The sequence below is a fragment of the Columba livia genome, chromosome 1 (genome assembly GCF_036013475.1).
Source record: "Columba livia isolate bColLiv1 breed racing homer chromosome 1, bColLiv1.pat.W.v2, whole genome shotgun sequence".
NCBI lineage: Eukaryota > Metazoa > Chordata > Aves > Columbiformes > Columbidae > Columba > Columba livia.
In genome coordinates this window covers 19510361-19654539 of record NC_088602.1, presented here as the reverse complement: position 1 = coordinate 19654539, position 144179 = coordinate 19510361, and the positions used below count along the sequence as shown (strand labels likewise).

At 44.1% G+C, this 144179-nt stretch overlaps 2 protein-coding genes across 4 annotated transcripts in view; one reads left to right on the top strand and one right to left on the bottom strand.

Annotated features, from left to right (window-relative positions):
* Positions 1-51164: 51164 nt before the first annotated feature.
* On the top strand, positions 51165-115606 carry ARHGAP20 (Rho GTPase activating protein 20). Of its 2 annotated transcripts, none has more exons than XM_065049187.1 (15): positions 51165-51386; positions 61303-61388; positions 82054-82224; positions 87499-87648; positions 89532-89573; positions 90556-90640; positions 93498-93575; positions 99427-99493; positions 101419-101601; positions 106011-106189; positions 108477-108638; positions 110073-110182; positions 111114-111303; positions 111754-111865; positions 113554-115606. In XM_065049187.1, the coding sequence occupies exons 1-15, from the start codon at positions 51288-51290 to the stop codon at positions 114612-114614; spliced, it is 2775 nt and encodes a 924-aa protein (XP_064905259.1). In that variant the 5' UTR covers positions 51165-51287; the 3' UTR covers positions 114615-115606. The 2 variants fall into 2 exon arrangements, with proteins under 2 accessions (XP_064905259.1, XP_064905252.1); XM_065049180.1 differs by lacking the exon at positions 51165-51386 and adding an exon at positions 51575-51768.
* Positions 115607-141493: 25887 nt separating this feature from the next.
* FDX1 (ferredoxin 1) overlaps positions 141494-144179 on the bottom strand; it is a 16113-nt gene continuing 13427 nt past the window's right edge. For both annotated transcript variants that reach the window (XR_010469628.1, XM_065049169.1), the window contains one exon: positions 141494-144081. Coding sequence is in view for 1 of the 2 variants with exons in the window: in XM_065049169.1 (XP_064905241.1) it covers positions 143967-144081 (115 nt within the window). In the remaining variant the exon portion in view is untranslated. The remainder of the gene's footprint in view (positions 144082-144179) is intronic.

Below are 144179 nucleotides of genomic sequence, written 5' to 3'. Positions count from 1 at the left end.
CTGGCCCCAGTTCATCTACTCCCCTTATGCTAGAAGCCGTGAGACACCCCTGGAAAGCTCCAGCTCAGCAGTGATGAACTTAGGAATTTTTCCATTTTGGCCAATAATTTCTCCTCTCTCCTCCTCCATCATTTCCCATGGCAAGGCTTATGCCAAACACAAACAGCACTGCTTCTCAGATAACTCAACCTCACAGACAGAGGTGAGCTGTCATTTATTTCTTATCTTGCTCAAATAACTCACAATCTGAATGACTAATTTACCCTATGCTTCGAGAAGGACAGGAAATATCAGGGGAATGCAAATAAGTAGATTTTGCAAGGCCAACCTTGAGGCAGGCTAGCTTTCACCATTTAAATTCATGTCCTGTCCCCACTACTCTCACTCCCTACATCCAGTGGACCCAGAGTTTCTTTCTGGGCTCAAAATGGTTTTTTGCGTGGTTGTGTGCCAGAACAAGCCCCGTGTGTTGTACTTCTCCCTAAAACACTGCTTAAATGGTACCAAAATGGTGCACAGGCTCTGTGCTGTCCCTCTGGTTTCCCCTGCCCCAGTGACTCTGCCAAGTGTGCGCCCTCAGGGGTTTGGGAAATGCATGTATCTCACACAGAGGGATCCTGCAAATCTGCTGCATCTCATAGATGCTTTAATAAGCTTGATGAATGGCTTATTAAAGCTTTGGCCAGCCCTGCTGGAGACTGGGCTTGTCATTCTCTTCCAGTGGTGCCTTGGCTGAAGGAAAGTGCCACCCACAGCCCCATGGGGAGACACAGCACAATCTGCCCTGCGAAGGTGTCCTGTCCTGAAATGTCAGCAGGGAAATGAGCTCTGATTTTTCTGGCACTACAAAGCTGATTCTTCATGTACTGCCTCGTATCACAGCAGGACTGGGCAGATGATAGACAGGACTGGTGGGAAAAGCTATTTTCTCCTGGAGCTCATGAGGCCAGAGAACGCTCATGTCACTGCAGCCAGCTAGTCCTGCCAGCTCCTCAGATAAAAATCAGCTCCCTGATTGTGGGCTTTGATTAGCCCTTAAAAGGCATCACAAGATGCAAGAACATCAAGTTGCTTCATAACTTTCGCTTGCTCAGAAAGCTCTTGGAGGAAGGAATTTTTTCTCTCCCACAAGATGTCCGACATGCATGATGGTTGAACATCTTCGCAGCAAGCAAATGCATGGAGCATCTTGCAGTCATTCCTTCTAACAAACCCCATGTATGTCTTCACAACCAGATTTGATACCAGTATCTGTCCTGAAGGCAAGATCTTGTTCCCCTTCACACTTTGAGCTCAAAATTAACTTCTTTCTCACTGCTGGCTCCACAGAGTGTATCGTCCTGGTAGTGATACTGGCTTTCTCCTTATGCAGTTTTATACTAGAGCAGATCCTGGATTCAGTGGCTCAACCTGAATTTCCTTCCAGTTTGGTGAGGGAAAAGAGCTACCCCCTCATTTTTTAAAATGCTGTAGCTGTTTCTTCATTTGTCACTGTATACGGTAATTAACACTACCAGCCATTTTACCTACCCAGCAGTGACATCTCCATCCTCAGGGGGTTTCAAAACTCAGCTGGGCAACCTGCTGTAACTTTGAAAAGGACTTTCCTTTGAGCAGGTGAGATTTCCTTCACCAGCAGGGAAAGAAGTTTCTAGAGTTTACCAGGAAGAAACTATAGCAAATGGTTCCTATCGTTCATCAACTGGAGTGCTAATGATTTCACTGGTAATACTGCCTGTTTCCATCTTCTCAGCAGTGCAGAAATTGTTAGGGGTTTGTTGTGATTCACGTGGCAAATGTTGCCACAGACAGCAGAATATAATGCTGTGGCTGTTACATGGAGTTTCCTGGTTAGCTGTCAATCCTGCTTTGTTTTTAAGGCAAATCCCATTTCTTGAAAAACATGTTCCTTTATTTACTTTTGTTTCTCCACCTGAGTGGGGTGACACAGGCTCCTATGGAGTTTTACATGGTGCCTGTTGTCACTAATGGACAAAAATCAATTAAAACAAAAGGAATGGCTAATTCTGCTTTGTATTTGGCTCTATCCCTGGTTTCCTCAGCAGTAAAAATTGGTCAGAATAACTAACATATGCAGGAAGGATACATGCTCCCAGTCCAGTAACTTCACACATGTCTGAAACAACCAGGTTTCCAGATTTGCCCTTGCATTCAGAGAGTGGCTTGGTGATACTGGTTTTGCAAACAGACTTTGAAAACACAGATCTAGCTCTGGTACAACTTGAAAAATCCCATATCGCAGGGACATTTTGTACTGGTGTCAAGTCTGCTCAATATCAGCGTGGGGGCGTGAACACAGCCGCGAGTCTGTCATCGCGAGCCGGGGATGTGGACTCGGAGCGAGAGCCGGAGAGCGAACCTGCTGCTCTGCTGCTGCAGCCACATTTCTGCACTGCTGGGGCTTGCTGCCAGCACAGTCTCAGCTGTCACCTCCCCGCCTCCTGCCCTCACCTCCAAAATTAAATTGACAGATCACCAAAACTAAATGTGCGCAGCCTGACTTGCTTGTATGGAAATAATTAAGCATCTGGATGAAGGAGTGTGTTAACTCTCTGTTGTCCGGGGTGCCTGTAGGTCCATCTCCTGCGGCAGAGAATTTCCTGGGGACCTTTGGGAGGGTGAAGTGGTGCTGGGCTCCAACCCACAGGGCTCGAGCAGGGCTGGACTCTGGGCCATCAGTTATCCCAATGTATTCTTTTATTCCAGTAACAGCTGAAAATGGTCTGTTTCCTATTGCATCCTGGCCAAAGCAGGAGGGACTATTAGCTTTCAAGAAGGGCCAATTTACCAAAGCTGAAAATATTTATGAGAAAAATCAGCTGTAAGGAAAGGTGACCCAGACAATTGTGAGCAATGTTTGGAAATGAAGACCAGTTTACTATGTGTCCTAAAATTGTGATCCCACAAACACATTAGACATCTATAGAGGTAGCTTAAGAAAAGCAATATGGTGTAGAAAGGAAGAGAGAGAATAAACAAAGAAGGATGGAAGCTGATCTACCTAATTTAGACACCTGACTATAGGCAAATAATGCAGACAAAGTTTCCCTTGGAAACCCTTGAATCCACATATTTCTCTCTTCTGACTGTGGGAGACACTCAGGCACCTTCTTCAGGAGGGTTTGTTCATTCACTGCAAACTAGGGGCCCCATCTGGGCAGCCAGCTGGCTGCTGTAAGAACAGTAACTGGTTAAGAGGAAGGTTATAGCAGTGAAGATGTAAACAGTGATGCGAACAACCAGAGAAGCAAAATGAACCAGTGAAGAACTGGTGTCCAGGAGGATGCGCTCCTGAGGTCCCTTCCCACCTGAGTGGTCCTGTCATCCTATGGTCTTAAACTTAAAAAAGCTTTGGGAAATACCTCACTGTGGTGCCAGACAACTGGAACACATAATAAGTAACAATGCAGGCTGGATGCACACGGTTAGTAAACACTTCTGTGCCTCATTTGGATTATATTTAGCATTGTGTTGTTTTCTATTCAGCAGTAACTGAAAGGGATGTTAAACGGTAACTGCTAGCCAATTAAAATTCACTGATCACTACAGCTTATATCCAAAATATTATCTGAGGTGCACTGGCACTGAGAGAGCAGATGTTACACTTTAATAAATCTTGGACACTAACGGAGGTTGCAGCATGTGGCCAGAAGGATGAGGCTGTAGCAGTGTTTAAAAGGGGGAAATAAACACCCCAAGTAAGAAAGGTTTGCTATCGCCACATACCCCTTGCACAAAATTATGGAATACCTGCCTCCTCATTGTAGTTTCCAAACTCACTGTAAGAAATGCAGAAACAGCAGGGAAAATCACATAGACTAAATAATTTTTGTCCAACATCATTAGTCCTATTTGTCACTCAGGAGCTGTCCCCTTACTTAGCAAAACAAGTGTGTAAGAAATGACTGCAACCTCATCTGGGCGTTCCTGCTCTGGCAGGGGGATTGGACTAGATGATCTTTCGAGGTCCCTTCCAATCCCTGACATTCTGTGATTCTGTGATTCTGTGATTTTCTTTTAGGGATGTGTGATGGATCCAAGGGGATTTGTAACTATTTCAAACCTTTTCTTCTAGGATAACACTTTAAGCACAGACCATCACACAATGTGACCTTAAAATAATCTTGATTTCATTTACTTTTGTTAACATGTATTATTCTGTACAAATAGTGCCACATTAGCTAAAATACCCAAAGCTCACTATTTCGAGGAGCATTCTTTCCTGGACACCCCTGGAACTAACTTCTTCCCAAACCTGTGTTGCATTGGTTGTTTCTTAACTGCTTTTGTGTACATCTGTGTTTTCCTTGCATTTGTATATTTGATTCTATTTTGTACTTTGCATCCATTTTTAGAAAGTAAATATGCTGTTTAATCCAAATATTTCCATACTCTCAACAGAGACATTTTAATAGTGATTTGAACAATTTTCCCAAGAGAAAGAGCAGCGCTGAGGCTGTTTTATGTTAAAGCTTTCAAACACAGTTGTTTAACTTCTTCTAAGTGTCAGAAATTTATTCTTTAAATAAAGGAGAGCTAGAAAACCCTAATGGGGACTAGACGAGCGCTTAAGTGTACTGTTTAAATTTCACCTGTTTCCATTACGCGCATTGTAAGGAATCCGTGCGGGCTCTCCAGTAGCTGTGTTTTATGTCTTGCGGTGCCACAGACCGGTATGACACGGGCGCAAAGGCTCCAGATTGCAGAGAAGTTACCCTGATGTTTTTCAGAAGGACAACGTGTCTTGTAAATGACGGCATGTACTTAAAGACCGCGACTGTGCATTTCAGATATCCTCAGCAGGCAGCCTGATAGCAGGCTGCTAACAAAATAAAAAGCAGAAAGTACCTTCCAAGAAAATGTATTTGGGTCTGGCTGTCCTCTGTGCAGAAGCACTTCTCGCTCCCTGCTGTGTGCTCTCTCTCCCAGGGCTGCAGCCTTTTAATGGATTAGGGTAACACAGTGTCCTCCAGTTTCTAATGGGCTTTTGGATGTGGCTTCATGAGCTGGAGCAGGTAAGACAACAGTTTATGATGGGCACAGACTTTTCTGGACCTCGTCAACATACGATGTTTTCTCTTGTGGCTGGGATTAGTTCACAAAATCATTCTATGCACCATTCAGTCCTAAAAGCTGTGATACGTGGGACTGTGCTGGAGAGGTAGAGGTACAGCATGGACCTTCCTGAAAACCTGAAAAAGCAGATGTTTAGGGACCTGCTGGGACACCACCAGAAATGGTTCCTGCCCTGGCTGCCCCACAAACAGCAAAGCGGGGTAGAGAGGGCATCTACAGAGGAAGTCTGAAGTGATTAAACGCCTAATCTCAGGTGTCCAAATAAAGTGCTTAAACATAAATGAGATGACTCTGGGCAAGGGTATCCTTACTGAAAAATGTGAGCAGTTATCTATATTTCGCTAGCAAATGTAAAGAACATTTTGTCAATAAATCCCATAAGAAGCAACACTTTTCCATACTGCAGCTGAGGGCCAGGAGCAGTGACCTGCGCTGTCTGTAGGTCTTTACTGGTCAGGGCTCCCATGTCCAGACTGAAAGTCTCCTTCACAGTCTTGACAATGTCCAATTCACTTTGCACGGCACATTAATTTAAGAGCAGGTTCTCATGCTTTTATTCTTGTCAAGAAATGTCATCCCTCACATGCAGCCCCATGGAGCTGCCTTAAATCATTTTTATTCACATCAGCCTCAGTAGGTATATCAGAGACAGAGATAGTTCTCCTCTCTGTATGCTACTTCTAGATTTATTCTAGCTGATCTGCTGACATGATCTGAAAGACAGTACAATTCTGTCCTTTTTCCCTTTTCAGCAGAAATTCCTATAACATCCAGGTCCCCAGGTGGAAATTGCAACAAAATAAAATAATATTCATACCTCCTGACTCCACAGACGCCCTCTCTGAGGCACACATCAACCTTGGAAACCTCACATGCCATTTGATTTTGCATTTCCACATTGTTAATGAGTTTCCTCTGGCTTTGGAAAAAGGGTTCTGATCCCGATTCCTGCTTCCCCCCACAGTTGCTGGGGCCTGTGGGCAGGTGACACACAGGTCCAGGAGAAGGGGCTGATGTCTGTGTGTTCACTGTACCACTGTCTGCCTGATACAGGCCAAAAACCTTGTGACTTCTGTGTTACGTTAGAAACTCCTTCTTTCCCATCCTGTCCATTGGGAAGTCAAGAATGGGAAGCAATGAGAGACAGAAATTTGATTTGTTGGGGTTTTTTTTCGTTCTTGTTTGGATTTTGTTTTGGTTTGTTTTGTGTGTGTGGTTTTTGTTTGTTTGTTTGTTTTCTTTCAATCTGGTCAGTCTTATCTGTGATTGATATGTTATTTTAAAAACACAGTTCTGGCAAACAATAAATTTGCCAGAAGCTGTGCCCCCACATCATCCTGTAATTAAGCATAAAGTTAAACTGAATTCACTAGGGGGTTTCACTTAGAAAAATAGTTTTCTGGTTAGGACGTCTGTAATCAGAGGACAAGATCCCATGCCTCCTTCCTCCTAGGGCTCACTGCATTCCTCCAAAATACCCAAAGTCTATATTTAGTGCCCCCCGCAGCCTGAAAGATCTGAACCCTGCCAAAAGACAGCTGTCTGCAATATGTAAGGTAGGGAGCATTCAGGGGCATCCCAAGATGATGTGTTCACTCTTGGTGTGGACTATATTTGAACAGCACTAGGAGCAGAAGACCAAATGCCTGTCTCTCCTCTGAGCACCCCGCTCCAGCATGGAGCTGTTTGGGATCTCTCAAGTGGGTCAGTGGGACAGGGTTCTCCCCCGACTTGGGTATCCAGTGGCCACGGCTCCTTGTGAGGAGTGAGACCCCTTTACTTCAAGCTGTAGCCTTGAGTCCCAAGGGAAGGGCTGCCATGTTCTGCAAGATATTCATCACTCTGAACACGTGTGCAGAGCTGTACCTTGCCTCTGCTGAATAGCTGTGCCGTGGTTTCACAGTTACCTTGCTGCAACCAGAGTGTCACTCTAGAGCATTCACTCGTCAGCCAGAAAGGAGAGGCAGAGGCAAGGCAAGACGCAACCCTGCCTGGGGTGGGAAAGGTTGTCCAAACATCAGCGGTCAGCAGTGGAGGAACAGCATTGGTGGACCTCAAACCCTTAGTGATGGACAGGTGGGACCTCACTACTGGTCTTGGCTTTAAAGATATTTTCTCCTACTCACACGTGTGTCAAGGCTGCTTTATTTAATTCCTGATGGCAGCTCAGGGGTCAGCAGCAGTTCTGGCTCAGGGTAGACTCACAGAATCACAGAATGTTAGGAATTGGAAGTGACCTCAAAATATCATCCAGTCCAATCCCCCTGCCAGAGCGGGAACACTTAGATGAGGTTACACAGGAAGGTGTCCAGGTGGGTTTTGAATGTCTCCAGAGAAGGAGACTCCACAACCGCCCTGGGCAGCCTGTTCCAGTGTTCTGTCACCCTCACTGTGAAGGTTTCTCTTCATATTTAAGTGGAACCTCCTGTGTTTGTACTCATTGCCCTTTGTCTTACCATTGGTTGTCACCAAGAAGAGCCTGGCTCCATCCTCATGACATTCACCGTTTACGTATTTATAAACATTATTGAGGTCACCTCTCAGTCTACTCTTCATTTTCAGACTCCTGTCAGCCAGTTTGGTACCTCCTGTACCTTATTTCTCTGCCCCCTCGCCGCTGCCCCATGTAGCTGAGCTGCCTGCAGCAGAGATGCAGGGCAGCCCCCGAGCAGCTGCACAGTGCCCTGCTCACCTGCACTGCATGGGCAAAGCTGGCAGAGATGCACTTTGTCAGCATCCTTATCAGGGAAAAACTGCTCTCCATTCCTTCAGCAAGGTTTAATGGGCAAAGCAATGACACCCGCGTGAAAAACAGCTGCTGGGATTACAGCGAGGTAAGTCTGGTGGCTGTAGTGAGCAACTTCTCACACCCTCATGATGCCGCTGACTTTAATGGGGAGCCTTTGGATTTGTAGCCATATTGGTGGGACAAGAATCAGAGCTAATGTGTCTTTATTTCTTCCCTTCGGTCTGCTTCGGGTGCAGTCAGCACTAGCTGCTGAAGTGGGTGCAGCTGAACCGCAGGCTGAGATGAACCACAGCTCAGCACTGGTGATGACCAGCAATATCAGTGGATATGACTCATTCTATAGAAACTGATTTTACCCCCTCAGCTCCCTACTCTGTTCCAAAAATTCTTAAGAAAATATAAAACCTGAGGCACTGGAATGGCAGAAAAATCTGCAAGCCAAAAAAAAAAAAAGAATAAATATCAGCTCTTCAGAGAGTTTGGGCTCACTTACAGCTGCCACCACCAAAAGAGAGAGCTTTAAACCAAACACCTCCAGCAAAACCCTCACTCAGAGCTGACCTAAGCAAGTGGCACAAACCCCTTACAAACCCAGCCGAAAGAAACAAAGCTCCAGCTCTAATAACCACGCAAACTTTTCATAAGCAATTTTAAAACATTCCCTTTCCTTGTTTGTGAAGATGAGGAGCTGTAAAGCTCTCTGCTACAGTAGTTATTGAAAGATGGCCTATTATATTTTTGTCTGATATAAAACAACACACAGAAACAGGGTGATGAAGTCACCTGCAGTTGGCCACAAACACAACGCCTGTGTTGAACAAAGGAGAAACTGGGGATCCAGCAGCATCATTTGCCTGGAGTCCCTGGGGACGAGTGATTGTCAAAACTCCAAACAGTAAAAGAACTTACTTATCGCATGCTGTAACAAAAACAGGAGAGCATGGGGCTGTAGAAACTGAGAAATTGTCCGAGACTACATATTTTCTGTCTGCTGGACAAACCATAAGACACTTTGCGTGAAAACAAACATTAAGGTAAATGTGTTCTCACCAGAAGGCCGCCAAGGCAGGAAGCACAGAGCAGGGAACAGAAACCAGCGAATAGCCCATTTTAGTCATGATTTTTAGACTTATTAAATCAAACAGGGTCCTACTACAGGCTCGCTTCATTCCTGCGGCACCCTCGTCATGTGCATGTCATTAGAACTTACCAAGCAAAGATAAAGGCCGATGCCGAGGAGCCCTTTTAGCATGTGTTTCGTGTAACCATATCTCTGGGAATGCCTTTTCCTTTAGATCAAAGTCCTGCCTTGACCTGCTGAGGTGAATAATGAGGGGCAGGGAAGTATTTTTAACTCTGTGGCGGGAGCTGTGGGCACATCCCAGAAGGGAGATGTGGGGTAGCAGTGACACTGGTCTATAAAAGGGGCAGCCAAACAGCCTGGCCTTGAGTTCGTGGGCCTGGAGGCAGTGACCTGGCTCTGCAGGACCCTCCCAGCCCCCTCCCCAGACAGGGACACCTCTGCAGGGCATGGGAAGGGGATGGGCATTTTTAGAGGGATGTTGATGCAAAGCCAAAAATCAGAAGGCACTGGGAGGTGACAGACAATGCAGGTGGTGTGTACACACTTCCCCTGGCCGAGGTGGTGGTGCAGGGTTCCAGGTGCACTGGTGGCTGGGAACCAGCCCTCTGTGCAGAGTGTGGGTGGCAGTGACCCACCCCTGCCGCAGGAAAAACAGGGACGTACAACCCAACTTCCAATTCCATCTTTAAACATCTAAATACGTGACCCAGAAAAGCTCCTTTTGAGCTGCCTGTTACTCAGCGTCCCAGAAAACCAGATCCAAACACTGTTAGTACGAATTATGAAACTAGTGTAAATTTAAGGTTCTTTTTCTTGGCACCCAAGTTATGAAAATCTAAGTTTTCTGATCTAATCCATTATGGAGAATTCTCCTTTTCAGCCTTTGCCAGCTTTCTTTCCCAATGTGGCTACATCTGAGCAATGTCATATATTTCTTTTTAGTTTGTGAGGCACTTGGGGGGACCAAATGCTACTTGCTATTGATATGGAACTGTAGTGCTGGGAGCATTTTTTTAACTAAATATTATGAATAGGAAAAGAGAAAACGGGGAATGGGGTAGAGGGAGAGGGAGAGGAGACACGGCATCTTTAACAAAGGAAAAATTGAAACTATAGAGTATATATAGTTTGTACTGTACTTGATATTAATTGGACAAATCAAATGAAATGCAGACCAGCTTTCCAAGGAACCCACTGTGAGAGTCCAAGAGTACTTACAACTACACACATTTCTCATCCCCTGACGTCCTGGAGATCTGGGGATCAGTTGATTTACGGCCACTGACTCAAGCTAATTCTCTTTCATGGGCTTTATTTCAGTAATACGGGTAGCACTAAATTCAGTCTAGTCGTAAATGCTGTGCTGGTAATTCAGTTATAAGTGTCGATGCTTTGCCAGCACTGTCTGCACAACTTCCCCGGCTGGGCCATGGTCTCTATGTCTGCCCACACCCCCAGCCCTGGCTGCCCTCTCCATCCTTGCTCCTACACAAAAGCAAAGGGCCCTGGGTAGGGACCTTGGCTGTCAGAGCAGGAGCGATGCTGTGCTCACAATCGAGCTATCTTTTCATGGAGAAATGCTTAATCACAACATCTTTCTCACTTAGCACAAGAAAAAAAGGTCCTTAGATGGGAGCGATGTCCTGAGCAGGACCCTCCAGCTGACCCTGTGGGAGCGGGAGATGAAAATTTTATTCCAAGGGATCTGGCTGCAGTAGACACTGTAGAAAATGAAGTGAATTAAAAGCTGTTCTGCCTTTAGCAAAAGCTGCAACACCTTCCTTACCATACAAACACCACACATCCACCCCCAGGCACAATTCTTCTGCCCTGTCAGAACAATCCCTCTCTAAAACAACAGCAAAGCAAATGGCTATGTCCAAAAGAGGGATCCCAGGCAGACAGCATATCCCGAAGATATGCCAAAGGCTCCATGAGGTCTGCTCACCTTTCACGCTTCATTTCACACAAAGGACACTCGGTGGTGACAGTGGTGGGGGCAGTAGGACGGAGTGATGTGTTGAAGCAGCTTTGCAGAAAACAGCGATGCAAAGTAGGACTAAGCAGCAGGGGCTCCTTCAGATGCATGGTCTCTGTTGAAGCTGTCTCATCTAACATTAGCCCCCCAAAATGTACATCTCGTGCCTCCTGCTCGTCTGTGGTTGGTGTGGTGTCACAGGTGCCCATACATCCCACCTGCCTGAGGCAGAGAGGACTTGCCCTCATGAGATGCGTCTCTTCCTCTGGCACTAGGTGGTTAGCCTGGAAATTTATCTTTAAATTAATTACCTTAATACAAATCAATTAGTTGTCTTAGAGTTACCTTTCCTATAGAGGCAGCTAACTTTTTGAGAGTTCACATTAGATGAGACAAATCTCTCCCTTGCTCTGTGTAGCTCAGATAAGGATAGTGCAAACCCTAAAGAGATAATATTTACAGTAAGCTGAGAATGAGAGGTTCCAAGACAACAATTGTTGCAGAAGTTTTCAGCAGGGTCACACAAAGGATATGCAAAGGAGCCATAAATGGAGAGACAGACTTTCCCATTTGAGATCAGTTTGGGCTAGAAAGATTTAAAGGAAAAATATTTGGTTTTGTCTTAAAAAAAAAAAAAAAGAAAAAGACCAACACACAACAAATTTCTTCTCCTTGATGAGTTCTGAGATTACATTCCTTTTAACTTCAAATTTTATGATATGCTGTCATGGCAAAGGGGTGATGAATCTTCTGTGTACAAACTATTCCCAGCTGTTGATAAAACCGCGGTCACCGTCGGCTTGCCCTGTCCAGATCTGTACGCAGTGTCTGCAGCCAGATTTAGAGGAAAGGAGCTGCTGCTATTTTTCCAACTTGGGAGGCCTGTTTTACTGTTGGGCTTTGCTGGGGCACATGAAGAACTAATCAAATTTAACCTAATCTACCAGTTTTCTGGAGCTGAGTTGGGGTTCACCTAATTTTGAAGTCTTCATAGTTCACACTTTGAAGTTGCGTGAGTACAACCAAAGCTTGCTCCTGGTGGCTACTGTCTCCCTGGGTCACGCAGGAGATGGGTTTTGTAGCCCCTTGTTTGATGCAACTGATGGAGAAGGAGCAGTGGGATGACCTTTTTCATCACACTCTACTGGCACAGGGGCTTGGTGAAGGAGCTGTGATGGACGAGGCAGAGCAGTGACAGCACTGGGAACAATGGGCCATGCTGGCTGGCCGGTTTTCCAGGGCTGGAGTCAATAGAAACAGCATATTGCTGACACCCTACCAAAACTTGTGCCTCTGTCTGCTCTCATACAGAGCAGTGCCAAGAAACGTGATGATTGCTTTGTGTGGAAGAAGCTTCTCAGGCTGAAAGGGCACCCATGTCCACAGGGGACAGGACAAGAAGTCCTGATGCCTTGAAAGGCATCGAGGACAGTTTGGGCTGGATGTGCAGGATCAGTTTCTAATGGCACAGGCAGTGAGCCATGGACAGGCTGCCTGGGGAGGCACTGGCTTCTCCACTGCTGGAAATCTGTATATTGGGAGCAGGGGCTGCTGTCCTAGGACAGTGGGGAACAGACTGGCAGGGAGCAGAGACCACAGATGCCAAGAAAATATATCTCTATAATATACATCATGTGGTCCAGGCAACAATATTTTTAGGGTCTCCAATGCATCTTTCTTCTCCACAGAGGCCATTGCAGTTCTGAGTAATGACTACCTAAGTAAATGAGTACGTTTGGTTTTATTAAGAATTGCTGTAGTTTAACTCCTCCCTTAAATTGCACTAGAACACATTTGTGCTGTTAATTGAAAAAAAAAAAAAGGCACCAAAGTATTTATTGCTCTTTGAGTCTCTCTGCCAACAGTGACACCACATTTCTTTTCTACCCTTTTGGAATGATACTCTCCTCGCTTCTAGCTCTGAGCTTCTACCAGTTGCAGCTATTTTTCTAGGCTGTCCAGGCTTTTCACAGATGTCTATATGCAGGTCACATGCACTTCAATGACTACAGACTTACCTCCTAAGGAAAAACTGCTGGAGATATTTATTTTAAAGTAATAGAGGGCTGAAATTCTGCAAAACACATTAGGAGCTAAGGAAAGACTAATACATAGTACTGCAATAAGCCAATTCCTCCCATCAGTGGGAAACCAAAGCAGGCTGTATGTTGAAATTTCTACACTCTTTTAAAAATATTTTTGAACAGGAATCATATTTGTAAAACTCCTTTTGCTTGCAGTTCGTTAACAGAATCAAAGATGCAAATGTCATGAGTTAATTGTGTATCCTGACCAGCCTGTAGTGGGCCTGACATTTCCGTCTTTGGATGATGGAGATCTGTCACTTCTCCATTTTGATAAATCTTTTTGGACAGGAGAAGTCTGAAGTTGGTGTGTCAGAAATGCATCCCCTGGGTCTCTCCTGAGGAGCAGTGGCAGAGTGGGGAGTCCAAAGTGCATCTAAGTGATTGCTGCCTGCTGAAATGTATTCAGATCTCTCCGGTCTGGAAAAGAGGTTAGACATATCACGAGAACAAGCTGTTCAGTTCTTACTGAGCTTTTGGCCAGGTCAGTAATAATATAAAAATTCTGTCATACTGTATATATCCTTACCTAGTCAACCTGCCAAGACATGTCTGCTGTGCTTATCACCCTGTTATTAGAGTGCTTTGGCTCAGAAAATAATTGTGGTGGTGCGATTCAGAGAGCCTCAAAGTGCAGGACAGGCTGTACTGGAAGAGATGATACCTTTTATTAGACCAACAGGCAGAAGTGACAAAATGTGGACAGCCCACCTGTGGCTCAGATCTAAAAGGGGCCCGGGGTCTTGCCATCTCTTTTCATGGTGACTTCCCCTGCTCTCCTGGATACTTTTTTTCTGACTGTCCCACAGATCAGTATAGTCAGACTAAACCCAAAACAGTCATTCTGGACCTGCATCAGCTCCTTTTGCTGTGCTAATCCCAAAGAAAGCTCTGTTTTCCTCAAGGCTTTTTTTCTCCAACTATGCCTATGTGTCCAAAGAAGGTAACAGCTCTCCCTTCATTTGCCTGAGTGGGGAAAGCCACTTCAGGCCAGAGAGCAAACCAGGGCACAGAGAGGAACTGGAAATTAAAGTCACAATATACAGTGATATTCTATTCAGTGGCTTAACCTGGTACACTGTGATTTTGTCCCCTGCCTCTACTTGAAGAGTTCTTGACCTTGCAGATAGCAGCAGGCAGCTCTTTACAAGCTGGCAGAGGCTAACCTCATTGGTCGGCAGATTTGGGGTTCACTGGAGCACTTCAAGCAGGGTCCTGCTGCATTCATTGGCCCATGCTGCCAAAGTGGCTTCATGCACCCCCACGCTCCTGGGTGGGGAGCAGCCCCTGGGGGCTCCAGGATGTGCCAGGGCCTGGTGGTGCCCTCCCAGATGGGAAGGGCACAGATGTTCCATCTTGCCTGTCCCCAGGTAGCTGGCCCCTGTCTGCAGGCAGCAGTGACAACTCTCTGAGTCACCCACCAAGCACCTAGATCCGTGGAAGCTGGCACGGGGAGTCATGGATGGGTGCATTGCCTCTTCATTTCTTCTTGTCAGTTTTCTGAGTGTTTATGTTTTCTCTCTCAGCTGTTCCTTAGACTTTTATCTGTACGTTTTTTTTTTGTGGTGATTCAGACATGGATGCTAGGAGGAGCTATTAGGAGATCAGCAGGAACTTTCATTTTCATACAACTGTATTCATGTAAATGTAACAACAAAGCACAGCAGTGTTGTGCGTTGCAGTTACACTGCTGTGCAAAGTAGACACCTGTGCTAATCTCTGCCAGCCCAGCTGTGTAAGAGAGTCTTATGTCAGACTGACAGAGCTGAGATGGTAATGACAATTCATACGCAGCCTGGTCAGGAGAGGTGGTGCTTTCACAGGACAGATTATTTTGTCTGGGCCGAACAGGCAGCAAAGACAGGAGAATATAGATCCACCTGCTGTGGGTCTGGCATGTATACTGCTAGCAGTGCACTAGCAGGGTGCCTTTTACACTGATCTGGCCAGAAAGTGATTCCCTTTTCAACGAATTTTCTTGCACTACGAAATCACAGTTCTTCCAGAAATACTGCCCTGAGCTCACACAGCACAGGTGACATGATGGAGAAATGCCTGTGGGACTGACTGTGCCAGCACCCATCATGCAGGGAGAGCATCCAGCCCAAAGTGTTTGGGAAGCTCCAGTATGGCACAGACACCTCTGCAAGTGGCAGATGTTACTGGAAGGATTGCTTCATATGTAAATGAACGTTAAACTTCAGACCTGTGTATCTGATGGCAATAGCTTTATTTGCTGCAGTGGACTTGGTGGTTCCTGTTATTATTCCCTTTGAGGTCTGAGTTCTGTTCATCAGTATTTTAGGCCAGAAAAATGCTTGTTTTTCTGTTTCTCTATCCAGTTTGTCTATTTCTTTAAGCATCTGTTTCCCAAATGTAGCCCTTTTGTTCTGTGCTGGCAACTGGCTCAAAACTATGAAGGAGGTTTGACAGACAGATTACATCCAGGACTCTAATTTCAGAAAAAAAAAATCAAATATAGGCTTGAAGGCTGGGGCCACCTCTAATCAAAACAGTGTTTAAAGGACATATGGCAAAATTCTGGTGGTGCCCGTATCTGGGAGAGAAAGGATGGTTCTTGTGAAGCTCTGGGAGCTGGAGAAGATTTGTTCACTTTTCCATGTAGGTTTTGTAACATTAGCGGGATGCTTTGCCTCAATTTCCCCATCTTTACATCAAATGTTGTAAGGTGGGTCTAACATCAAATGCTCATTGCCCAGGTATTACAATACTTTATTTGTTATTGTTGGCAGAGCACTTGGAGTAGAAGGTGCTCTGGGCATGCATTAGAAATATCTTGATGTCAGTCGATCTTTCAGCAGGGAACATAAACTGCACCACTTTTGGTACAACCCCTAAAGTACATTGAGTCCTCCTGCTCTCACTTCCATGTCGCTGCAGCCCAGTATGCCAAGATTCAGTGCAATTCTTTACAGACTGCCAAAGAAACAAATTATTATTAATTACAAAATTAAACTGGCATTTTAAATCTAAAACACATGACATCAACATTACACATGGAACCAGATACCATCAAATCACATGCCACCTCATAAATATTTGGGCTGGTGGGGCAAAAGACCCCTGGGTCTACTGCTTTGTAAAAGGCTTTTAAGCAATACAAGAAGTGTACATACAGTCCGCTTTGAATAACTCACGAGGAGCTGACCCTTTGGTGTTTGCAGATTTGCTTGAGAGGCTGTAATGGGCTTTTTTGCATCAGAGCGCTGGGGTAGGGGTGTACAGCCAGCACAAGCGCCACAGGAAGGGACAAAGGGCAAGGAGCCAGTGGCAGGAACAGGAGTAAGGAAAGAGCAAAGGAATTTGACTTGAAATCCCAGAGGAGCGAGTTGCTGTTCAGCATCGCACGACTGACCTGCTAGTAGCCATGGAAGTGTGTGAAAGCACCTGCTTGCTACCCCTTTCTGAGAGCACCCCTCAGAGCACAGACAGGCTGCTCAGCTTGTCCCAAAAAGCAACACCTATTGTACCTGCTGGAGGAGGATGGGGCTTCATGTTTGCCTCATCAAGAACCCAGGAATCACATGCACAACTTGGAAGTTGTGGTTTGGTTTCCTGGAGTCAGGCCCCAGTGCAACCCCCCATCCAAAGCAACTTCTAGATATATGAAAATTAACCTGAATAAACTTAGCATTTGATTAAAATAGAGTAACAAAGTTCACAATTTTTTCTTCTTTTATTTTTTTTTTTTTTGTTACATTGGAAAAACTTTAATTTTCACAGAAAGAACTCATCCAGACTCCAAAATAGCTTGGTACATTAGAGATATGATTTTTCCATTATGTCTCTGCACAACCTCTGTGAGAAACTCTATTTAAATCACATTTGCATAATTCTAAGATCAGACTATTCTGCTCATAGTACCCATCCATCCTTAATTTATTATGGGTTCACCAAATATTTGCCCTTTCTTTCTGAATGTAAAAAGGATATTAATTCAGACAAGTCTTATAGCATAACTTGATGCTAGGTTTATGGAAGATTTGGAAAGCATACTTATTATAAGGTGCTTAAAAACTGCTCCTAAGGGTGGTGTAGGGGGCTCTTCCAGCATTTCTGCAATAACCTGTATGCTGGAAGCAATATGCTGTAGCAATAACTATTTCCTGATTTTTATTCCTTACTTGTGAAGGACCGATCCCCAAACTCGGAGAAGACTAATAGAAATAGCAGAGCACTCAGGAGTCAGAGGGTGAATGAGGGTTTTCTTAACTCCTGCAGGTTCTCTATCGATCCACTGCTGCAAGGTATGGAAGGGAGCGACTCCCCTCCTGTGCTCCCCGTCACCAAAGAGCAGCACAGACAGCGTGTGTGCACCCGCGGGAAGGCAGCGAGAGGGGCAGGATGCTGCAGCTGGGACTCGTCCCTGCAGAGACCTGGCAGAGCTGTCACTGCCATGGCACTCATGCATCGGGTTTGGCTCCAAACAGGAAGGCAGGAAAGCTTTGAAGGAGCTTTCCAGCGAGCAGAGCTGCAAAGCCTCTGCAACCCGACAGCCTCATGCCAGGTAGATGGTGGGCTTCCAGCAGCTTGGATGTTGGATGGCAAGCAGAGCTGGGCAATAGTGTGGTTCAAGCTAACATTTAATGCCAGAAGAAATGTTTGATTTCACCTTGAATGACCTTGCTGGGATTCTGCAGACACTTCTGTCTCTGTGTGTGGCTAGAGGACAAAGAGTCATGGCACCTGATCCTGTAGTGGTGGGCTGGAGACCCCTGTATGAAGCCAGGCGCTGCTTGGATAGGATCTTTATGTAGGTTTGAGGGACATGCCTATCTACAGACTTAAATAAATAGTGTGCACAGCTGTATTGTGGGGCTGCAGGGGAAACCAAGGTGGGAACAATCCTCCTGGCATTGCTCACAAAGCAAGTTCCCCGGGGGCTAATAACCAGAATAGGGTGCAGCACACAGCAGAAGGTGCCTTGGTCAGAAACACTGGAAGTATGAAGGGTGGCTGTGGTGGTCCAGAGGGGACCACTGCTGGCCCTGGGCTGGGATGCTCCTCATGCTTGCTGTCTCCTGCACAGCCACAGCCAGGAGAAGGGTGGTTTTCATTTCACTACTTAAAACCAGCAAATTTCCAGCTGTGGCAATTATCTGGAAAACGTGACCCATAAAGGGTCAAGCACCAGTAGGTGGGGAATAAGAGTCCGTTATTCATAACTTTTATGATATTTGGAGCCAGCCTGTGGCTGGGTGGCAGATCCCTGGTGTTTGGACAGCTGGGGCTGGGAGCAAGGCGGGGGCAGCTCGCAGCCCCGGGACGCCCAGCCACCCCCGGCCAAGGGAGACTCTGCCCCCTCCCTTTCTAGAAGTGCACACTCTTTCAAGAATCATAAAAATAAGCTGATTAAGGTGCACAGCAACAAATGACAGAAAAACAAGCAATTATAGCAAGGCAAAAAATTAGGCTCTTTTAATTTACATTTTACCTTTCAGTCTACATTTAGTTGGCTTACAAGTGCAAGAAGAGTCTCTGTCTTCTTCCCACCTCCTGAAATCAGTTTTTTAAACAAAATATTTTTCCTCTGCTGCAGCCATACAACAAACCTCTGAAGAGGGAGAGTGACTGTAAGCACAAAGAGGCAATAGATGGCTGCCAAGAGATAGGGGGCTGTGAGAACACACAAACTGGGAGGGTGAAAACAAAGAATAACAAACTTTTACTTCTGCCTTGTTTTCTTTTACACTGAGATACTATTTTATTTGTAGCAAGTGACAGTAAGTAATTTCCAAGTGGAGATGCGGTAATTTTTAAATTGACAATGCACTTGCAAGTACTGAGTTGTATTTCTAATAAATACTTTCAGTACAAATCAAGAGAATGGAGGTGACTCTTTTATAAAGATGGCTTTTTGCTCTTCCCGCAGACCGTTGGCTTTTATCCTTTTCCCTGCAGAGTGAAGGACAGAGAAGAGTCATATTTCTCCTTTCTGTCATTACACAGAAAATGAAAATGAAATTTAATTTAAAGAAAAGTACTAAATGCAAAGGAATAATACATAGTAAAGTGCCATCACCTTTAACAAGCAGAGAGAGGATTGCAGAGGCTAATAAGGACATATTTTAGAGTGCCTGCTTATCCTGAACTCCCCTCTTAGTCAGTTAGTCAGTGCAAATGTTGATTAATTTGAGTGGGAAGAGCATGGTCTACAATGATTGCAGATGGTTAGAAAAAGCAACAGGAGAAATGCAGAAAACAAGATATATGTTTATTGTTTCCAATAAAACAATGGTTCTATTTACCGTGCTTTATTATTACTCCTTCTCACCAGCACATTCCCATGTTTATTTCTTAGGCCACACCTACAAACAAACTTGCTCTTGCTTAACAGCAGTTTAGACCAAGGCTTTCCTCTTTCTCTGCCCACAGCACTCGGAGGCTGTTCAGTTCAGGTAGGCTGTGAGTATATAATTGATGTCGTCTTCCTAAGCTGTCACCTACTTGCTTGGGTAGCGAAGCTGAGGAGTCGCAGCGAGCCAGCCCTGGCTGCAGCAGTGTCTGATTGCTCTGACCAAACATCAAGTATATCTCAGCTCATCTCTTTCTAGGGGTAACAAGGCCATTTGGTGAGAGAAGCCATGCCCCAGAAGTGCTGTTCCTATGGGGCAACTTTGGCCAAAGCCACCTGCAATGTCTGTACCATGGGACACAGCTTGTTAGGGAGGGGACATGTGAGCATGGGTGACCCCCACCAGCATCACGGTGCTGGGGAGGCTGTTGACTGCTCAAGCCAGGACCGGGCTAACCCTGCCCTGGGCCAGACCAAGGGTGGGGTGAGGGACAGGGCCGATGGCCTGGAAAATATTCTTACTTGCAACGAGGGCAGTGAAAGTTGCATGGCACTCGGGAAACATCCCTGTGTTACTGCTGATGCTTAGTGAGTATACAACCCAAAGCTGGAGCCTGTGCACTGTCACTGGAGAAGCCGATAATTCATTATCCTGAGTAAAAACATCAATATAATGTAAAGGGACACCATCAGTCTACCCCTCCACACACCCAGACACTGGCACAGAGTCACTATTCAGTGAGGCTGTTTATGTCCATTGACTTCTGTCACAGAGAGCATCTCCGTGAAAACCCAGGCACAGGGCAAGGCTGTAGCTGAGCCAGGGCAACCTGATGGTGAGAGTGACAGCCTGGTTGCTGTCCCCAGCCCACCCTGTTAATTGCTGTAAGAGAGGGAAATGAGGAGGAGCAGAGGAGGAAGGACTATTAGGCTATTAACAGCTGACAGGTTTTCTATTGAAGCATATCCACAGCTTGGTAACACAGCATGGTGAGCACTAGTAGAAATAAAGTCCACTTCTGTCTGTGCAAAATTTGCTGCAATACTTGTAATGTTTCCATTTGACAGTGATGACATCACACATGCATTGTATGGAAAATGTACTTTTTTTCCCTAATGATACCATTGCACCTTGGTCCATGGACTGCCTGATCTATTAATAATCATTGGGAAAGACTGCAAGTTTCACTCAGAACCTTCTTATTTTTTAAGCTGCTACTGGGTTCTTAATTGAAAAAATACACAGGTCTCCATAACCACATCGGACTTTGAATTGTCACTGCTCAAAGGCCTCCATCTACCTCTATTGAAGCCTTAAATTGTTCAGATCTCCTTGAAGATTTGTTTTTAATCATAGAATCGTAGAAGGGTTTGAGTTGCAACAGACCTTTAAAGGTCATCTAATCCAACCCCCCTGAAATGAGCAGGATCATCTTCAACTAGAACAAGTTGCTGAGAGCCCCATTCAGCCTGTCCTTGAATGTACCCACCTCTCTGGTCTGCTTTTCACACAAGGTTTTCTTACAGAGGATGACACAAGCACAGGGTGAGCCCTTCTCTGGACATCCCTGCCTGAATACAGGGGACTTGCCTTTTCATTGTCAGATAAAACAATTTAAATGCATCTTAGTTTGAAGTAAGGGATCTTGATTAAATCTTGATCTTAGGGGTGGATCGTGCCTGTTAGACAACTCCAGGAACTTGCCTCTCCTGTTCCTGGAGATTAAAATACTAACGGGCACAATTCTTCTAAATGAAAGAATGCTTATTAGCTGGTTTTGACTGTTTTAATTTAATAAAAAGGGATTTAAAAGTATCAGATATTGGTCTAACGGTGTTTTGCTGCTGACTCCAGAGCGGAAAATGGAGTACCTTGCGTTTGGCAGCTTCTACAGGTGCCTTCCAGGTGCAAAGGCTTCTCAGATATGACAATGTCAACTTCCTGACTTAAAAGTTTTTTTCTCTTTCTTCATCAAGTGATGAGGCTGCTTGTCACTTCCACGTCTCAGTACACCAGACACTGTCTGGATGGATGTGTCACATTGGGATGGGTGCAAAACAAACCCCAAAATGAACCCTAGCAATGCGTGATTCATCCCAAAACATCTAATCAGTGAAATAAATGATGAGGAACTTCTGGTACGAAAGAGCTCTCTGAGCGATGGCATGTTGCCTAGAAAGAGCACAATTTCCAAAACAGTCATGGACCTTGAAACTCCGGAGTGCTGATGTTCCTCAGAGATGCTAAACTAATTACAAATATGATAGTCCTTGCTTCTTCTCGTGATTTAGCTTCAGCACTGGCCTTCCCTTAAGAATAGGAGACCATGTGTACTAAGGGTGAAAGTTTTAATTGAGAGCACACTACTCAGGGAATAGCCATGATTCTGAATCTTGTCATTTGGTTAACATTGCAGTAAATTATGAACTAAAATCTTTTGTCAAAGACCAATTAATCACCAAGAAAAATTAATCACAAGGAATTTAAACTTTTATGCTAATTTTCAAATCCCAGCTGGGTTGTGCTAATCAAAAATCAGCATGTTGCTTAGCTCTAGAGCTGGATGAAGACACTTGGAGAATGGCATGAGCTTTTTGGAGTTAGCTGCTGTGAGGGTTTTAGAACTTTCAGATTCAATTCTCGGTAATTTGGGTCAGGCTTGGGCCTGACATCCTATGGGGAAAGGTTAGACTGTTGGTTTCCAGGATTATTTTTAAAAAATCCATCCACAATGTTTAAATTAGGACTATCAAAGTGTCAAAATATCTACTTTATACTTTTGCTGATACGCAAAGTATTCATCTCCTTGGTGAAGCAGACCACCTCCACAACCTTTAATTGGCATGAACCTGTAAAGCAGACTTTGGACCTGAAGTATTTTGAGGGAGACTGGTATACTCAGAATCACAGAATCATTTGGTCAATGGGCAGGGTTATGGTGGAGCAAAAAGATTCTGAGGACTAGCCAGAATTAGCTATCTACTTAGTAAATGAATGGTCTTTTTCTGCTCGATTGTGTTCAGTGACTGCTTTTGGGTATTGTAGGGGGTGATTAGGGCTGCACAGTTATGGTCATACCAATTTAGATGTGGTTTTGTTATCTTGTTCTTATTATATTGGTTTTGGCTTCTTGGTGTTCAGGACTGCTGTGGAAGATAAGTGTTATGATCCATTTTTATCTGAAGTGGTTCGCAATGTCTTTGCTTATCTTGTCAGCCGGCACGCTTCACATCAGTTCAACATGCAGAGCTGAGTGGTCTCTGCACAGTCCAACGGTTGTGTTACTGATCCATGGACAGAGGCCAGCTAGGCAGGATCGTTTTTCTTATGTCCTCTGACATCTATGACATTCCTATGACGTTCTTATGTCCCATGGTATTTATGACATTTTCTTATATCCCGCGACTCTTTTTCCTTTCGCTCCTGCATGGAGCTGCTTAGCCCTCTTGGTCTGTGCTTCCCTCTGAATTTCTGACATACACAAGTAACTTGGCTATCAGAAATGACAGATCACTGCAAAGTTGTTGAATAAGAGATGTGAGTGAATATGAGAACAATTGATTTGATTTAGCCTGGTTATCAGAGTGGCTGCTGCTTTGGAGCTGGCTTTAGATGTGACTCATGTGGTACTAGTACTTGTAAAAAGCTTGCCTTGAAATATTTTGATAAGGTATCTCAAGTAACTGGCAGAATTCCTGTTAATGCTGTACCCTGTGAGCACCAGCTAACCTTCACAAATGCCGTTCAGAGCAGGTAGAGAGGAAGAAGAAAACTCTGATTAATCTTGCCAGAGCTGAAATGCATGACACCAGCTGACACAAAACTACTGCTCTGCCTGACCATCTCCATGTCGTGTTTCTCCTTGTGAGGACACCTTGTACTACAGAAACATGGTCTTTCATGACGCAGGCATTTTGGCAGTTAACAAATGCTTAGTTAACCTGAAATACCTACATAAGTAATCATAAGCCTCAAGTTAAGTGACTAGGGAACTGATTCAGGTCAGCAAATATGAAGCTAAATTAAGGTTATTTGGATCATGGGCACTGATCTACGGTGGAAACTCTGCTCAGTACAGGAGGCTGGAAATCAGCTTGTGTGAGATCTGAACATAGCACTTCTTGTATGAGGAGCAGCTAAAGTCACTTGGTTTGTTCAGCCTGGAGAAGAGGAGACTGAGAGGAGACCTCATTGTGGTCTACAGCTTCCTCACAAGGGGAGGAGGAGGGGCAGGTGCTGATCTCTTTAGTGACCTATGACAGAACCCAAGGGAATGGCAGGAAGATGTGCCAGGGGAGGTTTAGGTTGGACATTAGGAAAAGATTCTTCCCCCAGAGGGTGCTGGAGCACTGGAACAGGCTTCCCAGGGAGGTGTCACAGCCCCAAGCCTGACAGTGTTCAAGAAGAGACTGGACAACACCCTCAGACACACCGTGTGAACTGTGGTGTTGTCATATGCAGGGACAGGAGTTGTACCTGATGATTCTTGTGGGTCCCTTCCAACTCAGGGCATTGATTCTATGATTCTCCAAACAGAACAGTTTCCAGGCAAACATCATAGCTGAAATTTCAAAATGTGATGATGAAGGTGATCTGCAAGTAGTTTTCACTGGTTTCCCATGAACCGAGCTGCTGTGCTGGTGTCCCTGGAGCAATGCTGGTTGGTGTTGCATCAGGATCTGACATCCTGACCTTCAGTAATCTTCATCAACCTAATTTACAGTCTTGGTGTTCCGCAGCTCCTTCAACCTAATGAACTGTAAGCTGGGACTGGCTGACTGCAGGCAGTGCACCAGAGGGCACCATTCTGCTCCCTGCATGGCGTGGTGCAGGGCACGGCCGCTGCCCATCACTGCAGTCTTTCTGGGAATGTTCTTCTTTTGTGAGTGTCTGAGTTTAATAAAGGAAAGTGGGAAAACAGAATATCTGATCTGATATTGGGTAATCCGTTGGCCATCCAGAAAATTATGTGAAGTTGAAAGTAGTTCAATAAGCAGATCTTGCCACAGTGTGTTTGCATGGCTGAAAAACTATTCTTATTTTCCATAACCATTTCCCTCAAGTGTCCCCAGCCTTCCAACATCTCAGTTGTTTAGGAATCATAACATGCAAGTTGCTTGGGTAACCAAAATCTGTACAACCCCCTATATCCAGCTGCCTGGGAGACTCCTTGTTCCAGCATGTGGATCAGTTCTGGAAAAGAACCTTGGCTAGATGTGGCATGGCTTTCCTGTCACAGGGTCCGTCAAGGTGAGACATGTGCCTGCAGATCGCTTGTGCCTCTGTAAGGAGGAGACTGACATTGCGGTTTCTAGCCAGGGTGGGTCTATGGGACAGCAGCATTTAACATTTGCACTTCTGGACACCACAGAAAGGCATGCTGGCTGTTTCCAAGCAGTCATGAGGCCACAGCGTGAAGGTCTTGCTCTCTTGGGTAGCATTATCATTTTGTCTTTTGTTTAAATTGATAGCTGGGTAGCACCTCCCCTACGGAGAAGAATAAGCAGGACCTGCCCAGGTTTCTGGAAAGCCTGCTGTGGAGCAGCTGATGTGTGCATCCCATCAGCTCAATCCACTGCAATCTCTGCAGGGTGCTGGCTTTACTCACTGTTTCTTTTTACTCATGTTTTTGAATTAATTCAAGTTTTTGAACCCATAAATGTGATTTTCACTCCGGACTTTGGATGCTGTGCCAAGAATATGTGCTCAAGGTTGAACTGAACTATTGCAGCACTCATTGTTTGAGGGGATTGATACTCTCGACAATATTTGGTATCATTTCACTGTTTAAAATTACAAAAGTCTCTGCTACAGGTATTAGGAGATGTGTCCTTGGAGACACTGAAGACTAAACCAGGTACACCAACAAGCTGTGTGCTACATAAGTAATAATACTCTGGGAGCGGACAGGAGACAACCTAGCAGATTTCCGCCCACGTGGTCACTGCGTCTTCCCTCTGGAAGTTTCATTACAGCTCAGATGAAGCTGCAGGAAGGGACCTTCACTGTACTGCTGCCTGGCCCCTCTGCTTGCGGTGATTTCAAGGGATGTGGCATTTTGCCCATCCTCTGTGAGAGTTCTTCAGGCGTCAGCCTGGACCTACAGTTCTTTGCCCTGCCTCTGTCATGAGTCCTGACCTCCATGCTGTCCTCCACATACTTTCTTGTGTCAGGGAGGAAGCATTAGCCTCATTTGAGAGATGGGAGTACAGATCCTGTATCATTTGCACAAGACACTGAAAAATGTCTCATGGTGTGGCAACCGAGTGCAGGGGAATCCTCAAGTACAACCTAAATCATTGGACCCTTCATCTTCTCTCAGCTTCTGCTCAGTGCTCAGAAATGAGACTTCTGCAAACTCAGTGGGAAAAGGCATTAAGCATTGAATTCACTGAAGTCTCTAGGAGCTTTATTTAAGATTTCATTGTAACCATGGGCTTATCCAGTGAGATCAGTAATAACCACTACCTCTGCACAGAATGCATCCTAAAGCATAGTCAGATGTATTATCTATAGTCATTGCATAATTTCCTTGATTTATGTTGGATTTCTAAAGCACAGCTGGATTTGTGAAAAGAAAATTTTACATAGTCCCTACATAGGACAGTACCATGCCAAGAGGCACTGCTGACCCTGCAGCACATCCATCTACCCTAATTAACCTTATAATACATATCCCCAGGTACATCACACACCATGTCAGACTCCTGACTTATTCCACTTCAAAACCATTTCTGTTTCATTACTGGTGGGTTGAATGCTCAAATGAATTTGGAAGATAGCAGATATCCTTTTTTCCTGACATACAAAACTAGTTGCACATGTCCTCTCCCCAAAAAGTGTGGGCTGTCTTACAAACACAGAAGCAAGTAGAAGAATGTCATGCCATGAATGTTTTTTTTTGTTAATTTATGTAATCTTTCCTACCATGAACTGCTGAACTGAAAGGTACAATGAACAGAAAGTTCAATTTTGGGAGCAGAGGGCACAAGTTGCTCCCTTATTATTGGACTGGACCCAGGTGATTTTCAGAACCCCTTCCCTGTTGCTTTTCCATGCATGTGTTGAGCTGTAAATTGTGATTTGGTGATCGTATTCTGGAAATTTGCAGCCTGTCCCATGAAGATACAGCACCAAAAATGATCTCCTGTCTCTGATTTTCAGGACTGATGTCATCCTGGTCCCTCTTAATTAATCTGATTGCTTGTACTGTGCTACTGCTTTTGCAGTTATGCCTATAGCTGCTATTAGAAGTGTGATGAATCATTTGTCTTTTCCTGGAAACGTACTTGAATCCTCTGCAGAATTGTCTCCAGCCCATCTTGTCTCTTCCTGTCCAAAAAATGGCATATGCCTCTGCTGTGATCCATGGCTGGAAAGCATTACTGAGTTCAGAACTGAGCTGCTCTGAGCATAAATTCTCAGAGTTGTTATAACAAGATGTTCCTTTGAAAAATAATAGCTTCTCCCACTTCCTTCAAAAAGAAATACAGTGATAACAGGAAAAATGTGATCTCCTTGCTCTGGATGTTCATCCTGCGGGAGTATTTCAGCAATGCAGGCTGAAGGTCCATTGCAGCAGGTATTATGTAAGCAGATGGTCCTAATCCAAAGCGCTTGCAAGCTAATTGCCATGTCTCTGTACTCATTAGTGTGCGGGCACTTTTCCCAGCCCATGGCATGGGGCTGTATGTCCTCTTGGCCGGCTGATCCAGCTAACCACACCAGCACTTCTCTGTTCTCTCATCGCAACCACTAGCGATGTAGCATCCAGCCCCAACCTCCAGAGCTGTGTTTACAGCTCCTCCTTTGCACCAGCGTGGCCTCCAGTGCAGGGACCTGTGACAATGCTGCACAGAGCTTCTCCATCCCGGACTTCTGCTATGTTGCTGGTCCAACGGGTCTTCCTGGGATGGGGGAGGCAGGGGTCATGAGGATGGACCCTGGAGTGCTTATTCAACCCTGTTAACAACAGCAAGAGACACTCGAGCACTTACCCAAGGATATACAGACTAGCCAGGGAAATGGTCGTTCCTGAAAACATGCACATTACTGTAAGCGGTGGTAACAGTAGATAATAAATGAGCATGCTTTTAGTTAAAAGGCCAGTTCTTTGCCCATATGAGAAGGAGAATAGTTTCCCAAGACTCACTTTCCTTCCTTCTGTGGCTTCCTTCTGCTACAAGGGCTGCCCTGTTTGTCTCTTGGTTTTTCATAGTTCTAATTCACTTTCTCTGAAAAATATCTGCAAGTAGTTAAATGGTGCTAATATATATCCACCAAGGGATGCTGTAAAGTTTTTAAATGGTGATTGGGTGTTTGGCAGGCAGAAGGCAAATTGCTCTGTCTTTCCATGATCTCACACATCACATAAGGGTGAACAAGGGATTTTCTAAACTGCAAAGTCCCAGCCCTGCTGTCATTCAGCAAATGCTGAAGCCATACATTGAACAGCTCCTATTTTTATTGGAAATATTTCACTACAGTAAAAGAGGGTTGAAAACCAGAATACCATCCAGTTTCTTAGCCCCAGAGGTGGTATTCTCCAGGTCAGGGTTGAATGGCTCTGGAGGATGCTATGGTTGGGTAAGTTTGCACTGCTGTGCTGGGTGGATGAAATTCACCCCTGAATACGGGGTTTAGTTAGGATACGATTAGCACCAAAGTCTTATATCTTCCCTTTTTACTGAACTGTGTTTCACCCTGCAGGGACAGAAGCTGTCATTCTTCAGTGTCTTCATTCTTGTACTTTAAGAAAAAAAATCACATTAATAACATACAGAAATAAATAACCTCTCTGTGTTGCATAGATAAGAAAGATACTGCCACACATTGCTGTGTCCTTGCTGTCACCTGTGCTATTATCATATTCACTCAAGCATTCCCAGGGCCAATAAACAGAAAAATGCAATATAGGGTGATCTTTCACATGCTTTCTCATTTTAGCTGCTTCCATGCAGAGTGATTGCTCTTCCTTTTTAACCTGCACTGAAATACACCGGCAAGGAGTCAGGGCAGAGTTGCTGTATTTCAGTGGCTGTGGCTTGAACAGCTTTATGTTGATGCTGAACATATGTTTACATTAATCATAATGACACATAAGACTCATTCCTGCAAAGAATCACATCCAGATTACTCTCATGCATACAAAGCCAAGGGAATTGCTCATGATGCACAGGGTTGAACACACTCATATCCGTGCAGGAGCAGGACCTCGGCTGGCAGACTGCAGGGCGCGTTGCAGCTGCAGGCTGCATGGTGATGCTGAAACAATGCATCCCGTCCCTCTGTGGGTCCCGCCAGAGCTCCTCCAATGCGGTTATCCTGCACAGAGAACCACCTAAAGCCTTGGCCCAGGTTTCACATCCAGCATTGCGTGAGTGACAGCCCGTCCTGGCTGGTCTCCCACTGGAGAGGGCCACATCCCAGGGAGAGGGGCTCCCCACCGCCAAAGCCAAAGCAGATCTTTCTACTGCTTCCAAAAAGCCCTGTCTCAGGAGTGCACCCAGTAGCCAATTTGCTACAGCTTTATTATCTGTATGGAGCTACACCTGCTTCACCAGTTTCTGAGCTGGAGCTGTACAGAGCAGCAGCCTGGGCTGGGATGCTTGCTGAGAAGCCTTTGCTTGCTGCAGAGGAAAGAGGGTGAGAAGGGGGAACATCTTACCAGATGTTGATTCCTGAGGTTTGCCTAAAAGTGATTTATCAGAGAGGTGAAAACAAGAACCTGTTTTGGTTCTTCTTTTTTTTTTTTTTTTTCTTTTAATATAATCTGGTACATAATGTTCCAAGTTACCAGTGTCTCATGTTGTCTATTGCTTCATCCACTGTAAATATCATCTTTTACTGCAGTCTGGCTTGACATATTCCTCTCAGATTATCTCATTTTGCTGTGTACAAATGCATCTGTGGCTCTACCCAAAATTACAAAGGAAACATCATGGAAATGGGTTATTCAAGCCAGAGCAACCAGAAACTAAAATTTTTCTGCAGGGTTAAAGCACAAATTTCCCCATAAATAGCTTCGGTACTAGAAAGCCATTTTATTCAAGTTAAATATTAAATGTTGGCCATGATTCATCAAAAGACATTCTCAAATTTTGATGCACAGCTCTTCCTATAGATATCTTGTGAAATACATCAACATGTGCCAAAACCCTATTGAAAACATCCAGAATTTGGGGCTAAGTGTCTTTTGCACCCTTGCTGCTTGAATCTAAAAGAAAGGAAACATAGATTACAGCTTTTAGCTTTTAGTCACTGCATAGATACTTTTAGTAGGCAGGGTATCGAAAGCCTCAAAAGACTGGATGCACTGGTGCAGTGGACAGCAGCTACAGTAGTCCCACACAATTTGATCTGTAGTACCACCGGCGCATACTGCCAAACTCCATGCTGCAATGTTTCCAAGGAGATATCACCTCATGTTAGTGTCTTGAAGGAGTGTGAACCCTGCTTCATCTGACATGTTATTTAATATTTCCTTGTTATTTAATTTTTCCTTTGTGAAACTACCAATTTCTGGCCAAACTTCTCTCAGGTCAGTGGCAAATAACTACCCTTGCACATGGATTGGAGTCTTGGTGTTTACATGCTAAAGGATGTCAAAAACCCTGGGATAATGTGCAGAAGAGAGCTGCAAAATGCTTTGAGATTAGGGAGAGTCCTGAGCCAACTCCTTGGTTTCTGAGGTGTAGGAATGAGAGCAGAGATGGTCAGAAAAATCAGGGAAACACTTTTGTTTTCCAAGAACTTGTGTCCATCAAAAACTGAAAGGTTTTGTGACAGCAGCACTTCACTCATCATCTGCTTTGGAAGGAAAATGGGTAAAACATTGACTTTTGCTGTTTTAAATTAACGTTTTTTTTCTTTTTCAACGGTGACATCACATCAAATAGCAATGAACACAGAACACAGAAGGGACATACCCAGGGCAGGTTAGGGAACACGCTCCTCTCCTGAGCCCACCAGAGAGAGATGAGTGGAGCAGTGGTGCTCCCTTCATGCCCTGAGATGCTCATTCACTTTCCCACCTGTCCTCATTCTCCACAAGATGTGACTGTGTCAGTAACAGTTTCACTAGTAAGGCAGTAATGAAATCCTCACTTTAGCCTCAATTTTGACCCAGAACCCCTATAAAATACCAATGAGCACTCAGAGCTCCTCTTACGTATTGTTAAGTTACCCTCCTGGGGACTGGTCTGGCACACAAGAGGTAACCAGCTACATTTGCAGCCAGACACATTTAATTTTAAAACTTTCTAATTACAAGGATAATTAATTTTTTTTTTGAAGACAAGGTCAGAGAAACATCCATCAGGGATGGTCTGAATGTCTTACAACCTGCTTTGACACTGTCTGGTTCAGTCAGAGGCTGCAGCTGGCTCAGCTCCAGACACAGATCCCTGACCCACCAGCTCTGCTGTGTGAGGCTTTTTCTGATAAGATGGGAGGCTCTCCAGGTGTGAGAACTTTAAAACCAAATATAATCTCACATCATAAATGACAGAGCTGAATCTCATCTCGTACATGCCAGCACCACTTGCATGTCACCTCACTGACTTTAATTTTACTCTCACTTCACGCTGGAAGCAGGATTGGGTCACAGGCCACAACTGCAGAATTTGGCTGCCTTTTGTAAAGCCTTTGGGCTGCGTGACTGTGTCTTCCAGCCTTGCGAGAAGCTCTCATGTGAATTATTGTTGGTCTCCAATGAGTGATGTAGGTCATACCTGATAAATTTGCTTACTGGATTAGTGGATGAGGGAGAAAGAGTAGGCATGGTTCATCCAGCTGTCAGGGGTGCATTTAATACCACGCTGCACAACAGATCGGTTTGCAAGGTCAGAAAGTATGGCATAGAATAGGCAGGAAAATGCTGAAAGGAGTTAAAAAATTACTTTAGGGCAGAGAAAAGGCAATGTTATAAATGGGGAAATTTTAAGCTTGTTTTCTTTATTATTGGACCCCCTGTTTTTTTCACTGCCAGTCCCCTTGAAGAAGGAAAACAGTGAAGGGGGAGAATGGTCTAGCCTGGGAGGACAGCAAAGGTTGCAAATGCAGAGCTGAGATGCCTTCAAGCAGCAGGTTATATCAGATGGTGATTTGACCCAGAAAGCAGAAGTGTATGAGCGGAGGAGTCAGTCCCGTTCCACGGGATACTCAGGCCCTGCTCGCACATGTGGAGCCACAGAAGAACTGATGTTTTCTCCTTCGCTCTCACATCTTCTCCCTGGGCTTCCCTGCTGTTTGAAAAAGACACTTAGAACCTTGGTTTCAATTCACCCAATACATAATTCTTCCTTCCAATAATGCCCAAGGGTTTGTCCTTGCCATCTGCAGGGCCAGGCCAGGCAGTGCTGAAGTGACGAACAGTTTGGGAAGACCCTGCAGAATGACCCTTCACAGCTCAAAGTCCTCTGCTTTGTAAGAGTCTTTGAAATATTGGTTATCATTTGTCACCATACCTGGGCTGTAGTCATCTTTGGGGAGTTCTGAGACCTTCTTGGCTTGAGGAAAAATACAGGCAAGAATGTGAAAATGTAGGTTGCCTGCAGTGCCATCTTACCTTGTTATTACCTTTCCTGACACCACTTTCAGGTCAACTTCTGCATGAAATGATTAGGACGCCTAACACGGCTGAAACAGCATTACTTTTGGAAACTCAGGGGTTGTTTTTCTGCTTCTTCCTGGTTTTCTGAATTAACACATTTTCTTTTTTCAGCTATATGCTAAGTAACATCAAACAGTAATGAGTGAGAATAATTAATAAAATAACTTAAAACAGCCAAGAGTTATAAAAATAGCAAATCCTGTGGGCAGCATCCAAAAGATTTTCTGTCATGCGACTGATTAGAAAGCTCATTTAATTGTCTGTATGCAAATTTTGTGTCACCAATTCCTGACATTCAGAAATCTTGAGATTTTAAAATTAACAGGTTCACATCAATTTTATTTGCCTTTTGGATGATTTTGGGACCTCTGCCCTGCAGGCTCCATTGTTTAAAAGTAAGGAATGTTTTTTCTGCAAAGTTGAGGAAAATAATCTTTTTTAATCGTTAAAAGAAAGCTGAGATTTGCTCACATTCACTGGGTTTCAAGAACTGCTGTCCTAAAATATTGCAAGTGTTGGGCATACCACAAAGGCTATAAGGAACTGTAGGAGTCACTTGTTTCAAAATAAAGAAAACACATAGATTTCAGTTTCAAAACCTCCCTTTCTTAGTATTAACACATTTCCATCAGGAACTGGACTGACTGGGTGCTGTTGGACTCTCACTTGGCCAGCAGTGCAAAGGGGACAGATCCTGGTAGGAAAAACAGACCACACAACATTGATTTTTCTAAGGACTGCATCCTGGTGGATTTAAAATCTTGATTTCATAGTCTCCTGAAATGACTGGTAGGGGTCTCATTGCCCTTCCCTGATTCAGGTATACCTGTCACTGCTTGTCATACACACCGGGAAGGTGCCCCATTTCCTTACAATAGACTTTTACATACCCAAAGGGTGTTCCTACCTCCATCCCTGTTCATATCTCCTTCGAGCAGTCCCTGCAGGCCTGGGCCGGACTCTGTCAGCTGCTGTCCTGATGGGTCCAGGAAAGGGACCCAGAGGAGAGTTGAGCTCCCTGGGGAAGATGATCTGAGACACCTGGATCTGGTTCCTGAGGCAGAGTATTGAAGTTCTGTGTGGCCATTATCTTTGTGGAAAGGGATTTTGGGAGCGCTGGTGCTGCAGCACACATTGCTGGAGATGGGGTCTGCCCAGGGTGCTGCTAACTGCAACCAATATCTCAGGTATTCAGCAGAACTGGGAGCAGACCAGATTCCCTGCCAGTTTTTTCCCCCTAGTGTGAGCTCATGGTGAAGAGCAGCTTACAGAAGCCCTCCCAGTAGCAATTTAATTGTCTGTAATCAAACTTTCTTTAGAAGTTTATCATCCATATTTCAGAGGGTTTACTTAAGGCAGGGTCCTGCTTGACCAGACAGGCAGTGTCTGAAAGCCCAAAAGCCACATAAAAGTGACACAAAAGGGACAGTGATGTCTGATAGCCCTGGTACCAAATGCACCTGTGGCTGTAGCTGAGTTTTGCGTATACTGGCATTGCTTAAAAACTGCATTCAGGCCAGGCTCTCCTTGATTAGGAGCAGCCAGATGGACACCATAAATCAGTTGGAAAACCCTGGGCCAAACTCCACACTCAGACTGATTCAAACAGCTCCGTTTAATGTCACAAATGGGATTTGTGCAAAATGGAGCCCAGAGCAGAATTTGGCTTTTCATGTTTGTTTAGATTAAGAAATTTGGACAGTAAAAGCCTGCTTATATTCTGGCTAGCAGGCTAAGTATTACAGCACTCGAATAGTGGGAAGCCCAGACAGATGGTTGCATGAATCACAGGGAGGCAGGTCTGATTATCTTGATATTTTTCATGTGATAAAGTGGAGGGACGTGGTGCCATATGGCGGAATACGGCTGAGGGACCCTCGGCAGCTGGGTGGGATGTGAGCTCTTTCCAAGGCAAGTGGCAGAGTGCAACACTCGCTCCTGCAATGAGGGGGATGGATGAGGAACGGGCAGCTTTCTGGGACAGTCAGAGATGTTGAACGATTAGCAGCATCCTGATGGGAGGATAGAAAGTAAAACGGGACGGGTTGGTCAGGTCACTCAGTGTAAAAGCACCTCAGGATGCAGGGAAACAGGGAGGGGAAAGGTAAATAAGTGTGATGGTGAAAAATGGAGAGAAGAAGTTTTGCCTAGAGGGGGAGGGAAGCCAACAGCTCCTGTGGGACTGAGTGTCTACAGAAAGGGCAAAGGGAACAGAAGAGTGATGCTGCTGATGGGGAACAAGTCTGCTTTCTGTTTCCAAAGGCTGCTGTTGTTTTGCTGGTCTCATAGTTATTTCTTAGAGGCTACGCTGGAGTTGAAACAACCTATGGTTTGCTGCTCTGTCTTATCCTGAGAGCTGCAGAAAAAAGGAAATTGCTTAAAGGAGTGGATTTCCACAGAAGTCTGAGAGCTATTTCTGAAAGTGAACTTGTGCACAGAGATCATTTAGAGCCACTTCACTTTCATGACCTGTTGGCTCCATTTGCTAGTCTGAGGCTTTCCATTTTGCATCTCACAAATCTATTTGCAGAATATCACATTAAAAAAAATATGCTGTGTAAAAGAAAGGAAATTTACCCTTCTAAGCTGCTCAAAGGTGTAGTGGGTTTATTCTTTTGAACTCAAACGACAAGAGCTCCCTGTCAGATGGTGCCCAGGGCCAGTGGTGCACCAGGGCAGTGGGTGCTGATCACATGGAGAACATCAAAAAGATACCACAGTGCCATGGGACCCACCAGAAATAGCTCTGCTCTCACATTGACAGTGAATCCAGAGCACAGTGCTAACGAACACACTCAGCAGTTAAAAAAGATTTCAGCAGTGAATCGTTAGTTAACCAAGGGAGCAAGGGACTGGTCACCAGGGCCTGGGCACCCAAGATGGGCCATGAGGGCACATGGTGCAGAGAGATGTGCAGTGTGCAACCTCACATGACTAAATTGGGGAAGTGTTGTAGATGTTCTTTGGGTCTGGTCAGGGAAATGAGGAATGAGTTTTCTTTTGTTTGGGTTCTGCGGTTCGCTTGCTGAAGTAAATGGCTGGCTGTATATTTAGCAGACCTCAAAAATAAGGCTAGATACATCAATGAGCAAGTGGAAAAGTACTGGGGAAAAAGCATGTGAGGGCTGCCTGAGAGATACCACGTGGGCCGGCTGGACTGTAGAGCAGGCACACCAGAGCTCATGCCTTGTGGTGCTGGATCTGGCCAGGGACACGAACCCCATGGGATGGAGTGTGTGAGCCCTGGTGACACCATGTCGGTGGCCTTCCACCTCCAGGCCATCCACTGCTGGGAGCCAGCCCAGCCTGGCACAACTAACTGGAAAGGCAGCCTTGGAAACCACTTCAGGGGGCAAAGTATCTACAACCTGAGCTGTAAGGAAACCACAGAGCAGGTGACTCTATCTGGAAGTAACTGGGACGAACAGTTTCAAACCAGGTGCCTAACTTTACACACCCGTGTAATCTGGCATGCAGGTAGCTGCTCTGATTTATTACCATTAACTGATGTCCAGCAGCACAACTCCAGAGTGAAGCCATAATTCTCACCTTTTTTTAACTGTAGGCATCTCTAAAAGCTGCTGGGAGCACACACGCAGACAGTACAGGGACAATTCTTATTATTTTCAGAGTGGAGTTATACATTGTTGTTTCATTCTAAGAACAGGAGAGGACTGTACTTTATTGTTGTAAAGTCATTACCTCATAAAAGAGCTACTTGCCTCCTTCACACTGAGGAAATAGCAAGTGTCTCTTTTTTTTTGCTGTTAGATCAGATGGACAGATTGCACAACAGAGGAACTGGGTGCTTTGCATGGAGAAATAGCTGTGTGCAGTAAGTGATGGCCTTTCGAGTCAGCAGATGTCTTTGTCAAGAAATACGGGGTACATTTGCAGGGATGTGAAAATGCCAGCGCTTGGCTAACCTCTTACCAGAGACAGATAATAAGAGAGGCCCAAGGGAATGGCAGTGGTGAGGAGCAACCTCATCATGCTCCTGAGGTGCAGCTCCTGTCACGGCACACGGCGTGGAAGGTAGGAATGATTAACTATAGTTGCCAAAAAAATCAGGATTTAGGGTGAGAAAAGGGAATTGATATCAGATTTACTGTCTGAGGCATTTCACAGAACGACTCTGGCAATTTGTTAGCCAGATCAACACATGATTTCTTACTTAGAGAAGAAAAGTTTGTCTCTGTTCAACATGCCAATGTGGGGATGTGTGTTAGTGGAGACAAGAAAAAGCACCGGTTTGCCTCATCTAGGCTCCTTTCGCAAACATCTTCACTGTCAGTAGTTTATCACTTCCATCTTCTCCACATAATTCATAAATACCTCCAGATAAACCCCAAATTCAGAGGCCAAGCCACAAAATCACATACCAGCAGTGATCCGGCACACGACAGAGCCAAGAAGCGGTGGCTGGTCCTCTGTGATTGCCACCACCAGCAAAGGCCATCAAGAGACAGAGGTCACCTCCCAGAGCTCCTCTGAGCGCTCAAGTGACTTTTGCAACTTTTACCTGCACAGCTGAATTTTATGAATTAAATTGTGTTTTAGTAAGTTTCTTAACTAAAGTGATCTTCAGACTCCAAAACATTTTAAAATTTTACCTGCTTTGGCTGTTTCTTTTTATTTTTAATAATGGGCTTAGCGAGAGAGACTTCCCTCAGACTTAAGCCTGACTTTCCCCAAATACTTCCCCTCCCCTGGACATCACCCTTTCGTTTTCATCCAGGTACAACTGTTTCCCATCCTGCTGCTTCTGACTGTACCACTGTGAGCTGAACTTATTTATCAGAGTGTTACGATTTCAGAACAGAAAACAGTTCTGAGATAATTTAGTGGCTGACTCAGCGGTTTTCCAGAGGATAACTGAATTTAGAGACAGGATGCGAATTCTCCATCCCCGAGGTATCGAAAAGTCACAACCCTCTCACGGGTGACTCACTGCAAGTCCCAGAGAAGCCCAAAGTTTGCCCGCCTGGGCCCGTGGGATGGCGATTACTGTGACATTCAGCCTCTCTGCAAGTGCAACAGACTCAGTGGAAAACGTTTCTGGGCCAAACTTACAAAAACACTGAACTGCAGACAGCTGCTGTCCTTGCCCACAGGACAACTGATATAAAATACTGGTTTATCACAGACTTGCCTGTAGTGAAAATCCCACAATGAGGAAAATAAACTAACTGTTCCTGTCCTGATGTTTGATTATTGCTGCGGTGCTCTACGGCGTGGCTCTTGCCTCTCCTTGTCAAGTGGATGCCACAAACTCTAAATCAAGTAACACTATCACTGACATCTTGGCTATTATAGTACCAGTTCAAAAGATTTATATCTTGCTCAAGATAAAATAGTTACAGCTTGTCTCTGCTGAGGAAAAAGTCACAAGTGGAATTCGATGTCATTAAAAAAAAATCTTTCTCCTTAAATCAAACCCTGTTCATTACGGTGATTTAATTCAACCTATCTCCTGTCTTTACCACCAGCTGCTCAGAGATGCCTACTCAGCTTTCAGCTAGTAAAATAAATCTCTCTAGCAAATCCCACCAGTGTTTTCATGTTGTCAAGGCAAAAATAGAGACTCTATTTGAAGAAATTCAACTTCAGACATATCAGAAATACGAGCCACCCCCTTCCAAACAACCAGTTCATTTTTACATTATATACTGAATATACACCTTTCATCTCCTCAATCAAACATGTTTGTAAGATTTCCAAGGACAAAATGTGTATACATATATATATGCCCCCAGGCTCATAGATATATGAAACTATAATGTATTTACTTGTCCCTGTCAGTTCTCTGTTAGGTATATATGAGTTTATTTCCAAGTCTGCTCTCCTTGCACTCAGTAGTAAACTATGTAGAAATAGCTGAGTATGCTCAAAGTGATCAAAAACTATTCAAAGGGAAAATTCTGGAGTGGAGATAATATATTTAAATCTCAAAAACCTCAATGTTTACGTCAACATCCAAAAGCTTCCTGATTGTCACCTTTTTTCTCCTTGCTGGAAATCTGTGATAATAATGTAAAAAATGGAAGTAAATGGAAGTAAATAGAAAATCTAACAGAAACCAGTGCAGCAAATCTCTTTCCCAAATCTCTCTCCCTTCTTCCCCTTCCTCCCCCCACCTCCCCTGGCCCAAGCACTGTGTTTTCAAATTGGCCGAGACTTGTTTTACTGATTAAAAGCAATGGCTCTCTGCTAAATTGTGGTAAGCTGTGGTGTGGTGGTAAACCACAGCTCTGCATATAGAAAGCTCTTGAAACCATTACTGTGTTGGCATCTCTCATGCATTTTACAAGTATTAGATCTGCAATGCAAGTTATGAGAGAAATCTTTTTTGGTTTGCAAAAGTAATAAACATCTGGGGGAAAGGATGACCTTATCTCTGAGAATTAATGATAAAATAAACAAAAAGCCTAAACCACATGGAAAAATAACATAGCTCCCTTGCATATGTGCTCTGCATTATAAGACATGTGTAAATGCATAAGAAACAATTGGTCAGGTATGAAACAAATGTGTTTGTCCCCCACCTTCCCTCCACATTAATAGAACATTAAAATTGAAAGTATAATCGGGAGACATCAAGAGAGTGGTGGAATTATGTGCAATAAGACACATATGTTCCTAAATAAAAGATCTTGCCAGAGAGTCTTGATTACATTTTATGATGGAGTTTTACCATTAGTGGACAAAGGCAATGACATAAAGGAAATATTCTGGGATTTTAGTAAAGCAAATGATAGGGTATCTCACACTAAAGAATAATAATCAAAATTGGCCTGGAAATGAACACTGTCACAGGGACTGAAAACTAGCTGGAGAGCTACAAACAAAGTGCTATGAAGGATAACAAAACATCTAGTAGAGAAGCCTCATGAGGGACCTGCGAGACCAGCCTTTGATTAAGTCTTACAGAAAAACTGGGTCTAACAGCCAAGACCGGGAGCAGCCAACCTGCAGACTAGGGCAATATGCTGACCAGAACAATGCATCTGGCCTACAGCCTCCTCTCTGGTGCCAGCTGTCCCCAGAGTCCCGCAGGCACAGGCAGGACATGAGCACCACTGAGAATAAATGACTAACGCTAGCGGCTATTCAGAAGGATGAACAAACAATAAATTAGAATGAAACAAGGAAAAATATTGTTTTTTAATGCCTGGGAAAACATTCCTTGCTGTAGGTAACAGCAGAAAGCGAAGAGGAGGAAGTGATTATGTGAAAAGAAAACTTTAACTTTGGAATCAAGCAAAAGCAAAGTTCTCAGAGGTTTTTGGCTACCACCATCCCTGTTGTGCCTCATGCAGGGCAGCTAAGACACCAGTGACTTTATATCAGCCACAATTACTATGCTGAGCTGCACTTCAGTTTTCATTTTATATTTATCACCATCCTGTGAAACTTTCTAGAGTATTGTGACAATATGAGCTTTTACTCCAATAACCCTTCAGTACCACTCAGAAATGAACATTACTATGTTACTGGTCATCATGAAAATGTGCATTGCAGGTGATACAATGCTACAGTCTGGGATCTGTACATTTATAATGCCTTATGAAGGCAGCTGAGTGGCTTTTGAGCCAAGAAAGCTTCTGGTTGGGATCATTCTCACTTGACAACAGCAACAACTAGCAGATAATATGATACCTGCTCCACACTGATCAATATATAGACCAGAAAGAAAATCAGTTTTATAATGGAAATCCTTCCTTGATGTCATTGAGGTATTAAATTAGCCATAGAATACTATTATTCCCTAACATGGTATTTATTTTGCTGCCACACTTCATTGTCTTCAAAGCCCTGAGTAAAAGAAGTAGCTTTCAGTAATCAGCCCACTCTGATTGCTAGCCTTTTGCTGCAACTCTCTGGAGGAGTAAATCATTGTTATCCCCATTGCTATGCACATAATTCATTAGCCAACGCTCATATGCCAATTACACATCAATTCATGTATGCCAATTAAGCAATAAAGCAATCAGAGCCACAGGCTGGCAAGTCAAGCTCACCTTCCTTCCCTCAATCTCTAAGACACGGAGGTTAAAGAAATATCTTTTTGAGCTGGGCAGGAGATGAAAACAGAGAGGAAGATACTCGCCCCCTCGCTGATCACAGTTTTGTGGCAACTTCTCCAAAACCCAGGGTGGCCAACCCAGACTAGAGGGGATGGACACAAGGGGAGATGGGGACAGAGCATGCTGGTATCGTGGGGTGGTCAGGGGTGGCTGGGGGAGTGAGACACCACCAGCAGATCTCTTTTCAGGAGGTTTGAAAGGAGGGAGAGATGGGCAAAAGCTGCAATACTCCAGCATATCTTGGTTATTCAGCAGGTTATTGAGTCTACAAATGACCTTGATCTGTTGGACAGTGTGAGAAACTGGGGTTTAAGAGATGGACTTTCACCTCACACCTTGGAGAGTTGACATTAACCCTCCAGGTCAGGACTTATGAGCTGCAGGAGCAGCTCCTCTGTCCTGCAAACCACCACATCACCTAGGAAGCACCCACCAGCCTTCCCCACAAAGTCTTGCAAGGCTGCAGCACAGCTTTGCATCTGCATTCTGGCCTCTTCCCACTCACCCAGCACTGGAAAGGGGTTTTAAATGAAAAGCACCTTTCCTGTGAGGTGAGCAGCCCTTCACGCGGCTGGGGAGGTCTGAAGGGCCTGGCAGCTGATGGAAGCAGCACGGCTGCTGTGCTTTGGGACCCATGTGGTGGAGCAGCCAGAGCTCTGGAATTTGCAGTGTAAACTATACATGAGATGTGATGGGGATTTTTTATTATCCTGCCAATAGAAATTTTTGAACTAAAGAGAACAGGGAAGCTCTTGCACTGATGTAACTCAGAGGGTTTCCACTGATAACACTGGAGATACACAACCACACATCAACCTCCTTTCTGGCGCTGGTTCCTGCTCAAACATGGTGTTACCCCAGAGTCCTCATTAACAGCAGATTTTAAACCCCTGTTAAAGAAACGTGATTTATGAGCATCTTGCATGTGAATGCAGAGGTGGAGGTTTCCTGGACTATTTTTAATGGGTTTGCATTTAGATGGAGGAGAAGGCAAGGTGAGCGAGGAAAGGCCTGGGCTGCTGATGACTTCATGTGTGAAATAAACTTTGTCTGGCAGCTTTTTACTTTTCCTCATCGATCCAGTGAGGTAAATGCAAAATTATGGCATCCAAATAACATTGCAAAGCATTAAATAAAACACAAGGCCAGAATATGTTGTAAAATAAGTGGATAATGTGACATCAGTGTCAGCTCGACCTTTTGAAACCAGCAGAAACGTTCTGAAGACATAAAAATATGTGCCATTATGTCATACTGCAAAGCATTAAAAAATCCTGCAAAACCTAGACTGTACATTTATATGTATTTTAATTTAATTTCATTGAAATGGATTTTTTGCTGCCTTGGTTACCAAAATTGGCCTGGTAAGCATATGACTTGGCCAAAACCCATAATTCACTCGTTTTTCTTGACAGGCCTCTCAGGATCAACAGTTTCCATTGACCCGTAAGTTTTAGAGGCAACAGCAAACCTCTTCAGTGCAGAAGTAATCTGTGAACCTTGAATGGCAGCGGAATCAATATGATAGTCCTGTGATTACCACGTCAGGTATCTCTTAAATAAATGCACAGTGCTCTTCCTGGCAGTAATTTTAACCTGGTTTTTAATTTAATTTTATTTCATTTTGGTTTTTTGTGGTCAAGTACACATCCCCACAGCCAACTATGATTTGACAACTACAAATCCATAAGATGTAAAGCTGGTAGGCTTGCATGCTGTCCTGAAAAGACACCACGGCATCTAATAGTGATTATCTATACTACATTTTATTTCTCCTCAGGCCTGCCATTAGCTTATATCCCATTTAGATTAAACTAACTGTAAGGTGTTCTTGTGTTCAAGTTGTGTGCAAAGTATTGTAATGTGTGGTAATGCTATAGTGCTGATGCTATACTTTATGGTGACCATCTCTCTAACCCCACACCTGAGTGAGAGGCCTCCAGAGAGAAAGCTCCCCTGAGAACCGGGTTGTCTAAGCACAATATTTAAAAGCATCTGGCAGGGAAAAAAGAAAAGTCATGCTCCTTTAAGAAAAAAGCATGGCTTTCATTTGAACGTGCCTCACATTAATTAGTTGGTGGTTTTTTTTTTTCCACACCCTACCCTTGTAACAGTTATAATTAATGCATGCATACTATTTATGTCGCTATTTTTGGGTTGAGGGAAGATCCAGTTGTTCCTTTGCCAAGCTGATGCTGCTCACTGTGGGGAGCAGGCAAAGCCGCACGGGGGTGTCCCATCCTCCCCATCCAGGTCACCGACCCACTGTGTGCCACAACGGTCTCCGTGACAGCCGTTCAGCAAAGCCCATGCTGCTGCTGAAGGTTCTCTGGGCTATGCCTGTGATGTCCTTGGCGTCTCCTTGTCCCTTCTTGCTGCACATGGATTTCTTGACTTGGCAGCACCACGCTGCCAGCTCCGCACCTCCTCTGCCCCCGCAATCTCCTTCCCACCCCTTCTCTCACTTCAGGTCCTCTCCTGCTGCTTCATTGCCCAATATGCTGAGCATTCATGTCAATGAGCATTTTCACTCTTCCAGCATCCTGAAGGATTTTTTTTTCCAAAATAGGTTAGCCTTTTTTTTTTTTTTTTAGATTACTTTTTCCCTGATTTGTGATCTAAAAAAAATTATTTTTTAACAAAGTTAACAAAACAGTTTTTGTTTTGAATGGTCTGGGAGTCATTATGCCAACAATCCCTTTTTTTTTTCTTAAGCTTGAATCCTAAAATAATTCAAGCCTACCATTACCCTACAGCTTAGATTTCCATCCAAATGTATGCACTTCAGTAGCGACCACCTTTCTGTTAATTTAAAAGCAATAACCATTTAGGTTTGCTTGCTAACCAGGGCCTATATCCTGCTGATTCAGGAGAAATGCTGGGTCACAGCTTTCATACTGAGAAAAAAGTGACAGGAATATCTGCTGGAATCTTATCTAAACTTACTCTATCACTTAAGGAAATGTAAAACTAATACATTCTTCCTTGCTAAATGGCTTTCTGCATCATGGGGAATAACAAACGTTTTTGTAAACTATTACGGATGGAACATCAACCTCCCCATACTCCTCCCCACGGTTACACCTTCGGTTAATAAAAAAGCAGAGAAACATTTGTTTTGGAGGTGGGGTGTGAAAGGAAGAGAAACATGTGCACATCATCCTTACAAACAAAATGTATTCCGCTTTGGAAATGATGATTTAGAATGAAAATGTAACAAATGGAAAGAATTCAGAGAACAAGACTGATTGGAGGACCAGGAATCATCAGCTGCGAGGAAAAGCTGAAGGATTTGGTATTGTTTAGTCTGTAAAAGAGGACTTGGAGGACACAGAGTCCAAATATGTAGAAGGTAACTCTCAGGAGGAAAGAATAAACTCTTTTCATATCCCCTCGGCTTAAGATAAGTTGTCATAACCTTAACTGAGGAGGAGGCGGTTTCAGGCACCAGGGAAAATAGTTCCCAGTTGTGGGGACAATGCAGGGACAGGCTCACAGGAGGCCGCACATCCCCATCGCCCCTCTTTTCTATTAAGAAGTTACCCAGGAAGCCTTTAGGAGAGACACAGCTAATGCTGCTTGATGACAACATTAGATGACCTTCTGAGGTCCTTCCTAGACCTGCTTCTTACAATCATTGTGTAGGAGTAAGGAACAGCTCGGATACACCGCAAACCCATCATCAGAGGGGATGATGGAAGTAGCACTTGGGAGGTGTAGGGGTAACAGTGGGAGACTGGCAGGAACCACGGGCGCTCCTCCGACCAGCTCTCGCTGCTTGCCCCTTTCCAGCAATTAAACCTTGTTGCAAAGAGCCAAACTCCATTTGCAGGTCAACAGTCCTGATTTGCTCGCATCCAGGAATTTCAGCCCTTGTATAACAGACCATTTAATCTGTAAACCCACTAGCCATGCATTCAGAGACTGAGACAGGCAGGAGAGCCAAGTCCATGCTTGATGGAGTACAGCGAAGTTTGGGCTCCCACCTGGGCTTACAGAAGCTGAAGATATGTACATTAAGTTATATTGAGTAATTCAACACTGCGTGCAAGAAAAACAGAGCCGTTTTTGCTTGGAGCCCCAGTCAGCAGGAGGATGTCTAGCTCATTTTTTATTAATCTGAGTCAGTTCTGAAAGCATCCCACTCTTGCAGTGAAAAAATTTGCAGCGTGTTATGAAAGGACAACTAAAAATCTTGCCCATAATTTTTCTTAATGTCTGTCATTCACAGCTTGACAGTCCCACAAGTTGTTAGGAAAAGAGAGTTCTCTTGGTAAATGGAAAATAGTAAATCCGAGGGGGGATCAGAAGTGCAATACAATCCATCAGTGTGTTAAAAACACAAACTGACAAAAAATATGGCCCTCTGGGTTCTTACACACACTTGCAGTAAAAACTGTCTAGGTTGTGAATTAGAGAAAGTGATGCCTGATACAAAGCCAGAACGAGGATGATAATGTGATAACTTTTATGGATGAGTGCATGTTACACTTGAAAGGGTCCCCTGTTCATGGGAGTTTCCTTCATTTTTCCTAAAGAGCCAATGTCAACAGCCCACTTTCCACTTGCAATAAATTTAAGTCCCATCAGCCATAAAACATAGATACCCTATTCTTAATGCAACCCCAATAACTTCCCATTCTAGTTAACTATAAATGTTCCTGTCATGAACGTATAAATTCTCACTGGGCACATATATGCCAACCTGACTCATGTTACCTAATTTATCACTCTGTGCCTCAGCCCACTGAAACGGGAACATGGCTGTCTATGTGGCCAGTGCTTTGTGGAGCTCCAGGGAGTCTGTCAGCAACACCTGGCTACAACACAAAAAATAGTACAGGTTATTTATGATCTGTATGCTGATAACCATGCTTCTCAATCGTATTTTTGAGGCAAACATCTGAAAACGCACTCTCATCAAATTTTAGGTGATAAGATGTCTTTTCTCAAGAATATATTGATGAATAGAAACCAACCCCTGTGCTGAGCATCACTGTGAGTGCTGTGGACTGTGGGTTTTCCAGGATTCAAGTCAGTGTGATGGGTACATTGAGATCCAAGAAAGTTCAAGGTTGTACTAAAGAGATGTGTGCCCTGCACATACCTGAACACTTAGGTGGTGTTTCCTGAAGTCCACCTCTCTTCTCCTAATGGCACCTGCATTTTGCACTCGGGATTTCATTGCAGACTCAGTTCTGTGTGTTTCTGTCACTACCCACCTAGCTGAGAGCAAAGTTAAACAGCTCCAGCTGCAAGTGCTCAGATTTATTTCAGAAATGTTGCTCACAAAGGGAAGAGATTAGGCCTTATCTTAAATGAAATGCCATCCTTTCATGTCTAATACTTAGCTCCTATGCGAGGTCTCTCCTGGATGAATATCCAGTTACTGACTTTTAGCTTTGCCTTGCAAATTGCAATTGAAAGGTTAAACTCGGGATAATGACTGTAAGAAAATCTTCAGTGCTGAGAAACCAAAAATAAACAATCTTATGAGCATATTAATGTGAGCAAAGGAAATAATGCCTAAAACTTGGAAGTAAGATAAAGGAAAAACAGGGAAAATGTGAATGGTAGGAAAATCCAAATGTCACTCGCCTATGGACGGTGTTGCTATCAGTCCATATGCATGTTGAGGTGCTTACACCAGCTGTATTTGCTCACAAGAATCATATTGGTTTAACTACACTGATTATAAAATCAAGCTTAATTAAATCAGAGCAATGTTTGCATGCAGGAAGCATGCAACCCTTCAAAGGCAAACTTCCCTTTGATGCGCTGGACTGGATTTCACACGGCATATGTAATAAGGCTGAAAGGGATATTAAGAATCGGTAGGTTTCTTGGTAGTTTTCTCTGTACAGCTGGGTCATGACAGTCTTTCTTCACATCTGGGCAGCAGGTAAGAGCAGGGGTCTCCACAGAGCATTGTGGGAATGGAAATACCTGCACATAGCAGCAATATCATGTGGGGCACCCAACACCCTGACTCGCCAGCACTTGCACTGTGCCCATTTCCACACCAGCGTTCTCAGCTGGAATGCCCATTCAATGTGCACACTTGTCCCTGCTGCTGGAAAAATGCTACGTGCTGCAGACTCAGACTCCACATTCGCGTGGGGCCACCTTGTAGTTTTGGGGCAGAAAGAGCAGGTAGCTCCTTGTTTATTTGACAAGCTTTGGCAGAACTACCCAAGTGAGGTGTTTCTCAGCATTGATGGGGTCTTCGAGGCAGGGATGCCAGCACAAAAGACCCTGCAAACTTCAGAGCATGGGAAACGACAGAACAGGGTATTTTTTGTCCACGTGATGCTATCTGCACAAAACCTTAATAACTGCTGTGGCTTGAATCCCCGGACGTTCAAGAATCCCACTTAGCAATTACTCACATAGTATTTAACAATTTTATTATCAAGCTGCTATAAAAAGATAATGCAGAGCTCAGTATCTGGACTTTCTTCTGTGCAGACCCTCCAGGACCACAGAGCACGGAGGATGCTCTCAGCTTACCACAACCTTTTTGGCACGGAGTAGCAGCAAATACTGTGAAGATGAGCAATGAGGGAGTTACACTGTAGGTAAATACCTGCTGCTAAAGCTCCTGTGCTGAATTCCAGGGAAGAAAAACCAGGAGGCCTTCTAGTCAGCATTCCCAAGGGATGCTCTAATTTACACTATGAAACAGCTAGATAACTGCAAGTTGAGGGTGATATGGAGCTGCTAAGTCAACCATCCTGTTCTCCAACTTTTCCTTTCAACACAGCTTTTCTCCATCTGAGTAGCTCCGATCTGCCCAGGATATGCCCCTATTTCTAGGTGCTTACGACGTGTGAGCAGCATGAGATTCCAGATATTGGGATAAACCAGGAAGTCATTCCACCAGATCTCATTGAAATACAACTGCCTCTGGAGCTTCCACTTCGGACCTAGTGCATGGCTTTAATTGCATGAGGCACTTGTGAGATTCATAAAATTAGTGTTCAGGTAAATGTACCCTTTGGGGGCAGATTTGGTGGAATCACATCTATTCATTGCAAATTAAGCACAGCTCACTCGTTTTTAGCCTCACATAGTTCCTTGGATATCATGATTTTCTTGGAAGGGAATGTCTGCTAGTGCTAACGTGTTTGGAAAGCTCATAAAAACTGGAGGTAGCCGCAGCCTGTGTATCCAGCATTTGCTAACAGTGCACTGTGGGTTTCCCTAATGTGGCAGATTTACAGGAGTCATATTTCCATCTGGATGGGTTTGCCCATGAATAATTCTCCTGTGTCTTGTGCACAAACGTGATTTTCCTCTAACAGCCGTATATTTCTTTGTCCCAATTCCCTCTCTGTCTCCCCAGTATTTTTCTTCACACAACACTGTGGCCAAGGCAACAGAAAAAAAAAAAAAAAATCTATGAACATGCATGTTATTTTCTGAGTCTTGTATGTCTTTTTTTTAGGGCAGGGCTCAAGCAGGATTTTAGCTGGTGATGATGATAGTGCAGTTTGGTGGTTTGGAGTGGTTACACACCTCAGCTTTTCATTGTTCAGCCTGACACGGGTCAGAAATACCCAGGATGATGTCAAAACCCCAGCAGACACCCCATGGGCTGGCTCATGTCCGAGTGTGCGCTGCGGGGTGGCATGGACCAAGGTTGTCTGGGTGGCGGCTGCCCCATCCCCATGGCTGGCTCCACACCAGCCCATGGAGGAGTTTCTGCATCCAGTGTTTTTTCCATCAGGAATCTCCACACAGACAGGTAATGGTTGGGCAGAAGCAGCACTGGGGATGCTGCATAGGCTGTGACTGCATCCTGTCCCTAGCCTCCATCATGACACCAATCTTCAAGTGTCTCTCAAAATCCAAACTAAAATCAATGAACAAAGTCATGATCTGCCAGAAAGAAACTGGGGGTTAAGCTCTGAACAGTCCTTCAGGAAAACCTATTTTTCCTGTTTTCCGGTTTGGGCAGATCATAGCGGTGTTGTTTATTTTTACTCTTTGAGATTAATCATTGTAAGGCACAGGACCTGCTCACTGCCAGCACCATCCCAGAGGTGTTTTTCACAGGCAGGGTGCCCCAGGCTGCCTGTACATCACTGCTATACCCCCTGTGCTCCCTGTCTCCACTGTCCAGCCCCCACACTGTTCATGCCGCAGCAAGGGGAAGACTTGTAGAGTCCCGCTGCTGCCCAGTCCCTCCTGCCAGCTCACATCTCCAGCACTAACCTTCCCCTCCGCTTTTCTACCCTAAAGAAGGGTATGGGAAAGTTAGCACCAGGGAAGTACTGCAGCTAACAAAAACTTAATGGTTGTATGTTCACATATGCACACAAACATATTTGTGCTAACGCAGAGAAGAAAGCTTCTTCTCCAGTCTTGCCTACCAAATGGCAATATTTTAATCTATTTATCTCAGTGAGTAGGTGAAAGAGTCAGTATTCAATGAAGACTGTAGGAAATGTGCCCATGGTACTAGATAAAAGAACACCTCTAAGCATGTGCGAGCATTTTGGAAAGCTTATGTAATATTTCCTTTGCAAAATAAACATATACTTACAGCCCCATTTCCAAAATGTCACTAAGAATATCATCACTTGCAAATGTTTCTGGGAAGGAGGTTGCCAAATTGCTAAATACATTCCAGGCTTCAAATAGACATTTTGTACCTTTTCTTTCTATCCTGATAAATCCTTTCTTAGCCCTCTCACAGAAGCTCGGAGACCTGCCTGGTGATGGCATCCCACTGGGTTGGGTGTCATGCAGTAGTAATCAGAAACTTGCCTCCTGATTTTATAGATGTGGGCGCTGTGCCAGGGGAAGCCCATGACTGTTTTTTCTCTACTTGCCACTAACCCCACCAGGACCAGCACCATGATGGAAGGAGGGGAAACAGGGACACGACCAAGGGGACAGGAGCAGAGGGATGGGAGAACCTGCAAGAGCACCAGGACAAGGTCTGCATGGCATGTGGGGTGGTCGCTTGCCACCCAGCCTGGCACGTAGCTTGCGTCAAGACAAAGAGGTGCAAAAATTAGCTGACATCATGATTTTCAGAGACTCATGCTCCAAAAATTCAGGAGGTTTTTTAATATGCTGGGTTTGCCTTAGTGATGTATGGCCATCTGTCTGTAAATTAGTGCAGACACCAAGAATGCATCATTTCAAGGTTTTTACACTTCAGCTGAAAGACCATACAAATTCAGTGAAGAGGAAATGGTGCAACTCATGACACGTTAACATACATAATGCATATGAACTTCTGCCCTGACCATCCATTTTTCTTTCCCAAGGATATCAGGGGCAGCCTGGTGGGCTTTCTGAAACCAGACATACAGGCATGGTGTCATCCAAGAGCCATCTCCTGGTGGCCTAATGGTCACAGATGAAAAGTTAACAGCAGAAGAGGAAAAATTAACAGTTGGTTCCAGTAAAATTCAGTCCTTCTGCATGAGGAGGCAGAAGCACTCAGACTGCATCCCAGGCTTTAATATTTCATCTTTCCTTTACTTACACTTACATGACTCCACTGACTTGCAGAAATGAGGGTTCAAGGAGAAGGCAGGTGCCACATCAATCTCAACAAGGAGATCACTGAAGCACTATTGCATGGACACACTGGGCCATAATAACCTATCCAGGTGGCCACATAACATGGAACCAAACTCATAATTTACTGCAATTTCAGTCATATATGGCAAGGGCAGCTGCCACCAAGTTATGGAAGCAACACCATACATTTCCGCATCCAGGAGAACCAGCCTGGGTTCTCCAGATGAAAAGTCATCTTATAGAAGCTGGATCAATTCTCAATCCAGTTCATCACAGGGATGTAAAAACTCTTCTTCTGGCAGGAGAAAAGTGGTAGATAGAAAAAGCTGCACATGAGATGGCAGGATCTCTCTTTTTCTGCTTTTTTTGTGATCAACACCGAAGAAAACGCATGTGGAGCCTATGACAGCTGGGAAGGCTGGAGATAAAAATATCTCTCACAAAGTATAGAAAAGACAGGATTAGAAAGAACCTCCTGGGTGATCAGCAGTAGACCCTTGCTGTTGAAGACACGATACTTAATGAAGTTATACAATAATGTACAAACACGACAGCTGTACCAGACCACCACCATCCACGGAGCTGCGCCTTTTGCTCCTGGCTGGCAGGCTCCTCCACAACCTCCTCTCCTTACAACCGATACAATCAGTAAGTACGCTTCCTTCGCTTCTCCAGATGAGATTTATTTGTAGCCGTTTTACACCCATTTGTTCTTGAGCCAATGCCATCTGTTAGCTTAACTAGTGGGTCCTTCTCCTTACCATTCACAGCTTTCTGGAGCACAACGGCATCCCCTCAGCATCCCCTGCGCTGACCCAGTGGACTTGGAAAGCGTGCTACCATGGCTGCCTGTTCCTCGTACCTGACCCCACACACACCTGCACTCACTCGCTGCTGGTCCTCAAACGGGGACCACTCCTTGGGCGAGCCCCGGAGAGGACCACGTCTTGCACTGACCTGCCTTCTGCAGGGACCTGGGCGGGGAGGATAATTCTGGGGCAGCACAACACCCGCCCCAGCTCTGGGACTCTGCACCACCCACCTCGATCCAGGGACTCCTCAACAGTGACCCCAATCCTGGGACCTTGAAACACCCACCCCGGTCCTGGGATCTGCAGCAGTGACCCCAACCCTGGACTCTGGAACCCCCACTCCAGCTCTGGGACCTGCAGCAGTGACCCCAACCCTGCACTCTGGAACCCCCACCCCAGCTCTGGGACCTGCAGCAGTGACCCCAATCCTGCACTCTGGAACCCCCACCCCAGCTCTGGGACCTGCAGCAGTGACCCCAATCCTGTACTCTAGCACCCCCACCCCAGCTCTGCGACCTGCAGCAGTGACCCCAACCCTGCACTCCGGACCCCGCCCCCGGGCCCAGGACCCTCCCCTCTGCAGCGCGCGCAGGCGCAGGGGCAGGGCGCGCGCCCCCTCCCCGCACGAGCGCACTACCCTCCCACCGCCCCCCGACTCCGGCGGCAGCGCATGCGCGTCGCGCTTCTCCCCCACCTGCCTCCGCACTCGTCCCCACAGAGCGGGGCGCGAACCTACTGGGGGCGTGGCCTGGTGAGGGGCGTGTCTCATCGGGGCGTGTCCCAACTGGGCGTGTCCCAAATGGGGCGTGTCCCGCGGAGGGGGCGTGGCCTCGGGGGGCGTGGCGCGGCGCGGAGCGCCCTGTCCATGGTGCGGGCGGCGGCGGCGCGGGTGTCCCCGCGGCGGGAGGGCGGTGGCGCGGGGCTGCATGGACGCGATGTCCCCGCAACAGGAGCACCTCGGGCCGGGCCGCTCGTCCTCGGTGAGCGGCGAGACCAGAGGCTTCGCTGCCGCCGACAGCAAGAAGGTGAGGCCGCCCCCGGGAGACCCCGCGGGAACGCGCCCCCTGGTCCCCGCCCCGGTCGCGGAGGCCCCGCGGGCCACCGCAGGTCAGCGCGGCCCCACGGGGCACCCCGCGACCCACTCTCCCCGGGTTCTGAGCCGCCGCCGCCAGAGCAGCGGTCTGGGCGGCACGGCGCATCGGGACAGGGGTCGGGGGAGCTGCCGGGGGAGCTGGGGTTGCGGCGGGAAGGGCTTGCTGCACGGGAGCCCTGAGGAGCTGGGGGTGCGGCGGTGCCCGCTGGAGCTGAAGGGTCTTTGACGGGTAGATAACCCCGGGGAGCTGGCGGGGGTTCCTGCACGGATGTCCCGGGAGCACAGGGAGGCTGCTGCCTTGGTGCCCGGGGTAGGTAAGGAACGCTGCTGCATAGGTGACCTGGGCAGACAGGGAAGGGTTTGCTGAGTGGTGGTGGTCGGTGGAGCCGAGAGGCTTTGCTGTGTGGATTTCCTGGTGAGCTGGGGTGGTGTGTGCTACATGGATGTGCTGGGGAGACCTAAGGGGAGGCTTTGCTGGATGGATGTCTGGAGGTTTTGCTGGGTGGGTATCACAGAGGGCTGGGGGGAGGTTTGCAGAAAGGCTATCCAGGGGAGCCAAGCGGGATCTGCTGTATGTGTGTCTGGGGAGAGCAAGGGGAGGATTTGCTAGAGCTGAGGGGTTTTGCTGGCTGCTCTCGCACGTGCTTTGTGCGAGAGAAATGTAAGAGCAGCTTCCCAAAGAAGCGCCTTGTGCTGAGTGTATTACAACTGATAGCAGAAGAGCATCATCTCGTCTTCAAAACTGGTTGTAAAATCTGCTCGATATCTTGAATTGCTTTTCAGCATCTGACACGATCAAGTGCAAAATGCTCACTTCTGCATACAGCCAAGTACTTGTTTCTGCCTTATACTTGGCAGTAACAAGTGAACTGTAATAACCACATTCTTCCCACTGTGTAAAACAAGAACTCTTTTTTTTCTCCTTGCTTTAGCAAGTGCTCTAGTGGTTTTTTGCCTAAAGTAGAGCTGGTACCTTCTTGCCTTACCAATTTTGCCTCTCAGTGACATTTGAATCTGTGCACTGCCTTGTCTGTAGAGGTGCACAATACTACTGACTGCCAGTTAGGCTGGCAGGATTAGAATGATTGGCCAGGTTACAGTGTCCTTTACTAAATCTGTCCACCTGGTGACATGAATTAAGGATGCGTGGTAGTAGAGGCTGAGCTTGTGTCCACTCCTGCTGCTGAGCAGTGGCTGGGGCTTTGCTGGCCATGGCACAGTGTTGTGGAGGGGAGTCTTGGGCCCTCTCTTCCTGCCGAAGCGCCTCTTCTGGCTGGGGAACAATGCTTTTCATTTCCATGGGATGTGTCCATGTATGCCATGTCCCACCAAGGCAGGTAGCACTCCAGCCTCACCACAGCTCTGGAGACCTCTTCTCAGGGCAGCTGCTGCCAACAGTGAAATGGTTGCCTGGAAAGTGTTTGGCCAAGATGTGTTTCTGAAGAGGGAGCGTGATACACCTACACAAAGTGGTGGAGAACCTTCTGCTGCCTGGCTGGACAAAGTGATGAAGCAGATGCCCTCTCCAAGTACTGCGATCTAATTTGAGATGGCTAAATGCGCAGCTTTGATTTTCCTTCTATAATTTCTTTCATTTTTGCTGAAGACAGAGTACCGTGTACTTTCCAACCTGTCAGAGCCCTGACGCAAGGCACCTGTCTGAAATGAGAAAAGATGCATACGTACTGTGAAGATGAACATTTTTTCGTACAAGTTCTACTTCATGATTCCACATGCTGAGGACAAATATTAATGGTAGTACTTGTGTTACCTATTCCTGCTCCATAGACCCCACAGCTAAAGGAACTCAGACCTTGTTTTTGCCAGCGCTGACAAGGGAACGGGAATATTACTTTTTATGGATCTTGGCAGGCCTTTTGGAATTCCTCAATGTGGAGGCACATGTGATGGGGGTACAGATGGAGATCCTCCTGTAGAGAAGCAGCTTGAGACCCTGGCTGTGCCATGCAGCATGTGGCAGCTTTGCACGCCCTGTGCAGCCAGCACAGGCGACCACCAGCACCCAGCTGCTTGTCCACAGCCACACTGCTCCCCTGAGACCACCAGCACACCATCGCTCTGTGCCTGTCTGTGGAAGAAGATTCCTACTTTTATGCATGTGCAGCAGTGCACTAGTCCTAATTTTGCCTGAAGCTGGATCTCAGTGACAGTCTGAATATTTTTATTTTACTACTTGGGTCCTGTGGACTCTATATACCTCTGTTTTGTCTTCCACTCAGTGCCAAAGCATCATATTTTTTTACAATTTAGAAAGTCTTTCTTATTACTATGGAGATTGCACTGCTTGTATTGGTTATGTACAGTTAAATGGAAGAATGTGTTGGCAAGAAATCAGTTTTGATACTGGTGACACAACATGTGAAGTTGAACAATTTTTTTGCAAATATGTGTTTAACATAAATTATTTTACTTTCTGGCATGAATGCCTCCAAATATGCGATGCTAAGAGATCACTGAGCCTTTCTCCCTTTTTATTATTGTGACTATACCTTTCTCAAATTAGCTGAGATTTGCTACATTGTTCTGTGGTTGTCCGAACTTCATCTCTCACTTGTCTGTCAAAACAAAGCTGAAGGATCACCTGCTTGATCACATCACAGGACCAAGAGACAGAAAATGTCTAGGACTTTTTTAATGTATTTTGTGTGACCATTTAAACTGTATTCCTGGAAACATTTCCATTTCTTGACATGCAAAGTGGTTTGAACTGCCAACTTGCCTCATAGACAGTGGGAGTTTCTCTCTTTGAAATGCACACAAAGCACTGGAGACACCCTGCTAAAAGGTGACATTGAGGTGCAGTGTTTTAGTTGATACTTTTGGAGAATTCTGGGCCAGATTCCCTCACTTGCTGGACTTACCGAAGTCACTGGACTATGTGTGGTTGACCTACAGAGAAGTTTTGTTTAGTTTAGTAACCAATACCAGTAAATTGATGCAACTCTGAAGTGGATTGAAGTAACATGAGTACGAGTGATTATACTGATAGAGCTTATTTCTATAAATTTATCAAAACAAACTATTCAGCAGAGACATCTTTTATGCCAGTGTAACTGTGTCAGCACTAGCAGCTGTGGTCATTTAGCCATATTTATAAGTTCCTGGTGATTCACTTCTCTCTTCTTAAAGGGGCTAGATTCCAACCAACCCTGAATATTTTACACAAGACAATATTTGGTAACATAAGAATTCACTCTTAGGATTTTTTGCTGCCCCCTTGAAGTTTTCAAGTGACTACTTATAATTTTTTTGAGCCTCAGCAATTTTTTATATTTACTCATACAATGTGTGCAAACAATTAATCATTTTGCACACTAAGCAAAATCATGTTTGTGGTTTGAGACTTGAAATATGGTATCCCATCACCATAAAAATGTGTTTCTTTGTGATTCTGATCACTAATACAGCAACAGTTTACTGGTAGGGAAAGAAGAGCTGTAGTGTTCCACAACAGTGTGCTAAATGGATAAAATGGAAGCAAATTAACAGCATTGGAAGAGTAAAGGTAGTAATACGTAATATTCATCCTTCTACTTATCTTGCCCTGAAAAGATGAAACAAGTATGTGTTTGCCATTGTACCTGATGATACCTTGATCTGATGCCCTTGTATATGTGTTTTTTAACATAACAGTCCTTACGCAGAGATTTCTTCTTCCTGCGAGTCTCTGTTCTGCTCACTGCAATCCTGGCTGAGGATTTGGGGAGTTGCTGTCAAAATCACACCTGGTAGTGCCAGGAAACTCGCCTGTCCAGGAACACTTCTGGCACTGTTTAGTGAAGCAATGAGCAATTCCTGTCACCCTGCAGACATATCCCGTAGCAATTTTATCTCTGATGAAGACAGAAGAAGACCCTATTTTAATGAAGTCATCCGTGTAGTTGTTGCTTAGGTTGAAATCACCTTGGCAGGCTGTGCTGGTATATGATAAATTACTGTTTTGATGTGCCTCCTGATGCTGCTTTAATTATGAGCTAGCATTAGCAATCCCTTATCTGTCCATGAGAGAAACTGAAGAAGAAAGATAAAAGAATGTGTTCTAGTTCTTCAGTTTCCTAGTCTTGGTTTGGTTTTTTTTGTCCCTCATGGTGGCAGTAGGAAAGAGAGGGACTTAGCAGATCATGTAGGATCTAATACCCAAGAACTGCATATATCAAATGATTGCCTGTTTACTTAATGCTGCTTGAAGTATCCATGTGGAATCTCCTCCCTCTGTCCTCTGTAAACTGCTCCTGAGAAAGCCTTGCTGTATAGATACTAGGACAGAATTGTGTCCATGTGTGAACCTTCCTGCTTGGGCTTGAAAGGAAACTTTAAGCTTCATCAGAGGCGCCAAAACCAGAGGTGCTGGTCTGAGCACTGTGGGCACAGTGCAGCTGGCAGTAGGACCCATGGGAGAAATATTTAGTGCTCCCCTCCTCCACATTTTTAGTAGTCTTACACATCTCCATCTTCTGATGTAAATGGGTGAGATCTTTTTAACACATCCATATCAGATATCCTTTGGGAGGCAGTTGGTAGAACATCTTTTGCTGTTAGTTTCTTCCATCTATTTTCTTTCTATTCCGAGATGGCCTTTAGTCCCTACTTTGCTGTGCTGTCCAACAGCTGCTCTTCCATGATTATGTGCTTTTGCTTCCACTGTGTTGGTATCTCTTTCCTCTTGTGCCCATGCAATTGTTTTCTCCTCAGTTATCCATCCAAAATAGCTTTCTTTTTAGGAAGGTCCTTGTAAGTAAAAGTATTCTGCCAGCATAAACAAAAGCACATAGTTTTGTCACCTGCTCTGCCTTTTTGGTAAATGGTCTCTCTATGAGACCTAGACATCTCTGCTGCCTGAGCCAGCAGTCATCTTCTCACCCTGTTTGTAAGGACTTGGGGTTGCTATAGGTCAGTACAGGGCCATTTCTCGCTCTAATAAGGTACAAGAGATTCTTGTTATTTCTGGTACTTTTAGATAACCCTACACTGTAAGCATAACAAATACGGGATTATACTATGTAGGAAAAAACAATTTATTGCCTCTCATAAGTGGCCTGGTGATACAGGGGAAAGAGTGATGCCCAATTGTCCTGGAAAATTAACTGCTGGGTGCTGAGGATTGGTTTGATTTTTTGATTGTCAGGCAGTTAGTTGAACTTTCACTTACAGTTTTTGGTAAAGATTTGTGTTCTGTGCTTTGGTTCCTGTTTAGCTAAACCAGAAATGTGTGCCACAGATATGTTTTGTCGCTCAGACAACAAGAGCAGAGTTTGCATGGGTGAAATCCCTCACGCTTATTAACTTAGATACTTTTAAAGAGTAGGCTTTGTTAAAATCAGACTTCCTTTTGTTAGAAATATAAAGCAGTGAGAGGGAGAGCTTAGCCACTTGGGTGCAATCCTCAGCTCAAGGTATTGGCACATCTGAGGGTTGTCCCTGTCACCCAGTTAAATGACCCAGGCAGATGTCCCAGCCTTGACCCACTTCTGGAGTGAGCCTGTAAATCAGGAGCCTGAAATCCTTTCGTGTCTGAGGCGGCTTTTGCAAGGGTGTCTGCACATTGCTGAGGAGGCATTTCTGCTGCCTTCACCTGTCAGTCTGGAACTGAACACATTTTTCAGCTATTTTGTATACACCCAGTAATATAATTTTCTCATCCTGAGCCCAAAATGCTCTCTGAGAAGGCAATTGTTCCCCATGTTACTGAGCTCACAAACATGTCTGTTCCCTGTCCTTTGCTCGGATATTATAGCAAGGAGAGGATTGAGCTGATAATTCAGTTTTCTTGGCCACCTTAGTTTTCTAAGAGTTTTCTTAGTTTTATTAGGCAGTGGAGGAAAACAGCATTTCTAGGACATTTCTAGTCTGTTGACTACAAAAGGAGCACAGGGCAAACAGCTCAGGTGTGCAAGCCAGAGGTTGCTCTGGCCTCCTACACCTTTGCGGTAGCTGCAGCAGGGTATCTGCTTGTTGCATAGATTTTAACTTCTCTAGTACTTGTAAAATATTATAGACACTGTATATCTGTTACCTAAGTTACCTGTCATCACAAAATAAATAGTAAGGACCATGATTTTTTTCATGCATTCTTTATTTAATTCATGCTCTGCTATTGTCTTTCCAAACTTGATATAGTTAAGGGATATACACAAAGTACAAGAGGGTGCTTTATCTTCAGTTCCATTTTTGTTAAGACATCATGCAGATGCTGCTATATGTTACCTTTTTCACAGAACGGGGCTTAATATCATAACTCAACAACATATTAGTTTACATAAATTCCCTATAATACCATTATCCAGTTCAACTGTGAGGCAAAATCAGTTGAATACTGGCAGTCAGGAACACATTTTTCCCCCAGACAATGACTTGTGAGATACCTGTGAAAGTTTTACTGTAATCCATAGGGGTCCTGATTCCTGAGGAGAGACAGCGTATTTTCGGTGGTGGTTTGTGAGGTCACTGTCCTCAGCATGGTGGGCCGATCTGCTCATAAACCACCTACCATCACAGTTTACAAAACAGTGTTTCAGAGCGTAGATCTGATCGTTATCTGGTGTAAATTCATTCTTTTGAAATCTGTAGGCCTATGTCTGTTTATAATAGATGAGAAACTGGCCAAACACTGACACATACCACCAGTCCAACAACTGAAAAAGCAAAACTTTTTGTTTCTGTTGAAAAAAGCAGTCAAGACAACAAGCACCAGAAATTTAGAAAGTATGAAGTTAAACCTGAATCGGAGGGGTGGGGGGCGGGAACTGAAGCTTTTGAATGTGAGGAAGGCAAAAATAACTCTAGTTTGTCCTGACTGGTACAAGATTACCATCTTTGCATCTGGCACACCATAAACATTCATTATGGATACTGATTTTATGATACATTTCACATGGGTGTGACTCAGCCAACAAGTATGAGGCTTTCTCTCTGTGTTGACCTTTCTAATGAAAAAATAGGAGGTTATGATGTGGGACACATGTTTGAAAATGCTTCTCTGTGTCCCACACTTAGATAATTGGTCATTGCATCTCCTTTTGCTCCCAAACATCTGCTCTCACTACAGCTGTCCAGGATGTATCTCCTCCACATTGCCAGGGTGACATCTTTGCACATATAAATGCAGTGAAACTGAGGAGGGCAGGCATCCGGGTCCAACTTAGTCAAAAAAGAATTTGTCCGCTTCCTTCTCAAAGTAAATCAATTCAAGTTATCATGATGGTCGCTTATTTTCTCTTCCCAAGCTCTGTACATAGCAAAATAAAAACAAAAACCCCCTTTCTGTCTGTAGTCAATGTCTCTGTGTAACATTTTTATTTGCATACAGCTGACCTGACTCACTTCACTTCTGCTGTGAAAATTTTCCTTTTCCAAATCTCATCAGTGATCTTTTTATGTTTTAAGGCTCTTTTTTTGTCAAGCTTTGCTTAAGAGCTGTATTAAGAGGCTGCCCGGAGAATCTGTGGAATGTTGTCCACGGAGGTGACACAGACCTGGACTGGGGGTGACCCAGAGCCCTCAGCAGGTCCAGAGGGGCTGGGCCACAGTCCTCCTGGGATCCCCTCCAACCTGAGCTATTCTGTGCCTCTCTGACAGTTATTCAAGCTCTTATTAAACTCGCTGTAATCCTAATCTTTACCTTGGTCCTCTGATATTTAAGTCAAGACTAGAATCTCACTGCCACAGGCACTATTCTCCACTGCTAACCCAAGCATGACCAAAATTACCATAATAGACAGAGATTTTAAAATGCCACATTTTTTTTTTTTGGTGGCTTCCTATTCAGACCTGAGAAGTCAAAGGAATTAAGATCTCTTTGAAAACATAACCAAACCTCCACTGCATTTGCAGGAGCTGAGATGCTCTAGTTTTAACCACCCCCTGAAAACCACCTGCCCAATAACGAAACTTGCAGTAAATTTCCAATTGGGAGTTGATTCTATATATAAACTCCTAAAATCTGCTGGTTGCATGAGGTCTGTGGCTTGTCTTCCATAGGATGTTAGATTGCACTGTTACGCAGGTCTCTTTTTGCCTTCATATTTGTAGATATGCTACTTTTGAAACTGCTAACAGCTTTTCAGCTTTGCTAGCAGTAAGACAAACTGATTTCATTCACTAGAAAAAAATAGCAAAGTATTCCTTTTTTCTCAAAACCACCAAAAATGGGTATCTATTTTGTTACTAATCTGGTAAGTTATTATCCAGTTATAGTCCTATCAAAGACAGCTAAATGTTCCCAGGCTTAGTTTATCGGTCTGGAGAAGGTTATTATTTGATAAAAGAAAGAGGAAAGTGGGATAATTTTGAAAGGTGAATTGGAATTACACAGTTGAATTTATAACAGTTGCTGTGCAATAGCTGTAACTGAGTATCTGACGAAACAAACAAGCATGCTCTACATAAATAAAGGGGGAACAAAAGAATGTCACAATAACAAATGCACTGCGATGAGTAAAAGAAATGCATTTGTTACAAGCGAGTAAAACACGTAGTACTGCCAAGTTTATTTTCTCCGAGGGGAACACGCTGTGCACCCACCCAAAAGCCATATGTGCCACATCCAGCACATACGTTGGCACAAGAATCAGTTGTTCCCTAACATACCTGTTCCTGGCAGTCAGTGGTTATTTTTAGTATGAAGGGAGAAAGTCTCGCTTTGCGATTAGCTGAGAACAGAGACTCCATGGCTGTCAAAGGTTCAGCTGTTGGTGTGTCCTCAGCGGTTACCGTGGTGTGCGGGACTGCTCCAGCACTGGAGACTGTCCTGCCGAGGTCTCAGGAGGAGTTCAACCCCAGTCCTTTTGTTCACCACTTTATTCTGAAAAATATTTGATCTAAATAAGGTAACAAGCACCCTTCAGGCGGAGGGTCGGTGAGAGCAGGGGTCATGCGCCCTGGCCGCAGGCTGCACAACCGGTTCTAGAGAGCAGCTCCGAAATGAGGGCCGGGACTCCCAAGTCCTGCTTCTGGCTGCAGGAGGGAGAGGATGCGGTGGTGAATACCTTTGTGTGCAGGGAAATGTGTGGTTTTGTCTCCTGTGGGTGCTTTTGAAAATCTCTGCCTCTGGGAAAAAGTGTTGTTTATTTGCACAGTATTTTGACTGTAGTATTCAACTGCACTCAATGGGAATCCATGCTCCCTTGATAGCTGCTGACATTTTAATTTCTTTTTCCTGCTGCGTTCTCTGTATTTGAGCGTCTCCTTCTTCCCATTCCCTGCCTGGTTCTGTGCTAAGAGCTGCCCTGCCTCTCACTTTCCTATTTTGTTCCATACATAATCAGGAATGAAAAAAATGTCGTAATTGTCTACTGAGAGACATGACGTAATGCTCCAGCTAGATTAGTAGGGAAGGAAAATGCCCTCATCTCTAAGGATTTGGAAGAAAAAGCCCAATGTATTAATAGCATATAAGGTTAGGTAGGCAGGATCCGCACCTTAATTTATAGTAAATGTCAGACCAGACACAAAAATTTATCAAACATTTGAAATTTGAACCACCGCCACCTGTATATTTGATAAATTTAAAGTACAATAGATTATTAAGGGACAAAAAGTGGTTGAGGACAAGCTCTAGGGGTTTAGTTCATGTGTGCAGTGTGCCTCAGGTATCTACCTGTAGACACTAATCATCGGCTTTTCTTTATCACTGTCTTTCTGGCTGTGTTCCTGTTTTTGTCAATATGTATTATTTTACAATGACGTTCCCCCTCCAGGTTTACTGATGACAATAACTCAGCCCTTTTCCTGTGGTTTGAAATTGAAGTCTGGCTGCGAAAACCCTGAATTCATGCAGTTGCTGTTCTGAATCTCACCTATGATTTCATTTTGTTTCTCTTTCCAATCAGAAAATGAAGAGTTTGGCCCAAAGACGTCAGTCTGCACCATCTTTGATCTTTGTCAAAGCACTTAACAGATCTCGATCAGTCTCAAGGTGAGTCAGTGAGCTTTGCTGGCTGTACTGTTTTGCACTTTCTCAGCCCAAAACTTGAAATGTTTTTGAGCTATTGTCCACACCTGGTTGTCAACTACAATTCAGGCTGCTTGGTAGCTGCACAACTCTAAAGCCTGCTGAAAGATCTGATAGACCCAGCCCAAATGCCAGCTGATCCCCTGAAGGGGATTTCCTCGGTGCTGCCACACTAAGCTGTTTATACCCAACTGGGCAAGCAGAGCTGCTCCCCAGTGTGTGACCAGGCACGCAACACTTGGGCTGCTCAGTTCTAATTAATTTGTGGCTGGCAAAAGAAGATGAACATTTCCTACTTTCTGCTTTGTACACTTAGGAGTCGTTCTTGTGGGACTGTACAGTTTAATTTGAGCTGTGTTTCTGTCGTGGACCACTGCATGGTACAGGCTCTGCAGGGCTCTAGAAGCACCTGCTAGTTTAGGACAAAGCTGTGGGCCAGGATCTGGTGGTCACAGCCTTCTCCCATCCAGCACTGGCAGCTTGCAGGGCTGTGTATGTGGGTGCCTGCGGTTGTGAAGCACTCAGCATTTTTTGGTCTCATCTTCTGCCAGGATCAGCCTTTCCTCCTCTCTCCCTGCCCTTACGTAAATCTACCATAGAAATGGGCACTTCTGTGGAGCTTGTCCAGTGTCCAGCCACAGCCCCTGACCTGCCATTTGAACCACACTGCATATATAACTTTTGTCTTCCTGCACTGCAGTTCATTAGACTTTAAACTTACAAAACGTAAGTGTTTATCAAGAAGGGAACCATCTGGTAGGCTGTTAACGCTTCCAGCTGTGTAGAGCTCTTTACGAAGAAACATTATTGAGGGAAATTAAAGTATGGCTTTGTAAGGAATATTTTTTCCTCCTCTGTGGTGTGTTAAGTAATCAGTATGTGAGCTTTGGAAAGCTTTTTGTGTTTGATCTAACTAATACCTGGTTTCATATTTGTCATCATGGAGAATTCCATGGTATTTCAGAAAGCTGTGAAAGTATTCTGGGAAAACATCAGAGTTACAAAATAGGAAAGGAAAATGAGTTGAAACTACTTGCAGGTCTTTTTGCTGGCTATGACATAAAAGAGGAAACTTAGAAATGAATTCCTAGAGGCGTTTGCATCTTTTTTGTGTAGTCTAGTGGCCTGAGCCTAGGACTGAGAGCCAGCAACATGTATTCTGGTTCTGTCTGTAAAATTTCTTCTGTGTCCTCTCTCTGACTTTGATTCCAGGTCTTCAAAGTAACATGAATGGGTATTTTGTAACCCCTTCATAAGAATACTGAATTTGTTTAGATTGTCGGTATTACCTTATTTATTCTTCATTTGCTACTATGTCTTAATCATATTTGTAGCTACGTTCATAATTGTGATACCACCTTTCGGGCATTGATGACAAGTTCGTAACTGAGGCTGTGAAATTAGAGGTGGACTATTACTATAGGGAGTAATCATAACTGGAGAATACAGGGAACAAAAGATGGGATCTCTCAGCCCTTGGACTTTAGGCTTTCCTGAAGTTTATACACATGTGTCTCCATAATGTCTTCCTTTTAAGCTGTCTTAAGACTTGCTCCTTGATATTAAGAGAATGAGCTATATTCGATGCTTATATTTCAGTCTTCTGTCATTTGCCTGCTGGGGTTCAGACATGAACATTTTTCTTCAATTCCACTTCTATTTTTTGTTTGTTTGTTTTATTGCATGCTCTGTAAGTGTCAGAAATTGGTCATAGATGGAGGGACACTGAGTAGGATAATACTCCGCATGTACATTTTCACCTAAGAATTCTATGCTTTCTTAAGTGTAAATATGTCTTGCTTGTATAGCTCAGATCAGAATTATTTCCAGATCTGGCATGTGGGAGGATTTTTTTGGAAGGCCACTTGGCAGAAACTTTGTGGTGGAGAGGACTGAAGAGGGGAGAATGTTGCCTTGTTCTGCAGCAAGGGCAATGCTTTGCCTCCCTGACAGACCCTGCCGATTCCATGGCTGATGGATGTTGCTTCAGCCTTGTCTGTCCTCTGCCAGTGGTATGAAGCAATTTAGCTGCTCCTGTTCTGAAGTCTATGGCCATAGTGAGAGCTATTGGATGAAGTCTGAGTACTCCGGAGCCAAAGCAGGTGATTTTGTGGCTTCAAAATCTATCAGGTAGAGGGTAGCACTTTGGATGGTGTTTATTATTGCTCACAGGAGCAGTAATTCTCACCTATGCCTGACTTCCTTGTTTGGCTGTGCAAAACACATTCCTCTTCATCACCGAACTGATGGATGAGTTTGAACTTTCCACTTGGTTTGTTGTGTAAATGCTTAACTCTTGTGAAGTGCTTTCTCTTAAGGCAAGCTGAAGAGCAACAAAATTGCTTCGTATGTTTTCTAATCTCCTCCAAATGTTCTATCTCAGACCTGCCTTAGCTCTTAGATCCCTTTCTTGTAGACACAGCCAGCCTGCAAAATCCATTATTCTCCTCTGGCAGTGAACCTTAATACTAGGACTCTGTAACACTTACTTGTTAATGGTTGATTAATGACTTGTAGATAATAAAGCCCCTATCTGAAGTTAGCAAACATCTGTGAGGGATTTATATGAATCTTCTCACCTCAGCAGCTGGCTCACCTCAATATTTGTTGAAATTAATGAACAAGTGCAAAGTTTAAAAAGGCAGGAAATACTTAGAAGCACAAGTCAGTTTGTATTTTTATACCGCTTTATATGTCAGGTTTCCTTGGTTTATACACAGGGCACTTTCATAAAATGTGGTGGCACTCAATTTGGACAGACTTAATTTGGGACTTTTTAAAGTTTATTAATGGTATTTATTCAAAGAAACCATTGTGACATCTGGAGATGGCTATTTAGCATTCAGGGGATTAAGGATTTTAATGGCAGCGTTGCTGTAGCTGTGACGGTGTGAGGTTATGAGGCAAGATGATCTAACTGGAAAAAGCAGTCACTTGTTTGTGCCATTGTCCTCTTCTTCAGTCCTCAAAGAAAAGCAAATCTGAAAGTTTTGTGTGCTTAAAAGCTTGTCTTCTTTTTCTCTAGCTATATCATTTGGTTTAACAAAAGTTAAGCCTTCCTTACAAATCTTTCCTTGCCATGTTAGTCGTATAAAAGGAGTTACAAGATATTTGTCCTACTGAAGAATTCTGGGATGGCTGTATGGCACAGTGGTGCACAGATGTGCAGCCATGCTGTAATCCCTGCCTCGCTCAACTCTAACTCCAGGCAGCAGAGGAACATAGTAAACAGTACAGATATTATGGTGGAATTTGGGCATTTACCTCCAAGATACGAAAATATGCAGACTATTCACTACTTCCTGTTCTTGCTTCTCTTCCTTTTTTCTGCACAGTTTCTCTTTCCTCACAAAATATGATGAATAGGCATGTAAGGACTGTTTCACATCATCAGATGTCCTCTTTGGAAGCACTTTGAGCAAAGTTATTCTAGAAATACTTTGGAAAAGTAAGCTTTTGATATTTTTCTTGGCTGATACTCAGATGCAGGAAAAATAAGTTTGATTGTACCTTCATGAATGTGTATTAAATCAGTGAAGGATTTGGGTTAGTTATATTTGGCCCTGGACCTGTTTCGCAGTTGTAATTTTCCTCTTGCTTTTTCTAGGTGTCCTTTAATGAAAACCACACAAATTACTTAACGATGTACCTCAGGGCAACAGAAATTATGGGCTTGAAACAGAAATTTCTGAGGCCTGTATTTAAGCATCAGGTCTTGTCATCTCAACATAATCGATACAGAATAATGAAGACTTGTTTCAAGCCAAATTTTCAGCCTTTGTTCTTCTTTCCCTCAAAACAATTTTCACATGCGACAAAACCCAGGCTACCAAGTTTCTGCTCTGAGTCGGTGGACTTCTGCTCACATCTCAGATATTTCACAGGGACAGCCAAATTCTGGGCTGCAGCTGCTGGCAGCTTCCCCTTTCCTAATGTGTGCCTCACCAGATCTTTGAAAGTGATGTTTTTACATGCTGAAACTTATTAAGATAATTTCACAATTTCTGAGTCTGCATGACCATTTATAGTTATGTGTCTCTACACACTAAAGGTGTTAAAATATTGGTAATGAAACTACTCTTTATTACAGTGTGAAGCGTGTCTATGATGTTACTTCGGTGTAAGTTAGAAGCAGGGGCTGTTTTTTATTAAAAAACCCCATAATTTTAAAAAGGCTTTATGAACAAATCTCTGAAGATCCTGAAAAGGAAGTATCACAGTATCACAGTATCACAGTATGTTTGGGATTGGAAGGGACCTCAAAAGATCATCTAGTCCAATCCCCCTGCTGGAGCAGGAACGCCTGGGTGAGGTCGCACAGGAACATGTCCAGGCAGGTTTTGAATGTCTCCAGAGAAGGAGACTCCACAACCCCCCTGGGCAGCCTGTTCCAGTGTCTGTCACCCTCACTGAGAAGAAGTTTTTTCTCAAATTTAAGCGGAACCTCTTGTGTTCCAGCTTGATCCCATTACCCCTTGTCCTATCATTGTTGGCCACCGAGAAGAGCCTGGCTCCATCCTCATGGCACTCACCCTTTATATATTTATAAACATTAATGAGGTCCCCCCTTAGTCTCCTCTTCTCCAAACTAAAGAGCCCCAGCTCCCTCAGCCTTTCTTCATAAGGGAGGTGCTCCACTCCCTTAATCATCTTTGTTGCCCTACGCTGGACCCTCTCCAGTAGTTCCCTGTCCTTCTTGAACTGAGGGGCCCGGAACTGGACACAATATTCCAGATGTGGTCTCACCAGGGCGGAGTAGAGGGGAAGGAGGACCTCTCTCGATCTACTAACCACCCCCCTTCTAATACACCCCAGGATGCCATTGGCCTTCCTGGCCACAAGGGCACAGTGCTGGCTCATGGTCATCCTGTTGTCCACCAGGACCCCCAGGTCCCTTTCCCCTACACTGCTCTCTAATATGTAATTTCCCAACCTATACTGGAACCTGGGGTTGTTCCTGCCCAGATGCAGGACTCTACACTTTCCCTTGTTAAATTTCATCAGGTTATTCCCCGCCCAACTCTCCAGCCTAAAGAGTACCTAAAGAGTCATCCCCGCCTGACTTTATTATTTGGATTTTATGGCCAAAGAAGTTACAGGTAAAACTGAGGATTTCAGAAATTTCCAAGGTGTTTTTTTCCTTCTATACACAGAAGCAGTATTATGCCATTCATAAAGAGGCTGCTTTTCCTTCTCCTAACTCACAGTAAGTAATTCTGGCATGTTATCTTCCAAGGGTCCCGTGCCAAATGCTAAATATCCCAGATAACGAAGATCATATGTGTAATCTAGTAATACATTCCACTTGGCGCTCATCAAATACAGAGTGTTCCCAAAGTCTTGGACATTGTGTTTTCAGGGTTTTAGTCAGAAGATATGTGGATGATCCAAGCTATGTGACTAGATGAAGACGAAAATAGAGACTTTAATAAATGCAAATTGCCAGGAGGCCTTAACTGTCTCTTTTGCACAGGGAAGATGAGTATTTGGTGTTTCAGGCAAATCTGATTGCAGGGAGGAAGGGAATAAAAGTTCTTTGCAAGTAACTAACTTGTTAAGTAGGTATTTCAGTTGTAATCATTTTGCTCATTCTTAACTCGTTTCCATGGTAGCAAATAATTTCGCCTAGCAAGTTAATCTCCACAAGGCGTGTTTGGTTGGTGAGGCTCAGCACCTCAGTACGGTACAGGGGCGTTGCGATGGAGCACCTGCCACCCTGTTGTGCCACACAGCATTTTATTTACTAGCATTTTATTTACAGCATTTTATTTACCTCGCAGGATGAGGCCTTTATGTGCAGGTATGGACCCCTTGGCCATCCAGGCGGAGGCAGGTGTTGCTCTCACACAGCCCCCTGGGCACCGTGGCAGCATTTGTTGGAAGTGTGGAGCGGGGACGGTACCCACCCAGCTGAAGCCACCCTGTTGCCAGGGTGTCTGTCCCCATCGGTCCCCACAGCAGAACCTCTCAGGAAGAGGAGTGGGACCCATGGCTGGGGCCACCACAGCCTGGGCCATTGATGGTGCCATTGCTGGTGGCACATGGGGCATGGCGTGGGGCCACCCTGCTGCAGGGCACAGCCCTGGGATGGTGTGAGAGAGGTGGCACCTTGTGGCTGAATTTGAGGGTCTTTGAGAGACACAGGCTGCTATATTGTGCCTGTGCCCATTCCTGTGTGTGCCTTGCACGTATCATCAGCATGGGGTTTTGGCTCCGAAGCAGTTACACACCGCCAGCAGTGGTGGGGTGCGGAGGAATGGGCTCAAAACCATTACAGGAGGTACCATGGCCAGATACTGTCCCAGCCTCCTGCCATTTCAAATGCAGGTGGCACAGTGAGGGTGGGAGGGGGTTCCCTTGAAGGCTGCGGAAGGGAGGGGAGAGGATAATGGGGTAACAAGTCACTTTGAAAGTGGTGCCGTGAGCACTAGGGGAAGATTTACAGTGTTTGAGGCAGAAGTGCCTGACAGGAAAGCTAAAGCCCTGCCCCATGGCAGTGTTAGGTTAATGCTTGGACTCAATGATCTTAAAGGTCTTTTTCAACCAAAACAACTCTGTGGTTCTATAATTCTGTGGCTTACGAGAGGCTGAGTCGGGTGACAGGGGACCAGGTACCTAACGCTAGCCGTGCACCTGCACAACTGAAACAACATCTCTAAAGCCTTTCCCTGTGCCCTCAGCCACCCAAATGGCATGGCCACAAGTGATGAGGGCTCTAAAACTCCTTCATTCACCCTTCGGAAGAGGCGTGCTGTGGAAGGGAGACTTTGCAAGGCAGTCTTTCTGAAGCTGTAGGGCTCATGGTTTTTTTGGGAAGCACAAGGGCTGTCGCTGTGGTCAGAGTGGTTCCCCCAGGAGAAAATCAAAGTGGCAGCACCCTGGGGGCCACCCTCATCCAGCCCTCATCTCGCAGTCCTTTGTCTGACAGACTCCAATGCACTCAAGAATACAGAAGAGCCATTTAGAAAGAAAATGAAAGAAAGCAAGAAAGAGAGAAAGAGACAGAGAAAGAGAAAGAGACAGAGAAAGAGAAAGAGACAGAGAAAGAGAAAGAGACAGAGAAAGAAAGAGAGGGAGAAAGAGAGGAAGGAAGGAAGGAAGGAAGGAAGGAAGGAAGGAAGGAAGGAAGGAAGGAAGGAAGGAAGACAAAAGAAAATATTAATTACAGGCACCATTCATTTAATCTTGACTTGTGGTATTTCATAGCTTTTTCCATAAAGCTCCAGCTCCAGGAGTCATGTGGTTATCAAAATCACCGTTTCATTGGAAATTAAGTTTCTAGTCACCAGGATGTAGGGAAAATCCTGTTCCTAAAGACTCAGTTAACAAAGTAAATGAAGAGTTGTTTGCTTCTGGGTTTAGTTTTTAGGTTTAATTCAGCCTCACAATAGGATTTTTTTTCTGAGATTTTCTATTTTATTAGAAGTTTTCATACTTTAACATTTTATATTTAATCTGAATGGGCAGAAATTTCTGCTTGAGAATTTCCCCACATTTTTCCCCTCAGTATGTCACGTTTCCCTCTGTAAGGTAAGGATACATAAAAAAAACCAAAACCACTATTTTGTATCAAATTGCTCTTATTTTTTAAAAGAGCTGCACATAATTAAAATAACCTGTAATGATATTGTACAAGTTGCCATTTTTATAGTATTTCTAATTCATGCTTGATTTAAGCTAATTATGACACTGGAGTATTGTTTCCTTAAACAATGTGCTTGAGCACAAAAGTTATTTTAATGTACTAATAGCTGAGGATAAAATTTTATTAACTGTTAACAAGGAACAAAGTGAACTTTCTGAGGCCTCAAATGGCCTTTTAACTCAGAGATTGGCATTCCTGTCCCCCCGCTGTGTTATTTCTGTTTTGTTTTGTGTGTGAGCATGTGTGTGTATGTGTGCTTATGTTTGTTTTTGATAAAACCCATCAGTTCTTCATTTATGACATACAAACTGGCTTAAAGTGATGTTTGTACATCTGGAGATGGAAATGAGCTGCGGCTCTCAGAGATATGCTGCCTTTTTTATTAAAAGAAAAGGACTAGAGGTAACAAGAAGGAAGGCTTGGAAGCAGGGTTTTGGAGGGATTGGAGTTTAAATGAGGGATTAATTTTACAATAAAGGACTAATAGTTTAACACTAGTGCTTTAAGCCGATTCCCCTTTGGATAGAATTGTGACAGTTTTAGGACGAAGACAGCGAGGGGCACTGCTCGTCGGGATGAGCGCAGGGCTTTGCTTGTCCAGATGTCTCACTGCCCACATGTGCTTTTGGCTGCAGCCCGTTTTGGGGGCTTTTTGGATTAGGCCTTGAGGTCTGGCAGAATGCAGCTGTTGTCCAGCCATTGTATATCCCTGATTTTAGACAATAAAATCTTTGCCAAATGAGAGTCTGGCCAAGCAGTTTGGGCAGTGGCATACCTGAGGAAATCACAGACCGACTTGCTCAGACTGCTTTGTGATCGTTTATCTTGTGTAAACAAACAGAAAGCCTCTAATGATGTGCAGGCTGATGTGCAGCCTCTGGTGCTCTCACCTCTGACACAGGCCAGCATTAAATATGCATTGAACTCTCCTCCTGGCTGACACAACATTGCATCTCTTAGTCCAGTTGCTTCCTCGTGGTGTACAAAACTGCTGAATAGGAGTTTTTAATTGTCATGGGGGTAACAGTCTGCCCTTAGGCTTCTTCTGTGCCCATGTATTAAGTGTTTGAGGACTGGGGGCTACATCCAATAAATGGTATAAGCCTCAAGGGGAAGACACAGGAATAATTTCAGTACCTGGATGTAAAGCCATGACTTAAAAAACATCCTCTCAGTGGCTTCTTGCCCTTCCAAATGCTTCTGTTCTCTAGGCACTCTCCTACTGACCAGAGAGCTCCCCAAACAACTAAGAGTTGTGCTCTTGCACATCCCAGTACAGCACGACTGTTAGCAGCACTGAACGGGTCTGTGGCAAAGAACTAAGTGCTGCTCCATCCAGTAGTCCACAGACCCTATTTAACCCACCCGGGCAAGAGCAAGGCCCTCACAAAACCAGTTGCAAACATTGCTCTCTTTTAGACCTCTGAGTCCACTTTTCTTGAGTGTTTTTTCATAATTGCTTAAGGCAGTCGTGTCCGAACATGCAATATCAGGGCTGAAATGGGAAGGAGTCTGGCTCATTGGGTATTTTGGCAGGGAGAGGCCATAGTCTGTGTCGCAACCAAGGTTCGCACCATCTAGCAAATTTAGTGTAAGCTATGGTAGGTGTTTCTAGCCCATTCCTTCTGCAGGTCTCTACAGACCACCACTGCTCTTTACAAAACTCCTGGCCTCGAAAACGGTGCGCTTTCAATGGAAATTAAGCACCCACATTCAGCTCTCTGCCTCCTTAGACAATTCATCTTCTGCTTCCCAGAAGGGTGATGTAATTATGAAGAGAGGGTATTTGGAGTGAGTGGAGACTTCCCTTCGCCCTCCCACAGCTGAAGCTGGGCCACTGTGCAGGAGGACACGCAAAGCTCCTAGGACCAGAAATTTTCTGTTCACAGGAGTGAGCTTGGCTACATAGATGAATGGTAAAAGCACTTACCTGGGAGGGGAAAGGCCTGTGTCTCTTCCCAGGATTATTTTTGCATGTCACCCACTGACACATCCATGTTCAGCCTGCCCTGTGCCCTGGCTGTAAGTGGTTGTGAGCACTGAGATGAGTGTGCTGGTTTGGATCCTTGTGTGCTCTATAGGGACAGAGCACACAAGTATATCTAAGTATACTTAGTATATCTAAGATATATCTAAGTATATCTAGATATGCCCTAGGCCTTCATGGCAGGATTATTCAGAAAATGCAGAAAATAACGGTAAAGACCTTCACCTGAATGAATAAGCGGAGCTGAGGTGTTTTCATCCACTTTCCTTCCCTCTCTTTCCTCTGCATGTTCTGGTAGCAAAACTGCATCCAATATTTTGCAAGGCGTCTCATTTTATCAGAGCTCCTCTGGAAACACATTTGGTTGCTGAGCCCCTTGGACTAAGCATCCTCACACTTATTCTCCTCAGTTTTGATGTCCAAGAGCAGGACAGGTTTCCCAGTGGCTGGTGTGTCAAGCATGTCATGCGTTTCAGCAAGGAGGTCACTAATCAGACATGGGCAAGCTCTTCTGGTATGTCAAAGGCTCAAATAAATCATGGGGAAAAACATAATCATGTGAAAGGCTCTTGTGTTTCCCCCTCCTCCAGGCTGCTGTTCTTTGCAGGTAACTAGCCTGTGCCTACTTCTCCCTTATGTAATTACCATCAATGCAGGGATGTGGGAAATCCTCTAACAGCTTTTCTCCCCAGCTCAGATCACTGGTGGAATAGAAACCTCTGACTAACCTGCCTGAGTAGCTATGAAAAAACTTATTGACTATGCAGGCAGTTTGTTATAGGAGAGCAAACAGGTGCATGTGGTTGCAACTAATTTGTCTGCTGGCTCTTCATAAGGAATCTGGGTCATTACACTTGCAATAGCTGGCAGCGACAGGCATATCAAGTAATCTCTTCAGTGTAATAGGATAATTCCTGTGTTGTAGTACTAGTATCAAAATATGGTTTAAAGCCCTTGAGGCAAACCAAAGCCAGATTTGTTCTGTTACAGCTGGGACAGGTGCACTGAAGTGACAATCCCGACTTCCATGCAGCACCTGTGTTGGTCATCCCTGGTAGGGAAGTGGTTCTTAACAACTTAAGCCAGTACAAGGGCTGGGCAGATCCTCCCTTTCACATCTGCAACGGAGCTTTGTGGAGTTCTCCCCACGTTGCCCCACAGCTGTGGGGACACGGGCAGGGCTGGGCAGCAGCGGCTGCAATGAGAGCTGCAGCTTGTGGCAGGATAAAGCGTGGTGAAGGGGCTTATCTTTTAAAGGCAGTACTTGTGGCTATTTATAGGTCACTTTGGATGTGATTACTTTGTTTATAATCAGTGAATATTCTCTTGAAAAAGAGCAATCAGGGAACAGCAGCTAGTGGGTTCCAGGTTTGCTTTACCTGGCCATATATTTGAAGTCTTACCCTGTTTTGAATGCATTTGTTTTTCTTAAAACTCCTTTTACCTAACGGTACGCTCTACCCAGGTGGCATGAGCCAAGGAAGAAAAGAACCTAGCTGAATTACTTCTTGAAGAATTGGAAAATCAGAGGCTAAAGGGGAGTGACTGTTGAGTAATGATACCTTGAGAGGCCGTGAGCTGCCCCTTGGTATTACCTGATAACTGAGGTGACTGACAGGCAATAAACTTATGCAGTCACCTAGAAAATACTGTTTCCATGTTAAAAAGACATGGTCACACAAGAGCCTTTTTCTTGCCTGTCTACAGTCCTTATAACATGTAGCTGCAGAGGACAGGGCAGGCAGAAGCACGCAGGCTCACTAACAGCCATACCTGAAGGTCCAGAACAGATTTCTAAAGATCCACATGCAAATCTTTTTACCTCATGTGTGCTTCTGCTCAAAATCACCTGTTTCTGCACAGATCTGCAGCATGTCCTGGCTATTTTTGGCAGCCCAGAATTCCTGATATTACATGACCTGTGCTAAACTCTCGTAATACAGTTTGCAAGAAGATATTTGAAACCCCCTTTTGAAGAAAGGTTAGTTTTGTCCATGAATTAACTCAAAATCAATGGAGTTGAGCTAGGCTTTTAAACGTCCTAATGGTGATTAAGTGGGATTAAATGTCTCAACTGTGACTGCTGCTTCCCCCCAAAAAATGAAGGTAGGGCAGAAACCTTATCCCTTCAGGCTACTGAAATAATACTGGAACCTTCTAGGAGGACATGAGTGAAACTGAGATCCCTGAGTTCTCCCTGTATAGCTGCTTGGAATGGGTAGAAAGGAACCGGGGTGGAAGTGGCAAAGGTAGCCTGTGCCTTCAGACTTCTTGTAGGCCATGGGAAGCTCCAAAAAGCTTAGACAACCATGGTGCAGAGCTGCAGTGCTGGGGTGTTAAGTTCTGGCCTTTTTTTTTTCTCTTTCTGTTCATCCTAACTTTTTTTTTGTCTGAACAACATCTTTGCTGGGGTAGACAATGCCTGGAATGACATTTCCCTGGTGCAACTGGAATGGGAGAGTAACTCAAGGTGGTGCTGCTCTGTCACCCAGTAAAAATGATGGGGAACTGCAGTGGGGAACAGAGGATCGATTCTTCCAAAGGCCAGAAAAGGTTTTATTGACTTCTACATATGAATATGTAGAAGCTCCCTCAAAGCTCACCCCTGCTCAGGGGGTCTTGGACCAAAACCCCTTGGGCTTGTTGTTTGCTAGCAGAGCTGTATGGCAGATCTGGAGGACACCCACATTACAAGAGCTTTTCAATGGGATTTAAATAACTTACACTAAATTATTTTCTGGTGAAAATAGGCAAAATATGACTGAAACGTGTGGTGCTAATTTATACCAATAAAGAATTTTGCCCTTGTGCTAGATTTTCAGAGTAAACACCTTGTGGTTGTTTGTGAAAATAAAACAAAAAACCTTGGAAGCAAACCAAACCACAAGCATGTTTCCTGTCTCCAGCCACCACACTGTAGTACATATTTGCTCTGCAAAGAATATTGTCCTTTTGGCTATGTAGAAATGACTTAAGTGCAGCTTGTTTTCAGTTAAGCTGCCAAGCTTCCATCCTGAAATGTGTGAGGATTTTTTTTTAATGATGCATTTTACCCTACAGCTATGTGATATTTTACTGCAAGTCTTAATCATTTACTGATTTTTGGAAGACTACAGAAAAATAGTACAGTTACGTGCCTCAACACCTTGAACAATTAGTGTAAACCATGCTATTAATCATTATAGTTTTAAGAGTTTTAATAAGAGTTTGACATCATGTAAAGATTATTTCAGATACTTACAAACCAGTTTTTAGAATCCTAGAATAATTCAAGTCAGATGGGGCTCTCAGCAACCTGATTGAGTTGAAGATGCCCCTGCTTATTGCAGGGGGGGTGGATTAGATGACCTTTGAAGGTCTTTTCCAACCCAAACTATTCTGTGATTTTCTCAGTGTATTTTGAATTTAAATGTGTACACTGAGTTTTAGAGGCAGAGGACTGATACCTAACTTCCTACATATAAGTGACAGACCTGATTTCTGCCCTAACATGTAAATTTATCTCTATATCTGAGCAAAACCTGCTCCCAGTCACTATCGATATTAATCTTCCTTCCATTTGCCCGGCTTGTTCTTGCCGTGTGTATGCTGGAGAGGGGCTTGCAGTGCGTTTTGACCTGAGGGCTCTGTGCCCGCTCTGGGACTCGCTGTTGGACTGAGGTGCAGTGTTTTTGGGTGCAGCGTGCTGGGGTGCAGGCACTGCCAGGGGCAGGGCAGGACAGCCCTGGGCACGTTCTGTCAGACCCACGGGCACAGTCCACAAGGGAGAACACAGGGCCGCGAAGGGACTGCCTCAGGTTTGTTCAAATATATCACTCCTAAAAAAGGAATTGCAAACAGTAAAGCACAATTATAAAGCAGGAGCAGGCATTTTAATACTTTGTAGCTAACGCCCTTTGAAAAACTGGGCAGATCTCACTTGTTTTGTTGTATGAAAGCTACTGTACGCGATGGTGATGGCCTAAGGGACTTTAACCGAGTGCTGCAGAAAATAGACTTGCTATTTCTGGAATGCTGTGCTGTTTTCACAAAGTGCTGCTTCAACTGTATAAGATTTTCCATAGATAACAGCAAGCAAACATGCCCAGCATCCTTAGAAAGAAGCTCCCTTAGCATAGCAGGGATCAAGTTGACAGCAGATTTTCAGAAACGGGTTGGCAGCCCATGTGATTAAAGGAGTTTTTTGCTTTTCTATCCAAGTTCCTTCTATAAATAGTCAGTGTAAGATTACAACAGCATACTAACTTTGTGTTGGCCCATATCTTACCTACCACCTTCCTGGAAAACATGCCCACCCTCCAGGCTGATGCTTTTTGTGCTTACTTTCACTCTCCAGGTATAATTATTATTTATTAGAATAAAGTGCCATACAAACTTAGATGAAATGCATGTTCAAATCATGAGGAGTGGATGTGGGAAGATCCTGAGCACGTGGGTGACTCGCCGAGGGCACTGGTCGTGGCTGGAAAGCGGTAACAGTAGGGAGTAGTTAGCACCTTAAAATGCAGAAGATTTTATATATATACATATATATATATATAAAATCTGCCTGTCTAAATAGGGCTCTGAGCTGCAGATTGCTCTGTGTGGGTGAGCCTTGTCTGCGTGGAGCCTCGTTCATGGTGAAAGGAGCTGCAGGTGCCAGCCCTGAAGCCAGCAGGTCTTTGCATGGCCGTGCTAAACAGGTGGTGGGGACAGGGCAGGCTGGGCTGAGCAAGTCATGAGAACCGGGCACGGCTTCTGGCATCCCTGTTTTCAGCTCCTTACTCTGTCTATACATGGTTTGTGAGTTTGTGGCAAGCCAGAAGCCATGTCACAAGCACATCTCCAGTTAGATAGCGTTAATGAGCAGAACCATGTAGTGTCTCCCAGTTTCTGCCCCCTTCCCTCTGCAGCTGATTTGAGCAAATGATCAAGCATCTACCTTGGGCTTTGCTTGTTCTACAACTGTTCTTCAAAGACAAAGTTCCTTGCTGATAAATTTCGGAAGCAGATCTGCTGTGTGTAGCCTCCTTGCTGTCCCCAGCCTTTCTAGCATGGGGAGTGACTCTTCAAGCCTTGTGCTTTAATAACCTGTCATCATGATAGAGGCATCATGAACAGGACCTTCTCCATTGTCTTGTGTTCAGTCCCAAGCATGGGTATTTGGTTTCAGTGTTCAAGAAATGCTCTTCTTTCACTTTGTTTTTCACTGTTCTCTGTTTGAATATAGATTATGGTGATCTGTTATCATGATTTTGAGTTTGCTAAGATACCGGTACCAGTCACGTCCAAACTATCATTTATGATGAAATTATATATTTATTGAAGTCCTGAAATGTTAATATTGCACTTGAGTGCACTATAAGCGAGGCAGATCAGTACTCACTGCTGTGTTACAGGTTTGGGGTTTTTTTGCCACCTTATCTCGGAGGAGACAAGGAGTTCTTGCACACCAAACTGGAGCTCTTTTCTTTTGGTTCATTAAAGAATTGTTCTCAATACTGTATTACGTTAATTATCTTGAGTACAAAATACCTTCTAGCCACACAATATGGGTAATATGTCTAATGTGTTAAAGGATTTCCAGAAGTAAACCATCTTGGCTTCTAAGCTCCAGTTAGCAGGGCCTGCCTCATTAGTAAAATATGAAACAAGCATCTATTAAGCTGCTGTTGAAGTTCTTTCTCACAGGATTTTTTAGGAGCTTAAGGGTCTGAGTAGGAGGCACAGAAAAAAAGTGCAAATATTGTACCTGATTTCCAATATAAGCTCTATTAAGAAAATGAAGGAACTTCTAGATCAGGATTGCTTTTGGGGGTATGTCTGCTGGCCACAAATCACATGTCCTCCCTGGCTGATAAATCCATTTTGGCAAAAATCTGTAATGTGGGCTGGGCTGTAGACATTTCTTACTGTGCAGACAGCTGCTGTTTTCACTGCCTTTGAAAGGATGTGAGTAGCTCCTGCTTCTCCCAGCGGGTTGCTCTAGGCCAGTGCTGTGACTCAGTCATGGTAAAGTAAATGCTTTACTGGGAGACACTGAAGTTGGAAATTCCTGGGCTTGATTTTTCCTAAAAGATAAATTGCTGGTTCCTTAGAGCCATCCAAAACTGGCCTTTGAGATATACAAAATCAGTGTGTTGTCTCTGAACACCATGAGGGAGGTTGTCAGGTGCTCTGCTTGGTGGCCTCTCCAGCCTGTAGCCAAAACAAGGTTAGGTTTATGCTGCAAGCTCTACATGTGTAGGCTCGAAACTGGAAAGAGCTTCTGGTCCTCACCTGGGCTTCAGCACTGGCATGAACACACAGGCAGTATTTTTGGTTATGGTACCCATGTGTGAAATTAGTATAGGCTAAGCTGTTCACTCTCAGAGGAATCTAGAAAGATATGATGTGTGTTTGACAGACCATGTGCAGCCTCTCACAGGGCTGGGCTGACTCAGATTTCAGCCTTTTGAACAGCCGCTGCTTTACTGCTCTGTTAATGAAAAGGTGCATTTCTCACCTACCTCTTGCAAAGGACTTCAGAGGCTAAAGAGCAAAATGATGGTTTATTTCAGTAGGTATCAGTGGTGCAGAGAGCAGTTGTGCTGCATCATTAGAGGAAATCAATTTCTGTGGCTGCAGAGATACCATCGGTGGAGAGAAGTTCTGGCAGAGGGCAATAACCAACACGACAGAGTGAGATTTAGGATGGTGCATGAGCAGTCTGTGAGAGGGATGTCGGAGAGCTGAGACACCTGTAATAGCTCATTCCAGCTTGGGTACCTTGGAACAGATTGTTCCCCTGAGGCATCTCATAGCTTCATCTAAATCACAGATAGTCTGAAGTCATCATTGACTGAAATCAAGGGAAAGCTTTTGGATCATGGATTTAGTGACCACTTACCATGTGCTGTTACACTCTCCTTTGGGAAGTATGATTTCTTGCATTATTTTCACTACAAATAGGGAATAAAGCTGACATCTCTATATACCAGGGATAAACTTTTGGGAGTCATGCCATTCAGGTATCAGTTTTACTGAGAAACCCCAAGAAAGCTCTGGAAGGGGAGGAAGAAGTATTTTTTGTGCTCTTGTGGTTTCTGGTAAATACAGGATTGATGAAGTGAGCAGTGATGTGTTTGCTTTCACACTGAATGCAACGGGGATGTATTTTTCAGTGTTTGGCTGACTTCTTCGGATTTCGACTTCATATGTTACACCTGAAAAATTGAAGAGTTCTTTTAAATCATTGTGTCTTTTAAATAGGCACAAAATGCCTGTTTTGATTAGCTTGAAAAAATAATAGGTGTAAAAATTTAGACTCTGGAAATGCCAAGAGAAAAAGCTTCAATTATCTTTCTAAGAATTTCAGCCAGAACAGTGATTTTATTCTTTTCCTGAATAACTCAAGAATATCTCTGTATATATCCTCAAATTACAGAATTTACTCCATGGAAATTTCAGACCCCCAAAATAGTACTTTTAGGAAGAAATGTCCAGTTGATACTAGGGAGTTATGATGGCAATGCTGTCTAAAGATCAGTATCAGTCTTGCTTCTACCAAAGTGGAGCATGGCTGACTGCTGACTCTGCAGGATATCCCCAGCTTTTGGAAATCAGCTAACATTTTTTTCTTAACAGACCCAGATGATGGCTTTTCTTCTGTCCAACTAGAAAGATGTTACTTGGTGGGATTTTTACATGTGTTAATCGTAGAGTGACTTTTAGAGAAACACAGAGAAGTCCCTAAATCACTTTTACTTTTTAAATTGTATGAGAAATCACACTGACTTAAGTACTGAATTTTGCATAATTCTATTAAAAGGAATTTTCAAAGAGTCAGTATTTGAGTGCTTAGCACTTTTTCAAAATTAGAGCCATTTAATGCTAAGAAAAATCAGTGAGCCATTAAAAACTGAACTCCAGAAATACCTCTCTTACATAAATCCTTGTGCCTGAGGGTATAGTTGATCTGCATTTTCTTCAATGTAGCAAAACTTGGGCTTCATTCATGTCTTGTAACAATGGAACATTAATTGAGAGGATCAAAAGCGTGCTTTCCAAAAGCCATTTTTGTCGCTACTGGTGAATTTCCTCCATTTTCCTTCATCCTGGGGCTTTGGAAGGTTCTGGTTGAATTAATGGCTTTGATATTTTTCTGCTTTGTTTCAAAGGAAGAAAATGTTTTCGCTTTTTTTTTTTTGATCAGGCTTATTAGGTAAACTCTATTAAAGTATGCGAGAATGCTTGTTAGAGCTCAGATCACAGAGAAGCTTGAAAGGCATTGGGTGAAAAGGCAGATTTTGTTAAAATAACTGATTTCTGTTATTGCATTTTCCCGTTCTAAAATCAAGTCAATTTGCTTGACCCTGTTGGCATTACCAAACCTACTGCACCTTCATTTGCTTACCTGCATGACAAAGATTTTGCTTAGTTTAATTTGAGAGGTTCCTGTGCTTACAAATCAGGATGTAGAAAATGTACACATGGGAATAATCAAATAGAGTTGCCTATATGGAGACACAAGAGTCTGACCCTGCAGGAATGTCAGTAAGGGAATGCACTTCAATAGAATTTTGTGAATGTTTCTGCTGATTTGGTTATAGCAGTGTGACATGAAAGGGTTTTTTCTAACTGTTGTTGTTACTGTGTTAACATATAAGTATTTCCCTGACTTCACCTTTGAGGTAAAGGCCGTGCACGGCTTTCACACAGGTGGACTGGTCATCATTCCTGATTTCTGCTAAATTTCTGTGCCCAGTGCTGCTAGGGCGTTCATGAAATTGAGTCCCAGTAACCTATCAGTTGCTGAGAAGCTGGTGAATTCCCAGTCCCACAGATGCAGCAGGGTAGGAGAAATGCTTGCTGTTCCCGACTCCCATTGCTGGCCACACAGTGTGTGTCACTGTTGAGCTGGACCAAAACTCCCCTCTCTGCTCTAACCTCCACACTCCTGGACACCCTTTCTGCTTAGGAATGATCAGGGAACTTCAGGTTTGCATTATTCATTCTGAAAGTCCTTCTTCTTTCTCTCTTCCCTGAAGAGGTAGGTAATGAAAGACAAGATTAAAACACAGTTTAAGACAACTTAAGTTGAGGAATTCTTTCACAAACTCAGGCTCCCAGCCAGAAAGGGGAAACCAAGGCCAAACAGGGCTCTCCCCAGCAAGTAGAGATCCTCACCAGCTCCTTACAGGTCAGTGAAAGTGTGTCCTGCTAATGTAGGCCAATCTCAGAGCTTATCCTTTCTCTCCCAGCTGTCAGGATTTCCTAAATAATTTCCTGAGTAATCCAGCCACAGGCATCAAGGAGAGGAGGGTTGAGAATCATCCAGGCTCTAAGAGAGGTACAAGAGGGTTTATGACCTTCTTTGTAGGTTTCATTTGTTCACTCTTCTCTCATATCTATCCCATTTGTTTTGTGACTTTCACAGTATAAGGTCCATTTATTTTCCCAGGAAAGTCCTTAGGTGTTTGTCATCTATTCCAGCAGGACCAGGAATAAACTATAATTGCAAAGCTGCTCACTTCAGCCTTTCCTTGCCAAGCTGATCCTTACAGGTTTTAGCTTTTTCTTTTTCTTTTTCTTTCTCTTTCTCTTTCTCTTTCTCTTTCTCTTTCTTTTTCTTTTTCTTTTTCTTTTTCTTTTTCTTTTTCTTTTTCTTTTTCTTTTTCTTTTTCTTTTTCTTTTTCTTTTTCTTTTTCTTTTTCCTTTTCTTTTTCTTTTTCTTTTTTCTTTTTTTTTTCTTTTCCTTTTCCTTTTCCTTTTTTTTCTTTTAACAAGAAAAAACAAGTAAATACATTTGAATAAAAATTGAACTGATTAATTCAACCAAAGGGAAATGGTTCATTTGAAGTCATCTCTAGGGAAAGCAAATAATTGAAAAGCTGCATTTAAAAATAATGAGTAAAGATTCTGATGTGTCCTGGTTTTAATCCAGAAATTCATTATTTAAGGTACATGGGGTTGTAAGAGACCCAGGTTCAGTTCTTTCACCTGCCTGAGAGAATTTGAAGCCATGTCTCTGGCTTTCCAAGGGAGAGCCTGACCTGCAACCCACTTTTAGAGATCCCTAGAGGAGCATGTCTCCCTCAGACCCTCGCGTTCTTTCAGTTCAGCTCCATATAAATAGACATTTGTTAGGGCAAGACTCAGAAACTGGGGATATCCTGTCCAGGTGAGTGAGCTGAACATTGTGCTTGAGAAAGTCTCATTTCTGCTTCGATGACTATTCAACTACTATATGTCATGCAGAACAGTTAGATCAGGAGGGGCTGAGGGAGTCATGTCTCCACCATCAGTAACCTCAGACGGCAACCTACTCGATACCTCCTTAGGAAAGATAAGTGTCTTCCAGAAGGGAGCCTGGTCTGCCCTCCATGGACCTGGATTTTGATTATCCAGCAGCATCTGCACAGCACGGCCACAGACCAGCAGAGCCGAGCTCCAGTCACATAAGCAGACCCTGCAATGGGAACTTACTGCAGTGTGGGTCATATGCTGGGGTCAGAGGCTGAGCTGCCTCTTCTCATGCTGCGTCTGGCACACAGTCTGTCTCTAGCAAGGTTCAGTTGTACCTTATGTTTGTCATTGGTTCTGAATAATTTCTATAAATTGCTCTTGACCTCAAATATGAGTCTCCTGATTAAAGCATATGTGCATTTACCCTTTTGTCATGTATATGTCTCCACTCTCTTTATGGAGAGCCTACAGAAGGTGTGGTATTTTCTCTAAGATTTCAACACAAAGGGAGACAAATACAAATAGACAAAAAGAAGAGGGCTGTATTTAAATATTTCTAAACTCTATCCATGTGTTTGGGTTGTAAAAGATTCAGTGAGGACAGACCTTAACAGATTTTGTCTTAGAATCAACCTGCTGAGTTATCTTCATTGTCCCTCTTGCCTTTCACCGAAATGTAGTCAAATAAAGTGCCTTTTGGCAGCAGGTGTGGGAAGTCGCTGCCCTGTTCTCACTCACAGGCAATCGTCTGATTCACTTTCCTTTATCCCCTTTATTTCCTTTTGCAGGGAAAGCTGCTTCTCTCCCATCAGCCCAGAGGCATGTCCCCTTGTGCAGTCGTTCATGTGCCACAACCGAACGTTCATCCTGGATGGCCACGTGCAGCTGAAGACGGGTCTGCAAACCCAGGAGCGACACCTTTTCCTCTTCACAGACCTTCTGGTTATTGCCAAGTCCAAGTGAGTATGGCACCTCCGGCACCGCTCCTGCAGAGCAGCCCCTTTTTGTCAGCAGAGTTAAGATGGATTTCCATGGTGTTTTTTTAGTAGCAAGTCTTCCCTAAATCATAGGGAAGCTTTTTATTTGGTGAATGGAAGTTAGGTGCCTGAAGTGAGGCACCTTTCAAGTTCCCATAGCCATAGAGGAATTCCAGGATGCAGTGTTTTAAAGGAGTGGCAGATGTTCTTGAATATATTGCTTGCAATGTATCATCTGCTCTGGGGGCTCAGTGTCTCAGAAAAAACAAATGGGTGTTCAACTGTGTCCATTGTGCTGCCTTGAACTCACTGTTGTGTTTTAGAAAGGTCATCTTCATTCCTGTGGTGTCAGCGTAACACTGGTGGCTGTGTCACAGAGGGGTCACAGGTCTTAACGCTCACCTGGAAGCTGCTTTGATACACACCAGTGATGAGCAGATGTATGAAAACAGAGATTGCAGGCGGTCTCACGGTCTGTCTCTGTAGGCTGTGCTGTGCCAGGAGGAGTGTGGGCAAGGGGAAGGAGAAAGGAAGCGATGCTGAGCAGTCTGGGTAGTGTTCATGTGTAATCAGGCTTGCTGCTGAGCTCTGATTATTCACTCTACCATTCACAATTAAATCAGATTTACAAGCTGTGTCTAGCATGCCAGCTTCGTACAGCATTTGTGGTTTAAGGCAATTTTAGAGGATGCTTTCACTTGCTGTTAAGGGTTATGAGGAAAGAATAATAAAAAATCATGATGCAGCTTCGTTCTGTGTTAGGCACTGTGTTTGTGGTTTCACAGGGTGGTAATCTCAATGTGAATCCTGGGCTTTTGAAATGTGTCTTTTCACTTAAGCAATTATTTCAGAGGCTGCTGGGAAAAGCCAGAACACATCTGTGTTTTCTGTAGAAATCTGAGCTGTGTCCGTTTGAATCACACATAGTAAATGTAACCCCCCAGACCTGAACTCCTTCACTTGATGCAGTGTGACAACACAGAAGATATTTTATCCAAAGCATATTCTATTACGGGTGGGTGGTGAACATAAGGATATTTAGGGGAAATCTTGCTATTCTACCAGCAGTAGCAGTAATAGCATTGTTACTGTATTTACATATGTTTCTGTCACCTAATTCAAGCTTTCAAATGTTAAATATTTGCAGCTTACCTAGGCTTCTAGGCTCCTTTTATAGGCACTGAGGGAAAACCAGCACCTTCTTTCAGCAGACTCACCTGAAAGAATGGTGTCAGTGGGTGAGGGGAGTCATGTTCCTGGGGGGTCTCTCACTCTGTCCCCAGGCTATTCAGTGGGCATAGTCTTAGTAGCTTAGATCTAAGATCCTGAACTGTAGAAGACAAAAGTCAGGTGAGATGAATCCCTCCTTGCCTGGTGAACAGGCTGAGCACAAGCAATGTTAAACCCTGGGCTGAGCCACACATTACTGCAGGTTTGGCTGTGTCCCACTGGGACTGCTTGCATAGTAGAGCACTACTCTGTGTAGCCACTCCAAAATCTGGTCCCCAGTGAGCAGTAATGGCTCTTGCACCATTTGATTTAGTGTGGTAAAGAGACTGCAATATTTGGAGAAGGTGCTTCTGCATATGAAAAAGAGCGAGGGGAATTAAGTCTTTTACAGAAATGGTAAAAATAGTATTTTGAGTGATGTTACTTCATGTATTTTAAAGAACTACTTGGGATAGTCTCTCTACAGCTGCCCTGTCACCAATTAAAGCATTGGAGTTGTCACTAATGTATACTACTTAAAAATCAGCATTTTGAAAGATATCTCACACTAAAATGCAATTGTTGATTCCTAGAGGGAAAACCTGAGTGGTGTGTGTTTCTATGCAGCTGTGTCTATTGATTGTTATTGACTTTTTAGTAGCTGATGCAGAGTCAAGACAGCAGGTCCCCAGGACAGAATTAATGATACAGTTGAATCTGACTTAACTTTAGCATTGTTCCTTGTGAAGATGCTCAATATTTGTAATACTCTTTTGTGTTAAGTAGTTTTTCAGCTTGGGACAGATGAACACCTGAGATATTTTAGGTACAGCTCGCTGCTGTGCTGGTGTCAGCTCAGCTGCAGGTAGGCAGGCACTGAACAAAGGGAACTCGAGCATAATTAGACATTGTATGATCAGCAAATGGGTACAAGTTTTTCCTAAAGAGAGCAACAAGTATCTTGTGTCTGCTGAGCTTGCTGAGTGAACTCCTGGACTCCTGCTTAAAGGCAGTGACTTGGTGTTGCTCCCATGGAAATTTGTGGAGTTCGATTCCTCTCTACAACCCGTCTGTGTATGACTTTGGACAAGGTGCCTGTAGATTGGTTTTCTGCTACTTTCAAATGATTTTTGAAATGTAGACTATTATCTTTTTAAACCACGCATTAGCCCAGCTTATAAAAAATAAGAATAATACGTACATGCTGGGCTTCTCTGTCTGCTCTCCCACCTCTTACTGCCTTCACGTGAGGAACAAGTCATAAATTTGTTGAAAGAATTTTTCTCACTACATCAATGTTAAGTATGTAAAATGTTTGCTATATATTGATTAGATTTCTTACAGAGATCATGTGTTTAAATTTGACAGAGTAAATATTTCAAGGATCTGTCAGTTCAAGTATCAAAGGTTTTTTACACAATTTTTGTGTGAGAGGCACAGAGAGGTGGCTTCATCTCTCTCCTTTGTAAGACGTAGATGCATATACGCACATACATTTTAAGGTTATTTTCCCAATGTGTCTGGCCATAGAATTTGATGGTTGAGTACATACATGGAATTACGGTAGCAATCTCACAGTGGATCCATTAATGCTTTTGTCAGAGGGTCCTATTAAGGAGATTAGCAAATCTAGTGAGAAGTTAATCTTCCATCTGTTAACGGCTGCAAGGTGTCCAATTGCCACTTACAGAAAGCAACAGGAGCTGAGTTTACGCTGCAGAGGTGGCACAATTTGGGGTGCGTCAATGCTTACACCACTGATGTTCACAATTTTTCTGTTGATTTCAGTGGACTCTGGATCTGCCTGATATTTACAATGTACCACTTGCAAGGGGACTTACTTCCTTAAAAAATAAAATCTTAGGTTGCTACTCTTTCCATTTTTCACATGTTCAGTCATGCTGCTTCCTTAGCGATGATATATTCATTTCCAGAGGTAATGCTTTGGCACTTAAATAGAAGACCCACATTTTACAAATGCTGAGAACCCATGGATTGCATAAAGGACGTGGCAGTTAGCGATAAAATTATACTTCAGGCTCTTTAGATGTTAATGGAGGCTACTGTTTCAGCGCCTCTGGAAACCAGGCCACTTGAATACTGATAATAGCTGAGAGCTGTGACTAGGCATCGCAAACGGGGTAAGAATATACATCAAGCATGAATGGAGAACATCTTAGTGCATCTGCCAACACCCTGCTGACACCTGCTACTGGCACTGTAGGGGTCTGGCTTTATGAACTGTAAGTGTTAAAAAAGTGAAACAGCATGTAGAGAGTTCACAGTACTGGCTAATGTGAAAAAGAAATTGAGGAGAAAAGGAGGGTCAACAGATTGATTCAGTGGAGGCAGACCAGGCATCCATTTATTAACATCTACATTAGAATTCACAGCTGTGTGCTTTTGTAAATCTACCTTTTCACAGTTTATTCTGTGGTCAGTCAGTTACAGTTATTTCTATATTCTTGACAGATCTTACTTTCTGCGTCATAAACTGATTTGTTGATGAGTGTGTTGAAATGTTCTCCTGTGCTTCGAGCTTCTCTTTGATGGTGTAATAAAACTTGATAAAGAGAGGTGAAAGGTACAGCTGACCAGGAAACACCATGGTATAGTTTAAAAAATACGTTAACTGGAGATGGTATTTTACAGTATCTAATTGAAGTGCACCTTTTTGCCAGGTGTTAGATGTACTAATGGTCCCTTCTTGCCCACCACTGTAAATGCTGCTGGTTTATTAATGTTGCTCAACCCCACTACACCTGTTTGCACAATGTCAGCTGGAAACCTTTGACCACTCACAACACTGCAGGTTCATCTACGTCCTCTTTAAAGCCGCGATGTTCAAGTACTTTCATGTTTCAGACTGTATTAGTTCAGTCTGTCCCGAATCAAATACCTTATAAATGAGACTAATCTCAGAGAAGGTAGTCCATGTGTATCAAAGCTCTAAGAAACTGCTTACCTAGCATATTTGTTTATAGAGCACTAATCACCATGGTGCCTGGCACTGTCCCCATCCACATTTGCAATGCGGTGATGAGCTGACATGCTCTTGCTTGCAGTCCTTGGATTAGGAGGGCACAACGTTTTCAGGGAAGAGACACTTTTCTTCCAGCCTTTCCCCGCTGGCCCAGAAGAACCGTAGCTCAGGTAATTCCATCTGCAAGGCCTGTCCTGCAGTGAGTGGCTGTTGCATTGCTACGGAGCTGGACTGACTCTGTGAGATTTCACTTGTTGCTCACATAGCACTGGTGCCCACCGATCCTACAAAGGAAGGAGACTGATCATGAGAAATTAAGTGGAAGTAAAGAGTTGAAATAAAAGAGTGAAAATCTGTAAGCTTGGCTTTCACTGTACTCTAATGTTTAGTAAGATAAAATACAGGAAGGGCCAATTTTTTTAAAAAATGGGGAACTTATGTGTCTTCCTTGTAGATGAGTAGATATTTTGAGAATGCACCAAGTCCTGGCTCATTCTCCAAGGGGTGTGGGCCTATAGGTACCTTGCAGCCAGTTCATAGAGTCTGGATGTGACCTGTGCTGTAGTTAACACAAACGGCAGTTTTCTGCTTGTTCTTTCTTCAGAATTGCTTCATTTGCTCTGGCCTAATTGTCACTACTGGAACTCACCACAGTTGTTGACCCTGGAGCTAAGAAATCTAGCTATGCTGTAGACTCCTCAATGGCATTGAAGTCCTTGAAAGAAGAGTCCAACACAAGTGGCAGTCTTGGCCTCCTGGTGAAATTTGGAGGGGGCTCTAGACATTTGCAGTTCTCATGCGAGAAGGGTGATGTCCAGAGATGCCACAAGCAACCTATTTATCCCACATATTAGATATCCATTGATGCCATTTAGATGAAAAATTGATATATTTTTATACGCAACCCAAATAAAACGTTATTTTCTTTAATTAAAGCGGAAGTGCTTCTAACACCAGTTCCAATGCAAGCTTCACATGTGCCTGAAGGAAGAAGAAACTGAGATGTTTAACCTGCCTTGCTATCCATTCGTGTGTGTGACATACCTGTGAATTTCTGCCCGCAGGTCACACTCTCATTTCAAACTGAAGTGCCAAGCACGTCTCTGTGAGATGTGGACAGCATTTTGTACAGAAGAAGTCTGTGAAGGCAGCACAGACCCAGAGAGGTCCTTTGTTTTGGGCTGGCCCACCACAAACTGTGTGGCAAATTTCAGGTAAGAATTGAGATATGTTTTATTTAGCAAGTTACTTAAATTTTTTTAGTCTGACAGGTAACAAGACTTTCACAGATTCATTTCAGCACCAGTGAATGTGGGAAACAGGAACTTACTGATTCTTAAACCAAGTCCTTCTACTGCTGTGAGCAAGTCACCCTCCATGCCTCATCTTCTATCTCTCTGCAAATATGGCAGTGATACTCACTTATCACTTAAAAATTTGCAAAAATATATGATTTGGCAAAGCACTGTGTGTGCTGCAAACTTGCCTAGTGGAAATTATTTCTTTTTTTTGGGGGGTATAACTTGACAAACACCTTGGCTAATTAATAAGATGAACTACAAATAGCAAACAGCCCAGCTAATGAGGGGATCAAAGAGACTCTCGTAGGACATTTTTAAACAGAAGAGCTTGTAGTCGTAGCAGGAAACATACAGTGAAATACTGACCTTGTCCTGTTTCTCTTTTCAATTTAATTGTGCCAGAGAAAATGTCAAAATTCCTCTTAAAGCAGAATCTCTGAATTTTAATAGAGAGAAAGATTTTTGGTCTGTCTTTGCAGCATTGACTGTAGGACACATAAGGGCTAATTTCAGTGATTAGGCTAATTTTAGTCTCAGCAGGAGGGCTCTGTCGTCACTTTGGAGAAGGGAGGGCACCGCCCCCCTGAAATCCCAGCTGCTCAGCCACAGTGATTTGGCTGGGTCTTGGAAAATGCATTTTCCTCTTTACCAACAGAGAGCAAAAGCTGACACATGCAGCTAAATTTGTATGTCACATTGTCCGTATCCAAAGAGAATGCTACATACAAACTGCTCTCTGTTGAGCTGGTTGTGCTGTGTATGTTTTCTTTTCAGTTAATAGTCCAGAAACAAAGCTGAAATTTTCTATTGATTTTCAATTGAACTCTTACCAATAAACATGAACTTTGATCTAGAGACAGTATGTGATCCTTTATAGCTATCAGAAAGCAGCTGGATAGGAAAACTATTGCTTCAATCATAATAGAGTCAGAGATTTTATAGAAGGGAAATTACTTTGTCTGGAGACATACAGAAAAATCTAAAACATCACGCATGAATCCGCAGATGCATATCTGATAGAACTGAAGCAGCCAAAGCAGAATCATGTTATTAATGTTTATAAAGTACATTCCCCTCACAACATCTTTCTGTAGGTTTCTAGCTCCCTAAATGCCTGCTCTGAAAATTTGAAGAATTTGATTTAGAGAAGAAGCAGTGGGAATAGCAGTGAATCCATCTGGGACAGGATTTAAATAGAGGAATTTGAAGAAAAATTATGGTAGATTCCTTCCTTGCACTATCCTTTTATTAATTACATTCAACTGGACAGTTTTGTATACTTGAAAGAGATAAAGATAAATGTGATAAGCCTTAAAATGTCCAAAGTTAATCCCTACTAAGTACAATGGGACATTTTTTCATTGTGGTTTATGTGTACTTTGTGATGTGGTGATAAACCAAGTAATAAATAAGAAGAGAATTAGAACAGTGAAAGCGGAAAGAAGTCTATATACCTGAGGAAATACTTCAAACTGTTGAATTAAGCTCTTATTTTAAAGTGCCCACCACTTCTGTTTGGACATCATTTTAAGAACACAACCCATTTCCTACTGAATTCACTGACCAAGCTTTAACTTCTGTGACAAAAACTGGTAACTGGGACTTTTGTTCTCTGTGACAGGCTTTCCAGCTGATTTTACAGGGAAACAGATTTTTCATTCAAATCTCGAAAAACCTTTTTGGTTTTGCTGGTATTTATGGAAATTGTGACCAAGAAGCAGGCCGTTCCACCGTAGTTTGTACAAGGGCATTAGAATGATGGCTGATTTGTCCCTGTTTTTCTATAATTCTTGCAGGTCTGCAGAGCAAAAGGAAACATGGTTGTCTTTTTTGCAAAGGTACTTTACTATACAATCTTTGAAGACACTGAAAAAAGTCCCAGTCATCTAGAGCAGTGATTCCCAAGCTGTGGTGCCTATGCCATTATGATAGATAAGCTCTTTCAAAGTGATATTAAGAAAAAAAAAAAATCTCATGTCTTCACCCTACAGAAAATGCATGTGCAACGATCACTACGCAAGGAGGGAAACACTTCCCTGTGCCTGAACGTGGCTCAGCACAAAATTGGAGCAATTCGTATCACACGTGGTCCCTTCCCCGCAAAGTTATAGGAGCCTCTGCCACCATTGCTCTAGTTGAGCCTGCGGCTCTTTCCATAGTGATGGCATCTAAGCAAGCCCAGCTCAGGAACCTCTGCTCTAACCACTCTGCTGCTCATGGCTGGCTGTATTTTGGTCTTACAAAATGTACCCCAAGCTGGAGGGTATGGTGGGAGGGTTTGTGTAAATAGACCTGTCTTATTTCAGTCAATGTTCAGACAGAAAACTACTAGTGGTGGTTTTGTTTTCTGGTCACCTACTTCTGCTGGCTGAGGTTCATGTCTTTATCTGATTCTTCAGAGTTCCTGGGGTTGTTTAAATCATCCTTGTTGTGGATAATTTCTCATTCTTTCTTCTGTTCAGCCCTTTGAATGGGTCTGTACAATGGGATGCAATGGATTCCAGTAAGAGCCTGTAGTGCAGACTGAGGCATCACAATGATGGGGAGTTTTAGCTTGAGTTTTTAAATCCAGTTTCTCTGCTGCTTACACTGATTCCTACAATGAACTTTTAATACAACAGGGCATTACTGGGAGCTGCAGTCAGCATCCCTTTCAGATACTGCTGGATGCTTTCTTGTCCTCAGAGATCTTTCTACTGCAGTACTTCTGCAAACAATCTGCTTCTTATCCAATTACCACTTGATTGCTATTTAAATCTCCTTCTTGCTATTTATGTTGGTGATATTAAAAATTTACTTGTTTTGTACTTGTTTTGTCAGTCGAATAAGAGAAGAGAAGGAAAAAGACTATCCTAAAAGCATTCCTCTGAAGATAATTGCAAAGGATGTGGGAACATGTGCATATGTAAGTGCTCTTGAGCTAAACGGGCGTCTAAATCCACATCACCTATGCATGCTAGTCACCTGTCAATCCTTTGGATATTGGGAGGGTTCCTTTGGTTTGCAGCCTTCTTTAAGGATACAGCCCCTTTAAAAGACTTGGCATATGCAGCCCCGGAATGTTTGTTTCCTGTGTTTAATACATGAGTTCCTTTTTAAAGACAGTGTGCTTGCTAAGAAATACTGGTTCTGGCACGCAATCTAAAGACTGTACAGTGTGAAGTCCCAAGAAACACCTCTAGCGGAACTTATGCATAAGCATCTTCAGAAATGCCCAGTACAATGTACCCTTTTTTGCTTGTAAAACTGATCTAAACCCACAGCTGCCTTCATTCAATTCTGTAAAGCTGCAATGTGTTTTATTGTTTATAATGATCGTAAGTCAGTAAAGCTGTGTATATGAACACCCTGAAATTGCCTTAAGCATGTTTTTCATCAGCTAGCTGATGCTGGTAAATTTATAGGCACAAGGTAAATTGCCAAAGAAAGGTCATCTACAGGGTGATTTGCACCTTTTTTACTAAGTCCTTTTTAACCAATTTAAACTAAATTCTTGTATGTAGCCAGTTCCCTAGGGATACCCTAGGAGTCAGTGATAATCCATCCATTCTTCCCCTGCTTCTCATGTATTTGTCCTTTCTTTGTAGCTGTGCTGTTAAGATCCGTATTTCATGCTCAGAAGCCTAAAGAGTATTTGCAAGGACACGATAAATTTTCACAGAAGTTAGACTTCATTGGAGGTCTTTGCCCAACAGTGAATCTACAGTTAGAATTCTGGTTTTGCATAGATGTAAGCATAAAGTAGTCTGCCTTTTTTCAGAAAATAGTTTTTAAGGTAAACAATAATAGTTAAAATTGCCAGGTTGCTAAGACAAATGTTAATAAACAATGATTGTGATAGTTCAAATGCAGAACTGCAGATCAAAGTGTGCTCAGATGTAGATGTCTATTAATCATTTATGTGCTCAGGTGTTGCACACTTGTACCAGGGTTTGTTGTTCTGTCATTGTTTGTTTGTTTGTTTGTTTAATGTCTTTTCTCCTTAGCTATAATTAGCTCATGTGCCAAATGTAGTTTCTTGATCCTGATAGTCCTAGAAACAGCACATTGTAGTCTAGCTATTATCAGTAATACAGCAGAGGAGGAGCAGATGGAAACTTTGTGATGCAAATAGTTCTTATGGCACTGTGGTCCTCGTGCTACAGCAGCTGGAGATGTCCAAGAATTATTTCCTTTTTGGAGGGTAGGAAGGCTGAACACAAGGCATGCACCATTTTATTATATTCTAGCCAAGAGCAAAACTTATGCAAATGTGCTGACCTACTCCTGAGAGCCAGATGTCATTGCTTCAGGCAAATGTTAAATTTTTTATGGTATGAGCATTCAGATATGTCCTGAAGCAAGATAATACAGTATTCTCACTACTTTCCTTTGATTGCCATGGCAGCTTGTTATCGTCAGGGACTTATACAAACGTACAGCTCAGATCTTTTCTAAATGCAGAATGTCAGGGGGTTGTTTCACCTGAACATCCTATAGCCAGTATAAAACTGATACGCTACACAGGGCAGCAGGGTATATAGCCAACTGTCTTGGGACTGGCAATGAACATTTACATCCCAGCTCTGCCACCTTCCCTTCTTTGGGCCATTGGGTACGCCTGGGCGGTTTATTGCAGCGGGCACGCATTTGTTCTGCCAGGGCTTTTGGCTGGCCACGAACCAGCTGCCATCCGAAAGCTGTGTAGTCTTGTGAGCAGAGCCAAACTAGCGTGCCTCTGAAGAGGGCTGAGTAACCCGTGCTTGATGTGTGGGAGCTGCCTGTCGGCTTGGAAGTGAGACCAGCATGGGTGTGATGGTGCAAGCAAAAGCCACTCTGGACACGCTCTCCCCACTTGTTTTTGCCTCTGCAAGGTGATGGCAGCAGTGCTGCCGCATCCCAGCAGGGCTGAAGATGGAGTCATTAATCCTGGTGTGTTTGAAATGTGCTGCCCTGCATAAGAGCAAGCCATAGTGCAGAGGTACAGAGCATCACCCAGCTGTGCGGGAGTGATGCTGGTGCTGGGCAGCAGGCACTGGAGTCTCACTGCGAAAGGGCTGCCTTGCGGAGAGCCACGCTGCCTCCAACACAAAGCTCGGCACTTCGTGTTGCTCACCGTAGCTATTTATAAAGCGGTGTTTCTGCAGAACCATACTTCTCCATACCACTGATCAGCAGGTTCTGGAGGATGCCGGAGAGGTAGCATTTTAACTGGATGAAAGATTACTGACAGGAAGCGGTTCTGGTATTAAGCCAAATCTAGCTTTGAGAAGTCTATACAGAAAGTGGCAAAGGATATAGAGATGAACAGCCTGTGTATAGTATTTCCTTACCAGTTAAATCTTCAATAGAAAAGGACAGAAATTATTAACAAGGGGAACGAGAACCTCTTACTGAAAAGCTCAATTTTTTCAAAGGAAACTTGTATGCTTTTAAATTAATAAAGCCATTGTTTCCCTCCTGTGGTGTCTAAAGTGCAGTTAGTGGTTGTGTCCTTTTTCATATTTTAATGTGGAGGTCTTGTTCCCAGTAGTCAGGGCACTCTTCCGTCTGATGGAGCTGTTGGGGAAGTGGGGAGCAAAACCAGAAAGTGTGTGACGAAGCAGAGGAGTCAAACCTTGGTCTCAGCTGGGTCTTTACTTATGTAGTATAACTAACTCATCAAGTAAAATTTTAACATTATTTTTCAACAATGACTTATGCAGAGCTGTTGTACTTCAGATACTCTTTGCAAATCCAGATTTTTAATCCTACTTTCTCCTTCCCTTTTTTTCTGTTCACAGTCAAAAACCCTAAGCGTAAGCAATGTTGATACAGCAAACGATGTAATTCTCATGGCCCTGCAGCAGCTGGGAATTAACGTAAGTCCTTGCACCAGTTTTAATGAGTCTTTTTGTAGTCATTTTAATAATCAAATCTTCTCTTGCACTTTTTCCAAGTTTTAGGGTATGAACATTAATTAAATACTTTATCATAGCAATTCAGTGTTGGTGAAATGAAGCAACAGTGCTTAGTTAATATATAGACCTCCAGAGATCATCAAGTGCCTTAAAAGTTTTGAATAAAGTCTGTTGTCCCTGTAAGGGATCCATCATGTTTGAAACTCTTTTTAAAATCAGTTTTCCTCATGCCTAAGAGGAGATACCTTGACACAAGAAGTGAGAGTTTGAGACAGCTCCCATTGCATACTTCACTGTGAACAGGAAACCTACTGACATGCTTGTTAGTTGGTTTCAAAATGTGCAAACCTGCCCAATCAGCTGTGTCCCAAGATTACAAATACAAGCACTGCTCTCAGGTGTCCAGATCAGACACTAAATATCCGTGGACCTTTAGTGTCATGTGAGATATGAATGTAACTGAGTGATTGCACAGAATCTGAATGCACCCAATTTAAGCAATGTCCTGAAACTGTTTTGGAAAAAGACTTTACAGGACTTATGACAATGCAGGATAGTGCAGCAAGTAAATGCAGCGATTCCTAGTAGACCGAGTACTGCCTGAACTGGCTCCCTTTGCTCTAAACCGGACAAGGTAGTACCTCAGGTGTGTTAATGAATCAGTGCAAGGGACAAGAATTCTGGGTCCCATATTCTGTTTTTCTCATTGTATCACAATGTGGCTCCAACAAACACCCATGGTCACAGAAGCTCCTGGATGACAGCTTTTTAACTGGCCTGTCAGTGTGTTGCATGAATAACAAGATTTTTTAAAAATGTCTTAGTCTTGATGTATATACTGATCTCATTGTGTGGAATCTGACAAGTCTCTTTGTACCACAGCCTTCATTATGAAGAGTCAAATATGACCAAATGCCCCTTCAGAATTGGCCTTCCCTAGCATTCATTATCTCTAATTTATACAGGCTTTTAATGGATCCAGGGGCCTATTCTGCTAGTTTGGTATTTCCTAGGTACAGTAATTTCTATCTGTCTTGTTATGACTCAGACATCCTATTTACACCAAGGCTATGGCTTGGGCCTGAGCTCAGAATCCAGCAGTTTATATATACATATATATATATTTATATATATATATGAAGTGGCTCTGGAGTTGATAGAAGAACTGTAAGGTGGAGAAATTAGGATGTAAGTTACAATCCATCTCATTGTCTACTACGGTCTTCACCAAAAATCGAGAGATTGTGCTATGTTACAACTGCAAGTCTTTACTATTATGTGTTTCATTTTTAACCATTTTACCATAGTTTGAGTTGGAAGGGACCTTACAGATCATACAGTTCCAACCCCTCTTCCATGGGCAGGGACACCTTCCACTAGACCAGGTTGCTCAAAGCCCCATCCAACCCAGTCTTGAACACTTCCAGAGATGGGGCATCCACAGCTTCTCTGGGCAGCCTGTTCCAGTGCCTCACCACCCTCATGGGGAAGCATTTCTTCCTTATATAATATCTAATCTAAATCTCCCCTCTTTCAGTTTAAAGCTATTACCCCTTGTTCTGTCACCACATGCCCTTGTAAAAAGTCTTTCTCCAGCTTTCTTTTAGGTCCCTTTTAGGTACTAGAACACTGCTGTAAGGTCTACCTGGAGCCTTCTCCAGGCTGAACAAGCCCAACTCAGCCTGCCATCACAGGAGAGGTGCCCCAGCCCTCTGGCCATCTTTGTGGCCCTTCTCCTCTACTGTCTTCAATAGGTTCATGTCCTTTTATGTGTGTCATTTGCACTTCCTCATTTTGTGTGCAGAAAAAACAGGACAATGGTATTGTTGGAAGATAATATTTTGTTTGACATGAGCAGAAGAGGAGCTGATTAGGTTTTCGCTTTGTGTTCTTTTGTATGTATGACAATCAACACTTTCCTCAACTTTACATTTTCATTTTTAGTGGAAAACGAATGAAAGCCATCTGAAAGATGTAAAATCTTGCCTGCAGAATTATTTTCCACATTTTTTCACCGCATCTTCATAGAATAAAGCCTTTTTCATTAGAGGCATATCATAAGAGGAGCAATAAAATCAAACAAGCTAAATAAATTAAGCTGTAGCCAACCCCCTCTTAGGATTGTTCTGACTGTGAGGAAGCTTTGCTTTATACGCCGTCTCAAGGTTTTTTATTTATGTCCAGAAAGAACCACTTGAAAGGACCTCTATGACTTTTCAATGGCAATTATAGAAACTACATTTCACATGTTGTGTGATTAATGGGGCTATTACTTTGGCTGAGTTCACTCTGGTTTAACGCATCAGAGTTTTTCCCTCTGTGGTTTGTCTGGTAAAATGACAACTAGTTCGTGCAAAACGGCATTGATCATCTGTTCCAAATTACCAAGTGGGGCAGAAAGACGGGCCTTGGGTTTCCCAGCTCTGTAAGCACACTTGCTGATTTTTCTGGGACAGTCACATTTATACTGACAAATGGCCTCATAAAGCCCATAAAGGGCAACATTTGCAATCGAGAGATGAGAAGTCTGCCTCCTGAAACTGTGCTTGCTAGCTCTTCCCTTTCCCCTGCTTCCCCTTCACAGCAACGAACCCTTTCACATATATATTTAAAAGGAAAAGTAAATAGCCTTTCTTGTGCTCCTCAGCTGTATTTATTTGCTCCTGGCTGCTTGCCCTAAGGCACCAGGGATGTCTCCAAAGCCTATTTATTTTCCTTCTGGCCCCTGCTAGCTAACTTAACAGCAGTGCTAATATGGGCCAGAAAGCTCTGTCAGTCAGAGAGCAAACTGCAAAGGCTTTATTGGGTGTATCAGCATTACACCAGCTGCATGCAGCAAGTAGAAAGAGTTTCAAGAGCTTTGGAAACACTGGATGAAGGTCCAGACAATACAGGGTAGTAGGCAAATCTGCTTAAAAAAGAGTAGGATTTCATGGTAAAGCCAAATAAATACTATCATGAGGTATTTATCACCTTTTGTAGCCAGAAAACTTTGAGACTTTCATTATCCTGATTAGTAGTGTCACTGAAAAGGGATTTAAGGTATAACAGATTGCTTTTCATACAGTGTATTATCCTTGCTATTGCTATTACCTCTTGTCCTGAGAGTGGTTTGTATTAAATGTCATTCTTTTTATTTCTATTGTCTCACCGTCATATCTGAAAAAAATGTACTGTTCTTCAGCTAAACTGCAATATTGACATGTATATTTATGCTAAAGGCAATATTCAGAATTTGCTTTCAAATCAGCAGTTTTACACAGCTTTTCCCAAAGATGTTCACATTCTCCAATCCTCTGGAAATTGTCTCCTTTGATGTAAATTTATCCTCTCCACTGTCAATTTCAAAAGAACGCTCAGCAGTCTTAAAGTACTATCTGGTTCTCCCAAGCCCTTCCACACAAAAGAGCTGCACAAAAGGGCCAACAACAGCCCTATGAGGAGATTTTGGGGCAGCGCTGAGTGCCAGGAGCCCCTTGGGTGCCATCCTCACCTTGGCATCATCAGTATGGGCTCAGGTCTCAGGCGAATCAGATCTCTTGAGGACAGTTCTATTTAATGTCTTTATCAGTGATCTGGATAAGGGAGTCAAGTGCACGCTCAGTAAGTTTGCAGATGACATCAAGTTGGGTGGGAGTGTTGATCTGCTGGAGGGTAGGAAGGCCATACAGAGGGATCTGGACCAGCTGGATCATTGGGCTGAGGTCAACTATATTAGATTCAACAAGGCCAAGAGCCCGGTCCTGCACTTGGGTCACAACAACCCCAGGCAGCGCTACAGGCTCGGGGAAGAGTGGCTGGAAAGTGCCTGGTGGAAAAGGATCTGGGAATATTGGTCAACAACTGGCTGAACATGAGCCAGCAGTGTGCCCAGGTGGCCAAGAAGGCCAACAGCATCCTGGCTCGTATCAGGAATAGTGTGGCCAGCAGGACCAGGGCAGTGATCGTGCCCCTGTACTCGGCACTGGTGAGGCTGTACCTCGAATCCTGTGTTCAGTTTTGGGCCCTTCACTACAGGAAAGACATTGAGGTGCTGGAGAGAGTTCAGAGAAGGGCAATAAAGCTGGTGAGGGGTCTGGAGCACAAGTCTGATGAGGAGTGGCTGAGGGAACTGGGGCTGTTCAGCCTGGAGAAAAGGGGAGACCTTTTTTTATATATATATATATATATATATGGGTTAGGGTTAGGGTTAGGGTTAGGGTTAGGGTTAGGGTTAGGGTTAGGGTTAGGGTTAGGGGAGACCTTATCGCTGTCTACAACTACCTGAAAGGAGGTTGTAGCATGGAGGGTGTTGGTCTCCTCTCCCAAGTAACAAGTGATAGGACAAGGGGAAATGGCCTCAAGTTGTGCCAGGGGAGGTTTAGACTGGATATTAGAACCAGTTTCTTCACAGAAAGGGTTGTCAGGTGTTGGAACAGGCTGCCCAGGGAAGTGGTTGAGTCACCATCCCTGGATGTGCTTAAAAGACACGTAGATGAGGTTCTTAGGGACATGGGTTAGAGGTGGACTTGGTAGTGCTAGGATAATAGTTGGACTTGATGATCTCAAAGGTCTTTTCCAACCAAAACAGTTCTGTGGTACTATGGTTCTATGAAGGTGCTCCTGCCTGGCTCTCCAGCTCAGCGCATAGGATGCTGTCGGCTGGTGAGCGTGAGCTCCGTAGGTGGGGAGATGGTGGAGCAGATATCTCAGGTGTGAGGCTGAGGTTGCCTGTGCTGCCAGAGCATGTCCCAGAGGATGCGATTACCCTGGTTTTCAGGACAGAGCTGAAGGGTCACCTTTGCTTGCACCAGCTGCCCGCTGTCTGCCACATGCTCTGCCCACGGCCTCCACTTCGCGCTGCTTACCTGTAATCCCTCTATGGGATCAGACCTGTCTCTCTGTGGGACTGGGTACTGCTCAGCACCATTGGGGAGAAGTGGGACACAGACATTCTGGGGGCCAGGAGCAGCACCTGGGGCTGGAGGTCCCTTCCAATCTGGGGCCTGCCTCATGTCCGTCCTCCTGCGAGTGGGAGGCACGCAGGCCAGGGATTGACTCAGCCACATGGTGAGGCTGTCTGGCATGGGTAGCATCTTGGTTTGACCCCAAAAGCAATCCTGAGTCCTGGCAGACTGTAACCTCCATCCCTCTGCTTCCAGGAGCAGTGAAAAAACTGGGGCAAATCTCCTTTTCCTTCAGAAATGACAGGCTCCAGCCCCTCTCATTGCTCAGAGCTGGACCCTGGTCACACAAACCACATTGCACATGACAGACACAATCACAGAATCACAGAATGTTTGGGGTTGGAAGGGACCTCAAAAGATCATCTAGTCCAATCCCCCTGCTGGAGCAGGAACACCCAGATGAGGCTACACAGGAATGTGTCCAGGTGGGTTTTGAATGTCTCCAGAGAAGGAGACTCCACAACCTCCCTTGGGCAGCCTGTTCCAGTGTCTGTCACCCTCACTGAGAAGAAGTTTCTTCTCATATTTAAGTGGAACCTCCTGTGTTCCAGTTTGTACTCACTGCCCCTTGTCTTACCATTAGTTGTCACCGAGAAGAGCCTGGCTCCATCCTCGTGATACTCACCCTTTACGTATTTATAAACATCAGTGGGGTCACCCCTCAGTCTCCTCCAAGCTAAAGAGACCGAGTTCCCTCAGCCTTTCCTCATACGGGAGATGCTCCACTCCCTTAGAAGCTTTCCTGGTGGCAAATTTGTGCACTGCAGAAGTAAAGGCAAGGTGCAGATTATCCATATATTGTGAGAAGCCTAACATGAACCTGTTCTTAATGGCTGGCAAGCTTATTCTTAATTTTGGTTTTAAAGGGCTCTGAGAAAGACTACAAGCTGTGGGTGATTTCAGGAAGAGAAGATGCTCCTTATCCTCTTATTGGTAAGTTCTTGACATTTTTTGTTTTTCAACATTCACTCAGTTTTTAATGCTGAAGGAAGCAAAAAATACAGAGAAGACTAAAATGCAGTTTCCTCTTTTGTTTTGGTTTGGTTTTTCCTGTTTTTTTTTCTCTTACTTCCCTGTCACGCAAGTTTGCTTATCTGGGGAGCTAGTCAGATGCTGATCCTTTGTTTTGAAGAGCAATTGTTTGTTTGTATCACAAAGAGGTTGGAAAACGCTCATTTATTTCTGCCCCAATTTTGCTGCACGAGCCTCAGTCTTTCTACAGTCAGCCTCTCCACTCACCTCCTCTCCTGGAGCTGGTCCAGCTTTACCATATTTCTTCCATAGCATTGTTTACTGCCCCCTCAGCAAAACTCAGCAGAGTTTTGAGAAATATTCTGTTCTTCCACAACACAAGTTAACTGATTCAAGAGGTCCTTTACAATCCTGTGTTTCTCTTGCTGGCTGACAGCTCCCCTCTGATTACGAGCAAATTATTGCTTATTCACTTTCTGAAGTGCTTTTTGAAACTTTTCATCCCCAGGAATCAACCCAAAGCTCAGAAGTGATTGGATGGAGTGATTTGATTTTGGCCCATGATTCACTGAGAACAAATCCCTCTCTGTTATTAAGAACCTTTCCCTGTAGAAGTCCAGCATTACTTGTGCTATTTGAGTTCACAGATGATTAGAACAAGAAAAATTTGTGGATTTTCTGTTTTCCTTCTGCAAATCTAACCCCAGTAAATCTTAGCATTCCTTCTTAAAGCAGCCTTAGCTAAAAATGCTTTGCTGGAGTCAGATAACATTAATATTTATAAAATGTCTAAATTGTCCACCTTATAGACAGAGCAAACTCCTTTGTCTTTGAAACACACCAGACTTTGTCTTTGCAACTCTCCATGTGGTTTCTTCAGATAAAATCATAGCCGTGGCTTTAAACATAGAACCAGAGAATTCAGAAATGGGAAAGGCCTTTCTAATTGACTGATGACTCTCTCACTGCAAATTCAAGTTGCAATCCTTAGAAAAGAAGAATCTGATATAAAACTGTTGCTGTTCTTCATATTTATGCCAGGGTTTATTAGATGAAGCCAACTTTTATCATAGGTAGACATCAGAAGCAGAGTTCAATGGTGCTTCAGCTTCACACTGCCTATAATCTCAAATAACATCTCTTCCACTATCAGTGTTCAAGTCTAAGTGCAAGCTAAGTAAAATGTCTTAACATTGCACCCATATTAAATATATGTCAACTGCCAGGTCTTCAGATAAGTCCAAAAAATATCTTCCAGGTGGCATTTTTGAAAGCTCCTCCAGAAATGAATTGCCTCTGTGTAGTCCCTAAAGATGCTGGTTAATGCCGAGCATAGCTCATTTGCATTAGCCCTGTGATTAATGTTTCCTTCCTGTTTCAGCCTCAGACAGGAACTGTAATTGTGTCTTGTTTGACTGAGCTGATGGCTGTTGCGTGGAGAGGGAGGGAAGGTCGCTTTCACACTGTATTTTTCAGTTTTGCATGCTCAGCAAAAATTTGATAGGTGACTGCTCCCAAAATCTCGTTTCTTACCAGAACCATATGAGCAACTGATACCTAAACATCCAGTGTCACAAGGAAAGCAGAAAACATTGAATTTAGAAATTGTAACTTGTTCTTTTTCTGATGGGCTTTTATGCAATGCAGCTGTAGTAGGCCTGATTTTACTTTCATGTCTCTTTAACTACACTGAACATAGTAACTCCATATCTTCCAGTGTATGATTTGTGCTGGTATAAATATGCAGAAAAGCATCAATTCTGAGATTACTGAGAGAGAAAGCGCTGCAGGCCAGCATGCGAAATCTGGTTTTCCTCCAAGGCAGATGGAGTTTTGCAAGTCTCCAGTCAATCCAACGCAGATTATGATGATTTCTCTTTGAACAGGACATGAATATCCCTTTGGAATTAAAATGAGCCACATTCGTGACGCGATGCCCCATGGATCAAAGCACTGTGCCTGCCCCAGGCAGCTTCAGGGGTCTTTCTTGACGGAGCAGCTGCCCCAGGAGCTGCAGTGCCAGTTTGTGCTGAAGCCAAGCCGCCTGGCTGTGTGCCAGCAGCTGAACGGTACGTCCCAGCATCGCTCACACACCGCCCGGCCACCGCCCACCTCTGCTCTAGAAAGCAAACGTGCCGGGATGGGGAGGGTGGTGGAAAGTGAAGAGGAGGATGCAGATGCACCTTCCATCTGCATGGAGGATTTTGCAGTGGAGCTCTCCCTGATTTGAGTGTGCTGTTGTAAGTGTGTCATCTTCCTCAGTTACGTTTTGACAAGCTGCCTGTCAAATGGTTTTTCCAAAAACAGCAAAAGAAAGACAAGATCTCTCCCCTGCATTTTTTTTGTAAGTCTATTAGCTGAGCTTCTCTCTGCGGCGCTTGCCGTGCTCTGCAGCAAGGCAGGGTGGTTTACGGTTCAGGAGTCAAGGCTTGACTTCGGCGCAGAATTCCCATGCAGCGTTTGTCAGCATCGTTTGTCTCTAACAGCTACTTAGGACTCACACCTGCCTCACTGGGACCCTCACGCAGCAAAGCCTAGGCATGTGCTTGAGTACCTAGATGAAGTGAGCAAATATGATTTCTTTATTTCAGTTCTTTTTAAGTAAAATGGAGACAGTAGTATTTTCATCTGCCTTTGGCCTTGATGCTGCAAAAAATATGAGCACCTGCTCTGTGTTTTGTACTCTGCTGTCAATGACATGATGGCTGCTCACTGCTCATGAGTAAAACAAACGACATCAGACCAAAAACTCTGTAGGGCAAGGATGCATCCCGTGGTGTGTTTTTGTTGTCCTTAACACAATGGAATACTCTGCTTAATTAGAAACTCTACCCAACTTCACCATTAATGACCACATAATAGTAAAAATAACATATGCACACTGTTATCCTGTGCACTCCCCAACAGCTAAGATCTCCCACAATATATGAATAGAATCCATTTGTAGAGTTTTTAGAAATTAAACATAGTGAGGCTATAACAGTGTCTATTACAAATTATTCCGGAAATTGATTGCATTTTATATAAATTAATTTCCTTTCCACACTCCTTCATCCCCCCCCTCCCCACTAATTTGTGTCATATATTACTTCATGGCATATTTTAAGAATGAGGCAATCTAGCGAAGGGGTGTAATTAAGTTTACAGGCCTCACTTGGCAGCTCACGTTGACTGGCAAGAGAAAATAGAAATGCAAATCAGTCCTGTAAAGTTCTAATGCAGATGTGCTGTCAGCGGTGCTGTGCGAGCCGCAGGAGGGGAGGCCAGGCTGGCTGTGGGGCAGCAGAAGCGCGGGGCAGCCTGCGAGTCAGGCACAGGGACTGCGATAAGCGCGAGAAAGAAGCTTTTAGTCCCTTCACCTTTCCTACTTTCATCAAACAAAACCTTTTAAACTGATGTATAGATCTGTCTGCTTGCAAACCGGATTTTCTTGCATACAGCACCGTTTGTTATGCTCTTCCTAACTCCTTCTCACCTATTTCGGTTTTGGAAAATCGCAAAGGGTACCTGTGCACAAGCCTGGTCTGTGGCCTGGCTTTGGGCTCATCTGCAGATCAGCAAGCCAAAATCTGTGTGGTTGTTAAGTAACCACTAGGCACACTGCCACATACTGGGCAAATTGGCAGGGAGCGGAGGCTGTAACCCCACATTTCACTGCCGCACATACTGTGCTGTCCTCCCTGCATCATTTCTCTGCACCGATACTGCTGTGCTGGACACGCTGTCCCTTCTGGAGTCAGCAAGGGGTAGCTGCCCACTTGTACCAGCGTGCACCATGGTTAGGCGGCATTGTAGGTGCTGACAGGCAGGCATGACTGACAGCTGGCCATCATGTCAAATCAGTAGCTGTGTGGACACCAGCTGTGGTGGTGTAATTGCGTCAGCTGTCCTGGCAGGATGGTTAAGAAAAGTACAGAAGAATTTACTGTGTGGAGGAACTGGAGTGTTTCTGTTGCCTCTCCTGCAGCCTTTCAGCACATAACGGGAATGGTCACCTACCAGTTAAACATAGCCATTGAGTAATGTTTGTGAGCACATGTCTAAAAAGTATTGTAAATACTGATTTGCTTAAAGTTTAACTTGAAAGAACTGACTGCTGTCAGAGGCTAGTCTGTAATGCAAATTATTATTCAATCATCTATTAAGAGGGAAAGCAAAATTTCAACAAGTTGGTCTCAATACAGAAAGGAGGTCTTTTAAAAGTGTTTGACAATGGTTTGATCAGAAAGAATGCTACATTGTTAAATAGATCTGAGGTTCTATTTAGAAATTTCTGATTAGTTTGCAAGAAGAGGAAATGCCGCTTGCATGGCTGGGACACTACCTATGCATAGAAATTCCCTGCGTGTAAAATATGAGCACAACAGATGGCTGCTGTGAGCTCTGAGCAAGATCTGCAACCAAAGAATTACTGCTTTTTTTTTCTGATACTGGCCTAGAATAATCACCAGAGCAAGGCCCTGATGTTTTTGTGTGTAAGTACTTCTGTAGAACAACAATTGGCATCTGTCTTGGCTTAGAGGAGGCTGGGCTTCTAGTGTTGTAACTCTGCACAGGTTCAAGAAAAGAGAGTGTACATCCTCCCCTTCTCCTCTGCTCTTTACCCTAAGACTTCTCAACCCCCTTAGAAAAGGGCATGTGAAGAGGATGAGTTTTCCTGTTGTTCAGTGAATGTTAGTTTTGTAAGTAAGTGACATGGCATTTCATTGCCATACATCAGTTTCTTGGTTCTGCCCTGGTATGTTGAAGAACACAGATTAAGATTTCCTTTCTGTCCCAGGAGGGAGCTGCAGTAAATCGCAATTACCCCTTGCTCACATTGTCAGTTTGGGCCATGGCTTTTAAGAGTAGAGCAAACAGTGAGAGACTAAGAAAACTTCCTAGTTTTAAGGATTTTTTTTCCACTTCTGCTATTCCTTGTTCTCCAAAATAGCATTTCTTCTTAATTTTTACTTCCACTGAGATCTACAAGGTTGCCAGAAAAAACACCAATATGTATTTTCCATTGTGTGAATAGAACTCTAAGTGAAGCAAACCATATTCACGTGCTAATATCCAGCTCATCTGAAAGAAAAAAAAAGCCATTTTGAAAGGTCTAGGTTAGTTATGTTCTCCCAAAACGTGATGTGTCAAGTAAAGCCTTAGACACTGCCAAACTTACATTTCACGAAGCCTTAGACTGCTTAAAATGTATATTCTCCTTATTATTTTTTATTAAAAGATTTTTTTCCTCGAGCTTTCATATGTTCACATTTTGAGTTAAACTGTAACTTTTCTTCCTGTAAGCCTCTAATGAAAAGACTTCCACCCATTCCCAAAGGCAGCATGATCTGCAATGGAATGACGTATAAAGAAAATCACTGTTTGGGCTAAAAAACAAGTGTAGTAAAGTATAGGAGAGAAAAATCTGGTATTATATCTTATGCCACAATCCTTACTTCTGCAAGCCTTGCTTCTACCCTCTGCCCTCCACAACAGCAGACAGCAAAATGTTTGCCCAGGTGGAAAAGGTGCACAGGGTAGGTAAACTACTACATCAAAGCTGGCTGGCTTTGAAAACACCTAGAAAAGGACAAATATAACAGAATAAGTTTTTTCTGGTTAGCACTTCCATCAGAAACAGTCTCAACACACCCTGAACAATAGCCTGTACTGCTAAGAAGCACTTACACTGGCTGATGCTGAGAAAGGTCATAAGAAAACACCCTTTTTGTATCCTAATACCAGTATTTCCTTCACTATGCGCTGCAAAGAAGAGCTTCAATTAGTGATACAATTTAGTTGTCTCATGAAATACATTAAAATAAATGAAGAGAAACGGAGCCCATCAGTGTGTTAGCAGGACGCTGAAATGCCATCTGGGAGGCGTTGATTAAGGGGCAGGCACTGTCCCCGGGCCATGGTCAGCAAATGCTCGGAGCGAGGGCACTAATGGTACATTTACTTTGTGGAGAAGAGAGCAAAGGCTGTGACTTTTCCTGGTCTGAAAACATCTCACCCCACTAGCTGATTCTCTGGTGCTACTTGTGGGGAGAGCAGGTGCTCTCCCGCATTGCCAGGGGAACCAGGATGCCTCTGGACAGCAAGCCAAGGTGTGGGCAGTGGTGGTTATGTGTTACTTTTCTCCGAAGAATGTCTGTGGTTCTGCACCTGTGGATGGGAAATGAGTTATTTAGCAAGCCCAGCTCTGTGTGAAGTCAGAAGGCTGAGTTTTTCCATCCTGCACTTAGTGGTAAGTGCTGAGCCTGTGGTCAGCAGTGCAGGGCAGATGCTGGTGATCCTCCGAGGAGCCTGGGTCAGGCAGCACATTCCCCACGCACACAGGTACACGCATGGTGGATTAGGCTGAGCCGAATGCCAAAGAGTTGGTTGAGTTCATGACGTTTTTCGTTTGAAACCATAGCAACCACTGCAAAACAAATACTGGAATTAGAATTGAAATGCATTTCTTCTAATAAACACCTTTCTCTTTTCCCAGACTTAAGCCAGAAGTCATTTAAAAGGAAAAGATCTATCATAAACTGGGCTTTTTGGCGTGGCCCAGGCACTCACTTGGACAATGCGCCCCTCTCCTCAACATCTGCTGCTCCTGGGAAGCTATTTGGCCTCTTGCTGACAACCATCTGTGAGGATGACAACCTGCCCAAACCACTCTTGGTGAGTCCTAGGCTCAGGGCTGGCTCTTGCAGTGGCGGAATTTCTTTGTGTAGTGAACAAGAACATGGGGACACTTTGTAAACTAGACACTGAAATTATGCAAGCAGACAAACCGGAAGGAAGCCTCATTTGTGGTTCTCAGCAAGAACTTTGGTTTTTAACATATGCTGTGGTCAGGCCTGGTTAATACCAAACAGCTTGAGAAATGTGTGTGGTGGTTCTGCTGCTCCAGGCTATTTCTTCTTTGTAATCCATGCTATAAGGCTGGTTCTTCCCTAATTCTCACTTACGCAGTGTAAATAAATACCACGTTCACATATATTTTTTAAACCACTCCCATCTGTGTAAAATCCCCAGCTCCACGAATGTGGCATCTACTGTCCCAAACAGCCAGCCCATACTCACGTGTAAGTGCTACCTGCCCTTAAGAAGACCGTTTCAGGGCACTCACGCACTGGGGTCCTTGTTTTTGATTTGACAGCAGCACTGCAAAAATGAGTGGGAAGGCAGGTGCTGCGGGAGCACCTCAGTATCTTTTCATCCTGTCATGGGGAGCGCTAGTGCTGTGGGTGCTCTCAAACCCAGTCCAAGAACATGAAAAGGGTTGTCCTAGGGCCCATTCCTGCGCATAATTAAGGCAGATGTGTGGCATTTTTGGTCAGGACTGAGAACTATCCTGCTGTCCATGCAGCAGCTGAAACATTTAGAGGGTGAGAGTGGGCCCTGCAGGATTGGACCCCTCATCCTAACAGACCAGCTTTCAGGTGGAACAACTTGCCAGAACCCCACTGAAATCAGTGAGGTTACACCAGTTTACAGGAAAAGATGGTTTGTCTCCTACGCTTGTGCTTGATGTGCTGCTTTATCATGGCCCGAATAGTGAATCATACCAGGACTTTTCAGGTCTTTTAATAGTGTGGGTTTGTTATTTTCTTTTGAAGGAGAAGTGTGCATTTTTATCATTTAGGTTATTTAAATAAGCCCTCTAGAGATGGACTCTGTAAGAGCCTGGTCTCTCATTCTCTCTGTGCATTTCAGAATGCTGCATTTCAGAAATTTCTCCAAAATGTAAATATTAGTAAATTTCCACCTACCTTACAGCCCAGACAAGGAAAGTCACCAAACCTCACTGTTTAGCCATTGCTGTTGCAGTAACTTGGTTTAATGATGACAGATTCTCCCCCAGTGACCCTTTTCATGCCATTTTGTATGATAACTCAGTCCTCAGCCCACTGTGTGCATGCACATAGTCCCAGAGACTGTCTGCACTCATTCACCCCTCAGAAGAGACAAATATGACAAATTCCACATTGCTTGGAGCAGGCCTGGGGAGAGGTGACCAGCATGTCTGAAAAACGACTCACAGGAGACTGCAGAGAATTAAGCAACTGGAAAATATCATGTACGTGTTACCTCTGGAGAGATCTCCGATTTCAGAATTTCCTTTCTGCTCATTTTCCTCTCTTATTTAGCAGAAAAAATCAGGCCTTCCTGTTATTTTAAAAGCTAGGCAGGAATCTGCTTACTTTCCCTTTCCTTTTAAATACCTCATATAGTGAGTTGCTTGCCTGTTTACTCATTTGCATCCTCATTGGCTTTGAAGGAGCCAGAATTCAAGCTTTAGCCTCCTCTGAGTGACATCCCCAGCAGAAGCACTTGGTCCCAGAGGTGGTCCTGCTAACAGCCCTGAGCTGCTTGCTCACAAGAAGCAGAAGGGGTAAAAATCTAACTCTGATCTGCTGTAGAAGTGTAGCTAGATATTAACAAAAGAGAGCACTTCCCAGCTTAGATAAAAGCTCATTTTTTTCAGACATCAGGCATGGAACAGAAGTCTTTGTCTATGGTTGTTGATAATACTGAACACACTGATGAGCAGTGAGGTTCTCATATGTTGAGGCAAAGTGGTGTCTGGCTGAGGCCACTGTCAGATGCAGGGCTTTGGATTAGGTAGACCACTCTCCTTTTCCCATACCACAGTGTTTATATATTTAAATGACTTGGCTAAAACTTGCACAGATCCTGGAAGATCATGCAGGAGGTTAGTGCTCAACAGTGGTGGGACAGTATTTCTGAGGGGTTGTTTTCCAAAATCAGTGCCCCAGACCACAGGTTTGCTGTGCAGTTTGGCATAGCTTGCAGGATCAGCCTTGATTTGTGTTTGATTTGTGAGCTTTTATAGGACTCAGAGGTTTTCACCTGTGGGAAAAGTGGCAAAGCTACGTTTTAATGGCACTAGACAATAAAATGTATTTCTGAGAAAGCCTCTCTGCCTTTTATTTTTGCTTAGGACATGCTGTCCCTTCTTTACCAAGAGGGCCCTTCCACCGAGGGTATTTTCAGACGCTCTGGAAGTGCAAAAACTTGCAAAGAGCTCAAGGAGAAACTTGATTCAGGTGCTGAAGTGGATCTAGCCTGTGAATCCATATTTGTGACAGCATCTTTGTTTAAGGTATGTGAAGAACGCTTCTTTTGCCCTTTTAGAATGAGAGCAACACAGATAAACAAGCAGAACTTTTCCTCAAGAACAGGCCCAGAAAGGACTTAGTGGGCTGAATTAAGAAGAGTGGTCTGGCCCGATGAAATAATGAGGACCTCTAAAGGAGGCTACCACTGAATTAGGATGGGGCAGAGGGCTAGCCAGCTTGTTTTGCTGCCAGCTCCTGAGGTCTCAGTTACAACCTGGTCCTGTAACTTTCCTTTTCTCTGTTTAAAGTCAAAGAAATACTAGAAAAGCAGTAGTGCAGTCTTGTTTCCTTACTTGTCAGTAATAACTTGTGATTATATAGTGTTGCCCTAAATATTAGAATTAATTTTCCTATGGATTATCTTTTCTTACAGACTTGTACATTAAAAACAATGCTACTTGTGCAAAAAAGCATGCCAGACCTTAAGTAAGATTTCAGCGACAAGAAGAATCAGCGTATTTCTTTTTACTTTAGTACCCTGCATCTGTTTATGTGTAGTTTTTGCTTAAAAGAAATAGTAATCTCCATTGTTAAGCAAGCACTGCTTCGGTGGAATATTTTTATTGCAGAAAGCTACTCCTCTTGCTACTATGTGAGAGGTTCTCATGGGTGAGACTTACACGGTGACTTTCCTCCTAGAAGATTTAAGACATGCTTTTAGGGGCAGGACAGCTGCACCGAGCAAAGTGCTGGTGTGCAATACTCATCCCATGGGACCATGGGAACAGTTTCACCGAGGGGCAATTGCTTAGCATTTATCACAGTGCAGAGTTACTACAGAAGAGAAAATGTGTTATTCATGTGCTTATGTGCATGTGCATGTGTTATGTGTTATCATAGCTTCCCTTACCCTGGCTTGTTTGGGAAGCTAGGATTTGGGCTTCTTCCCAAGTTGCAACAGTTTGCCCAACAATGGCTGAGTTCTTAGGAAACAGGAGCAGCAGGACTACCCATGACTAGTTAAGTACTCCGTTACCAAAAGGGATTGATTAGGGGAAGGAAGGTGAGGGTGCCTTGGAGTGCTTATGGTCTGGTGGTATTGAAGCTTGGCAGCTAAGGAGAAGAAACAGGGACTACAGATGAAGTTAAGTGATAAGACAGACATTATGCAGCATCAAAATAACTTGTCCCACTGCAGATTTTTAGTTCAGCAATAGCAGATGAAGCATCCCAGTATCTCTGTTTTGACAGAAAAGGGTTAGGAAAGGGCAGGAAAATATTCACTTTAAGCATAATCCAAAGATCTTCTTTATCTCAGATGATTTTCTTCTGGTTTTAGTTGCTGTGTGGAACAAGATGCTTGTCGGCTAGTGCTGTCCCACTGATACATTCTCTTGTATCTGCATATCTTATTCCTACTCCCTCCCACGCTCCAGAACAGCTGTTCATGTGTTTTGTTCTTCTTTTCTCTTGATAAGGATTTTCTTCGCAACATCCCAGGCAGCATTTTGTCATCCCAGCTCTGTGATAAGTGGGTCTCTGTGATGGATCAAGGAAATAATGAAGAGAAGATAAAAAGCATCCAAAGGTAGAGTTCCTTATGTTCTCTGCATTATTTTCCTATAAATTAGTATCCCAGAATGCAAAATCCCAAATATTAAAGTTACGACTTGTAATTAATTATTTTTAATTAGATTATAAAAATATCTTTGTATATGACAGAGCATTCGAACTTACGTATATACTTAAGCTATTGCCCATATGGGACAATTTTCTGACTCTCTCTTGTCCTGCTTGTCTGCCTTTTGTGGATACCAGTAAATAAATGAAATACGCTTTCATGAAAAAAATATGTATAATATTTATAAATTCACTGCTCAAGATCTGGATTTCTGCCTGATACCAAACCCAAAATCATCTGCAGGGAGCTTTGGGGTTGTAGGTGTAAAGGTAGCTGAAATCAGTTCCTCGTATATTCCCCTTCATTCATGTCAAATTTTAGTGACTGTTTTGAAGGCAAGATGCAATTCTGAATGAAATACTGAAGCACAGTGACAAGGAAACCCTCCACCACTGCAGGTGATACAAAACAGAAAGTGGGCGAAGTTGATGCCATGGGAAATAGAGCTCTGCACACTAGCTGACCTCACGCATGCTTACATACATGTACACTTATGGCAACTAGATGGCATGGAGAGAGCTGAACTGTTCGGTTAAGTGAATAGTGAATTATCAGGTAACTTAAGTTAAATGTAGTTTCATGTCATGCATTATACTTGGTTCATTAGTTTCACAGAGTGTAATTTTAATTATGTGTTAGGGTGTTTTCTGTCCTCCCATAAAACTGTTCAGAGATGTGCCATAGCAAGAGAAGCAGCTGAACAAAAACACTCCCTGGTTTATAAGTGGGCCACGTCACACTGTTTCTGTATGTTATATTGACTTGTGTGTATCTATGGAACGTGGTTTTATTTTGTCCAGTCACTGATTTGAAGAATTACGTTTGTGTATGTTTTCAGGTTAATAGAGCAGCTCCCCAGAGCTAATGTTGTTCTCTTACGCTACATCTTTGGAGTACTGCATGGTATAGAAATGCGATCTGAAGAGAACCAGATGAATGCATTTAATCTGGCCATCTGCATTGCACCTAGCCTGCTCTGGCCTCCTGTTTCCTCCACTCCCGATGTAGAAAGTGAATTTACAAAAAAGGTAAGAGACATTGCAATGTAGTGAAAAACCAAACCAACCTCCATCCTGTCTAACCAGGCTGTTGGTTACAAATGTGAAAACAGTCAGCACCTCTTCAGATCAGGACTTGTCCTCTTCTCACAATCTGCCTGGAAGAAGGGGAGGGAGACCATAAAGCAATACCCAGTGTATTAGCAAAGTGTTTCTCTCATCAAAAAGATCTCTGGCTGTGGTGACCTTGGAACAGGACAGTAGAAATGGAAAAGATGTATGCAAGGATGTATACTAGGACATTTTAATGGGGGCTGGCTGTTTTCCTCAGGCCCAGGAGATCGGGTGAGGAGTTCCTGGCTGTCAGGTCACATCACAGATGGGCAGTTTGCTGCTCTTCCTCATCTGTATGGTGAGCTTACCCTGAATGGAGTAATGGAAGATCTGACAAGACATCTCTCTCCAATTGCTTTGTTGCAGATTTCTAGTCTGGTGCAGTTCCTCACTGAGAATTGCTGCAGGATTTTTGGAGAGGAAATTACCACACTCTTTGGAGAAATACTGATGACGTGCAAGAGAGAGAACAGCTCAGGTAATACAGATGATGTTTTGATCCTGATGGACAGCTAAACTCAGCCAGGCAAAAAATCAGTATATTCCATGGAAGAATGCTGTTCCCTCTTCTTGTGGTGTTCCCAGACACTGCTGATCTCTTTCCTTTGAGTATTGGTGATAATCACTGATTGAATGTATCATAGGCCTGGACTGTATCACAAAATGCTCTCCCAAAGAATCACTTGCTCCTATTCCAGTCATCTGAGCCACCGTGTTAAAGAAGGGCAGAGGGGAAACAAAGAAAAAGAAAGAAAAAATTCTGCAGAATGTTTCATATCAAGTCTAGGTCTTTTGCCTCAGCCTATTTTTGCCCAGAGTATCGAGAAGTCAGTGATCAACAAAGGTTATGATACAGCTGTCACACCGTTGTATTAGGATTGAAAGCATCTATTCTTTGTTATCAAAAGAGATAGATCTCCAGTGTTTCAATAGGGCATCGAGATTTTGCTCCTAGCACAGGAAAATCATGGAACCGGTGACTGAAAATGTCTGACAAACTAGTTGGCAGAGCATTCCATAATATCAAAAAATGCTCTTTTTCTCTCCAACTCTGTGATAGTATCAATTTTAACTGGAATTTTGGGTCTCTCCTTGAATTATTTCTAATGCAGCATTTCTGTAAAATAAATTTTGGCACAACTGGCCTATACTAAACACAGTAATGGCACCTGCTCCGGCATGCCAGACTGAATCAGTGTGGCTGTCCCAAACTCCTTGTGTTCGGCCTCCAGTAAAATTTGGTGAAATCCAGTGAAGGTGGACCTGCCCCCTCCCCAAGAGTGGAAGCTCATGGGATCTGCTGTGCTGTGCTGCGACTGGGAGCTCAGATTCACAATAGGTTACGGCAGCTGAACAAGTTTTCGGCACGCACTGAGGCGTGGTGACTGCCCATGTGTGAACTCTGTCTGCTGCGAATGTGAGATAAGCCAGCTTAGCATAGCCCAGAACAAAAGAGATTTAATGTAATTCCAATTATCGCATATATGGAATAGTGCCCAGGTGTGCGCTGCTCAGTGGAAATGAGGCGACTGTTCAAACAGCGACTAGAAATTTCTTCATAGTGTTGTTCTTAAAGATATTGTATATTCTGAAAGACCTTAAAAGTACAAAGCATGCCCTGTTTTCTTCATTTGTTTAAAAGAAGGTGTTGTGGTTTAACCTGACAGACAGCTGAACACCACATACTGCCATTCACACACTCCCCACCCTCAGTGGAATGGGAGAGAGAATCAGAAAACAGGTAAACCTCATGGATTAAGATGAAGACAGTTTAGTAGGACAGGATGGTTAAATGTTGCTTTCATTGTTCAATAACAAAAAATTGATAAATTGCTGATTCAATATACTGTTTGTAAAATATTGTTTACAGCTGGATTACCTACTTGTAAAGTTCCCCACTTCTAAAAACAGCATAAAACCCCCTAACCTTTATTTGTGCCATTACCCTATATTTCTCGACTGCACTGCAATTTAGAACTCATTTAATTTTTTCCATTTCAAAATTAGATAGTATTTTTTTCCAAAATTATTGCCATTTCTGCTTGAAGAATCTTCAAAGGGCAAATGCTCCTGAAAGCAAAGGATACTTGCCAAAAAAAGGAAAAAGCAGCTGCTTGTCAGCAGGGTGGTTCAGTCACTGATGTAGCACTTGGTTTGTCCTTGCAGATGCTGCTTCTCTCCATCTGAACGACTCTTCCTACGATAGCCTGGAAAACGAGGCGAACGATGAAGCTGACTCTTCTTCCAGCGACTGGATTAAGAACCGAGATCAGGATAACAGGAGCAGGGAGTCTGTCTTCACTCTGAGCGATGGTGATTCGGAGCAGACTGAAGTGGATGAAATCCAAAGTAAAACCAAATCAAAACAGTTGACAATTTCTGTTGACGTATACCATAAGTTTTCATCACAGGAAAACTCAGAGAAGGAGTCTCTCTGCTCCAAGGCACTGGGCTTCTCTGCAGCAGCTACCTCAGGCACCCTCAAAACCTTGAGGAGACACAGACGCTCCTCAGAGCCAGCAATTGGCCTTCTTGCCTCCAGCTTTGCCCGCATTGGGGACAGTCATGAGAAGGCAACGCGCAAAGCCAGCTGTGATGTTGTCCTGTCTCATGAAGATGAAGACTATCTCCATCAGCTTCGGTCATTGCAGATGGAGGGGCAAAAGCTTATAAATCAGAGCTTGATTATAGGGATTAATGTTGGTAAAAGTGACAACACGAACCAAAACATTGAAAAGAAAGACTTGTCCCATTGCCTCCTGCCTCCAATGCCAGAGGGATTAAATATTTGCTCAGGATTTAGCTCTTCTAGCTTATCTTCTCCTGGGACATCTCCATCTGTGTCATCAATGAGCTCTCTGGACAGTGCTTTCTCTCAGTTTTCAGACCAATCTGTGTTTACCCCAACTGAAACCTCCTCCCCTTTTGACAGCACTTTTCAGTCACTAAAGAAACACGAAGACACTGCCGCTGAAGTGGCTGATGACTATTTGGTTACACCCACCAAGGTGCCACCACCTCGACAACCTACCGTGGCTTTGGCTGAGGGGGGCTTGGTGGAGCCCAACAGCAGGCCAGCGCCCCTGAAACCTACTGATGGAGTTGACAGCTATTTGATTAAGCCTGACATTCAGCCGTTACCTCTGAAAGTCACAGGAAGAGACAGACTTCATGATCCAAGATCAAAGAGGAGGTCTAGAAGAGCATTACAGCTATCCAAAGTTTGAAGAGACTGACCAAAGCTTTTTTGCGGAGGAATCTTAACACTTAAAATAAACACCATAAAGAAAATCCCTTTGGTGTTACTGTGTGTTCATTTTAAGTTTAATATCCAGGTCGGTCAAATTTAACTGCACAGTCCCCAGATTCACAGGTTTTCTGTTTTTTAGGAAACTGTCTGAGTAGTGTTCCCACATAAAGCTTTGCAAGAACGTTGTAAAAATAATAAAAATCGCTAAAAAGCAAGCAAACAGAAATCTCTTGAAAATCTGGAAGGGTCTGAGGAGGTAACCAAGAGCAGCACCCTGTTGTCTGAGCCTGCCAGGGCAGCAGGGTGTCTGCTGGGCTTCTCCCCCTGACCACTCGTGTGTTGAGCCTTGCAGATGTCAGTCCCAGTCCTTTGTGGTTTTGATGTAGTGTGCAAAGTCAGCATAGATTCCATAACTGTGGTATTATACTACTGTTCTGAAACTGATAGGTATTACCTTCATTGTCCTCCAAGGAGTGTGTTGTTTTCTGTATGTTTATAAGGTATGTTCGATAAGTGTAGTTATTTCTTTCACACTGCAAAAGAAAGAAAAAAATAAGCTCAAAAACGTGTAAAGAGAAGCGCTGAAGCTTGTAACTAACACCTTGCAACTGTGTGTTTCATTTATTGTGCTTTGTTGGCTGTTCTGTTAATGTTTAAGTTGTGAATAGTTTCTTAATATTGCTGTAAATGGCATTATGTACTATTGCAAGCAGAACACATGTAATTTTATTATGCAGCATCTAAAACATCATATAATATATTAAAAGTAATGCATTATCTAAATGCTTTGAGTTTGTATAATATATCCTGATAAATTTTGCTATTATGTATGTTCTGAAAAAAATGTGTATTTTTGTACTTGCAAAAAACTGCTGCTAATTTTACGAGTTCTGTTTTGTTGTTACCGCACTAGTATTGGTGTGTATGCATTCAATGCTATATATTAAATATTGTTTGTTATGTCATAAATTCAGTTTATATTCTGTGTAATTTTTTTAGGTGTCATTTCTACAAGCTGTTGTTGAAGCAAAAATCCCAGTGATACCACCACAAATCTTGTGTGAGGAAGTATTGCAGCATTTTTCTTTCTCTTAGGGTGGCATCATTCATACTGTTTGTCATGATCTTTTTAACTTTTGTAGATTTTGTGATATTCACACCAATTCCTGCCCTTTTGCTCTTCATCTAGAGAGAGGAGGGTAATGGGATGAAGTTAATATGGAGGTGGGGATGCAGGAATATGGAGATGCAGAGAGCTCTTTTCAGGTAACAGATATGGGGGTTGGGAGCAAGGAAAGGAGGGTACCAAGACACTGGATGAGAGCAAGATTAATTCTTTAGTATTGGCAGGGTTATAGAGAAGGCAGAAAGGAATGGCAGGGCTAAACTATACACATCTGGGCATGTGGGCATGTTTACGCTTCTGAAATTGCGTTGATTCATTCATTAGCTTTCCATTTTCAAAAGCCAGCCCCCACTCCAGTGAATACTGGCCAGCACTGGAGTTTCAGATCCTACTCTGCTTAACTGGTCTCTGGTAGAGGTGCATGTGCTCCTAAGTCACTACGTGTGTCTCAAAAATGTAAACACTGTCTGTCTAGTGCACTAAGCCGTTTACAAGTATTATCAGCATAGAACATTTTCAGCTCTGTATCAGACAGAATGGATACTCTGCAGCAGATCTGGAGGGGGAAGAGGTGTGTTAACAAGGTTAGAAGTATCCTTACTTGAAAATATATAATCAGAGGGTTATTATTTTGGGTTCTCATCCTGCAAATGTTGTATCTGTAAGAAGAGAGCGGCATTTGTGGAGACCCACATAGCGCAATAAACCGTCATGCACTCAGAACTACACCAGCATGTATAATCGTGTGCAGGCTCAAAGACTTCACTGCATTTGTTCTTTCTCATGTTTTTAATATTCAGCTGTTTTAATAAAAATGGTAATATGCAGAATCAGCTCTGTAGAAATCACCTTCCAAAGTTAAAGTCCTTTGTATGTATTTTGAGACCTGTCATATAATAGCCCTACATATGCACTCACTTTAAAACAAAACTAAACAAAACAAAAATAGATGCCATTTTGAAATAAAACAGCTACTCTGCATTTCTTTTTTCTCTTTGAAACAGTAAAAAGCATATTGCCGTGCTGCCAAGATTACATCAAGTAGCAAATGCTGATTCATTGCAACAATAATAGAGCTTTAGAAACATCTCTGCAATATAAATGTTCTGTCCTACAAATGATATCTTCCAGCAAGCCGTTTATCTCTGCTGGTCTGAAGTAAAAGTATATCCAAGAGTGATTCGATGTGAAACAAATTATGTGTCTGCCTTTGAGCTGCAGCTAATGCTAGAGTGCTTTCAGCTTTAAACATATGGTGAACAAGCTGGATGGAGACCCAGTACAATTTAAAATGCTCTCCTGGCTTCCAAGACACACACCCCGGTGCTGCACGAGGCATCGTCTGTGACAGTCACAAAAAAAGAGTGCTGATGGAGAAGATCACTGCCTGCAACTGAAGGAATTAAATGCTGTTAAGATCCAAAATGGATCAGATTGAACCTTTTCAGAGTGTCGGATGTGACTCTGAAGATGGCAGTAAGCAGCAGCTTTAGGTGTGCTATTGTTGGGAAGCCAACATCTGATGTACGGGTGTCCCTCTTACCATGGGCACCTCCACGGGCTGGGACAGGATCTCTGGTCCGGGGAATATTAAAGAGAAAGTTCTGTGACTTTTTTCATGGCTCTGCTGATGGCCTGTGAGAAGGTGTTGGGGTGAGGGTGGTCCCGAGGGCTGAGCCCCAGTCCTGCCCTGGCTCCAGCTGGGTGCCCAGCGCTGTGGTCCCTGGTGAGGTCCTGCCCAGACAACACATCTACCCCAGCACCTGCCTCCTTCCACTGGCTGCTTTGGAGAAGGTGCCCAAGTTTTGGGGACAAATTGTAGGCAAGATGTTTCCAAAATGATTTCTTCTTTCATGAAGCAGCAAAGCTTCACAGACAAGAAAAAACAAAACAAAAGACTGAATTGGGGAAGAAAGAGTGGCGATGACTCCTCATTCGCTGCTGTCAAGCACACAAAATGAAGCAAACTGACAAATCACCTCTCTCACTTGGACTTTCTGTTCCCACAAGGGTACATGATCTCATCATTAATGAGTATCTTACCTCTGTTTCACAAGTAATAACCATCATTCCTTTCAGGTGATTTCAGAAATTAATAGAATGTAAATTTAAAGCAATATTTCTCAACCTGCATTGAAAGGTTTTGACTTTTTTTTTTTTTTTTAGCCTTGCTAAAGGGTTTACGGGCCTGAAACGTCATGGTTTGTGTTTTGTTTATTTTTGCAGGGGGGGGAGGGGGAGTGGACTCTTCTGATTCTTTCCATCAGTCTCATAAATGCTATTGCTTCACCCCTGCAAGCTTTATCTCTCCAGCACAGCCCAATGCAGGCAGCAGGAAGACATGTCCCATCTACTTTCTGCTTAAACCAGTTTTTAGAGTTCAAGAAAAACAAATTATAGGTCCTGGGGTTAAAGGTCTCCCTCTATCCATGCCTCCAAATCACCAGATTTCTTTCAATACCTGCTAGTCCAGCCCCTTTCTTGTTCTGGGGACATCTGTTGTATGACATTTGGCAAACATACTTGCCTCCTTCACTCCCTGTTTTGCACCACCAGTCTTCTCCCAGTTTACTGGGACAGGCTGGTGGTTGCTGGTGTTGCACAGCGCCCGGCAGAGCGGCGTGCTGCCTGTGTGGGACAACGATGCTGCTGAGGAAGGAGCAGGGTGAAACCTGCTTACAGTCCCGAGTTTATTGCAACTGTGGTGACCTCTGCATTAGATGGGGAACTTCCTAACCGAGTGGCTTGGTAGCATGGAGCTGTTATTTAATCTCCTACCACATCCACAGCCCCATTTGTACCTTTTCAACTGACCTTACTCACAGATGCAAAGTCCAGGAGAGTGGCGGTGATAAGCTCTCTCTTGAAAAGAAAGCAAGCTGCAGATTCTGAATTTTTCACTTTCATCCATGCATGACCAGACATGATGGATTTTGAGATGTCAGGGCGGGCTGGTGCTTTAGGGAACCACATGCACATGTGCACTCACATGTATGTGCACATGGTGAGGCTGCCATGACCCAGGCACACAGATCAGCTCTTCAGGCCTTGCAGGCTCATCTGTACATCTACAGAGTTTTCAAAACAACCTCAGTGAGCTGGACCTGTCAACCTCTTCCCATTTTCATCCTTAAAAACACAGGGATGTGGAGTAGTTAATGCTGGAGAACTCAGAAGGTCTCTAGTCCAGCCTCCTTACAGAGGTTTGCACATCCATGTAGCTCATGTCTGGAAAACGGATGGCAATACTCCCGCAATTCATTGCTATTCATGACAGCTAGAGAAATCTAGCAAAAGGTAGCTGGCTCAGAGAGGTAAATAAAATCTTTTGGAACAGATTATGATGATGGTTTTTTTAAAGAACCCAGAAAATGCCTAAGAAACCAGCAAAAGCTATAATCTTACACCCAGTCTTCAGGTAATCCAAATAACCTTTTATTTTAAGAGCAGAAACTGTGATACGCAGCTTTCCTCGATACTTAACGTCTCACTGCATCCTGGATCCACAATACCTGAATACACGTAAGAAGATAGCCTTGGTGACACTGCTGAACAACATCATGCCCACAGTGTTTTGAGGAATCATCTAGGGGAGGACCCAAGGCACTGGCCACACTGGGGTCTTTTCCCTCGCCAGGGGCTGGTGCAGGGAGAGGCTGAGCCAGCAGCCGTGTTAAGCCTCGTCGTTGGCATTTGTGCAAGGCCACGTCCTCTTGGAAGAGTCCTTTGCTTCTGCCAAGTGTAAGAGGCAGTGGAGCATGATGTCTGCCGGCTAAGCGGAGCCCTAAATAAACATCAAGGGAAGCGAGCCAGCTCTCTCATTCACATAAACTCTTGCACGATTTCCCTTACTCTTGAGATTAGTTACCGCTGTCTCTGTATTGAGGCCACTGTCAAGACAAACTAATTGACCCACCAGTGTCCTAAGGGGAAAACTCTTTGGTTAAAGGTGATGAATATTTCTGTCAGGACGTGGTTGCCACACAGGGCCTAAAGATTTTGGGCATCACTTGTGTTTCATAAATATGCACAGTGCACTCTGTAATGCTTTTTCCTTGATACTAGATTTGCTTCAGGCCTTTTTTGTCTGGGTTTCGTAGTAGCTTCGCTGCAAATGTCAGCAGTTCCTCAAGGACAAGTACTCCAGTAGCTGCTGCCAGTTGCATTAAGTTAAATATTTCAGAATTTAGCTATTCAGTGACCCTACATAGAAGAGGTGTTTTCAATACAGAAATTATTTCTCTGCACTTGATTCTCTTGTCACAAACTGTTTCCATCAACCTGCTACAAAACTGCTCTCAGATGCAGTTGTAATTCTGATGTGACCATTGAAGGCAAGGCTGTCCACCACCTCCTCCTCCTCCCCCTCCTCCTCCTCCTCCTCCTCCTCCTCCTCCTGGGTAGGGAGAGCTTCTGCAGGGTTTCCTGCTATGCCAGGGGCCAAGACAGGCAGGGGGTGATGGGGAGGAAAGGGACAGGACCAGGCTGCTGACATGCATCAGATGAAGGTTTAGACAACGAGCCCTCATTGTACCAGCCGATGAAGAAAGGATGATCTGTGGAGGGCACCCGCTGGTGGTTAAAGCCTGGCTGTGGAACAGAAGGATCCCCCAGGGATCAGGGGGCAATGCTGGTTGCAGGTTCCCAGACACCCCACCTGTGCCAGAGGAGCCCCAGCCTGCTCCCTGAGACCTTCACAGGAGAGGGGTCAGCCCCAGGTCCCTGGGTGAACCCCACAGAGGAGCCAGTGGGGCCACCCCCTTCCCAGAAGGCCCTACAGACTGGTGGGGGTCAGTGTCTGCAGGGGTGTGAGGCTCATGGGGGGCTGTGGGGGAAAAGCATTTGGAGACGTTGCACAACTTCTCATAAGGTGTTTCAAGGGGGAATGTGGGAATGTGCAAGGTTTGTTATGCAACGTTTAGGGCAAGGATCAAAGGCAGGGAAAGGGAGCGATCAAGGTGGATTGGGGAGGAATCAGCACGACAAAATAGATGTGTGGGTACATATTTCACCAGTGGATGCTAATCCTGATCAGACAGAGAGGAACAGCACCTGTCACCCATGCTGTTTCATGTGTGTGCAAGCCCTGTGTATGTGCAGTCACCTTACAACATGGTCAGCAGCTTAAAATAAGAAGGTTTTTTTAAATGTCAAGTGCCCCAAGGACAGCTTGCACAGAAGATGTGATGTAAAATGTATTGAAAGGACTTAGGGCAGGAGGCATGATCCCCCCACATCCAGCTGGTGCCACCAAGAGATCAGTTGCCATTTGCTATGGGGAGCAACTCATGTGGATCCCCAACCTCACAACAGGCTATAGCAGCTTTGTTAATGCAAGCAGCCTACTTATAATGTTTTACCTGAAGAAGCATTTTTATCTGAAATACCACTGAAATCACCAAGATGACCCATTCGCCCGGCAGAGCTGGGGGCCTGGCTTTCTGGGGGTGGGAGGAAGGAGGCAAGGCTGCGGTCAGATGCTTTATTGGCACATCTGTTTAAGAAAGGGATGTCTGACACCACTGTCCCGTGTCCACAGGCGCCTTTGGCTCAAGGAACCTGAGGTGACCAAGCAGCCAAGGAAGTTCATGCCCCAAAGTCCCCTTTTCAAGCAGGACTTGGTCTCCACGGACTAGAAGAGGGAGGACAGGTTGGCACTGAAAAATGTTCTCGGTTGCTCAGGCCCATCTGAATACTTCCATGGCATTGCTATCCCTCTACTAAATATCAAAACACTTGCAGAAATGTGCAGCATCTGAATGATATTGTACTTTCCACGCAGAGATAGCATGAAGAGTCTGGAAAGCCAGCTTCAGCAAAGTGTCTGGTCTTGGGCTTAGCTTAAGTGTGTAAATAGACCCAGAGAAGTCCAATAAGATTGTTCATGTGCTTGAATTCCTTACAGAGCTGGAGCACACGTGCCCATTTTCTAAATAAATTAGAAACCATACCAGGTGTTCCCACATCGCTGGAAAAATTGCTCCCTATTGAATTTCCATTTAGAATTTTAATTTCTATTACTGAGGTCTGTCTATTATTTTACAAAGTAGAGACTTTGAAAATATTTTTTCATTGTGCAAGAACTAAGAAAAAGTATTCAGTACTCATGTGTCCTGCCTAGATGAAAAAAAAAAAAAAAAAGAAAAAAAAAAGAGAAAAAAGAAAGAATTTGTCCAATAAAATGTTTGGCAAAGACAACGTTTAAATTTTTTGCATTTTTTTCCTTGGGATATGAGTTTACAGTATATTTGTCTGAGGTAAAGTCAACAGTATAGTAATTGGTTTATTACACACAAACTGGAGGCTCCAACTTTGCCAAGAATTTTTACTGTGTAAATTCTGCACTTTTCTCACCTTCAGAAAAGGCTATAAAAGCCACAACTGTGAAAATAGGTCTCTGTGAGCAAAATCCCAGCCCTGCCTCGTGGTCAGAAGACCCACATGATGTGGACAAAGAGCAGGTCCCATAGTAAAATGGGTTGTTAGTCCAGGCATATCACTCCAAGGTATTTATAGCCTTAATACAGTCCCCATATGAATTCGCTTAGCTTTCTGTTAGGAATGCATAGGGTCTCATCTCAACAAGAGATGGATGCTCTCAGATCTGATTGTCTTCCATGACTAGTGCAGAATTAGGCCCTGAAACCTAATCATTTTTAAATAAATTTATTTTAGTGGGGTTTATTGCAATGAACTGAGTAGGTAAGTATGGCAGTGCTGGGAGATGAGTGGGGTGCATGGAGGGCTGAAAGGTGCCTGTGGTCATGAGAGGATTAGGATATAAAAATGCTCTGAGTGTCCAGAGGTGAGAAGATGCTGAGGCCATGCGATGGGGCAGGGTGATGGCAGGCACTGGGGACATGACCTTGGTGCCCTTGCTGCTCTGGGCAGAGCCCCGTGGAACTCCTGGAGCAGCACAAGCACTACAGAGAAGGGCTCGAGGTGGGATCAGCTGCTGAGCTGAACAACATCTCTCTGCTCTTCAGGTCTGGATCCCCCGCTGGGATGTGAAATACCTCCTGAGGAGGGACAGGGAAAGGACAGTCCTCCAGAGCAGGACAGGGACACCTGAAGCCTGGATTGACATCCAGATGAACACTGATCTGTTTGTCTACCCTTGAGGCATCCCAGGAGACCTTTTGCTGCTTGTTTGCAACAGAGAAATAGCTCTAAAGCACCCTCTCCTGAATTATTTTCTAAAAAGAAGGAAATAATCTCACTGTCAACTGCAGTTCCTCCAGGCCAGAGCATGGGGCCAGGAGCAGGCATACAGGTGGGTTGTGTCCACAGCTCTGCCTGACCCTGCAGCAAGACCTCAGGTGCTCAATCCCCTTCCCCAGGGCTGTTTCCTGGCTATACTGTAGATGTACAGTCCACACAGGATGTAAGAGGGAGCCGGTCTGCCCTGCCCTGGTTTATCCACATGTATTTAGACACCTACATTCAGCAGACACAGGTTCCCTCCAAGGAGCTTTAAGGCCACTTTGTCCTCTCCATGCCTATAGGGGGAACACAGACATTACCTGTGCAAGGAATGATTTATTAGTCTCCCAAAGACTTGAATAAAGAATATGTCTCATCCATGGGAGGGACTAGTTCCCACCCTGGGAGGGAGAATCTGTCTTGTGGCATGTAGATTACCTACCTCAAAGAAGAGAGTGTCCATCACACCTGAAGTTACCAATTACTAGTGCTGTAAAGCACCAGCCCCTGATGCTTTTTATATCTTGAGTGACAAAGTGGCTCTGATACCAGATTTTTCACCTTCACTAGCAGAGCTCACAGTCCTTTTGTTGTTACAAACACCTGCTGGTTCTGTTTCTGACAGTCTCTCATCCATTGATCTCCACTGAGGTGACCCTAAAATGACTCAACTTCACAACGTGGCTGCGTGTGCCAGACCCAGTGAGTTGGTTTTGGTTCCAGCAGGTGAGTCCATGGGGAAATTCATTTTACCATGAATTTTCAGACATCTGCAAGTCAAAACTAAAATTAAAATATCTCTCATCCTACAGGGGTGTGAAGCAAAGGGACTTCAGGAATGATGCATGTTTAGGAGACTCATTCCCAGGATGGAGAAACACAGTGCTCACCATCTCCTGAGCATCATGTCCCGACTGGACCCCAGCCAAGGTGTCTGAGTGCTTTCCTCACTCAGTGCTTGGAGGGCATTCAGGCAAACACCCAACAAACCCAAGATAATGCATCAGGTTTGAGGAAGGAGGCTAGATTACTTTGTTTTATTTTCCTCTTAGTAAATGTGATGGCAAAATAGGTCAGCCCAGATGTTATGGATTCAGCCTGTTACCTTGTCGATGCTTGATTTCAGCTTTTTCTTTTTACGTAGGTGTTATTGATTACAAGAGACTGACAAAAACATGCACCTAAGATTTCTTCTTCTGACAGCATAGCTATTTCCAAAGGAGAACAAAATGCGTGGAATTAACTTTTTGAACAGAAAAACAAGCCCTCCTTACAAAGGTGACCTTATTCTTTAGAAGAAATAAACAGAAAAACAACAGCAAAAAACAGCAAACAAGAGTTTTGTGGTAAAAGCTTGGGAAAATCATGATTTTAAATTGTGCTCATTTACCATGAGACTTACACTAGAGATTTAGTGACATATTGCCATGTGCCCGGTGTTTCAGCTGTAGGTCGGGGAATTTCCATGTCCAGCCCAGCTCTAACACCCCCTGTGGGGAACTGTCCTCGAGAGGCTTCCCGGTGGCCACCACATCTGGGTGGTTCATTGCTCATGAACACACAGAAATGCACCAAATATTGGCAAAACTGATGCTTTTGACAAAAGTGCCTGGAGCAGCAACTCTTTCCGGAGGTGGGACTGTTCATGAAGGGCCAGCTTACAGCACCAGGGCTGGAGCCTGCGCTGGCTCTGTCCCCCTCATGTCCCAGACATGGGAGAGTGGCACCAGCTGTGGTGGCCTTTGCTTCCTTGCACAGGTGACACCAGGGTATTTCTGTGTAAGTGAATTAGGCAAAAAGCTTTTTGGGTTCATGCCAGCTTTTGGCACCTCGAGCCTGCTGGTAGCAGCAAGTTCACTGCTGAGCTCTGCCTGTGTGGAAAAGGCATCCCAGGGCTTTCTTTGAAACCTGGAACCCACAGCAAAATGCTGATGAAGGGCTGGCTGACATCACAACTGGTGTCATCTGAATCCCTTATTTGTAAATTTACCACGTGCAATTGGTCCTAACTGGAGTCTGTGCACTTTGTGAACACCAGCACATGCATATGAAAAGCTATATATATGTATGTATATGTGTGCTTTCATCTGTGTGCAGAGATGAGGAACATGCTTGGTAATGCTTATTGCTATCTCTCCCGTTCAAAGGTTTGTTCATCCCATTGACAGTGTTCCCTGGCAGCCAAGGGGCCACCCATGTCCTGGGCGCATCCAGCACAGCATTGCCAGCCGGGCAAGGAGGTGATTGTCCCGCTCTGCTCTGCACTGGTGTGGCCTCACCTGGAGCACTGTGTGCAGTGCTGGGTGACACAGGATGAAAAGATATAAAGCTACTGGAGAGTGTCCAGAAGAGGGACACGAAGTTGGTGAAGGGTTTGGAGAAGAAGACATGAAGAGTAGTTAAAGTCAATTGGTTTGTTCAGCCTGGAGAAGAGGAAACTGAGAGGAGACCTCATTGTGGTCTACAGCTTCCTCACAACGGGAGGAGGAGGAGCAGGTGCTCATCTCTTCTCTTTGGCGACCAACAATAGAACCCAAGGGAATGGCAGGAAGATGTGCCAGGGGAGTTTTAGATTGGACATCAGGAAAAGGTTCGTCCCCCAGAGGGTGCTGGAGCACTGGAACAGGCTCCCCAGGGAGGTGTCACAGCCCGAAGCCTGACAGCGTTCAAGAAGAGACTGGACAACACCCTCAGACACATGGTGTGAACTGTGGGGTTGTCACATGCAGGGACAGGAGTTGGACTTAATGATGTTTGTGGGTCCCTTCCAACTCAGGCCATTCTATGATTCTATGATCAACAAGCTTTTGCGGCTCTCACTCTCCTCCTGCTGCCCCCAACGTGTGCACACACATTCTTAATTAGCAAAGAGCACAACAATCTGTGTGCTGTGGGATGGGCACTGCTGGCTATGGAAAAGGCCATCGAATAAAGCAGGCTGGGCTTGCAAATGGCACAAAAATAAGGAGGACTGTATTCTTCAGATAATTTATTTGCAATGAATAATTCAGCCAGCTTTTGCTGTGAAGCTGAATTAAATACAGAGCATTAAGCACACTGAGATCCTCAAATAAAGGGCACTATTCACTCCTAGCACAAAGGAATATTATTTACTATCATTAATTAACTTCCACACAAAGCCACAGCCATTTCTTTAGATTCTGTGAAAGAGTAAAAGGAGAACGTGCGCCCAGAGCTGCTGTAATTTCCCTTCACTTTTCTCTCTCCCCGCAGGCACACACTGGCTGCAGGCTGAGCTCGGCTCATTTTTGGCAGCACTGTGCTGGCAGCAGGCAGGTTTTGGGGAGAGGTGCACGGTGGGTCCTGCCCCACGCTGCCGCAGCACTGGACTCCCACAGCGGTGGCTGTGGGGCAGTGCCCACCCCCCCCCCAGTGCTGATGCAAAAACTGGTAGATGGTATAAACTGGCATTCCCTGAGCACAGGCAGCTTAAAGGATTCAGATTGCTCTGAACAAAGCCTAAGGAGGCAGAGATGCATTTGGCTTTGGGAAATAGGTTAACAGCCTGGATGCTCCATCTACCTAGGCAGTGAGATAATTTTTTAGCATTTAATGAGCCTGTGTGCTAATTAGTTCTCTGAAGTCTCTCATTTGAGATACCAAGCTTTAGGAAAAACAGAAATGCAAATTCTTGGTGATATCGCGAATTACTATTACTGCTGCAGTGACTAGAGAACAGCTCTTTGCAGCACAAAGGGAGATACAAAGCTTCTGTTGGGTGGTTATGGAGCTTTTCTTCAGCAGTTACATCACGCTCTTTGCAGGTGATGTTGCAGATCACAAAAAGCCAGGTAGAGATTTTTGGCCAAAATATTTTTCTGCTGAAAGACAAGGGTTTAAATGATGTCAAAACATTTTGTTTTCCCTTTATCCATGCAAGTCCACGTATTCTTCTGACATTTTAGATGGAAAGGGCAAAATTAAATTCTACATCATATCTTGCTTCAAGTTATGACATACTTGTAGAAAAGGCAAGAAAGAAGTCAGAAATTCAATATCTCAGGTTGAGTTAAATGTTCCACTTGATTTCACGTGATTTCCTTCAACTTCTCTGTTTGTTGAGAAACCTCCAAGGCTTTGCAGCCTGAGCAGTCTGCTGGGAGCAGGACATGGGGTGGTTGAGGACAGAGCCATCAGTGATCACTCAGCGTACACCGGTCAGCCCATCCTGTATCTGGAGATGCACTCCTGACAAAGAGCAGGTCAGGGAGATGAAAAATGGCATTTTTAATTGAAGAAATATCTGTCTAGGATGCAGTTGGAGAAAGAGCCTAACTCTCTGCCCTGAGTCCAAGATGGTCAGCTAGTCCTCCTCTACTGTGATCCAGGATGTCCTACAGCATTTCATGGCTGAACATGCTCTTCCTGATGCCTTTTTATTAGTCCAGTGTCATCAGGTCATTTTGAATTTAGATTTTCCTGTTGAGATTCACTTCAAGATTTAGACCCCTAATTTCAGGTGTCTGCACATGTGTCAGGCATCCCAGCTCCTGGTGCAGTTGGTGCAGTCAGTTAACGCATAGACAGCAACTTGATCAACCATTAATGGCATGAAGAGTTGTTTGGTGTGTGAGATACCTTGCCCAAACATGGTCACTTGCTGCTATTTAAAATGTTCTAGGACAGCAGATGCAGCTGTGCAGCGCTGGCAGATGCCACACAGGCGGTGCAGGTCCCTCATGCCCTGGGACAGCACCTGGAGACAAGGCTGTGTCTGTTGTCTCCAACGTGGCACTAGACACCTACACTTCAGCAGTCAGACCCTTCCCTGGTGCTTGTTCAAGGGGACCTGAGTCACTCTCTGGACTTCATCAATCATGCTGACTGGATCTCCAGTAGATACCATGGGAGGTCAGGACTTCATTCACCTGTGGACACATTCAGCCTGAATCCCAGCCTGCCATCCCTTTTATCTTAGCACGGTCTGCAAAAGCATCTTCACGGAATCACAGAATGTCAGGGATCGGAAGTGACCTTGAAAGCTCATCCAGTCCAATCCCCCTGCTGGAGCAGGAACACCCAGATGAGGTTACACAGGAAGGTGTCCAGGCAGGTTTTGAACGTCTCCAGAGAAGCAGACTCCACAACCTCCCTGGATTGTGTCTGTCACCCTCACTGAGAAGAAGTTTCTTCTCATATTTAAGTGGAAGCTCCTGTGTTCCAGTTTGTACTCATTGCCCCTTGTCCTATCATTGGTTGTCACCGAGAAGAGCCCGGCTCCATATTTATAAACATTAATGAGGTCATCCCTCAGTCTCCTCTTCTCCAGGCTAAAGAGACCCAGCTCCCTCAGCCTTTCCTCATACAGGAGATGCTCCACTCAATCATTTTCATTGCTCTGTGCTGGACTCTCTCCAGCAGTTCCCTGTCCTTCTTGAACTGAGGGACCCAGAACTGGACAAAATATTCCAGATGTGGTCTCACCAGGGCGGAGTAGAGGGGAAGGAGAACTCTCTGGACCTACTAACCACCCTCCTTCTAGTACACCCCAAGATGCCATTGGCCTTCCTGGCCACAAGGGCACAGTGCTGGCTCATGGTCATCCTGCTGTCCACCAGGACCCCCAGGTCCCTCTCCCCTACACTGCTCTCTAATAGGACATTCCCTAACTTATACTGGAACCTGGGGTTCTCAGCTCTAACCTCCAAATGATCTGGAGGTGCAGAGACCAGCAGGGAAGGATAGATCCCTGTGGAGCCCCTCCCAGAGCAGACACCCACAGGGGCTCTCATCTGTTGGTGACTGCTTTCCAATTGCAGCTGTTTGTCCATGCCTGTTTGCAGTAGGCATGCCATGCTGCTCGGCATCAAGAGTCACGATATAGAATACCTACTGCCTCCTCCACCTCTCTTTATCCAGGTTGTAAGTAATTAAGGAGAAGGCAGAAGAACCAGACAAGTATTTTTTACAATAGATTTTTCTGAATCAAATAATATTGTTTTTCAAATTTCTACCTAAAGTCTGAGCAGGGGAGTGAAATGCTCCCGCTCAGGACGTGTGTGCCTATGGGGCAAAAGAGCTCAGCTGGGCTCAGTTGGGGAGAGCTGCTCTGTTCGGGAAGGGGAGGGGAGGGGAGGGCAGGGGAGGGGAGGGGAGGGGAGGGGAGGGGAGGGGAGGGGAGGGGAGGGGAGGGGAGGGGAGGGGAGGGGAGGGGAGGGGAGGGGAGGGGAGGGAAGGGAAGGGAAGGGAAGGGAAGGGAAGGGAAGGGAAGGGAAGGGAAGGGAAGGGAAGGGAAGGGAAGGGAAGGGAAGGGAAGGGAAGGGAAGGGAAGGGAAGGGAAGGGAAGGGAAGGGAAGGGAAGGGAAGGGAAGGGAAGGGAAGGGAAGGGAAGGGAAGGGAAGGGAAGGGAAGGGAAGGGAAGGGAAGGGAAGGGAAGGGAAGGGAAGGGAAGGGAAGGGAAGGGAAGGGAAGGGAAGGGAAGGGAAGGGAAGGGAAGGGAAGGGAAGGGAAGGGAAGGGAAGGGAAGGGAAGGGAAGGGAAGGGAAGGGAAGGGAAGGGAAGGGAAGGGAAGGGAAGGGAAGGGAAGGGAAGGGAAGAAGAGCTGTCATCATAACTGATGTGGTACAGCTGTGCCAGAGGAAACAGCCAGCAGTGGGGATACAGCCATTTACTCCTCTTCCTGCCAGTCTTTGTAACTGCAGAAAGTCTTGTTTTCTAAAAGCTAAATCCAGGGAAAGCAGCAAACATTCCTGTAACACACCCTTAACTAACTGCATAAATCCAATTAATTTACATTTCTCAGATCCTTTTCTCCAGAAAAAACACCCTGGCCTCTGGCTGGAGAGTTATCCGAGTGAACCTCTGGCTTTCTCTCTCCCTGCTGTAAGCTACCAAGAAATTGAGCTGCCATTCTTTTGGCCTGTCTCCTCATTACACTAAGAGCATATTTCACTCTCTTGTGGTGGCCGCAGGACTCCCTGTAGCCTAAATGGTTTCTGTGCTCATTAACATCTGGAAACAGCTCAGGGGTTCAGGGGCAGTGAGCCAGTTTTGTGTCAGACTTTCTTAACCCCTTTCCATTTAAACTTTTGCTGATGCCAGTCAGTCATCACGTGTAGGACAGAGGTCATGTTCACCCATCTAGTAAAGAGGTCATTCCTAATGTGACTCCTTATCTGTCTAAACAAGATATTTACAAAAGGGGAAAAGACCTCACTGAGGATGCTTGGATGTAGGACAAGAAAATTAGGCAAAACAGATCAGAGAGTAACAGTAGGAGAATCCAGGGCTGAGTACAAGATATGTGTGGTAATTGAGAGGATACAAACTGCAACACAAACAGATCAAAGTTGCTGAAGGTACCACACATTGAAGACTTAATGAGGACATGTGCATCTATATATAATTTCCACTTTTTTTCAGACCATTTGGTCTGAAAACCTCAGGTTTTCTTCCGAACCATCCTGCACTATTTTTACTTAAAATCCTGCCTAAGGCAGCACATCAGAGGCCTGAAATCCATGACATGGAGCAGAGACAAGATGGTCGTAACTACCCAGGAATGGGCCTTGATAAAGGAGTCTCCCAGTTCGAAAATTACTCAAAACTCCATAATGGTCACTCAGTTTGTTTGGGGCAATCATACAGGGCAGTCCCAAAGAAGAGCTAGTTATGGACTTAGTGTTTAACCAGCAAACATGCAAAAATGCATTTTCTTTAGCTGTGCCTGCACCAGAGACAAAAACAGGCTCATAGTGGGGAGCTGCCCCATGCAGGTGTTGCTGTCTTCTTGCTGCGGAGCCATGTCATTAGGCATCTACCTTACGCATATATGTGCCTGAATTTTAGGCTAATAACTGAAGGAGAAGGGGATGACCCATTCTCCTAAAGCCTGGGTGAGATTGTAGCCATCCTAGAATCACTGTGAGATTGGCGCTGGGTTTCTTCTACAACTAAACGATCTGTTCATAGGTGACTCTTCCCACCTCAAGATGTTTTTCATGGTGAAATGAGAGCCTCCTTCTCCACTTCCCTAAAAAGGAGCCTTGGCCACTGATTTAGTCCCACCACCTAACTGCCAGGTGGATGGATGTACCTCCAAGTACAACCATAGAATCATAGAACAGTTTGGGTTGGAAGGGACCTTCAAAGCTCATCTAGTCCAACCCCCCTGCAATGAGCAGGGGCATCTTCAACTAGATCAGGTTGCTCAGAGCCCCATCCAGCCTGGCCTGGAATGTCTCCAGGGATGTGGCATCTACCACCTCTGGGCCAGTGTTTTACCACCTGCATAGTAAAAAAATTCTTCCTTAAATCTAGTCTGAATCTCTCCTCCTTTAGCTTAAAATCATTCCCCCTTGTCCTATTGCAACAGACCCTACTAAAAAGTCTGTCTCCATCTTTCTCACAAGCCACCTTTAAGCATTGAAAGGCCACAATAAGGTCTCCATGGAAATACATGGTTCCAAGGCTCCCATGCAGTCAGAGAGGAGTTTCCAGAGTCTAATCCAGGACACATGAAGTCAAGCCTCTGCTGCTCTCTGTTCACCAGACACCGAGCTCAGGTGCCTCCAGAGAGCAATTTAGACCAACTACATTAGGAGCTAACTCTTCTTGTTCACTGTGCAGGTGAAAAATAGCAACACACACCTCCTTGGGATTCACTCCCATTGCCACTCAAAGGAAATAAATGACTTCTGTTAAAAATATTAGATTTTCTTTTCAGAGTCACAAGAAACTCTCTGGATGGCAGTAAACTTAGGTGAGAGAGGACACCTTGGAGCAGGGCATCCCAGTATTAACCCACTCCTGACTTTAGGCACAAGGAAAGTGAAGTTCAAACAGGGAGACATCTGAACTATGTGTTATGCCACATAGGGTTAGACAGGAGGCCAAGTAGTTCTCTAGGATTTAGGGGAAATTTAGGTGCCTGTAGGTGGAATTTAGGTTAAATCCCATTTTAAGTGGGATTTGGAAGGACCATCTCTAGCCATGGTCACCTCTGTTTTGCTGTCTGCAGTGCAGTGAATGGCAGTCACAAACCCTCTAGACGTGACCTAAGCATAGTGAGGTGAAGTAGGAAGGGTTTTGTGCATTGTACATTCCAGAGGCTGCCTGAAGCCAGAGGCCCCTTTGGCATTGCAGCCCACCCCTTGGCAGCAGAAGCCACCACCAACCACATAAACTCTGCTTTGATCTACCAAGGTGGCTACTGCATGCGTAGGTGCCCTCTGAGCCCCTCAGGCTGCCGAGGGGAGACTTTCGGTCTTGTGGAGGTAACAGGAAGGTATGGGTGGGTGGGGGGAATTTCTCAGTGAGAAACCTGGCATGGAGCAAGGACCAGGTTTTCTCGTATTTGCCTCTTCTGGCCCTATGCAACTGTTCCATCGTCCCACTGAGTTTCTGAGATGGGGAACAAGCTGTGATTTTTAAGAGTAATTGCCTGCAGCTATTAGTTCTATTTTTATCCTTCCCTGTAACAAAAGCTTTTCAGTAATATCCTCACCACTCATCAGCATTTCCCACTAAATACTTTTAAATAACGCAATTACTGTATTACCCTTTTTTACTCTATTACTCTTTTTAATCCCTGTTTGATCCTTGATGTTTGGCCCGACAAATAAATGCCACATTTCTGTTTTCTATTCTGTCTTATTTATATGCTCTCATGGCACCTTCCAAAGATCATTTCCCAGGACAGAAAGTCCCTTTTGTGAAGGGGACTGTCCTAACCTGACAAACAAGAAAGCAGCAGACACACACTGACCTCACAAATTAATTGAAAACACACACTGTACAAAACAAGAGATTATGGATCCATTTGGGTGGAGCTTCAAATTCTATTTGAACAACAAAGATTAAGCAGAGAGGATGTACTAAGGCACCAGTTTACGTAGCCCCTGATAAAGCTGGGATTAGTGAATATTTTGAGCGTACAGATCTATCGAATATGAGATGTAAAACCACCCTAAACCTCTCCCAGGCACAGCAAACCCCCCAGGGAGGTTCTAAGCTTGACCTAAGCTGACTGTCACTGTTTGTCAATGCTCCCCCTAAAAAATAAAGAAAAAAATAGGCTGCAACCAGAGATTACAGGGGAATAAATGAACTATAAAGGCTCTTCAGGTCACCCCTCATCTTGCATTTAGGTTGGACATTAGGAAAAGGCTCTTCCCCCAGAGGGTGCTGGAGCACTGGAACAGGCTCCCAGGGAGGTGTGACAGCCCCAAGCCTGACAGGGTTCAAGAAGAGACGGGACAACACCCTCAGACACATGGTGTGAACTGGGGGTTGTCATGTGCAGGGACAGGAGTTGGACCCTTGTGGGTCCCTTCCAACTCAGGACATTCTATGATTCTATGCATTGCTATTATGGACTTTGTCAGAGGGAAGGTGTTGGAGGGAGATATGTACCACATCTCACATAGGTGCCTTAATGCCAGGCCTGGCAGCAAATCCTTGCATCATCCCCGAGCTGTGGCCTCCCATGATGGGCAATGCAGGCAGGGGGGTTACATAGAGGTGCATGAAGTCAAACACGCAGACAACCAAACCAGCTCAAGATCCCCAAATGGAGAGGTTAAGAGTCAGCCCTTCAGTGAGAGCACACAGATGGAGCTGCAGTGATGCAGCCACAGACACGGGGTTTGCACCCTCTGAGGCCCAGCAGAGAAGCTTCTTGCCCATGATAAAGACGAATCATGGAAAAAAATCCCTGGGTGCAGAGCCAGAGGTGATTAAAAATGTCTCCAATCCTCCCACTCTAGTTTCCATAATTTCCCAACAGAAATGATAACATCTGAATATTTACATACTTCATGCAGGCTGACAGGAAAACAAAAAGACCCATCTTCCCACCCAAGATAGTGATTTTTCTCCTCCTTCTGGGAGTATCATGAAAAATGTTGGATAATTGCAACCTAGGTGAAAGATCATGCCTTGAAATAGCTTTTCTTAGAACTACCTTTTTACCCACCACCTCTCTAGACCTCCAGGCACCTCCCACCCATTCCAATGTCATCACCAGAAGCAAGACACGTCTTGCCCAACAAACACCAAATGAAGACCAATCTTGCCAAAGCACATACAAAGCAGACTGATACAGCTCTACAAACGTGTCCTCCTGATAGAAAGACAAAAAGCCACGGGTGATGGTGGTGCTCAACCAAAATGCTTTTGTGGAAATTATTTGGGTGAAAACTAAATGACCATTAGTCACCAAAACTGATTAACTAGGAGAGCTGATAAAGACCCAGAAGTATATCCAGATACCCGCAAGAGATGTGCTTTCACAGCACTCCATTTCTGACTCTTCGCTTCTGATACCGTGGACTCCGTGAACATGGCTATTTTTTCAAGTGGGTGGACTGCTAACAAATATTAATTCTTCTTCTCAGCCTTGATCTTTGAAAAGCTTTTTCAGAATTTTTTTCTTCTGCCAGGATGCAATTTCTTCCTCCTAAAGCAGCAAGTTCCTCATCACACCAGAAGCTCTACACTAAGATTAACGCTTGAACTAACTCTTTAACTAAATCCTTGCTCCTGGGAATGATGTTGAAAAAAACAGCAACAAAAACACTTTCATAGCCCAAAATACTTCAAGCTTACCAACCAACTAGTGCAAAATTACTGACTATAATTTAGGGTAAATTTGGGATTTCTTGGTGTGCTGTCTCCCTATGAAAAAATGCTGTTACAAAGCCCCTTTCAGTCTGTGGGTAACAAGAAGTTCCCACAGTGGCTCATGCCCTCAAGGGCACTGGAGACACCATCCAACATATTGCTGAATCTCTCTGTTAGCATACAGACAAGCCAGGGGTTGGCTAGTGGCCACTATGGCCACCTGCCATGGACTCACAACCACTCTGCCCCAGCTCTCCAGCCTCAGTGAACCCTTGGCCAGGAAGACTGGATCCACTCCTCTACTTCTTTTTGGTTTACTCATTTACTAGTGGGGGTTTTTTAATAGAAAAAAGTGTAATTTTTTCCCCCTGTAGATCAAATTGAGCAATATTCTTGGTATCATGCTCAATTTACTGATTTCCTCAAAAAATCTGGACAATTTCTGCAATAAACTTATTTGAAACACTAGAAACTTTATACAATAAACTTATCAGACGCACAAAGTTTAAGCAGTTGCCTAATCAAGTGTGTGCAGAGGGCTGGAGTAGATGATTTATGAAGGTCTCGTCCAACCCAAACCCTTCTGTGAGCATGTGACTCCCTGATCAAATATTCCATGTTTATAGCTCTGTGTCTGTCATTTTGGAAAACAATGTAATGTTAGAAAAGATCTTTCAGGGCCTGTACCATAGAGGGTTAAAGACAATTTCAATAATTATCAGATTTGGAAAACATTATGAACAAGCTTAACAGAATCAAGTGGTATCATGTACAAGCCAACAGAACTGATTTTCTTCACATGCCTTTTAGATGATCAGCTTTCACTATATAAAGATCAACATGAAAAGAAAAATATTCAAATTTCACACTTCTTTCAAGAAAAAAAAGAAGTTTTATTAGTGGTTTATTTCACATTTTCCATGAGAAAATAAAAGTGGTAGTTGTGAAAATACTGTAGCCTGAAATTCAGTTTGGATGTAAAAAACTCCCAGCCAGGACCTCGAGAAGTTATCAGCAATGGGGATTTTTTCAGATCACTAATATCAAGGCTACGAAAAAACAGCACATTGACATTACAGATGGCATCAGAGCTCTGGATAACCTGGGAGAAAACAGAGATTTCTGCTGCTTCATCTTTTCAGAAGTAATTATGAGATTTTTTTTAGAGAGGTTATCAAAGTTAATGGTAATAGAAGAGAGAGCTGTGCCTGGCAGAGAGCGTGCGAAGGACACAGCGCCAGATGAAGCTGTTCAGACCTGAGGCTTCTAAGTAAAGTTTCTAATTATGTTGTCTCTTGCTCTGCACTCAGCCACCCAACGCATCTTCAGCGCTTTGCAGGAGGAGCTTTGGCAAAAGCCACACAGCAGAAACATGAGGTTTTCTGGCGTTGCATGGCCCTGAGAACACATGCGCTCTGCACATTCATTTTGGCAGCTCCTCTATGGCCCCGTGCACCCAGCCGTACCTCAGCGTTATGCCGGGGTCAAGTTCCCCCAACACCTCCCGGGGATTGAGGAGCCACAGTTGGTACTGAACACAAGGATGGGGCTCAGGAGCTGGGAGCTGCTCCTGCGCCCTTTCCCTGCACTCCTGGAGGGGCTTTTATTTCTACCAGCATTTTACCCTGTCAGGATGGCAGGCATCATGGTTACTCATAAAGTATGAGAAAGCTGAAGAATCTCATGACTATTGAAACAAGCAGAGCTTGCATTTAGTATAAATATTGACTTGTGTGGTGAGGAAATCTCTGCAGGATGCCTGATGTCTCTCTGACAAAGAAACACAATAAATGGGACAGAAACTGAGCAGAAAACAAGCAAACAGAAAAACCACAAGGAAACAACAACAAAACATTGTTGGGTAGAAAGATGTACCCAACAAGCGAGCTGAAGCCATGGGATCATAGGATGTCAGGGATTGGAAGGGACCTCAAAAGATCATCCAGTCCAATCCTGAGTCCTGGCAGACTGTAACCTCCATCCCTCTGCTTCCAGGAGCAGTGAAAGAACTGGGGCAAATCTCCTTTTCCTTCAGAAATGACAGGCTCCAGCCGCTCTCGTTGCTCAGAGCTGGACCCTGGTCACACAAACCACATTGCACATGACAGACACAATCACAGAATCACAGAATGTTTGGGGTTGGAAGTGACCTCAAAAGATCATCTAGTCCAATCCCCCTGCCAGAGCAGGAACACCTAGATGAGGTTACACAGGAATGTGTCCAGGTGGGTTTTGAATGTGTCCAGAGAAGGAGACTCCACAACCCCCCTGGGCAGCCTGTTCCAGTGTCTGTCACCCTCACTGAGAAGAAGTTTCTTCTCAAATTTAAGTGGAACCTTTTGTGTTCCAGTTCGAACCCATTACCCCTTGTCCTATCAGTGGTTGTCACCGAGAAGAGCCTGGCTCCATCCTCGTGACACTCACCCTTTATATACTTGTAAACATTAATAAGGTCACCCCTCAGATCCTGAGTGAGGAGCTGCAGGCAGCAGAGCAGGAAGGAAACAGCCAATAAATCAAGGAGTCTCGGCAGAAGCATCACAGGATGTAAAAGAGGAGAGGGCTGGGAGCCTAGTGCACGCACCAGCAGGGTCTGGCTAGGTGCTTTATTTTATATATAAATATTCTGCGTGCTTTGGAAGCAATATTGCTGTTTTCACTTCTGAAACAGTACTGTGACTTGTATGAAATGTAATTTGTTTCAACATTTTTGCTGAACCAAACCATACTGGTCTGTTTATTTTGGAGAGGCGGGAGCAAGTGGCAAGGATCATCTAAAGGCTCTTTCTTCCCTCACTGGATTTGGGTCAAGTGTTTACAGATTCAGACCTGCTGTCGGAGCAGCACCCACCCGAATTTGCTGCCAGGAACACACTCCTTAAATAACACAGATTTCCTTCCAGGTTTAAAGGTGACCACACGTTTTCAGCAAGAGGACCTTCTTGTGTATTTTTGAACACACTCCAGATTTGAAGGAGCAAAATAAGTCCTATCGTTCTGGCAAATAATGTCTCATTGCAGAAACCGTGAACCGCTGACTGCGTCTGCTTCATGCAATACTGCAAATTTTGGGGCAGTTGTACTTGTACTGATTACATTGCAGCTCAAGCCCACTTTGGGATAGGAGCAGGGATTCATTTTTCACTCACTAGCAATAGGATTTGAGGAAATTGTTTTGCCAGAGAGTAAGAGTTTCTGGCATCTGACCCCAGAGAAAGGTTAATGTTACAAAATTCCCGTGATCTAGAACCATTATAGAGGCTCTTCAGCTGGAAGGAAGCAGAAATGCATTAAATGTATTATTTATGGTGAAGGCCACGCTTTACGGCAAAGCAGGAGCAGCCCAGTGCTGGGCAGTTGACAGCACTGATTAACCAGTTATATAAGCAATGAAATACCATGGCAAATATCCTGCAGTTATTATGTACTTTTATTTTAAGAATTAACTCCTGTTGCCTAGTAATTGTTTTCCCCCCTTCATTTCTGTGTGCTGCTGTAAGGGTCTCTGATGTCTTGTGCCTCCTTTAGGCACTTTCACCTCCAAAAATAAGTACTACGATAGGGAAATCAGAAACTAAAAAACCTTCCCACCCTTCTTATCCAGAGACAGGTACCTAATAAAATGCAAAAGTGGTAGAGGATAGAGACTGGCAATGAGATGTTTAATTAAGGTCATTTTAATGTGAAGCTCACATTTGATGCTCAAACATGGGCTGTTTGAGTTGGATATGTGATATTTTCTATATACGTCACTCAGAGGAGGGAGATCCCAGTCTCCTGAGCTTCCCTGCCAGGACAACACTCACCCTTGGGGCAGCTCTGCTCTGCTTCCCCAGATCTTTGCCCCAGAGGCTCCCGTGCTGCCCTTCTCCTCAAAAAACAGCCCAGAAGGGCAGGAAGCTTCAAGGCAAGGGACACTGATTGTTTTTTCTTCTCTGTGCCAGGATAGAATGTGTTTTTCCTAATTTTCTGGTGAAAATCCAATGGCTGTGATGATCATAACAACTCAATTAGGGTGGAAGAAAAAAAGTGCTGAAATCTGAAGCAGAAACTCTCCTGCTCTGGCCGTCCCCTGCTGTGACCCCTCCTGACAGCCACCAGCGACCTGGAACAGAGCCGCAGCCTGAACCAGCCTCCCCGTCACTCCGAGCCACCATATGCCTTGTCTCTGTGACACCATTTGTTTTCTTTTACAGCTATTTTCATCTGTTGTTAAACATTCCTCTGAGATGAGACCTTCTACCTTCATCCTCAGCCAAAACCCATCGCTGGCTCCCTGGGTGGTGTGTCTGCCTCTCTCCTGGATCCAAGAGGCTGCAGCTGCATCACTCTGATCCTGCATCAGCTCTCCCTCTCTCTCTCCCCTCCAGTCAAAGTTTTCTAGGAAGGCTATGCCCTTCCCCTTCTAAACCATTACCAGTAAAACCTGTGAGTGCTCACCAGACCAAAATCTAGCGCTGGCTTACCCATGCCAAGCAGGACTGCTACTTGAGCAACAGTAAAATGAGGATGAGCTTCTGAGCCTGTTCAGATGCACTCAGATGGAATAAGAACATCCAGTTTATCTGGATATTTGTCTGATCCAAACCCTGATTCTTAAGGAGAGCCACTTTCGATCAAACACAGCCTGAAGGAGAAATGCCATCTACGGCCTGGCATGTTCTTCAGTGAGACAGGACAGACTTCGCCAAACCCAGAGATTTCAGCACACCAGATGCCAGCAGAGTTTTGCTGCCAGTGGGAAGAAAACTGACGCAGCCATAGCTGCAGCCTGGCTACAGCTGCCACAGGTACCCGCAGACTTCTCCGGAGTATCCGGAAGCAGTTACTTGTCACCAGTGTCCCATGGTGTTATCACTTCTCACATGTAACGCATCCTCTGTTCCCTGCTGCAGCCTGGAGAAACTAGAAGAAATGTCCCATCGTGTCATTGAATAGATTTAGGTGGTGTGATTGACGGCTCATCCCTGCGAACATGAAGGAGCAGAGGCACCATGACAGGCAGGGGAACCCCACAGCCTCACCAGAGCCAGCTGAGCCCCTGATGGGGCTGCTCCCAAGGCTGTCACGGGGAGCCAGCAGCCCACGGTCAGTGTCCCCCAGCCTGCGGGGACACACAGGGCACATGCAGGGGCATCGCGTTTTCTGTCTGCAGCAATAGGCACAGCTGATGCGTGTCTGTGTGTCTGTCTACAGGACCACATGCTGGGCACAGGTACCCTGAGACATGGCAGCCTGGCCTGGCCCAGCAATGGCTCTTTTCCACTGTAACACTGAACTGGCAGTTCTTTCACAGCCACAGACACCTGAGCCGCCTCCACAGGCACCAGCTCCACCCAAAAGCTGCAGCCAAGCTGTGCCCACACATGCGGCTGCTGTGCTCTTCCCATGCCCAAATTGTAACCCCTCCTAGCACTGGGGTCAGCACCAGCTGAGAGAATTTTAGACCCTACCCTGTTTCATCTTTTCCAAATGTGCTGTAGAAGAGACAGAAATGGGAAAGCAAAAGCTCCCCTGTACCTGGGCAGACATATGGATGGTTGTACCAAGTCTGTTCAAAACCTTTTTTATCTCTAGCAGATGCAAGAGATGCAGCCTACTGCCTGCTTGGGGAAAGGAAGGCACTGTGCTACAGGAGCGGTTAGAACACAAGGGATTACACTGGCCTGAAGCAACACTGCTTGGGGAAGCACACAAGCAGTGTTAGTGCTCAAAGTAACATTTCTGCTGCTGGGCTGAGGTCAAGGGAACTTCCAGAAATGTGCAGGAGGAACCCAGTGATGCTTCTCAGCACACAGCAGGGTCACAGCTTTAGATGAACACTTTCCCCAGCTGCAAATGTTAAATCACTGCTGGGCAGAAGCTACATTTAGCAAGACCTTTTTGAATGTGGACTGGTTCATGTGCAGAAAAAAATAATAATTATCATAAATAAGGAAGAGGTAGTCAGTAGATTAGAAAGTAAATCTCAATTACTTTTACTGCTTGTTTTATGTATGAACCACACGTGTTGCTCTCTGGGCAGCACAAGAGAGCGCTCAGGGCACCTCAGCCCACTGCAGCAGTGCTGATCTGCACAGGAAACTCTCTCCCCAGGACACAGGGGAACCCTGTTCCCCTTCCACAACTTCTCGGTTCATTTGAGGAGAAACCAAGCCGCAGCAACTGCAGTCTCTTTCCAACATTTTCTACCATCCAATACCTCAGTGACTTGGCTTGAGCATCTCTTTCTCCTCCAAGATTTACTTCTCCTTTTCCCTCCCAAGGAATGGGGATTCTTTGGTCTACCTTATCTTTGTACAACACATTGTCCCCTGGGAGGGCAAAGCAAAGTCAGGTTGTAGGGAACCTCCCTCCATGACCAGACCAGTGCGTGGGAAAACACTGCCACTGTCACCGCATCTCTTCCAGATGTCACCTTTTCAGCTTGCTGCTAACTGGGATGTGAAGTAACCATGGACTTATCTGCCTGAAACCTTCTGAGCGCTGCAGCAAAGAGCTGTGAACTTCAGATTTAGATTTTCTAACCAAGAAGTAACAAACTGCCTGGAGAATGTGCCTTTTCCTCTCCCCAGTGACAGCTTGCACTCCTGATGGTGGAAACTTCCCCTGCAGGGCATGATGCAGTGACGCTGGAGTGCAAGACACCTCCTTCTGTCCCCTTCAGGCATCACATCGAACACCGACAGGTACAGCACTGACAAAGTTCTGATTTTCTCCTCATTTTTGAGAGGAGAGAGGCAGAAGAAACCCACTGACCCCATGTTTTGACAGAGAAAGGAAATGCCTTTAGAAAATGAGTTACAAATATATATATTTAACTAGTTTTGATGCCATGAATTATTGTGCAATGGCACACAATTAAATTTATACTTCAATGGTATAAAATACAGAAATACATTCAATGACTTGAAGGGAAGAAAAATCAATACAAACAAGGTATGTCAGAAAGTGGTATAAAATAAGATTTATTTGCAAATCATTTTGGCAATAAGAAAACAAGTTTCTCTGAGATGTGCATTTTGGGGATTCACCTTCTGACATTTCCATTTGCATGCAGTATGGAATACATCTACAATTCAACACAAACTTTGGAGTGCCCTTTTTTTGCCTTGCTGTGCTAAGTAATTCCTGCCACAGGCACACTATGGGAGAGTCAAAGTCTTTGCAACAAGAAGCTGCCACTGGAGATGCACAATGAAAGAACCTTGGCTTAGAAAGAGAACAGTTGCGAGAGCTGTTTCTCATTTGTTTAAGGTAGTGTTAAAGCCCTTCAGGATTCCCACAAGGAGAAGTGTCTGGTGCTATAAGTAAAACAAACACACAAACAAAAAAACCCCACAAACAAAACCACAAACCACAAACAAAAAACAAACACGAAAACACCAAAACCCGAACACCAACACTTACCCCCAAATGCCAGCATTATATTGAAACCTTGGATTTCTTTCCTATGTAAGAACACACAGTACATGTGGTTATGATTCAAGTTCCCCCTCTTGGAAGCTAAAGAGCTGTGTCCCACATAAAAAATACAAGTTCAGGACTTACTAATAATCATTGCATATAACTGAACTCAGGACAAAGGCAACACAAAGTGAGAACTGATTTACCTTAGTGCCTGATTGTGTGAGGTAACCTGGAAATTATGGTTAGAGTCACAGCTGCTGAAGAGGAAGACAGCAGTATCTTCAGAACATTTCTCCAATTTATTTCTGCCCTCTCCCTGACCTCGCTCCCTCCATCTTTCAAAAAGCCACATAATTTCAACGCCGAAGTCATATTTTGAATTAGATGAGACAGGAAGTGTGTTTTGAACACCCTATATGATTTAAGTTCTGAGCAGACACATTAAGCATATCTTGTTTTAGGGGAAAGGCCAAAGGGAACACCAGGAAAAAGTAATAGCTACTCAGAGAAGAAATTAAAGCATCTGAACTAGACCTATTTGCAATACAGTTCTAGAAGATATTTCTTTTTATAACAAAGAGGGACATTTTTTTCTCTTTATGAATTTCAAAATCATCTAAATATTTGACATGGGAAAAATAATATTTTCTTCACCTCTCCCGTATGTATAGTAATGCAAGAAAAGATGTCTAGATGTCATTGTCACCAGTTCAAATAAGGCATTAATGAGTGCATTAGACCATTCAAATGTAAACAAATAAACATGTTATATATATCTGTGTATATATATATATATACATATAAAATACACCACAAAATATTAGAATAACCTTATAAGCGTAATAGCTATTGTATTAGTGACAACCATTTCATTTAAGTATTTAGGCAACAAAAACTGGAGAAAATAATAAAGAGTATTAGAGATGTTATTTTATTTTGGTCTACTTTAGAAGACTAACACAAGATCAAACCAAAAGCTCTTCATCATCAGACCACACACCATCCCACCATGGAGGTTTCCCTGCTTTTGGGGATCATAGCCTGTCTTCATGGAATAAATACTTGGTCATTACACATCAACCTTTACTGACATCATCCCGAGAGCAAGGCCCAGAGTCTAGGGAACTCCTGAAGCTGAATGCCCACCTAACACCAGGCTGCCTCCTGAACAGGCTCAAAATTGAAAAAGGGATAACTATTCCAGAACAAATTTTACGTTGACAAACAGTGCCCTCTTCAATCCCAACTTGGTCGTCTTCAGAGAACAGCAAGAATTCACATTTACCTCCAGTGGTTCCGCTCTCCCATTAGACAGCTTCCAGCTTTACTCTAAGCCACGTGCATGCCATATTTGTGGTGTAATTAAACATAAATGAGGTTTATTGATTTCTATTCGGGCAACAGAGGTGCACTGCAGCAATTAAGCTGCAGGTGCCAACATTCTGTATCTGTCCCCAGATTTCATAGTTTTAACAGTATTTTTTGCAAGACAAAATTTGCCACATCTCATGAAGATTCCAAAGTCTGGAAAATCCCTACCCTGGAAATCCACTGTTTGCTGAGCAAGTACCATAATGAGAATGTGAATTAGCTCTGAGCATTCCACCTTTAATGACAGCGCTTTTACAAGACCCCATGCAGTCCTACAGATTTTGTTCTCTTAGATATCCAGGTCTGAAACCTAGAAATGCAGATGAGTTTTTCGAAGTCTTGTAGAAGTGATCCAGTTTTCAAACATCATTAAAGGTTTTGGCAGAACAGCATTACATGAAATCTGTAATACACTTGCTAACATTTACAATCAAATGATCAGTTATAAGAAGTATTATTGCATTTTAAGCGTAAAAATATAGGAGGTTCTATAAAGAAAATTAAAATAGCATTAATCTAATATTGATAGTCATATAAAATAACTCACAATTATGGAAGTTTCTGTATTCAATTACACATTTAAAAATAAGTTATAAAAATAATTAAGCCTCTTTAAAACCCCCAAAATATTTTCTTTTAGGAGTTTTTACTCATATCTATTGATTGTCTAGCATCAGCAACAGCTTCTGGTACTCGAACAGTCATATTATCCATCAATTTCTTCAAGCAGATTTGGCAGCCTAACCGTGATCTGTAAGGAAATAGGACATTGTTGTTAGTTCTAGCCAATCATATATATAACAGCATTTACCCCTTTTATGCCTCCAACATTCAGCCATCCCAAACACA

Bases quoted from the DNA above. Each gene is read 5' to 3' on its own strand.
- ARHGAP20 (XM_065049187.1), top strand. From the start codon at position 51,288: ATGGACGCGATGTCCCCGCAACAGGAGCACCTCGGGCCGGGCCGCTCG. The intron at 111,304-111,753 runs GTAAGAGACATT...GCTTTGTTGCAG, and splicing joins AAAGTGAATTTACAAAAAAG to ATTTCTAGTCTGGTGCAGTT. The intron at 111,866-113,553 runs GTAATACAGATG...TTGTCCTTGCAG, and splicing joins CAAGAGAGAGAACAGCTCAG to ATGCTGCTTCTCTCCATCTG.